The sequence below is a fragment of the Carassius auratus genome, chromosome 34, assembly GCF_003368295.1.
Source record: "Carassius auratus strain Wakin chromosome 34, ASM336829v1, whole genome shotgun sequence".
Classification (NCBI taxonomy): Eukaryota; Metazoa; Chordata; class Actinopteri; order Cypriniformes; family Cyprinidae; genus Carassius; species Carassius auratus.
In genome coordinates this window covers 20,183,542-20,327,720 of record NC_039276.1, presented here as the reverse complement: position 1 = coordinate 20,327,720, position 144,179 = coordinate 20,183,542, and the positions used below count along the sequence as shown (strand labels likewise).

At 38.4% G+C, this 144,179-nt stretch overlaps 5 protein-coding genes and 3 pseudogenes across 7 annotated transcripts in view; 2 read left to right on the top strand and 6 right to left on the bottom strand.

Annotated features, from left to right (window-relative positions):
• LOC113053493 (interferon-inducible double-stranded RNA-dependent protein kinase activator A homolog) overlaps positions 1–4,672 on the bottom strand; it is a 5,540-nt gene extending 868 nt beyond the window's left edge. The window contains exons 1-8 of the mRNA XM_026218583.1: positions 4,564–4,672; positions 4,074–4,240; positions 3,867–3,948; positions 3,721–3,784; positions 2,198–2,315; positions 2,019–2,113; positions 703–865; positions 1–617 (exon numbers count right to left, since the gene is read on the bottom strand). The exon at positions 1–617 is cut by the window's left edge and continues 868 nt beyond it. Of these exons, the coding sequence (XP_026074368.1) occupies positions 460–617; positions 703–865; positions 2,019–2,113; positions 2,198–2,315; positions 3,721–3,784; positions 3,867–3,948; positions 4,074–4,240; positions 4,564–4,577 (861 nt within the window). The 5' untranslated portion in view covers positions 4,578–4,672 and the 3' untranslated portion in view covers positions 1–459. The remainder of the gene's footprint in view (positions 618–702; positions 866–2,018; positions 2,114–2,197; positions 2,316–3,720; positions 3,785–3,866; positions 3,949–4,073; positions 4,241–4,563) is intronic.
• Positions 4,673–5,600: 928 nt separating this feature from the next.
• LOC113053832 (caspase-8-like) lies at positions 5,601–6,696 on the bottom strand (annotated as a pseudogene).
• Positions 6,697–16,441: 9,745 nt separating this feature from the next.
• LOC113053775 (disintegrin and metalloproteinase domain-containing protein 23-like) lies at positions 16,442–20,461 on the bottom strand. Its single transcript, XM_026219042.1, has 3 exons — positions 20,099–20,461; positions 19,302–19,378; positions 16,442–17,187 (listed from the first exon to the last, which is right to left on the bottom strand). The coding sequence occupies exons 1-3, from the start codon at positions 20,333–20,335 to the stop codon at positions 17,130–17,132; spliced, it is 372 nt and encodes a 123-aa protein (XP_026074827.1). The 5' UTR covers positions 20,336–20,461; the 3' UTR covers positions 16,442–17,129.
• A 16,378-nt stretch (positions 20,462–36,839) lies between these two features.
• On the top strand, positions 36,840–45,012 carry LOC113053491 (G-protein coupled receptor 1-like). Of its 2 annotated transcripts, none has more exons than XM_026218574.1 (3): positions 36,840–37,072; positions 38,047–38,149; positions 40,912–45,012. In XM_026218574.1, the coding sequence occupies exon 3, from the start codon at positions 40,913–40,915 to the stop codon at positions 41,984–41,986; it is 1,074 nt and encodes a 357-aa protein (XP_026074359.1). In that variant the 5' UTR covers positions 36,840–37,072; positions 38,047–38,149; position 40,912; the 3' UTR covers positions 41,987–45,012. The 2 variants fall into 2 exon arrangements, with proteins under 2 accessions (XP_026074359.1, XP_026074358.1); XM_026218573.1 differs by having other exon boundaries at positions 38,008–38,149.
• A 6,069-nt stretch (positions 45,013–51,081) lies between these two features.
• On the top strand, positions 51,082–62,143 carry LOC113053488 (INO80 complex subunit D-like). 2 transcript variants are annotated; one of them, XM_026218571.1, is made up of 10 exons: positions 51,082–51,307; positions 52,662–52,908; positions 53,323–54,116; positions 54,885–54,987; positions 55,144–55,368; positions 55,458–55,567; positions 55,721–55,854; positions 55,938–56,152; positions 57,526–57,683; positions 57,873–62,143. In XM_026218571.1, the coding sequence occupies exons 2-10, from the start codon at positions 52,691–52,693 to the stop codon at positions 58,805–58,807; spliced, it is 2,892 nt and encodes a 963-aa protein (XP_026074356.1). In that variant the 5' UTR covers positions 51,082–51,307; positions 52,662–52,690; the 3' UTR covers positions 58,808–62,143. The 2 variants fall into 2 exon arrangements, with proteins under 2 accessions (XP_026074356.1, XP_026074355.1); XM_026218570.1 differs by having other exon boundaries at positions 57,523–57,683.
• Positions 62,144–63,032: 889 nt separating this feature from the next.
• Positions 63,033–72,937, bottom strand: LOC113053489 (serine/threonine-protein kinase 24-like). Its single transcript, XM_026218572.1, has 11 exons — positions 72,858–72,937; positions 71,552–71,782; positions 67,494–67,550; positions 66,853–66,961; positions 66,594–66,751; positions 66,140–66,325; positions 65,384–65,526; positions 65,179–65,296; positions 63,795–63,869; positions 63,469–63,599; positions 63,033–63,383 (listed from the first exon to the last, which is right to left on the bottom strand). Exons 1-11 carry the CDS (start codon positions 72,876–72,878, stop codon positions 63,365–63,367), a joined length of 1,248 nt encoding a protein of 415 aa, XP_026074357.1. The 5' UTR covers positions 72,879–72,937; the 3' UTR covers positions 63,033–63,364.
• A 2,217-nt stretch (positions 72,938–75,154) lies between these two features.
• Positions 75,155–80,565, bottom strand: LOC113053831 (solute carrier family 15 member 1-like; annotated as a pseudogene).
• Positions 80,566–81,591: 1,026 nt separating this feature from the next.
• Positions 81,592–127,579, bottom strand: LOC113053487 (dedicator of cytokinesis protein 9-like; annotated as a pseudogene).
• Positions 127,580–144,179: the final 16,600 nt, after the last annotated feature.

Genomic DNA, 144,179 nt, shown 5'->3' with positions numbered 1-144,179 from the left:
AGAGATAAAGGTGACTTGACTTGTGTGCATATTCAGAATAGATTTACAAAATACTGTAAGCAGAAATGCAAGGGGGAATTTTTTTTTTGTGGTCAGGTTGTTTTTGATTTTGATTGTAACTTGGTCTGAAGTTATGGTATATGAGCGAAAGGTTTGAGGGTGTAAGCAATTAAAAAAAGTATATACATATATATATATGAGTACTTCAGTCAGGTTTCATGTAGTGACAATCAAAAAAACTAAGTACATCCAGTTTGAGGTTCACTGTATATTCGGATGTAAATGTAACGGTTTTCAACAACCAAGAATAAACTCAGTGTTGTAATCCAGAAATTCATTTATTTTCATCAGCGAGTCTGGTCTCGGGTCAGTATGTGTTTTGTGTGTGCTGTGTGAAACAGGCTCGGGGTCAGTACGTGCAGGTCAGAAATCATGTGCACACTGATCCCGGACCTGCTGTTAGAGTTTACTAGCGACCATCTTGATGTACTGCAGGGCGTTATGTGCTGCGGTGTTGTGGGCGTTACTGCTGGTCATCCCTGTCCCGTGGCACACCGTCACCGGCCGGGTGGACAGCTCCACCAAACACTGGTACTGGCCGTTCACGGTCAGCTCATCTGCAAAACACACACATTCACGATATATCACACATATCCAGCCCCGGTGACATAAAATGACACAAACTGAGAAACGAGAACCGACCGATGTCTACGTATGTGACCTGAAAGCCCAGCTCCAGTGAGATCTCCAGCAGCATCTGAATGTAGTCTGTGTTTGGGATGCTGAGCGGCGTCCTCCTCAGGAGGGACATCTTCTCCCCTGTGGCCTGCCGTAAGCTTTCCACATACACGCGAGACGGAGGGCTCTGGGGACCACACAAGAGACAATGGGTCAAAACTGGACACCTGACCGCATCTGATCTGATTTAAAGTGTTAGTTCACCCAAAAATGAAAGTTCTTTCATTAATTACTCACCCTCATGTCATTCAAAACCATCTTCGGAACTCAATATATTTTTGATGATATCTGAGAGCTTTCTGACCCTCCATAGACTGCAAGGTAACTACCACAGTAAAGGCCAGGAAAGGTAGTAAGGGCATTATTAAAATAGTCCATGTGTTATAATGGCAGTAGATGGGACTCACGGGAGAGAAATTGTTAAATGAAGTCTTTTTCTTTTCTTTTCTTTTCTTTTTTTGTGGTACACAAATAAGTATTATCATAGTTTCATAACATTATGGCTGAACCAGTGATGTCACATGGACTATTTTAATGATGTCTTTACTACCTTTCTGGGCCTTGAATGTGGTAGTTACCTTGCTGTCTATGGAGGCTCAGAAAGCTCTCAGATGTCATCTAAAATATCTTAAACTGTGTTCTGAAGATGAACGAAGGTCTTATGGGTTTGGAACGACATGAGGGTGAGTCATTCATGACAGAACTTTAATTTCTGGGTGAACTATCCCTTTAAATCCCCGCTCCTCCACAGTTCTGTCCCCTGTTGATCATTTTGTGTTTGTGAGTGGAAGCACCTCATGATTTGATGGTGACTCATTCAATTCCTCGTGCTGAAATATTGATGGAATCGGCTTAAGAGCACAAATTTATGAGCCAAGGTGACACATCAAATCCTATTTAAGAGTCTTTCCTTCACCTTCAGGCTCTTTTATTGTTCCAGGGGCTGATTTTTCTTTTATATTCTTTGTTTTTACTCATAAAGGTCACATGAAAACTGCCTTTGTACCATGGCTTCATCATTTACTTTTGTTATAGAAATGCAATGTAAACCAGTTTTTTCAAGCACTGGTCAATTTTGAGTTATATAGCTTTCATAACATGACTAGTGGAAAGAAAACATCCAAAATACACATTTGATGTTTAGTTTATTACACTTGATCTATTTGCACATATCTTTGCATTAATATCTTTTGGCAGTTTTCACAAAGTTAGTCTTTATTTAAACTAATAAATGAAAATAAGAATCCCAAAGCATCAGTGAACAGATGGATGTCACTAACCCATGTGATCTCGGGAGATCCGGACAGACTCTGTAGTTTCCCCAGCATGCGTTCGGCTGCTGCGCGTCTGCCCTGCTTTTTGGAGCTGCCGGTGCCTGAAGAGCAAAAGCACATCATTGATTAATTTCCACTCATAATGTGTAGCTTGCGATCACAATACGAAGAGCGGCTGACGTCACCTGACTCCTCCAGGCCTTCCAGACGACAGGTAACAGTGAACTCCTTCATGTGATCCGGCCCGGTCTCCAAAGACACCACATACTCCGGCAGACACCAGACTCTCTGCATGGCCAGCTCCTGACGACACAGCAGCATTCAAACACACTCGAAACAAACACATACAGCGGCATGCGAAGGTTTGGGAACCCCTTGAAGAATCTGTGAAAATGTGAATCATTTTCAAAAAATAAGAGAGATCATACTAAATGCATGTTATTTTTACATATGCATGATGACTGTCTTTCTGTTTTGTGATGGTTGTGCTTGAGTCCCTTGTTTGTTCTGAACAGTTAAACTGAGAACTGTTCTTCAGAAAAATCCTCCATGTCCTGCAGATTCTTCAGTTTTACAGCATCATTGCATATTTGAACGTTTTCCAGCAGTGATTTTATGATTTTGAAATCCATCTTTACACACTGAGGACAACTGAGGGACTCAAACACAACTATTAAAAAAGGTTCAAAAGGAAACATTGCATTAAGAGCTGGGGGGTGAAAACTTGAAAACACGAAGATGATGTTCAATTTTTTCTTATTTTGTTGTTTCCATTTAGTTCTGCCCTTCGTAAGCAACAGAAGATGTTTCCCGGGAAAACAAATTAAGTACAATTTACCTTGATCTTCAAATTCCAAAAGTTTTCACCCCCGTCTCTTAATGCATCTTGTTTCCTTCTGGAGCATCAGTGAATGTTTGAACCTTTTTTTAATAGTTGTGTTTGAGTCTCTCAAATGTCCTCAGTCTGAAAAGATGCATCTCAAAATCATAAAGTCACTGCTGGAAAGGGTTCAAATATGCAAAGATGCTGGAAAACAGAAGAATCTGCAGGACCTTAAAGACTTTTCTGAAGAACAGTTCTCAGTTTAACTGTTCAGAACAAACAAGGGACTCAGAGGGTAACAGAACACAGTATTAAGAACCAAGGGTTCCCAAACTTTTGAAGGTTATTTTAATAATTTCAGACATTTTTTTTGTGTTGTGGACTATATGCAAACATATTTTATGCATAATATCTTATTTAAGAAACTACTAAATAAAAAATAACATGCATTTAGTATGATCTCTCTTATTTTTTGAAAATTATTCAGATTTTCACAGATTCTGCAAGGGGTTCCCAAACTTTCGCATGCCATTGCACTCTCTACCACAATAATAAATACTGTAGATTTTTAAAAAATTCAGTTAAGATAAACTTTATATTGGCTTGAAGAAGCGCAGGCAGAACTGAAAAATTTATCACATGTTCCAAAAAAACTATCAAGCACAACAACACTGATAATAAATCAGCATATATTAGAGTGATTTCTGAAGGATCATGTGACACTTAAGCCTGGAGACTCTGCTGAAAATTCACAGAATTATTTATATTTGAAAGTACATCCAAATAGAACACTGTCATTTTTAGAATTTCTTTTTAAATTTAAACAGCTCCCTGAATTTCCTGAGCCAACATCATCATCGGCTGGTGCTTGAGCAGGTACAGTACCTGCAGGACTCCTACAGGATTGGATGCGTCTCCGGCTTCAGGAGAAACACCATCTCTCTGATCACTGCGGAGGATTCAGAAAACAGTCTTAACTCAAGGTGCTGATCTTTAACAGCGCATATCACTATCTACAGTGTCTACTTTACTTTGGCCGGGTGTCTCGTTTCAATAAGTTCAATGCGGCTTCTGCAGCTTCATGTTTTGCAGCCTTTTTAGTGGCTCCTCGACCTTTAAGAACAAAATGGTATGTATTAGAATCCTAGTGTGCACTATATACTCTACACTCTGACTAGGTGGTATTTAAATGAGCATGTGTATGTGTGTGTGTGTGTGTGTGTGTGTGAGTGTCAGACCTTTGCATGTGATTTCTCCTATGGTGACACTGAAGATGAAGGATTGCTGGTGCGCTTCTCCGTCAGACTGGAGGAGCGCGTACACGGGCGCGCGGCCGATTTTAATGCCATACTCGTGCAGGATCTGGACTGGTGTCTTCTCCTGACAGCGCTGGTGAGCCATGACACTGAGACGAGAAATATATATTAATACCTCGACGGAATAATAATGGGTCAAAGACGCTAGATGAGAGCGATTTAAAGAAACTAGTACAAATACAGCCTCAAAACACATCTAAATATGTAACGCAGATATTGGCCACTGAGTCAGAGACGCTCCATTATAACATAAACAAAACATTCCGCCTGCAGTCTGCCATCCACCTCAGATATTACATTAAACAGACGCGTACGGGTTTTGGAAACAACAATTGTTAAATATATACATATATGTGTGAATGTAGTAGTAGTAGAAAATAAGATTAAATGTCAAAATGTAAGAGGTTCTTACTGAGAATCAGCCATTATTGCTATGCGTACGCCGCTTCTGCGTTGATAGGCAAACTCACTGGCCAATAGTATTCCACTATACTGACTCTAAGCCCCGCCTTCTGCACGGTACTGCGCCAGAGCGCCTCCCACAAGGGAAACTCCCAATGTTAGCGATCACGCGTAACTTGGCGGAATCCCAAAGTCGAGACTAGGATGTGCTTCTTTTCAATATTAATTTACATTAGAGACACTTCAAGCACGCCGATTTTGTGTGTAAACAACTTGCCACTGTATAAAGCCGAGTGTCAGAGAGGCTTATCTTTAGTGGATTTAGCATGACATGCCTTCAGAGTGAATTCTAAAAGTCAGGATGATTTTTGATAGGACAGATGTGGTTCATTTAATGACACAGACAATTCATTTCTATCATTATATTGCCAAGGTGACTGACGGTTTTGAACACAGATTTGTATATCTGTGGTTTTGACAGCCATTCATGTAGCTACCCGAGTTTGCGATCTCATCTCTGGCTCCACCTCTCATACGCGTGTGGAAGTGCTTGTAACTTTATTTATTTATTTATTTATTTATTTTCTACGCTTTTGGGATTTGTTTTAACCTTTTTTTTTACCGTTTATGGTTGCAACCAACCGGATTCAGATTTAAACTTTATTTTGGCACAATAAAAAGAAGCTTCAGACTGCACTAGCAGGGATGGGCAGTATTTCAGATAATTTTTTTTTTTTTTTTTTTTTTTTGTATTTTGTATATTAAAACATTTGGAAAAAATGTACTGTTATTTGCATTTAATTACATTTTTCCACAAAAAAATTTTGAATTAGTTTTTTAAATGGGTGTTTCACACAGTATTTTGTATTTGTACACATTTCCATGTATTTATGCCCTTCTCTGCTAGTAACATCATTCAGACTGTCACACTTAAACATTCAACAACTAAACAAAATATCTCAAATGGGAAAACAACAACAAAATTATGTAAAACAATATATTTTTAAACTTATGTCAAAGTTTTACTTTGTAGTGGATTGTAAAAAGTCCTGTGTCCACTTTCTTTTGTGTGCAGCTGTATTATTTTCTCTTTAGTAAGGCTGTTTACTGAGACTGTACAAAGCCACTCGATTTAAACATCTCATGAATATTAAGTGGGTCAACATACATTTTTTATTTGATTTATTTAGAGTGCAGAAGGCAATAATCAGCAGCAGGAGGCTTTCCCTTTACATTGAAATATCAGTTGCAGTCCCCTCTTGTAGAGGAAACTATCAATTTTGATCAGAGCGACAAACAAAAGTGCTTTAGTGTCAAATACGAGAGCATACATACAAGTGCAAAAATCCTAGTACAAGTTTTGGGGTGAACCCCTTGTTTCAATTGGACAAGATAATCATCATCCCAGCTCAGCGTGTAAATGTTGATGAACATCTGTTTGTGTATGTGCTGTGTATGCTGTCTGAGAGCTTTCATGGACTGCCACTGGGCATTATGGAACGGGTCGTGAGTTCTGAGTGGAGGGAAACACACTCTTGGTGAGGGTGAACACTTGCTGTGGCATCTGCTTACTCAAACTGCTTTTGTCCATCTTTTTGCTCACATTGCTGTTCTCTTGCATCGGAATGGAGAGTAGATCTATTCCCCTACATGCACACAAAATCAGACATCCAACCAATGTCCACAATCAAATTTAGTCACAGTCACAGTCACAGTTAGTTACAGACTGTGACTTCTGACTCAACCAATCAGGGTGTAGTCTTATGAGTACAATGCAATAGAAAGACGTGCTCACCGTTGCACCAGCAGCTGCAGGCTGTGGCAGAGGGACTGTATAAACCAGCTTCCCTTGCCTTTTTCTCTTTATGAGATGCAGTGTGGTACAGTGGACATGGCTAACAGGTAGTCCGCCATCTCTGGTATTATGTCTCTGAGTAGCTGCATCGCTAGCTGGGGTTTTTTTGCAGAGAGAGGGACACTGATTTGGATTCAGGATCTCTATCAGCTCTCTAAAGGTGACAATCCCTCCTTTAACTCGAAAATGCCTTCTACTCATCCATGGCTCAACACGCAGCACACTACGCAATCCGCCAGCGTGTGGTCATGAGGGGTGTCTGTACAAACACAAATAAACAGTGGAGTCAACGAGACAGCAGCTATGTTTTGGGCAGATTTCTATGCAGTGCAATACAATAGATTGCATTATTGTTTGCCCACTTTAAAAATTTTTTTTTTTAAATATATATTACATTTACATTTACATAAAATAATAAAAATAAAACAAAATTTATGCATTTAGCAGATGCTTTTGTCCAAAGCGACTTACATTGCATTCAGGCTAACAATTTTTCCTAACATGTGTTCCCTGGGATTCGAACCCCCAACCTTATATATATATATATATATATATATATATATATATATATATATATATATATATATATATATATATATATATATATATATATATATATATACAAGTTTAAAATGTAGATGAGACGTCGCTATAAAAAACAATCAGCGACTGTGGATAATGTTTCTTTATCAAAATAATAATGAGCATGATGTTGCAAAATATGCAAAATGCTAGAGCACTGCCAAACAGTGCCAAACATATTTAATTTATAGCTATATCTGTAAGAGTACAGAAGGTTTAATACATTTGATTTAGTGGATGTTTCTCCAGGTAATTTAGAAATCAACAATAATATCTGCATCAATACCACAGACAACAGAAGTACAATATATTTAAACAAAGCTCTTTTGAATAAGCAGCTTAAAGGTGTTAACATGTGATTATACTGGCTACATACAAAAGCTAAATGTTAATCTTATAAAACAGCACATACTACAGAAATATAAAAGGATTAATGCATATCTGAAATTGGATGATTGTCGCTTACATTTTCAAATGCAGCAGACTTGTTCAAAATATTGCAAAAAGAAAACTTATAAAGAGAGAGTTTAATGATGCTTAATGTTATGAAGATTGTTGCATGGAAAGGCCTAAGCTTGCACCTATATAGACAACAAACGCTATATAGTCAGGTTAATGATCCCAGAATCGAAACATGTCAAGCATTTTCTCCACCAAAAATGTTGACAAGAAACACTTTCCACAAAACTTTCAGAATCAACTCAGCAGTCAATGTTGAGGTACTGTATGAAGGGTGTAGATTTGTATTTAGTCATCCATCATGAATACAATCCTCAAGTGAACACAGAAATTGTATAACATTTGAACTGAGCTTCATTAGAAGTAGTTGTTGAAGTAACCACTATTTTAAGAAATTAGTCAAAATTTGTAAGAATCAATATTATTCAACAAATGCCACTGATTACACTATACATGTATAAAGAGTTAATGTACACTGAACAAAATTATATATATATATATATATATATATATATATATATATATATATATATATATATATATATGTATATATATTGCCCCCATTTTTCATGAGCTGAATCTCAAAGATCTACGATTTTAATTTTTTCTGTGTACACAAAAAAGGCCTATTTTTCTCAAATATTGTTCACAAATCTGTCTAAAAGGCAAATGGTGGTCACACCAGATCCTGACTGGTTTTCGGACCCCCCACTACAGTAAAACTGCACATTTTAGAGTGTCCTTTTATTGTGGGCAGCCTAAGGAATACCTGAGCAATAATCATGCTGTCTAATCAGCATCTTGATATGCCAAACCTGTGAGGTGGATGGATTATCTCTACAAAGAAGAAGTGCTCACAGAACACAGATTTAGACAGATTTGTGAACAGTATTTGAGAGAAATAGGCCTTTTGTGTTAATAGAAAAAGTCTTAGATCTTATGAAAGTTAAGCTTATGAAAAATGGGGGCAAAAACAAAAGTGTTGCGTTTATAATTTTGTTCAGTGTATGTAGAATTATGATTATCCCATAATTCAACTCATGATGTCTCTCTAAGGCTGAGCCATGCAGCTATCAATTATTTCTGTCAAATAAACAATCAAGAAATGATGGGGATCTGAGATATATCAATAAAGATGGCTCAGTGAGAGAAGGTAGATCTTATAAAAGGCAATAGAGCCACATAACTAAGGTATTGTTGAATTCTTTACTATTAGATATATTATTTTTAAGCATAACTACTGCCAGAAAAGAGCAGCAAAACCCGAAGCCCAGCTGAATAGAGGAGCTGTGGAGATAGCAGTGTTTCTTCTTTTCGCTAGATGGCAGAAGCACTCGGATCATATCCTCGCCGTTTGACTTTTGTTGTTGTTTGGAATAAGAGGAAAGAAAGAAATTATTGGGAAACAAAACACTGCTGTTTTTGAGAATTAAATTAATCATAACTGAGACTGTTTCAGCTTCACAGCATTCACATAAGAAGAATGAAATTCTACACTCTAACTTAGATCTGCATATGGTCAGTAAAATGTATTGCTTATTTTCTTAATTTGTGGAACTGAAGCAGAATGTTCTTCAAAACAGAGAACAGCACTGTCACCATATCTTACATCAGCATACAAGTACATAGAGAGGCAATGGATTATTTCAGAATGGTCTGCTTCAAGGAGAACATACCACACTGTGTGTGTACATGTGATTTACGGAAGGGGTGTATGGCATAAGGGTGTTCTCACTGACAGCAATTTATGCAACCTGAAATCCTTAATTTTAATGAGAGTTGGAGATTTTAGGTGTAATGCATTTCTAAGAATCCTTACACAATATAGTTTGTGTCAAGCTGACTGGCATTAACAAATAATTAATAATTACTTTAGGTGTAAGTAACTGTTAGTGTATAATGCTTAATTAACTTTATCTAATGGGTGATACAATATTGTCCTTATACTTTGAATACATGTGAGTGCACACACCACAATACTCACTGTTATTTTTAAATTATATATATATATATATATATATATATATATATATATATATATATATATATATATATATATATATATATATATATATATATACACACACACACAAATACACACACACACACACACACACACACACATATATACATACATACATACATACATATATTTAAGTGTAAATTTATATATATATATATATATATATATATATATATATATATATATATATATATATATATTTAAGTATTAATATCGTTAAAATTTTGGTCACACAGATCAAAACAGATCAAAGACCATGTACCCAATGATAGAATAATCTACACTTACCCAAAAAGCACTTAAAACCGGGGGGCAGGGTTTTAGATTTTTAAAGCATCAATAAGCGTTAATAAGAATAACTATAAGAAACGTCTGCTCAGTATTGAAACTTGACAATCAGAGTGCACTGTTTCTGTGGCTTAGTGGTGGCACATTGTTTGCAGTGCAAGAGGTTATGGATTTGATTCCCAGGAAATGCATTTTAGGTAAAAAATGTTAGCCTGAAGTCGCTTTGGATAAAAGTGTCTGCTAAATGTATAAATGTAATAACTTCTGAATGTGGTCATGCAGACCAGTGCTAGTGTGAGCTGTCTGTACCAGGTGAGTTTGCCAGCCAGCACCTCTGCAAGGGGGAAAAGGGAGTAAAGAGAGTAATTATGTCCTGTCACAAAGGCCTAAGTTTTTACAGGACTGAAAGAGGGTGGAAAGGTTATGATGGTGTTTCTCCACACTCCTCCATTACTTACGCCCACATACTTCATCACTTAAAAATAAACAATATCAACCATCATGTTTCAGTGGATTAGCAGCTCTAGTGGCTTTTAATCAGTTCACGAATAATGAATTGATTGCTTGTAAATACGTACCTATTAGATTTGTATTAAATATGGCCTTTATTCAGAGTAAACTGAAAGTGGTTATCTGGTTGAGAGAGCAGACGTTACCATCCTGCTTGTGTACAGTCGTGGCCAAAAGTTTTGAGAATTACATAAATATTGGAAATTAGAAAAGTTGTTGCTTAAGTTTTTATAATAGCAGTCTGCATATACTCCAGAATGTTATGAAGAGTGATCAGATGAATTGCATAGTACTTATTTGCCATGAAAATTAACTTAATGCCAAAAAAAACTTTCCACTGCGTTTCATTGCTGTCATTAAAGGACCTGCTGAGATCATTTCAGTAATCGCCTTGTTAACTCAGGTGAAAATGTTGAGGAGTACAAGGCCGGAGATCATTATGTCAGACTGATTGGGTTAGAATGGCAGACTTGACAATTTAAAAGGAGGGTGATGCTTGAAATCATTGTTCTTTCATTGTTAACCATGGTGACCTGCAAAGAAGCGCGTGCAGCCATCATTGCGTTGCATAAAAATGGCTTCACAGGCAAGAATATTGTGGCTAGTAAGATTGCACCTAAATCAACAATTTATAGGATCATCAAGAACTTCAAGGAAAGAGGTTCAATTCTTGTAAAGAAGGCTTCAGGGCGTCCAAGAAAGTCCAGCAAGCGCCAGGATCGTCTCCTAAAGAGGATTCAGCTGCGGGATCGGAGCTTGCTCAGGAATGGCAGCAGGCAGGTGTGAGCACATCTGCACGCACAGTGAGGCTAAGACTTTTGGAAGATGGCCTGGTGTCAAGAAGGGCAGCAAAGAAGCCACTTCTCTCCAAAAAACATCAGGGACAGATTGATCTTCTGCAGAAAGTATAGTGAATGGACTGCTGAGGACTGGGGCAAAGTCATATTCTCCGATGAAGCCCTTTTCCGATTGTTTGGGGCATCTGGAAAAAGGCTTGTCCGGAGAAGAAAAGGTGAGCGCTACCATCAGTCCTGTGTCATGCAACAACTACCGTTCGAATGTTTATGTGGGAAAGTAAGAGTTTTTATAGTTTTTGAAAGAAGTCATGACAAATATAATTGGTTTTTAAAACATACAAAAATAGCTACACTAATAAATGGGACCTTTTTTCTTCTTTTTTTTCAAAATCATAAAAATGTTTATGTGAATCCAAATATTTTCAACATTAGTGTTATTTTGGAAATTATTTCATAAGAATGTATCAAATATTTGTAATAAATGTAATGAATTGCCTAATTAATCCATAATTACTTAATGTCAAGCTGTCTGATATTATGGGATGTGTGCTGGTTTGCAGAGAGTGTCATTGACAGTGTTCTTGTTCTGCTCTGCAGTGCAACTCTTTGTGACCTGTATCCAGCTTCAGCTGCGTCCCACTCAAACTCTTACAGCTCGCTTTTTTCCTCCGTCGGAGCCAAGACAAATCCTCCTCCATGTCTGCACACACACATACACACAAACAAGTGTTTGTTTGTCAACTTTTCCTATGCTTTTTGTTGGGCTCTTTAGGGATTAAGTCCTTGCCACGTTTAAGTTCTGCCTCTGTTTAGATTTCCTTGTATTTATTTTCACCTGCCTTGACCTACAGTAGTTTTCCGTTGTTCCTTTATTAGTTCAGTAGTTTCCACCTGTGTTTATTAATTATGACATTAGTTCCCTTGGTTTGGTTCTTTGTCTTTGTCTATTCACTGTCATGTTTAGTTGTGTTAATGTGTTGTGCAACCCTGCTCCAAGATTCCTTGTATTTACTTTGTGGATTATAATTAAAGACTCTTCACTTCACCAGTGTCAGGTCTTGTTGTCCACTACTGTGAAGCAAATTACCCTGTGTATACCTACTTGTCATCAATCCCTCTTTTGTCCTCTTCAGTCTTCATCCATCTGTGATCCTACCAGTGGAAGTCAACATCAATCATGCTTTGAAGACAAGCACCACGCCAAGTCTCTTCACTAATAAGATCATAGCTTGGTCCTCTCCAAAATTTTCTTAATAAAAAGAATGTGATGAATGGAATCCAGATCCATACGCTGAATTAGTTCAAGCACTCAGTCAATTACTGACATCGTGACATCCGCCAGGAGATGGCAGTTTATAATGATGTGACAGGACTAGAGAACTTTAAAAAACAATCCACGTGTATATCCCAACATCTCACAGCTTGTGCTCTGGATTTGTCCACTCAGATTGATCCATCCGCCTCACCATCTGTCACCTCTCCAGCACCTGAACCAATGTAAGTAGACACATTCCATCAGACCTGTGTGGAGCATCAAAGAAGAGGAGGTAGTTTAACAGCACTCACAGCATGATTCAATGTTGAATGGAACAGGATAGAAGCAGATGTCACAACACAAGGGGTGGAGGATTCTTCATTGATGTTTTAGTCTCACTCGACCTCCTCCAAAGACTGCATCTTAAAAAGAGACCCTGCTCACAAGTTTTAAATATCCACTCAATTCGGAGGAAAGCTGTTGGGTTGTGGTCACATTTGACACTGGACTCCCACCTCTATGTTCTGCATTCGAAGTCTCCATCAAGAACTGATTTTGTTCATGGTGGTGGACGGTCCACCGCTGACATCATCCTGGGATGCCCTTGGATGTCACAACATTCTCAGTTGTTGTATTGGAACACAGGAGAAATCCAAAAGTAGAGTTACTACTGTCAAGAACACCATCTCACCAGTCAGCCAACGAGCAGCCATCATCAGCTCCCATCATCCCCCTTAACTCCACCACAATCGTGAATACAGAGACCACCAACCAACATGCAATTCTTTATGAGTATCTGGCATCCCAGAACGTGTTAAGCGATCAGTTGGCCACCAATTTACCACCTCACCGGCCATGGTACTGCTCTTTTGACCGGTTGCCTGGGGCCACCTTACCCAAAGGAAAGATCTATCCCCTGTCCATCTCGGAACAGGCAGCCATGGAGGAATACATCGAGGAAGCTCGCAAAAAAACTTCATATGCCCATCATCATTCCCTGCCACTTCAAACCTCTTCTTTTCGAGCAAAAAGGAGGTTTGTGGTTGTGTATTGACTGTAACGTATTGCTACCCCCTTTCTATGGTTCCAGCAGCCCTGAAACAGCTACGCAGAGCTTGCATCTCCACAATGTTGGATCCGCAGAGGACATTTAACTGGTTTTATTACACCATTTAATACGCCACAACGAATTTCTGGTGCCATATGGGCCATCCAACTCAGCCTCCATATTCCAAGGGTTACTGAATGAGGTATTCTGGTAGTACCTCCATCATTTTGTCATAACCTACAGTACATTGACAGATCCCCTGTAAAGACCTTGTCTCAGACGACCACCGGTACAAGACACATAGGTGATCTCAACAAATTAGAATACTTCATAAGAACAATAAAAATAAACTGACCTTATGAATTGTTGGCCTTCTGGAAAGTATGCTTTAAACATCTCATGCTTTTGATATCTCATGATTGTAGAGTAATTATAAGTTTATAACGTTGGCACATTCTCAAAAAACATTCTCCATTTGTGTCTCAGCGTTTTACTACTGATATTATTAACAGGAAGGATAAAAAAGATTTTATATTTCAAGGCAGACAAAAAAATAACTGACACTACCATAACTTACACAGTATAAATTATAACTTTGAAAGTAACTACACAGTAGTAGATCCTCAATTGTTATAATGATCTTGGTGTGAGAGGTACAGCAGTTTTAAAAAATGTCAAATGAAACGATACTGGAGCTATAATTACGGCAATGATTAAAATAGCCACTGTATGAATAACTAGAATAAATAGTTCATGCCTTTCAAAGGACGTGCTTCCTCTTCTCTTAGTGTATCTCCATATAGTCTGAGGACAGCAGGTCACTGGGATACACAAACACACACAAATATGAACTGACAAAAACGCATGCTCATCTGTTGATTATGCATATCACAAGACTCTGGTATTCTGGCTCAAGTTAACATACAGCAACTGTTTTCTGAGCCATATCCTTGGCTCAAGAGTATTTTGCTTAGTATCTGAGTCCAGTTTTGTTGGACTGGCCCTGTAATTCAGGCCAAATGTCACTGCACTCAGTTTAACACATGTGAAACACGTCTTCTGCAGATTTTCAGCATTTCTCTTACATGCCCTACATTCAAGTGCTATATATATATATATATATATAAATAGAGAATATATTTAGTAGATAAAAATGCACAATTGATCCAGTATGACTTAATAATTACTTAATAATTCTTGATGTAATTAACTCAATGAACGCTTGCCAGACCTAGTGACAGTAAGTAAGGGGAAAGGGTTTAGCCAAGGGTCAGGGGTAATAGTATTAATTCAAACCGGAAATGTATTGGACAATTTTATATAATTTAAAAGTTTACTTTCTGTAATGTTTATTTATTTACTTAGAATAATTTCTCTCTATAGTTATTAAATAGAGTTAACAACAAAAAAAATAATAATAATAAATAATAAAATGAAATAATTTAATTATGTATAGACCTGGTAAGGCTTTAGATTAGGGAACACATATTCACTATGAACTAGTTGCTCGTTTGCATGTTTATAACATATTAATAGCATTTTACTAGCATATTGGCTGTAGAGAAACACTGAATGACTACAACCACTGTTTGATTCATTTAGCATATAAACTCACTTCTCCATGGTAGTTGTAGTCCTTATTTAGCAACTTCTTAGCAATTTACAGTTTACCATTCAAAGGTTTGGGGTCAGCAAGATCTCTACGAATGTGCATTTGTTTGGTCAAAGTTTTTTGACTAGATTCCAATTTACATACTTCTACAACATACTCATTTAATGAATGCACTTCAATTTAATTAGTGGCTTCAAGATTGACTGCTTCTCGCACACTGAAAGCACACAGTTTTCCACAGAGATGGTGAAGAGCAGAAACTACAGTTCAAATGTTTGAGGTCAGCAAGAGTTTTATTATGTTTTTGAAAGTACGTCGGTAACATTTTATTTGAGAGATCAATTATCATTATTAAAGGGTCATTTTCATGTTTTCCTTTTACGTTAGTGTTTTCCTTTTACGTTAGTGTTTTGTAGTTGTTGGCCTTGTTATTGTACGCCTGATGTGTTCTGTCAAAAGAGACTGAGACTGACATCTTCACATTTGTTGGTGTGGGTATTTGTGTAAAATAGAGGTAGGCAGTGTGTGTGTGTGTGTGTGTGTGTATGTGTGTGTGTGTGTGTGCGTGCGTGTGTGTGTGTATGTGTGTGTGTGTGTGTCAGGAGGTGACAATGATTCATCTCCAGGCTCCTTTAATCATCACAAGCCTTCACTCAGCAAGGCAGAACACACAATTATGCACACAAGCTGACAAACCGTGGCTGTCTCATTCTTAGCTGACTGCTCAGTTCAGCGAAGGCCACTTTCTGCCAGAAGGGCTTTTTCCTGTAACCTTGTGCAGCTGTAGCTTGGGAGCAAACAGGGGTGCAGCAGGGTCTGAAGGCTCAGATAAAAATATTAGGCGACGTTTAGCATTAGTGGAGCTGTGGTGGGTGAGTTAGGCTAGTGTTTACATAGATCAGGGAATAACAGGACACAACATACTATATAAAGTGCTGTAGCACTACACCCTTCTCTTTGTTTGGCCTTGATATAACAATGCTACTGACCCAGTGTGACCCAGTTTTCCAAACTAATTCATCAAGAACTGATAAAGTAACCCCAGTGCTACAGCTCCCTCAGTAATAATATTCCAATGGGAACATATCTTTTTCTTTTTGTCTTTTTTCAGATTGCTATGTGCTGTTATCGCCTTAACCTTTCTGACATAACATTAATGAAATGAATGCATTAAATTAATATTTGAGTGCTGCCTTGGTGAATGTGGGAAAATTGTGGGTTCGTTGTCAGCAACAGTTTTGTTATGTTTTGGAAAGAAGTTTCTTATGTTCACAAAGAACGTTCATTTACTTAAAAATACAGTGAAAGCTAAAATATTGTGAAATATTATGACAATTTTAAAGAACTGTTTTCTGTGTGAATAAATTGTAAAATGTTATCTGCACCTATGATGATTTATACATCATTACTCCAGTCTCAGTGTCACATGATCCTCATTCTAATGTGCTGATTTGCTACTCAAAAAAAACATTTATTATTTTTGTCAATGTTAAAAACAGTGGGAACTGATACATTTACAAACACATACTTGTACAGGATGTTGAATACAAAGTTTAAAAGAAAAGCATTTATTTGAAATTTTGAAATTAATTTTGAAAGTCTTTACTGTTACTTTTGATTAAATTCAAGATGTTCTTTTTGATTTTCTTTAAATACATAAATCAACCAAACTTTGGAATGGTAGTGTATGTTTATAAAGAAGACAATGATTTCAAATGAATTCGCATGAGGTCTGACTGTGTTTCATATATATTGTAGAAGAAATCCTTGTTCAAATAATGTCAAGACATTCTTTTCCTCATATATTCAGAACTGTTTGCCATTCTAAAACCCATTTGAAATTCCTGTGAAATTCCATGTTAAAATGCTAATATCAGGAATACAAACTGACCTGTATGGTCACAAGTTCTGTTCTTACCAACAGAGTTCAGTGCAACTTGTGACCATAGTTGCTTTCAGAAAAACATCCCATCTCTCTTCACCAGAATCAAGACACACCAAACTAAACACAGTTCAAAGTACGATGAAACACCTCAGTGAATTTAATCTGATAGGGTGTTTCTGCTGAAGCGTCCCACAGCTGCCGGGGGTGAGGAGGATATGGGAGCAGGACAAGGCTGGGGTGGAGGGATGTAATGAGGGATGTTTTACAGGTGCAGTCGGAGCAGGTTTCTCTGAGATACTCGGCTGCAGGCTGTGGGAAGGCTATATTTAGATCAAGAGAGAGAGAGACAGTGAGTCTGGGAGAAAAAAAAACGCTTATAATTTTCTGTATTTTTAGTCCCCTCTTTGATCATTACAGTATGTTTAGTCTCTCAGGACTTGTTCATAATTGCTAACTGCTATTTTAATTATAGCAAAAGAGTAATTCAAAGATCAAATTGGTCAGAAAAGTAATAGCACCTCTTATATTCCTTTCTTTGTGTGAGTATGTGGCTTTTCAGTCTCGTTCACCTGTTTCAGTCAATGCAGTCTGAGCCGGAAAGAGAATTGATTAGTTCATCTCTCGAGTCTCCTGGTTTTTCAAATCATTCGTTCATCACGTGACAGACCCATAAGCTTTAACCTATAGAGTCTGAGCTGGAAAGAGATTATTAATAATAATAATAATAACCAACTCTTTATTACCTTTGTAACAACATTCAGTGTATGGAAAATGAAAAAGTAAAAAGCTACAATTTGGGTGCAGAAACGCAGTAACTGTAAGAGTATATAATAATTATAATAATGATGATAATGATGATGATAATAATAACTCAGCACCTGTTTATAAGGAACTTGTAAATTAATTTCTCTATCCAATGCTGTCATGTCACGTGACAAAAGAATGAACGATAGGTTAAAGCCTTTTATACAGTCTTTAAAGCTTATGGGTCTGTCACGTGACGAAGGAACGACTCAAACCCGAAGACTTGTCAGATAAGACGTGAGGTGAGATAATCATTGACTGAAGTCCCAGGAAAACAATGAATTAATCTTTTCTGATTCTTATAGTATTATAGTTTTGTATTGTTTGTAGTGTGATCAACGTTTGTGTATAGAAATGTTAGGGTAGTAACACTTTTAAGATTTTAATTATATTTGATAAAATGAATGAAATGAACGAGATCAAAGGTCAGAGTCTGTAAAATTATCCAAACTTCCCATCACTATTTTGAGCTTCCTTTGGGTTCTGTCTGCAAAATGTGACATTTTAAGGATATATTACTATACTATACGGCTTTATTCTACACAATTTCAGGCAGCATTGTTGACTTGACTGCACTATTGGAGGAGAACCGAACTGAACTGGATGAAATCATCCCTGAATCAACAATGAACTGACTTTATCTGATAAACTGACTGTTCTCTATTTTCCTCTTGCATTATCAGCACATGTTTTTCCTGTTTAACACTGTAAAGCTGCTTTGACACAATCACTATTGTATAAAGAGCTATATAAATAAATATGACTTGACTTCAGTCGTTCTACAAGTAGGTTTTTTTTTTATACACTTCTAAGATCAGAAAAGTGTACATTAAGGGACCATTCACAAATGTTTATTTTTATTTTTATGCAGTGCAGAATGCACGGGTCTCAAGATGACTATAACACAAAAATAACACAAAAAGCCAAACAGCAGAATAGATAAAGAATTTCAGGCTTTTTTTTTTAAGAAACAGATTGTGATATCGGGACACCATGATGCCGTCAAATAAAACAGTGGCCATGCCAACTTGATACTGTATACAAAAGTTTGTAACGCTTGCCCCGCCTCCAGGGTCTTCTGATTGGTTAACAGCAGCTCTTCGTGTAAAAAGTTACATTCTTTCATCTTGACACGTCATTGCAAGCATGTTTACATGGAGAAATGTGTTCTGTGTAAACAGTCCCTGAGCTCATTTGTTTTTAACACGGGACACTGTGTCCATGAGTGTGTCTTAACCACATACAAACACATTCCGCTCTGATGAATGTCTGGATTTGGAGCTTCTGGACTATTGAAGGGAGTAGTTACAGTATGTAATGTTTTGGTTGCAAAACCAGCAATAACCATTCTGTTTAAAAAAAAAAAAAAAAAGGATATGGTGTTATTTCAAGTTTAATTTTGTGAAGCTGAATGGAAATGGATCCCAGCACAGACACTTTGCTTCCAGTAACACAAAACAGAGGCTCTGTGTTCCCATTAGTACATGTGTTAGATCCACAGAGACAAAACACATCAACAGTCATGAAAGACACACTCATGTCATTGTGTGAGGCCTATGAAAGTCTACACTTATAGGTACAGTGAAATATCTAAACAGAAGAAATATTGATTTGACTTAGAAATACTCACTTGTTAAATGTGAGGTCCAGAATGAATTGTGATCCAAAGGCCTGAAGTTGAAGTGAAGCCTGAGCGAGATAGACTTTCTATTGGAGGAAGAGAAAAGTCAAGATTAGTGTCAGGCAAGCTGAACGACCGAACGTCACTGTTTACAGATCATTTCCCTCGAGTATTCTCCAGAAATGTTCCTGTTTTTACTGCGCGCTGTAATGTGATGTAATGTAATGTGTAACAATGTCAAGCAATTCCAAGTCCAGGCATTTGCAGCTGCAACAATCACAAACACTTCTTATCGTGATGAGAAGCAGAGCTGGGTGAAACGTGACTCCCCCAGTCCCAGTTCTTAATGTAGTACTTTGTGTTATAATCTCAAATGGTATATAATTTAACCTGGTTTTGAACTTATTTCTTTGGTTTGCTTCCATTAAGTTAATTAATAACAGAGAAATCGCATGATAAATTATCTTTTATTTGTAGTATTTCAATCATTGTATTTTAATGAATAAATAAATAGGCTTTATCAAATGGTGTTGTAATACACAAAATGTTTGGGTTGAATGTCTAGGCTCATTAATATAAAATATTTACAAATTAAAAGTGTATCATTAGACACAGTCCTACTTCTTTAAGACTTTGAAGTGTAGGCTACGTCTTAGGAGTTTGGTCACACAAATTTTTTATGTTTGGGTGAACATTTCAATTAAAACCAATTAATATAACTACCAGTCAACCTTCAATATTTAGATTGGGTTTCTGTGGCTATAACCCATGTTCTGTAACAGATGCTGAGTTGAATCTGCACTCACCTGTCCATGTGGGTCAGGAATCTTACGGCGAGGATTCAGGTCATGATAAATGCTCTCAGAAGCCTTGTTCAGGAAGTAGATGAGGTGGGAGGGGTATGTGAGCGTGTGTTTGGTCTGCTGTGGGCCGCTGGCATTGTGCTTCTGTCCAGCTGCATCATTATCCTTCTGTAGCAGCAAAGACACTGTCTCCTCAGGGATCTCAGGCTCCAACACTGACAACACACACACACATTTCATTTGATGAACACTCCTGACACTAATGCCTTCTAAACTAGGCCAGTCTGACGCTCAACCACAGAGAAACCTCAAATTAAACTGTCTGGAGTACTGCGTGCAGACTACAACACGTGCTTCACAAGCAACAAACAATAGCTTGATCTGTTTAATCCACCCTATACCTAAACTTAACTACTCAATTGTAACTATTAATAAGTAGCTAATGAAGAATTTATTGAGGCAAAAGGCATAGTTAAATGTTAGTTAATAGTGAGAACTGGATCCTAAAATAAAGTGTGAATAAAATATCCTCAGTGATATAACTTGAAAAACTTTTATAATTCATGACTGAAAACATTTTTGTAACATGATTTTGATGTACCATTTACATGGTAATGCAATGTCTGATTTAAAAATGGGTTTTAAAGTATGAATTTTGAGATTTTAAGTTTTCAGTTGATAAATAATTTCCGATTATTTCTAAAATGTGATAGAGAAAAAGGCAACGAGGAAGTCTTTTTTTTTTTAAACAAAGGTCAAAACTCCTGTTATAATGTAGATTTTTGAGGGTGCACTCTTGTCATAAATTAATATATTACTTTTCCTACATCATTTTTAACAAAAAACCTTGGTAAAATATATATTTGGGAGTCTTAGACCTTTCCAACGATATAGTTTGTCAAGATTAGATTAGATTTGATTGTAATATAGTGAAGTAAACGTAGGCATTATTTGGGACAGGGTGACAGTTAAGGGGTTAAGGGATCTAAAATATGGTCATGAAGAATAAGGCATTATTATGTATTTTATTAGTACTAATAAACAGTCAATATGCACGATTATCATAATTTTCGAAAGAAAGAAAAAAACGTATCATAAGCATGCAGAATAACATAAGTAGACTTTGAACGATTAATTGATGCTTTGAACGATTACATAATTGTGACATCCATAATTGTAATCGTGATTAGAAACTCCATAAATTGTGCAGCCCTAATGCATGCTAGTTAATAGTGAGCAATATGTTATACGCATGCTAGGTAATGGCCTCTTAAAATAAAATGTTAACCTATGCATATTACTATTATTTTGGTTGTTTATGGCCATATTCTACATTCCTCAACATAACTACTAAAACCAAAGTTTATTGAGGGGAACTCTTAGTTAATCTAAAGTGTTACCCAAATTATTTGTTTGTTCATTATTCATTAATAATACTTGTTTATCTTTTTATATATTATTATATTTACTCACATATGTTAATAATTACCATTTCATTATGTAATATTTGTAATTATGTAATGTTTCATATATAACAAATACATCTGAGAAATAATACCAAACTGAAAGTAGTTGTAAATTTATATATATATTATATTATACTATTACATTAATAATTCCTGAATCAAAGACTCATGGGAGATTACTAAAGTCAGTTTTTCTAAATAACACGTATGACACTCCAAGCCAGAAGCAATGGTCTCATTTTGCATTAAGTTTAATCTAACTCATGTCTAGGAGAAACAATGAGAGATATTAAAGAGATTTAATTTGTGACGGGTTAAAGACTGAATACTTCTAACAAAACAAAAACATCTGCAGTGTTCTCTGTGAGCTTAGACCATATCAAGCAGCAGAACAACAGTAAAGGAAAAACGCACATGCATGTCCCTCTCAGGAAGGATACTTTGCTCCCTGCACTGCTTTCTTACGAATCCCCACACAGGATGTCCTTGCAGAGCACAACTCACAGAACACATCCCAAACCGGACACACCTGAGGCACATCACATTCCTTCATAAACCCCACCACAACCATCAGATCCCACACTGGCAAACTGTTCAAGTTTTTTACAAAGTGATGCAGTGAAGGTAAAGTACATACCGGCTGATGTCATGGAAGGCTGATTTTGAAAGTACTATCACACACATGATTCATAGCTGGGGTTTGGGATAGATTGACATATGGATGCGGTGACTCGCTCGTGACTCATTGTCCCTGATGGTCCTGATTCTGCACTGTGGGTAGGTGGTGGCCAGCCCGAGATCTCCACGAGCACGCTCCAGATAATGATGAGCCCACACACATGGCCGCCCTGCCCAGCTGATCTACCTGCATACTATTATTAGCATACAATACATAGAATTAAAAAAATACGGAACTATGAACTATACAAACATATTTCCAAATAATGTTATGCAGAGTTCTATAGTATCTTATACCGTATATAGAAGACCTAGTTAATATATATTAGATATATGGTCTATGTATAATTTTATGTATAAGAATCTATGTATGTTACAGTGACAACGTCCCAGAGATTCCTACTCTGAAGGTCTGTACTGAGGTTGTTATGTTACTGTTTATGTAATTTATTTGTTTGTTCTGAATATCTGCAGGGTTATGACTTGACCACAGGAAAAAAAATTAAACAATGCAGTATTCCTGCCAACATACTCTTGTGTTATTGAAAGAAAAATGTTTGAGCAATTCGGTTGAGTGAATATTTCAGTGAGTCATTCTTAAAGACTGACAAAACAAAGCTACCTGCAGAAGGTTTCAATTAAAGTTGCATTACACAAGATTTTTGTTTAAAAATAAAAACGACTGAGTGACTGCATACTTTATTAAACTGTTTTCAAATCCAAGTTATTGCGTTACCCTGGTAAATCTATAATGTTGATTTACATTTTGAGCTTTTGTGGGGAAATTCCAGGCTTTCAATATTGTGTATTTACACCATGCCCATTGTTTAAATGTCTACAAAATATTACATCAACACAGAAGAGGCTCTGGATTCTATCAAATATGGGCCATTTTACAGAATTAATGTTCTGTTCCACAACCAAAAAATAAATTTAAAAGGCATTTAAGTATTCAAATCTTTGATGTTTATTAAGATTATTCTGTTCTCTATCGAAACCCACAATAATACTTAAAATATTAGCAAGCTTAAAGGGTTAGCACCGAAAAATGAAAATTATGTCTCATGTCATTCCAAACCCGTAAGACCTCCGTTCATCTTCAAGACACATTTTAAGATATTTTAGATTTATTCCGAGAGCTCTCAGTCCCTCCATTGAAGCTGTGTGTACGGTATACTGTCAATGTCCAGAAAGCTAAGAAAAACATCATCAAAGTAGTCCTGACATCAGAGGGTCCGTTGTAACTTTTTGAAGCATCGAAAATACATTTTGGTCCAAAAATAACAAAAACTACGACTTTATTCAGCATTGTCTTCTCTTCAGTGTCTGTTGTGAGAGAGTTCAAAACACAACAGTGTAGTGATATCTGGTTGTAACCGGATCTTCTTGAACAAGTTCACCAAATCGAACTGATTCGTTTAAAACTAATCTCCAATAAGCATTAATCCGCAAATTACTTTGATGTTAACTTTTTTAATGTGGCTGACACTCCCTCTGCGTTAAACCAATATCCCGGAGTAATTCATTTACTCGAACAGTACACTGACTGAACTGCTGTGAAGATGAACACCGAGCCGAGGCAGATAACGAACAATAGATTGACTCGTTCACGAGTCAAGAACTGTTTCTGTCAGACGCGTCCGATTCGTGAACCGAGGTGCTGATGATACTGCGCATTTGTGATTCAGCGTGAAGCAGACCGACACACAGAGCGCCTGAACCAAACTGATTCTTTTGGTTATTGATTCTGAACTGATTCTGAGCTAATTTTATAAGACCAGGTAAACCAAAGGCTTGAGTCAAGGGCAAGCATCGTCAATGAAGTCATTAGGGGAGATTGGAGTGATTTGTGCCAGGGGGGAAGTAGTTCCCCCCCTTGTTTCTGGAAAACCATTGAAGAAATTGGTCATTTGACCACATAATTTTAAAAAGCCATCCATTTTACTCATCCTCCAAAGAAGAGAGACACATGGCATGAGAGGTAATCACATTTTAGCTCAAAAAACTGTTTTTTTTTTCCTTTCAAAGTAAAATTTCTATTGTCAAGGTTTTTTGATTGTAGCGTCTGAACAATTCTAGAAAAGTTTGAAAACATTTCACATATGTTTTAGTGCTTTACCTGTCACAGTGTCTGGTCTGTGTATCCCTGGGTGTCCACTAGAGGTCTCACTTCCCTTATCGTCACTGTTCATTGTTTTCAGCTGTTCCCACTTACATCGTTTGCACCTGTCTATAAATACCTGGTTTGTTTCTGTCTTTGTTACGGAGTCCTTGTTTAATGTCGATGTTTCCTGCTATCCATAGTCTGACCCTTGTAGTGTACTCTTGTCTGTTTTCTCGTTTGTTTGGATATACTGGTTTTGACCCTGCCTGGACTGTTTACCCCTTTGGATTTGCCCTTAATTAAACTGCATACCTGCATTTGGATCTCTCCTTGTTTTCTGAATTGCCGTACGTGACGGAAGGACTCCGTCCACAACGAGATCCGGCGGTATGTCGGTTGACGCTTCTTCCCCAGCCACCGAGCGGGAGAGAAGCAATCGATTTGAGGCAACCCGCCTGGTCGTGTTTCGCGGGACCAGGGGAGGTCGCCGAGGAGGAGGTGGGCGAGAGGAAGCTCAGCATCGCTCTCCACCATGGCCCCCCTTCGACTCGGGGCCCACGTGGGAGGGACCAGAGCTGCCGTCTCACCAGGGCAGAAGAAGAAAGCCAGCGACACTGCCCATGATGGCCGCAGGTCCAGCACCACAGCACAAGATGGCTGCCAACCCAGCGCCGCTGCGGTGCATGGCCACCAACCCCGCACCACGAGGCAAGGTGGAGGTCAGCTTCACCCCAAAGTGCAAGTTGGCTGCCAGCTCAGAACCAATGCCCAAGATGACCGCTGATACCTTTCTCGATTACTTCGAGAAGCTATCAAGGATCCTAGAAATTCCTAAGACGGTTCACGTCATGGCTGCTGAGCCAGCGCCTCAGCACAAGATGGCCGCCAACCCAACGCCACAGCACAAGATGGCCGCCAACCCAACACCACAGCACAAGATGGCCGCCAGCCCAGCGCCACAGCACAGAATGGCCGCCAGCCCAGCGCCACAGCACAAGATGGCCGCCAGCCCAGCGCCACAGCACAAGATGGCCGCTAGCCCAGCGCCACAGCACAAGATGGCCGACTCAACGTCTGAGTCACCAGTCAAGGTGGTGTCCGAGCGGGCCACTGCCATCCAGGAGGACGTTCCCGAGCGGACCGCTGTCCCCCCCGAGGCGGTGCCCGATGCTGTTCAGAAGGTCGAGGCGGTGCTCGATGCTGCTCCAGGGGCAGAGGCGGTGCCCGATGCCGAGGCGGTGCCCGATGCTGTTCCAGAGGCCGAGGCGGTGCCCGATGCTGTTCCAGAGGCCGAGGCGGTGCCCGATGCTGTTCCAGAGGCCGAGGCGGTGCCCGATGCTGTTCCAGAGGCCGAGGCGGTGCCCGATGCTGTTCCATAGCCCAAGCGGTGCCCGATGCTGTTCCAGAGGCCGAGGCGGTGCCCGATGCCGAGGCGATGCCCGAGGCTGTTCCGGAGGCCGATGTTGTGCCCGAAGCCGCTCCCGATGCCGTGGCCGAGGTGGTAAAAATAGGGGGAAATTATAGCTGTGTGCAGAATCTCCTAATCCTGATTGTAAGCCTAAAACAGATATTTCTTGAAAAGTTATATGTCACTTCTCGTTGGTTGATTGGAATGTTGTTCCTGGATCAACAAGGATGTTGTTGTTTTACTTGGTGAAATCGTGCTTGCCAAGAAAAAGATAGGAGAAGTAACAAAGAAAGGGTATAAGAGAACATCTCTAAAGTGATGGACCGGTAATCATCAATCATAGGATAACATATTTTCTCTCTCTCTCTCTCTCTCTTTCTCTCTCTCTCTCTCTCTCACACACACACACACACACACACACACACACACTTAAAGAAAATAATGAAGTGTTATCCCTGAAGGTGATATGCTCCAGAAACTACCCACACCCCAGTTTATATTCCCCTGAAGCATTGACAAGTGGGATGTTAAGCAGTATGCCAAATCCAGATCATCTAGACCTACACACCGACGGGATAATATGGAGAAGTGAGGAGATGGCCATGACTCTACCTGCCATTTGTTTAATTTAGCTAACACTGATTTTAGTTTTGAGTTTGCACTGTGTTATTAAAGAGAAGTTTCATTCAGTTTTTAAGTTGCTAAGGCACAATAGGATTTAAAAAAAATTGCCTACTAACTTTATTCTTATATGTTAAATAATTGACCGACAGTGTTCTATGTCAGGCATATATTACCAAACCTTACCACCATACCACCTTTTTGCCTGAAATGATCCACAAATATCATATATTGTGTATTTAAGTTTGTGTTTTCCCAAAAACTACAAAATATGTCTTATTCCAGCAGTTTAATAGGGTAACAATATCTGAATTAACCTTAAATTTGTAATTTTGTATTGAACTTGTCTTACTTCCATATAACATTACAGTTCATAACATTAAAATGTTCTGTTTTACTTCAGAAATCACTGGCACTATTTATCCCAACGTATTCTCACAAAAGACACAACTTACCTCGACCAGGGGCAAGTTGTGCTTTTTTTCCCAAAAGCTATATTTCTGAAACAATTTATTTCAGATCCAAAGTTATTGTTCTCAGGGATGCACCACATCCTGAAATATATGTACATTCTAAAGTGAAAGAGATTACTGTCATGGCCTCACTTTAAAGTCACTTTAAGTAAAAACTGGCACAACTCACCCCACTTTCCTCCTACGTTTTCGTCAACCGGTTTATTGAATTGAACTGTCCGAAAGAACTACTTGTGATCCGAAAACCGATGCAACCGGTTCTTGACTCGTGAACGAGTTGGCTCGGTGTTCATCTTCAGTTCTCTCTTCACAGCAGTTCAGTCAGTGTACTGTTTGAGTAAATGAATGACTCCAGGATATTGGTTTGTTTTTAACTCAGAGGGAGTGTCAGCCACATTCAAAAAGTTAACAGCTTAAGTAATTTGCGGATTAATGTTTATTGGAGACGTGAACAGTTTAAAACGATTCAGTTCCATTTGGTGAACTGGTTCAAGAAGATCAGGTTACATCGAATGATTCATTCATGAACCGGATATCACAAACTAGTTTGTTTTGAACTCTCTCACAACAAACCCGGAAGAGAAGAAAATGATGAAAGTCAGTTTATGCTATTTTTGGACCAAAATGTATTTTGGATGGTTCAAAATATTATAACTGACCATCTGATGTCACATGGACTACTTTGATGATGTTTTTCTTACCTCTCTGGACATGGACAGTATACCATACACACAGCTTCAATGGAGGGACTGAGAGCTCTCGGACTAAATCTAAAATATCTTAAGCTGTGTCCCGAAGATGAACGGAGATCTTACAGGTTTGGAACGACATGAGGGTAAGTTATTAATGTGAGTTATTAAATTACATTTTTCGGTGAACTAACCCTTTAATATTTATAAAATCATAATTTATTGGGTACTTTCAAATGGAATTTCAACTTGTGATTTTTAAAAAATATTTTCCCCAGTGTAGTTTAAAAAAAAATTTTTTTGTAAGGGAACACATAATTCTCATATTTGGGGGAAATAAACTACATTTTAGTACAGTTATGCAATTTTTTGTGTGTGTATTTTAGTATGTTTTAGAAGTTAAAATTCTGTAATGTGATGTGGTCACTATCAAAGCATTACTGTCACTACCGGAAATGTGAAGTCACAACCGAAACATGAGATGTTTTGTCAAAAATAAAGTATACTGAATTAGCAACTAAGATGTTATGATTGTTTTTAGTTCAATGTTGTAATTGCAAATCAAGGTGAGGAAGCAAGTGCAAGTAAAAAGGGATTTAATGAACACAGTCAGATACATGAGTAATACTAAACAGGATAACAGGTGAGTGAGGCGAAGTCTGATGGCGATACGGGAAGTAGCAACGTTCGATGGTGATCCAGGAAGTGGCGGTGAGGAAATGCAGCAGGAGAGAATGACACAGGAACTGAGATGAGCGATCCGTGGGGGTGAATGGTATAATCCGTGGGGGTGAAGAGTGGATGGGATTCCAGAGACACAGACGATCCAACGAAGAGACACAGAGAACAGGAACGAGAGACCAGGCATAGACACGGGAGACTGCAAACAACGCTCTGACAAACACAAGGCGGAAGACAGGGCAATAAGTAGGGATCAGTTAATGAGTAGAAGCTGGTGTAGAAGAATAATTAACGGAGACGCCCACATGAAACAATCAGTGCTGACGAGAGACACACACAAACTCCACTCCACCCTCCTGCCATTCCCAGACGACTCTACCTGTCGACTAACTCCTCTCCTCCAGACCGTAACCCTCCCAGTCCACCAAGCACTGGAATCCTCGTCCCCTCCGTCTCGAGTCCAGAATACGATTGACCGAATAGGTGGGTTCCCCATCTACGAGACGCGGTGGTGGGGGAACCGGGGTGGGCAGGTTAATTTGTGAATAAAACACAGGTTTAATTTTGGACACATGGAAGGTGGGATGAATCCTCCTGTACACCGGAAGTAGTTTGAGGCGGACTGTCACCGGACTAATGATCTTGGTGATAGGGAACGGACCAATAAATTTGGGAGCTAACTTATTGGAAATGGAATGGAGCGGAATGTTGTTGGTAGAAAGCCACATTTTTTCACCCATGATGTATACGGGAGGCTTAGACCGGTGGCGATCGGCTTTGGACTTGGTGTGCGCCCTCACCTGGAGCAGAGTCTCGCGGGCTCTGGTCCACGTGCAGTGGCACCTCTGGACAAATGCGTGGGTGGAGGGGAACGCGACTTCAGATTCTCGACTGGGAAAAATAGGTGGCTGGCAACTTATGCTACACTCAAACGGGGAGAGGCCCGTGGATGACACTGGTAGCGGGTTATGAGCGTACTCAACCATAGAGAGTTGTTGACTCCAGGAAGGATTCTTGGAGACTAAACGTTGCAACGCTCTCTCCAAATCTTGGTTGGCCCGCTCAGACTGACCATTGCTCTGCGGATGATAACCCGAAGACAGACTAACCGTCGGTCCCAATAATTTACAAAACTCCCTCCAAAATTTGGACACAAATTGGAAAGACATGATCAAGTACAGAAACCGCTGTCTCCTTGGCTGAGGCTAATTTGGGCAAGGGAATAAAATGTGCTGCCATCAAGAATCGGTCCATTATGGTCAAAACGACTGTCATGCCATTAGAGGGCAGGAGGGCGTTAACAAAATCTAGAGCGATGTAGGACCAGTGTCTCGAAGGGACAGAAAGCAGATGAAGAAGCCCATCCAGAGGTCGTTTAGACATCTTACCACTGGCCACCAGAATCATTGCTTTACTAAGCCCTTTGTACAGCTTATCCCTGGATGACAAGCGACATTGGAGCAGTGACCCCACTGAATAACGTCGGACTGTAACTGTCGGACTCCTCCGGAACGCAAAACCGATTCGGTGGGCACCCGGGCAGAGGCGTTACCCCTTCTAAGGCCTTCTCTTGACCTTTGATTCGACCTCCCATATGAGTGATGAGATGACTATACTCTAAGGTAAAATACACTCGGGGGTCACCATGCATTCGGATGAATCAAAAATATGTGACAAAGAATCTGGTTTGCCGTTCTTGGAACCGGAGCGGTACAATAGAGACAATAGAGTAAAATCAAGATGAACGAAAAAAGTGCCCACCGAGCCTGCCTGGAGTTGAGGCCAACAACTCTTTTACCAATGTCATAATTACATTCAGCAGGAGATAAACGATGGGAAAAGAACGCGCATGGATGCATCTTGTCGTCTGAGGCAGCACGTTGGGAAAGAACTGCACCTACTCCCACCTCTGATGCGTCGACCACCATGAACTGAAGTGTGGGTTCAGTGGGTACTAAGATTGGAGCCAAAATGAAGCAGCCCTTAGGTTGGAAAATACAGTCTCGGCTGTATTAGACCACCTGAACGTAGTACTGTGGGAGGTCAAGGCGGACAGAGGTAAGACTAGTTGGCTGAAATTGCGAATATAACACCAGAAACCACTGTAGGACCTTACGGGAATCTGGACTTGGCCAATCTATCACAGTCTTAACAGGGAACTACACTAACCTTTTCCACTGGTGGAATCAATACTGGGACATGTTTGCTTTCACACAGAAGGCAATGTTCCGGCAATATGCCGGGTCCGACGTGCAGTGTGAAAGGGGCTCTAGTGTCCTGCACCCACTAGTAAAACAATATAATCAATTATATCTGATTTTTAGTTTGACTGTGGATAAATTCTTCTTAAAACTACAAAGTAATTCAGTCAAGAGCAGTGAGTGATTTACTTTCATTCTCTTGGATTAACATTAAAGACACTGATAGCAGAGCTAGTAACTTAGGCGCGGTCACTTTAAGAGACAGTGCATCTATTATAAGTATACACATCCTATTTCTTTCCAACTCTTTACTTTCACTTAAGACCTAACCACATACTTTTCGAACACACTTTCCAAGACAGGTATTTTGACATATTTAGTACTTAATTGTTGTCGTACAAAAGCAAGAAGACTTTGAGACGCACCCTGAACATCGCAGTGCTGAATTAAGCTCTTTCGCATCTTTTTCTGTTTGTTTAACCTGCGATATGTATTTGTTCGTTCAGGTGCAGGAGGAAGCGAATGTCCTGAAAGAGAGCTCGGTTCAGTGTTGCTGTCCATGTGACACGACTCTCTCGTGCGCACCGAACATGGCACGCGAGTAACCAGATGCTCAGTCAAGCTTACCCGCATCGCGGGGCTGAAGCCAACTTGATGTGTTGAATGATCAGAGCACGTTATAAAATGTTTTTAAAGTACACATTTCTGTTTTAATAAATGCTCGTAGTAAATCATAGTATATTGCCTAAAACATAATAATCAGTAATACATTTGCCGCCTCATAAAAATTAGGGTCGCATTGTCATTTCAAAAGGTCGCATATGCAGCCATTTTGGTCGCAGTGTAGTTCCCTGCTTAACCTTGTCAGGATCCATACGTATTCCCTCAGACGAGATGTAACCTAGGGAGGGAACAGACTGTGCATGAAATACACATTTCTCCGCCTTGACAAAAAGCCCATTCTCTAGTAACCTGGAGTACTCGTCTGACGTGTTGCACGTGTTCCTGGAGAGTCGAGGAAAAAAATCAGTATGTCATCTAGGTAAACATATATGAACTGATCTACCATGTCTTTCAACACGTCATTAACGAGTGCTTGGAAAACCACTGGTTTGTTGGAGAGCCTGAACGCCATCACCAAGTTTTCAAAGTGCCCTCTAGGGGTGTTAAAAGCGGTTTTCTACTCATCCCCTTTCCTGATGTGGACCAAATGATAAGCATTACGTAAATCCAGTTTTGTAACCTCTAAGGCTGAAGACATCAACAGCAAAGGATACATATTCTTTACCGTGATGTTGTTCAGCTCTTGGTAATCAATACAAGGTCACAGGTAACCATCTTCTTACCAACAAAAAAGAATCTCGCCCCCGCTGGAGAAGAGGAAGGGCGAATTAACCTTGATGCTAGAGAATCAGAAATATATTTCTCCATGGCCTCCCTCTCTGGAATGGAAAGAGAGTAAAGTTTGCCTTTAGGCAGGGACTTACCTGGAACTAACTCTATGACACAGTCATAGGGATGATGCAGAGGGAGAGAAGCAGCGCGGGACTTACTGAACACTTCCTTCAGGTCCAGGTACTCCACGGACACGTTTGACCAAACCGTTGCCTCCTCCTGAAAAACAGAAACAGACACAGCAGGACAAGCAGAAACCAGACAAGACTCATGACAACATTCACTCGAGGTGATAGTGTTGGAACCCCAATCCACTCGTGGGTTGTGTTTCACTAGCCAGGGGTGACCTGGCCATTGAGTGCACTGATGGTAATCTGATCTGAAAGGGGAGTGATGGGGAGCCTCAGGTGTTGTGCAAGAGTGGTGTCCATGAAGTTACCCTCTGCTCCAGAGTCCAGAAGGGCATGACAGGTGTGCATGTTGTTGGCCCATCTCAGTTTCACCGGAAGGAGAGAGGATGATGTTGAGGACTTGCCGGCGGAGATCCCACCCGATAGTAGCCTCGAGTTTACTACTGGGCTGGCTCCTCTTACAGGAGGACAGGAGAGTAGAAGATGTCCCACCGCAGTACATACAAAGTCCTCAGGACCTTTGCCTCTCTCTCTCCACCCGGGTCAGTTGAGCTCTACCCACCTGCATTGGTTCGTGATCGACGACGGGACCGGCTGTGTTCTCCCGGCTCGGGTCGTTACTCTCAGTGTTGGCAGGGAGACATCTAGGACAGGCGTGAGCCCCCAGTCAATCAATATGAGCATACACGCAGAGCGCCAAATCGATGAGTCAGTTGAGGTTGGTTCACAACTCGAGTAGGTAGAGCTCCCTGTGAACATGGTCAGCCAGCCCATGCAGGAACATATCCCAATGCGCCTCCTCATTCCACTTGCATGCGGCCGCCAAGGTGCGGAACTTGATGGAATAGACTGCCACGGAGTGATTCCCCTCCTTGAGGTCCGCCAACTCTCAGGCCGCCTCCTTGTCAGCCACGGCCCGGTCGAAGACCCTGTTCATTTCCTTGGAGAGGGAGTGGAACGAGGCGCAGCATGGGTCTCAGTTCTCCCACACCGCCGTTCCCCACAAGACGGCCCTCCCAGAGAGCAGAGTCAGAACGAACGCCACCTTGGACTCCTCAGTCTCTAAGGTGCGAGGCTGCAGGGAGAAATGCATGGAACACTTGGTCAAAAATGTTTCGGGGATAGCCCGGGGAACAGACAGCGGGGAGTGGTCAGCTGTTGGATCTGCTGGGTGAGCTTGGACACCTGTGTCACCAGCGCTTGGACAGCGAATCCGGTGTGGACGATGCTCTCCTGCTGCTGATCCATGCGGGTGACGGTGTGGTGGATGAATTTGGAGAGTGATGTGGAACTTGCTGCTTCCATGATTGGTCAGAGCATTCTGTAATGGCACATCAAGGTGAGGAAGCAAGTGCAAGTAAAAAGGGATTTAATGAACACAGTCAGATACACGAGTAATACTAAACAGGATAACAGGTGAGTGAGGCAAAGTCTGATGGCGATCCGGGAAGTAGCAATGTCCGATGGTGATCCAGGAAGTGGCGGTGAGGAGATGCAGCAGGAGAGCGTGACACAGGAACTAAGATGAGCGATCCTTGGGGTTGAGTGGTATAATCCGTGGGGGTGAACACAACAAAGAGAAGAACACAGAGAACAGGAAACAAGAGACCAGGCATAGACACAGGAGACTGCAAACAATGCTCTGACAAACACAAGACGAAAGACGTAAGTAGGGATCGGGTAATGAGTAGCAGCTGGTGTAGATGAACAATTATCGGAGGCGCCCACCTGAAACAATCAGTGCTGAAGAGAGACGCACACAAACTCCACCCACGTAGTGCAAATCCCGAGACCATGGTTTACCAACCATGACAAATGTATATTCAAACTAATGAATCCTTAACTTTGAAATCAGTATGACCAACTTTCTGCCTTTTACAAAGAAAGATTGGATTCAAAATACAACAAATCTGATAAATTACACTTGAAATAGTGTTAAAAATGTAATTGTTATTGAATAAATATAAAAAATATATATTTACAATGTAGATTTAAGCAAAATAGTCAATATAAAGTCAATATAAACATTCTAATTATTAAATTATGACTACTGTGCTTCAGTGGTGACAAATTTGGGGAGATTAAAAATATTCCAAAACTTTATGAAAACACAATATGAGAATTAACTGCACCAAACTATGGGATGAAAAAGACGTGTTTATTTGTGACAGCAGTTCAGGGGGTTGAATACCAAATTATGAGAGGACAGAGTCATCTCAGGCAAAGGTTAGCCTGTGATTGATGTATTTGACTGCAACAATGAATTGGATTAAAAAGAAAAAAAAAATAGGACAAGAATGCTGACATTGTTCCAGTTTGTTAAATGTCTACTGGTCAACTGGAATGGTGTTTTATTGAGGCAGCTATTCTTGTAATTTGAATGGGGAATTTACCCTTTAAAATGTAGTCTGAAAGAATAAAACCATGTGTTATAATTAAGCTTGTTAGCTAGTTATGTTGGTATGCTGACTCATTCACTACAACAGTAATAAACCCTTAACTTCTGAATCCAATGGCAGGGAACAAGGAGAGGGAAGAAGAGGCCAGATTAGCAGTAAGGGAAGAGGAAAACAAAACTATAAATTAAAAATAGAGTTTGTGTAAAAAAATGCTGTTGTGTTAAAAATAGTGGATATATTTAGTTATTTAAATTTATTTATTTATTTATTTATTTATTTGTGAGTCTAAACCATTTGACATTATACATATATCAAGTTTTCAAAAAGCATCTACCTTTACCTTTATTAACCTTATATATTATTTATGTGATATCTATCTAATATATATGCAGGTATGTATGTATGTATGTATGTAATCTCATACCTAAAGTATAAAATGTGTAATGTGGTTTATAAAATGTATATTGTATCCTTAATTTGTAATAAGATAGTTGAGTCCTGAAATATCCTATGTGAGACATATTTTATTTATAATCTCACTTAAGCTATGAGATTCTCATAGTATTCTAAATATAGGCAATAAAATCTATATGTTTGCATAATCCTATGTGAAACTTTAACCTATAAAGTGTTAAACTTTTGTGGTCAATTTAAGTCTTAATACGGATTTATTTTCTTTATTTTTTTTGGAGTGGGGGAATTCTTATTCAACTTTATTAATATAACAAAGGCCAAATATGCAAGAAAACAAGAGCCACTATACAAATAATTAAAGCACAATTTAAAAATGTTTTCGTTGATGAAAAATGAAAGACTACATAAATAATTCATTCAAGCTTAATGTTTACCTTAGTGGTTTTGTGTTCTCTAACAGTCTGTCCCAAACATTATCAAATTCCAGGACATCCTGTTAGATTTATTGGGCCCCAGTGGAGCCGCTGTGTCAATGCTGAAAACATGCCTGAGATTTCTGTGCTCAGATGGCATCCACAGCCTTAAACTATAACCCCTAAACAGCCCTTTCCTTCCAAGTTCAGATGTCCTCGCTGACCTCTCCATTTCCACATAACAGACTTTTCACTTTACGGTCATCAGCACACCTTAAAACATTAATAACACTATTCATTATTAATCACACAGATCATTTAGATACAATAAATGATTAAAAACAAGTCACAGCAAAACTGCACTGGTTGCTTGCCAGACATTCTTATCTTTTTGTCACCATTTGACTGTGGAAGTTAGTATTATTTGTTGGGTTACTAATGAACAGCAGTGTGTCTCTAAAATAAGCAGATATTTTAGGGCTGATTGAAGGATAAAATATTCAAATGTTTGTTGTTACATGGGAAAAAATATGACAAAAATTATTAAATTAGGTTCTAGATACTTATCAGTAGACGAAAGCATAACAAATAAGGCAAATCTGGGAAATGTTTTGATTTGTTATAAATATCAGTGTTCAGAATGAGGCCTATTGTTTAAGTAGTTCCTATGCCATGGCCTATAGGAAGTGACTCACAGGCATCCCTTAAGCTTTGAATTTAACAACAAATGTACACATCTTGTAAGCCCATTACTGAACTGCAGCAGGGGGCAGTGCTTGCCCCAAAACATAGATCTAAGGCTGACTGGGTTTTGATAGAATATTACAGCTGTTTACAAACCACAGACATATGCAGGTCAGTTATATATGTGCTGGAATGTTATTGAAGGGTCGAAGTGCTGTACTACTACTAATGTAAGAGACTAGAGGTCTGTAAATGTAGTTCAAAAAATGAACCTTTAAGGGTTAAACAGCTTGTCTTGGAGCAGTACCCTTTCTTTACACCTAAATTGTTCATAATATAATAACTTAATAAATCACTTTTAATCAGACAATAGCAGGTACATTTTGTTATTGGTTTTGTGCAGAACGCTGTTGTAATATATTTTCAAATGTAATTAAATCCTGTGATGCAAAGCTGAATTTCTCGAGTCTTCAGTGTTAAGTGATCTTTCGAAAATCGGTCAGATTTGCGCGAGCCGTTCCTGTCGAGAAGCGGATGGTAAACATGCTATGCTATTGGAAAATCCCTTTAAAATGATCGAACATGATCTTAAAGAGGCACATAAACTCGAAAGACCGGCGAAAAGAGGAGAAAACATAATCTTGCACCAGCAGTAACACATTAAAATATCATGACGACCTTTACTAGAAGATTTAGGTAGATTTAGGCTATCACGTTTTATTGTAGGCTTAGCCTATTTATTGTATTACTGTATTTAACTTGTTATAGAATTTATACTAGATAATCTGTTAAAGGAATATATTTGTGATCTGTAGCATGTTGTATCTATTGTTCCTAAATGCTAATGCTGTTTTTTTTCTAAAACAAATGTAGATTAATGAGAAAAAAAGGCATTGGACTGGTGATGAATAATATGCTAGCCTACATAATTACATAATAAGCAAGTGCTGTACATTGGCCAACTGAGAGAGAGAGAGAGAGAGAGAGAGAGAGAGAGGACGAGTGTACAGTCACTTCTTTGTAATATCAGCTCTGTTTAGAGCTCGACTCCTCATTTATCAGCTCTCGGGACAGACAGCGTGAAGTCTCCACCGCACTGCTGTTATTTCTACACGACCATTCACACGATTTACAACTTACAACAAACGGGGGAAACATTAGCCTAAACTTTTGGGGTTTGCTACCTCCTCTAGCGAACTACATCCTCGACGACAAACAAGGTCTGGTGATGTTTGTATTACAGTAGGCTATAATTTTGTTTTATTTCACTCGTTTATGATAAAACGGTATTCTAATTATGAACTATAACTTGTACTATAACTAAGACAATGTTTACCACAGACGCACTAAATGCATTTTTCATTAATTACACGATGAAACCTGTTCATTAATTAGCCTATAAGATTAAAGTACTTTTTTTAATTGCCCTTTAAGTTTGGCAAAACCACGTTTTCTTTTAAGGAAGCATTTCTGAGTTTAATGTTGCTATGGAGTTAATAGTTCTTGAAGGTCTAGATTCTTAGATGTTGGTTTATGGATTTTTCATTAGGCCTATAATGGTTTTGAACTACAATGAATAAAAAAGTTGATTATATAGGCTATTAGACTATAAAAGTTTGTTTTGGTTCCAACTGAAACCAGTTTTATGTTGCAGGGCAGGCTATGAAAACAGCTCTGCCCTTATTATTACAGTTTTGATTCATCCTGCAGTGGTGTGGCATAATTACATTATAATATCAGCTGTTGCTCATTGCACCATTTTCATGCTGTGACAGCTCAGTTGTGACATGAGCTGCCTTATGTTGAGCTCGTAGTACTGTAACAGCAGGCACATTTGTTTCATGAGGGAGAGAGAGAGAGAGAGATATAGAGAAGATGATCTCATATCTCTCATTAGGATCATAAAGTCTTCTGGAAGCATTTTTGGAAAGATCCTGCAATGAAACATTCCTCTTGAGTGAGGTTTGTGAGTTAGTGACAGAGCTGAATCATAAAAACTTTCTATGTTATTCTGGTAAAACTGATCACAGACATCATAAAAAAAGATGTCTTTTTTTAGGGGAAAAAAAGAAAATGATTTTATTAAGGTCAAAAATGTGTGTGTGTGTGTGTGTAAGTTCCAAACTAAAACCACATCTTTTCTTTTCACTCATAGCCTCTCTCTCCCTCTCGGTCTCTCATTCTACTCTTGCAGCAAGAACAGGGAAACACCCATCAGGGACATCACAAATCTTTTTGTGAAATCGACAAAGGACTTCTTGCAGAGGAGTTGAAGTCCCTGAGCAGGACACTGTTGGGTAATTCTATAAAACTCTGAAATGTCTTTCAAAGTGCATGTGGCGCAGAGTAAGTTGTAAAATCTGGGATCAATTTCAACCTATAATAACTATATTTATATATGTGTGTAATAAGCTTAAAGTGAGAACTAATATAGACAGACGCCTGATAATTGTCTCTCTACTTTATGTCTATTTTTTTTTTCTTTTTCTTTTTTTTCAGTGATTTTGCAAAAAAAGAGTCAATCAAATTTACTGGGAATTCCCAGTAATTGAACATTTCTATTTAAAGCAAATAATAATTATGTTTAGACTTTTATTTGTCCATTTTTTGTAAATTAACTAGCCTTTTCTGAGTGAGAATTGTTTCCAAGCTTTTTAGTAAATCCTACTCCACATTTTTTTCAGTGTATGTGCCGACTTTGTCTTTTATATTTCCCTTTAAAATCTAAAAATCTCTTAGAAGGAATAAGAATAGATACACATAAGAGAGTTATTGTCATACAGTAAAAGTAATGAGCTAAAAAAGATATTTAACTTAAGATTATCTTACTTTTGATTGTCAAATACAGTTTGAAACATTGTTGAAATGTGTTTTTTTTTTAAATGTTAAAATAGCATTTAATTCTGAAAAGACCCCAAAAAGAGTAAACATGTGGTGCTATCAAAACATTACAACAATTGCAACAAGTTAAAATGGCACGATTGCTACAGCAAATGCACTTATATATTATACTAATATCTCATGTTCACTTTTGTTAACACTATCATTAACCTTCTCTCGCCACTCACTTTTACTTTTCCAAAATTTTACAATATATACAGCAACCAACATAATAATACATTTGCAGGATTCATATTCATTTGTTTTGAAAATTCTTTTCTGGATATTTCACTTTGAAAGTGACGCAAACACTTACACTTCCACAGAAAAAAAACAATCAAACATATAGTTGACATTTGAGACTTAATACTATAGAAAAGCACTAAAAGTTTTTCAGTTAGAGTGTTTTCAGCTTGTTTATTTTCATATAAAAATACAGCATGCAGTTGCATCAAACAATAGTATAAACATCATTCAATGTAAATTCTGATAATCGTATATAATAATTGCAATTTCAAGGGAATAATCGACAATTATGATTTTTTGTCTTTATTGTGGAGTCCTAAAAACATCACCTTTAAGTAGGATGACCATATTTTAGTTTTCCCAGGGTGGGACCGAGCGGCAACCTCGTGCTCTCTCTCGTGAAGCCAATAAGGAAGTGACTAAAACTGCAATTCGCCGACTGGCCGCTTGAGGCTGGCTGCAGAAGAGAGTCAGTCCCATAGACTCCCCATGTTAAAATGCCCAACTTTACAGCAGAAAAAAACATGTTTACAGCCTGGTTCAAAAAATGATTTTGGTCTATATAGCTATTTTGCCCTTCATGACAACTGTGAGGGGGGTGAATTTTTTTATAACTCATCCGTTTAAATTATATTTAGCCTTAAAGTTCTGCATAATTAAGGGCGTGGCCACTTGAGTGACAGGTGGATTGCCACTGCTGACAATGCCGTCGCGCTAGGTGGGCGTGGCTTCAGCAATCAGCTCCCGCCTTTTTGCCCATTTTCTATTTTCCGGGAGAGTCGCGTGGTGACGCGCTGCCAAGATGGCGATGGCCCGCTCTGCACACTTTAGGCTTCAAAACCAAGGGGCAAGGAACTCGACCGGAAGTTGAAGTCGGGTGGGGGCTGTCATCTTTTAGCAGAACTTCACTTGCGTTAGCATTCCCATTGACTCCCATTCATTTTGGCGTCACTTTGACAGCGAATAACTTTACATCTGAGGCGCTTAAAGACTCTGTTTGTCCATTATTTATTTCTAAAGATACACGAAAATGTATAAAGGGCTACATTACCTTCTATGTTACATTATGGCCCCGTATAAACAGTTTTTGTAAAAAATAGGCTAACGATTGCGTCATAACCACTCGGCTCTCTGTCGCATTACCGTACAGACAGGTGGAGAAGCTCGCCGGCAATTAACTTAATATGGCGTACTGGCGTTACATTTTAAAATACTATACAAAATAATTAATCAGAATACTTACTCCTGCTCACTCACGACAAAGAACTCCCCGCTCAAGCTCGCCGTCTCTGCAAGATTAACGATGGCAGTTTGCACGCACAGCCACTTAGAAGATTTACATCTGTCAGACAGGTTGCTGACGTCGTCAAGCTTCGTTTGAGTCTGCGCGTCAGAAACGGAAGTGCTAAAAAAACGCTAAAACTGGGCTTCATTTGTCTCAGTTGAGTTCCAATGGGGTCGCTGTGTCCATTTCTTTTACTGTCTATGTTCAAAACCGCTATTGAGGAGTCTATGGGTGACGTCACGGACACTACGTCCATATTTTTTTACAGTCTATGGGTGGGACTGAGGTTTGATTGATTGATGGTTAAAGTAAGCGAAAAGCGCCCAAAGTAACGCAATCCACAATAGAATAGAATGGCAACGATTTAAAAGTATCCCAACTACATGGAAAAAACGTCAGGACTTCCCTGCATCCAACACGAGCTGCAAAATCCGAATCCCAGACATTTTGGGTTATTTAGAAATCCCGGCCGGACGCAGATTTTTAGGTCCAAAAAAAAGAAAAAATGTCCAGGAAAAAGAGTATTTACTGTATGGTCATCCTACATTTAAGCAAAAAGTCTCAATTTGTTTTCCATTTGATCTCTTTAAAACACATATTAAAGAGCTCTTAAATGTGTTTTTTTTTTCTTTTCTATTTTGTCTATAGAATGATGGCCCAAGAAGACGGGGACTATGTAAACGACACTTATGAATACATGGAATATGGATATGTAGAAGAGACCAAGGCTGGAGGCTACACTCAGAGAGAAACTCTTCACATCATTTCAGCGATTATCTACAGCCTGGCGTTTACTCTGGGTGTAATTGGGAATGGCATGGTCATCTGGGTGACCGCCTTCAAAAGCAAACGGACTGTGAACAGCATTTGGCTGCAGAATCTGGCCATCGCTGACTTTGTGTTTGTTCTTTTCCTGCCGTTCTCCATCGACTACGTGCTGCGAGACTTTCACTGGATCTTCGGGAAGATGATGTGCAAGCTGAACTCGTTCGTGTGCACCATGAACATGTACGCCAGCGTGCTGTTTCTGACCGTCCTGAGCTTGGATCGCTACATCTCACTGGTCCACCTGAACTGGTCGGAAAGGTACCGAAACGTTCGGAGGGCCTGGTGGGTGTGTGCACTCATTTGGTTCACGTCCTTCTGTCTAAGCTCTCCGGCGTTGATATTCCGTGACGTAATCGAGCATAACGAGAAGGTTGTGTGTTTTAATAACTTTCATGATGAGGACAACAAGCACATGTTAGTGGTGAGGCACATTGCGATGGTTTCGCTGCGCACCATCGTGGGATTTCTGCTTCCGTTTGCAACCATCACCATCAGCGGCGTTCTGCTGGCTATTAAGATGCGGCAGTCCGACTCGGTACGTGTGAACAGCTTCTCCAGAACCGTCTCTGCTGTGATCCTTGCTTTCTTCTTATGTTGGGTGCCTTTTCACACGTTCAGCCTGATGGAGCTGAGCATTCATCGCACCACCTACCTGCACTCCGTGCTCATCGTGGGCTTCCCACTCGCCACCAGCCTGGCCTTCTTCAACAGCTGCGTCAACCCGATCCTGTACGTACTGCTAACCAAGAAGGTGCGTAAACTGGTGAGAAAATCGTTTTTGAACTTCACCAAGAACTCGCTGAGGGAGCTCAGTCAGTCTGTGTCTGCGACGGAGTTAGACTCAGCACTGCCCAGCTTCTCTCCTGAAGAAACCACAGCCAACTCCTGCGTCTGATGAGCTCAGCGATCACCTCAAACGCACATGAACTCAACAAACTTTGAGCTTTAAAAAACAAAACATCTAGAGCTCCAACTGCACTAAAAATATACTGGGAAATACTGGCTTTTATCCCTTATATAGTACATTACAGTAGATATGTATTTAATGGATCATCTATTTGTATGTATGTTGTTCAATAAAAAAAAAAAAAATCTAAAAATCATATATAGCATCACCTGTAACTATATGAAAGGAAATAATGTACTTTTTTTCTACTAAGTATTTCTGACGAGTAGTAGAAATGAATGATATTGCGGCTCTGTTGAACGGTCTTTGTTTAAAAAAATGATTTCACAGAATCAGTAAACTTGCTAATGCTAATGTACACTGCTTAATCTGTAAATTATTAAATAAAAGCAAAAAATAAAATACAATGAGGAACGTATAATGTAAGTGAATGGAATTGATCCTTAAACTTTGAAATACGCAGTGTTTTAGTATAGCCTTAACACATAATATGCATATTAACAGGTTTTTAGCATTAAATATTAATTATTACACTTTTCTATGTAAAGTTAAATGCAGTTTTACAACTGCAATGAAAATTTAAACTATATGGCCTGGTTCCCCAGACAGGGGTTAGATTAAGCCAGGTTTAATTCAAACATTTAAGTATCATTTATAAATGTGCCTTTGAAAATAACAAAGCAATGGCACTGACATATTTTAAAATCTACTTTGGGATCAGGCTTAAGCCTTGAGTATGAAACAGGGTGTAACAATATAAAAAAAATAATTTTAGCATTAAGGTCAACATAAGTGCTTTTCAATATTTTAAGCCTCATTCTTTTTTTAGTTGTGACTCATTAAAGCCTTGATTTTTATGGAAATGAGGGTTAAGTTGAAATATATTTTGTCAACATTATCACACAAATTAAAATCTATATATTTCTTATAAGTAAAAACAGAAATTTGGAAAGTACAGATAACTTTCAGTGTTACAAATAACTTTACTTCTCTTTATTTAAAAGTCAAAAAGTAGCTGAAAAAAGCACACAAAAAAGCCCAGGGCTGGTAAAAATGTGGCCTAATGTTTAAAGACAGCACACTTACTAAATAGATTAAGTGTTTTGCTCAAGAACAAAGTAATAAATGGCTACACCTAGAGGAACATAAAAAAACATTTTCATTTAAAAAAAAAAAAGAAAGAGTTGACTGTTGACAGATATACAGCTCTTTTGTTTACACTAAAAACTACAAACTAAAGCATATCTGAAAAAGAATAACCAGTTTTCCACACTAATCACTTTGTGAAGTTACACCACAGTTGCCTAAAATTTCAGAAGCTATTTTTATTAAACTTCTTTGGGACTGATGACGATACTGAGAATTTAAACTTCTGCTTGTTTTTCGTGGATTTGTTTTTTGTTTTCTTTGACGAAATGTCTGTTTCATATGAGTCAACAGAATTGTCGAAATACTGGCTATTTCCAAACAGGATTCTTGAACAATTCCTGTTTTTAGTCCCATCCCCAAACGAGTAGGAGAAAGGAGAAAGTATTTTACCATACTAAATAAATGCATAAATAAAATAAATAAATGAAATAAAAATACAGTTCAGTGAATATCCACACTGTAGTTTATTGTGGGGTTCCCCTTTGCTTGTTGCCTAGGGTGTTACACAATCATTCGAGATTAGTCAAATAAAAAAAAAAAAAAAGGAAGAAAAAGAGCCAAACAGCCAAAGCACAAGCCAAGGAATGAAGCTAGAAATAGGGCAGAAACAACAACGGGTTTACCATTAACACACACACAAAAAAAACTATCAAGAATGACAAAATACACTACATACAATACGTACATTCACAAAGAGCCACTAGACACTGTCCAATACATAACATTAAACAGCATTCAACAAGCGGACCATGTTTTGCACTCTTCAGAAGAGACACATTTGTATTCATACCACATATGCTGAGAAGATTTACATCTGTTTAGAGTTTGCACGTCCTCGCCCATGTGTGCAGTTCAATGAAATGAGTTTATTTCAGTCTTTAAGATGAAGTTAATAATTTCTCACACAATATAAACTTTACCAAGTGTTTTCAGACAGGTTTCTCAAACGTTGCCCTCGAGTAAAAAATATTGGTATGATCATAACAGGGTTGAGTGATTGAGATTGAAGTAAGATGGAAATGCATAAATGCACATGTGGTCCAAATATTGCTATTTCTGGATAAGAAATGTTAACGTTTGTATTGGAGATAATTATGCAGTAACAGGCTTTGACTCATAGACTGTGTAAAAACATGGACGTAGTGTCCGAGAAGTCACCCATAGGTTTCTGAAGAGCGTTTCTGAAGCCAAAATTGGGCGGAGGAGGGAGTCACCATTTTGGCAGTGAGTCACCATGCGTCACTCCAGGATAATCGAAAATAGGCAAAAAAGCAGGAGCTGGTTGCTGAAGCCACGCCCACCTAGCTCGAAGGCGGTGACAGCAGCGGCAATCCACCTGTCACTCAAGATGCCACGCCCTTAATTATGCAGACCTTTAAGACTTAATATAATTTAAACGGATGAATTCTAAAAAAAAACACGCCCTCACAGTTGTCATGAGGGGCACAATCAGCTATATAGACCTAAATCATTTTTTGAACCAGGCTGTAAATGTTTTTTTCTGCTGTAAAGTTGGTCATTTTAACATGGGGAGCCTATGGGACTGACTCCCTTTTGCAGCCAGCCTCAAGCAGCCAGTTGACGAACTACAGTTTAATTCACTTCCATAAGGGCTTCACGAGAGATAGCGGGAGGTTGAGCTTGGTTTCACACAAAATTTACTTTTTGTCAAAATTATGATATTTGATTTTCATCTCTGGAGACAGTAAAAAAAAAAAAAAAAAGGTAAAAACATCTGCTGTGTAACTCAGAGAGTAACGTATTTGTTGAATGTGCAGTTTATGAAATGTTTCTTTGTTTCCTTCAAAGAATTATTGTCTCTGAAAGTCTGCAGATGTCATCTTATTAAAGTGTTTCTTTTATTTGAATTCTGTGTCCTTGGTTTTATGTTGTCTCCTTGAATCTTCATTCATTACTTCCATTGCTTTCACAGATACTGCAAATAATTTGTGGTTTATTTATGGATGCTGTTATGAAAATTAAATAATGAAATATAATTTCACCCTCCCTTTTATGTAAATTGCTTAATTTTCCCCAGATGGACCACATTTGTGTGGTATTCTATTGATTTATATATACAGTAAAATAAGTATATTTTTCAAGAGTAATTTCAGTACTACAAGTCGTGAGACACACATGGACCACAAATGGCACAGTTTCCTGAGATTGATGGAAAACTGCCTAAATATTTGCACATAGCTTCATAATTAGTTTTGTAAAATGAAAGAGCTAAAGATAATAATACAATCATATATAGTAACGGTCCCTTTGTTTGAACTAAAAGTCTTTTTATATTGTGATTTCAGCATCATGTTGCATTTTTTATGCGCTGTGGGTGGTGACCCCCGTGACCCTCGGCTATATGAATGTTATATCAAAATGAGGGCATTTCAATGGTATCTCTTCTATAGGATTACCTGCATGCTGTGTAAAGAGGATTGTGATAAAGCATGATTGCTTTACAAAGAAAACATAGTGTCAGTAAACCATGGTGATGACCTGGGTATTTTGAATGGTTAAAGCATTCATCTGATGCTATTACTAATACATGCAAGCTAGCATAACATTTTCTGAATGGGTGTACCATGATTCAGTATAGGGAAGAGGTAAAATAGTTGGAAATTTACTCTTGTGGAAATAAAGTATTCTGAGGAATACTTAAAAAACAATAGTAAATGCAGGCAGTTGAACTTGAGATTGTTTTGAGCCACTTCAGTAGGACTTTAGTACATTTCAAAAGAACTTCTATCGTCAGTATGGTTAAATATGGTTAAAGCATATTGCTGGATGTACTGACGTGCATTTATGGTAAGCTACTATTTACTGTACTTTAATTTATTTATACATAACTGTAATTTGTATTGAAACGTGTGTCATCTATTTAAATACCATTTTTATTACACATTTGTAAATTTAGAGTTGGACATTTCAAGTTTTTATTTAAAACATAACACATTATAGTTAAATCACAATTAATTGCTTTAGTTAATACATCAAAATATGTGTACATGAACGCGCAATAAAAGATTGTACAATTTTTACTTTCGAAGTAAAATTTGGCATTACAAAATACTTTTTAGTACTTAAGTGTATGTGTGTCTAGAAAGTAAACTTTAAGAACATATATTATCTGCAAACATAGTTTTTCTTTAAAATAAATGTTTTATGGATTTGAAGGTCACATGCACATTCAATGCAATTAGGTAGCCATTGTTGAAGGGTGTTCCCAAACCCGCACAGACTGTATCAGTGTTGTTTTTGTCGATGAAGTGTGGAACAGCTTCTAACGATCATCTGGTCGATGGAAAATCTTTACCGCAGTCTCACAGGAGAGTAACTCATGTTTACATTCCTCTTTGTGTCGCATATCAGCGTGGCATGTCAAATTGCTGGTCCTTTCAGCAAGTCTCTTCACATCCCTAAAGCCCCACCAGTTCAGAGACAGAAATGTTGTAAACATGTCTTCAAACGAGTGCTTTTACTGTTGAGTATTATTGAATTCAACTTGAACATTGACATGTAAGTGTGAATATGCAACATCCCAGCTGTTTCATTGTAGATGAATGATACAATCCAGTTGTTTTTCACAGCAATGCTATAGAAGAACCTTTCAGTGTACCTTCATTTAAAGAACCGTTTTCAACTATAAAGAACTTTCCTCCAACTGAAAGGTTCCATAGATGTTAAAGCTTCTTCTTGGAACTAAATGGCAATAAGGAATAAACACGGATGCACTTTTATAGGCCTTATTACAGTGACTCTAAACTGTTTAGACACTTTTCAGACACTTACTGAAGATCATGCTAGAAAATTTCATAGCTGATTGTCTTGACTCTTTGCATTTCTAATTAAAATGTCATCTATGTTTCAATTTGCTATTCTGCACCATTTTTGCGTCTTTTATTCAGCTGATGATTCTTAGTGGATTTATGAAGTCGGTTCAAGCTCAAATCCTATCAGAGGAACCATAGGTGTAGAGACTCACATAAACTATCAACACGATCAGCTAACGGTCGAAAACCACAAAGTTTCACTGTTTGTCTTCCATTTGAAAAGCATAACCCCATCTAAAATCTGTTGTTGCTTAAAAAGTATTTCAACGTATCTTCTAATTTTATTTTATAAGTATTGCTTTTGTTTTAATATATATGCATAGCTTAAAACTGCCCACAAAAAGCCCCTGGTCACAGTTCACATTAAATGCATAGAAACGATATATCAACACTGTGCTGAATGACTTTTGTGTTTCATGGATGAAAGAATAGCATGCAGGTTGGGTGGGTCCAGTTTTATCTGGGCAAAAATGCATGCTTTTTTTTGTATCTATTTTATTTCAGCCTTCAGCTGTGTTGTTTAAGATTGCAGACGCTATTGTTGTTGATGTAATGTTATTTCACTAGTGAGTCACTGCACTTTGAATATAGGCCAAATAAACTCTTGAAACATCATTCATGCATGTAAAAGCACCAACTTGTCTTTGATGTTTTTTTTTTTTTTTTGTAGGCTTCTTATGACATGTACAAACAGTTATCTACTAAGTTATCTGTCTGCCTTTTATGTTTGAGATCTCAAAGTCTGCAGAGCCTCAGTTAGTTCTGTTGGATCACAGTTGTTTCAGGAGATTGTGTTGGCCATGAGTTTTGGTTCCCTGCAGTGAGAGGCGCAGCTGTTCCGATCCGCCTCAGGACTGTCCCGCTTGTGACCAGGTCAGCATCATAAAGCTGGTGCAGACAGAACAGAGATGACTTATGGTTCCTGTTAAACTGTGTACACAAAGCATTTTCCAAAAATTATTTTGAACAATGAAAAGTCATTTGTAACTACGCAGTCTTGTGATAATGCGATTAACTGTATATTATCTTGTTTATTACATGGATACTTACCAATTTAACTGTCCCTTTAGCTTTTAAAAAAAAGTACATTGCAGAAATTGCATATATACTGTATATATATTTTTTATTTAGGATGAGCTGCACATTCTCCTATATCATACTGTACGAGTCATAAAAGTGTGAAATATGCTCAAATTCAATTTAAAATATCAGATGTTTCTAGCAAACATTTACAGAGTTATTCATGTTAACCAGCTACTTGTCTTCTATTTTGTTTCTCATCCAGCATTTTGAGTCGGTACTGATATATTATATACTGATATATTAAAACACCCGGATACTCTCACCAGCAAGAGAAAAACATTTTCCATCTGAAAACATTCCCGACGTTCCATGTTTCTGCGACGAAACGTGTTTTATTGTCCCTGTGGTTTAGGACCCATCTGTGAGGTTTGGCAGCGATCTGAATTGTTTCGCAGTAAAAGAGAGCAGGACACTCACCGAAACCATAATAATACACTGTATTCATGCACTCGACATGTCCGGCATTTCAGTCTTATCTTCAACATTTGGAAAACAGATTTTTCTTTCTGTGTTGTTTCTAGTTTTGCATGACTTATATTCTGTCCAGATTATAAGAGAACATCCCATATGTGTGAAGGAATTGGTGGAAACTGTGGTTTCTAATCATTATATATATATATATATATATATATATATATATATATATATATATATATATATATATATATATATATATATATATATATATATATATGATATTTAGACAGACTTAAAGTTCCAGATCTATACTTGTGCTCTTTTTATTTGGGTTATTTTTCCTTTAATGTAAATAAACGTGTGTGGTTTATACCCGTGTTGCTGTTGATTGGGCTGACATTTTTGACACATCCAAACAAGAGAAACGTATCTCAAACCCCGATGCACACCGTTTTCAGGAAACATGTCGCTCAAACCGGAAACCTCAGCAAAGCGTTGTGCACCGGTTTGAGCTTGAACTTGCCCCAGGTGTGTGAACTTGCCAAACTTAATTCCTGGAGGGCCGGAGCCCTGCAGAGTTTGGTTTCAACCCTGCTCCAACACACATACTATGTAGTTTTCAAATAAACCTGAAGGATTGGATGGTTGGATCAGGTGTGTTTTGTTAGGTTTGAATCTAAACTCTGCAGGGCTCCGGCTCTCCAGGAACTGAGTTTGACAGCCTTGATTTAGTTCAAAAGGTTTTCAAGGATGTGAGTAGCATACAATCAGTCAAGCATGAGTCAGCCAGCAGACCCAGATCTGGGCTACAAGCCAGGGAAAGAGGCCATGAGAAATAATCCACCCAACGTGTTCTTCCTGCTGGGGGCAGATGCAGACCGTGCTGGTGAAACCTCAGCTGCCCAGGGACACCTTCATCATTTACTGGTGATCTGGATTTTGATGGGTTTATTAGGAAAAAGCTCCTCATAATGAGAGGTGTGGCAGACTTTTCCAGCTGCATGTTCATCAGATTTGACTTCCTACACAAATGTGACGTTCACACCACCCATAAGCAACTATCCAGCACACTCTAGCATCCGTGATCTGGCGCTTTCCTTACAAAAGCAATTTGTATGCCTTGGCAACCACATAGCAATGTCCTGGCAACCATAGAAAAGGGCATAGTTTCATGCAAATGAGTTTAGCACAGACAAGCATCACCCAGGATCTAGTTAGCATTCTAGCCGCTGAGAAACACGTCTCTCATCCTCTGAAGATTTAGGTGTTTAAAATGTGCCTACATATGGTCAAAAAGATGTATGTTATTATGGAAAACATTAACATAATTCATTTGTATTTTTTGGGGGTTGGTTGGCAAACCCATTTAAGGTGCTGAGCTGTTTTTCTCAAAAGCATTGTAAGCTTGGTTGATAGTAGAGATCAACGGTGGCGATGGGTCTAATGTATACCTATAGGCTTACTATCCTTTTAGGAAAGGTAGCCTTGCGGACATTAATGACAGATACAACTAGAGAGGGAAGAAAAACCCTTGCAAACTTAAATCCTACTGCTTTCAGATAATTTATAAGTGCATAATATACTTCATACTGTGCCGATGCATTATTTAATATTGACTTAAGTGTTACATTTTCAATATTCAAAAGAATTGATTCTTCTATTAGCTTTATTCAGTCATTCAGTGTGCATGTGTGTGTTTCTCTCTGTCGCCCTCTAGCTTGGAAATACAGCCTCTGATGATCCCCCCTAAAAATGTCCACAAAATGATGATGATGATGATTTTATATATATATATATATATATATATATATATATATATATATATATATATATATATATATATATATATAATTATTATTATTTTATTTTGAAAGTCATGGATATTTTAACCGCTATCTATCTATCTATCTATCTATCTATCTATCTATCTATCTATCTATCTATCTATCTATCTATCTATCTATCTATCTATCTATCTTTTTTCTTACATTGTTGATGTGAAAATGACATTACAATTGTACGGAGCCCCGCACATGGCATGCAAGAAAAAATAAATAAATTGTGCGAACGATTAACTAATTCATTCCCTCAATGTACTAAAACGTGCACACGATTACTACTGTGTTCCTTCGATTTGCTAAATCCTGCACACAATTTATAAATCGAGTGAACGAAATAGTAATCGTGTGCACGTGGCTCCGTACAATTGGGTGTTGTAACGTTTTACATTTTGTTATAAAGCATTTCTCGTAATAAATATTGTGTTTTATTGATAATGTTTTATTATAACCTGTGATAAAAAGTGTTGTATGTGTATATATATATATATCAATCAGTTTTCATATTCATTTCTGATTTAGTAATTTTGTTTTGTGATTTTGTCATTATCACTGTTGTTAATTCTGTATAGCTTTTTTCTGTTTATAATTAAAGTTGTTTGATTTTTGGTAATTTTATAAATTTAACAAATTTATTTATTTATTTGTTTTTAAGTTTTACTAAAATATATATTAAATATATAGTAAAACATCTACATTATGATGCTCATTCAACTTGGTCTCAGTTGTCATGTCCCCGCAGCGCCGCTAGTGGCGCTGTGAGTCCGCCGAGCTCTGAACTCTAAACCCCCGCAGTTCTGTTCAATGAGAGCACAACATAACATAATATCGAAAGTACATTAGTGATCGCTTTGACGGTTCACAACCTTAACAGGGAATAATTTTCCGAGGCATAAGGAATTCCGATGAATATTCGGTGCAGTTGATGATCCGTGGCGTTTACACAGTCTGTCCGGAGTGAGAGACCGTAGAGGCTGAACCCACTGCAGGTGAGCGGACTCGATTACAGCTTTACCCGACTCATGAGCGCTCTGATCCCGTTATCGCGCTACTCGAACACCGAGGCTTGGCAGCTAGCGTAGGCCAATGTTTACATTGATATAAAATGGATATTCAGCAACTAATATCATGTTGCGGTCACTGATCCTGAATAAACGGACACTGCAATAATTGTATATATTTTTAAAATATTAATTTACCAAGGCGTTTAAAAATTAAACTACTAACCTTATTAATGGTTAATCGGCTGCAGCTCCCCGCTCTTTCGGCCTGATTGAACGGGCCGCATCCGCTATTGTTTATACTCACATTTACAGCGATTAATATGGACAAACGTAACGTATTTCATTAAATCGAATAATGTAATTCGCGCGTGCATTGGCTTCTATTTCTGTTTTTGGCATTTTAAATCTGAAAATAAGGCAGTATCACATAAATGTTTCTGTTTCCTGGGTTTGTTTTTAGCATTGTAGCTAACGAGTGAAATCAAAATAACGTGTGATTTTGACAGCCAGAAGCTCAGACTAAGTTTTAAACTGATGATAATATAGTTTTGCAATAACAGGGGCACAATTGTCCAAATACTACCCAAATGCAATGTTTTATTATTTATTTAGCTTATCGATTTGGTGACAGCGATGTTTACATATAAGTATGTGCTTAAAGAAAAGGTGACATGGGTATAGTTATGATATCTGCAGAAGCGTTTCAGGTCAACTCAGGGTCACAATACCATCAATAATTATTTGATTTTTGGGGATGTACCTTAGTATTTCCGTGGTCTTCTTCGATTGTTACCATATATGTGACCTAATACGTATATCTGGCAAACATTAAGTGTCATGTATAAACATATATATGATGATTGTACAATGCAATGTATAAATATGAATTGATCACCTATGAAGTACACAATTTCTAACAGTCTCAGCCACTTGCAGCCTGAACCATCCTGTGAATCACAGTACAGTTATGTCTAAATCAAGCTGAGGATGTAATATTCACAATCACTTTCATGGCTATGTCACATGCTTGTTTATTTTGGTTGCACGGGTCCTTGTGTTGAGATGTTTGTAGTTAACCTATGACCACATCAACTAGCTGTGACACTGGGTTGCATTTAGTTCAAATATTAAACCAGGAAACCAGAGCTGACTATTATATTGTAAGTGTTTTATTGCTTGGTCATGATTAAAGCATATGACACATTACTATAACTGATGCTACATAATATTTATAGGCTTTTTGTAATATACGTTTAGCATTTATAAATTGAATCTGTATTGTGAGTTTAGTTTGTGTTATTTTTGTGGTTTAATACACACTGTTTTCTGTCTCGATCAGCTGATGTTCTCAGGGACCCGAGTCACGTGATGTACGAAGGTAAACACATCCATTTCTCAGAGGTGGATAATAAGCCGCTGTGCTCCTATAGCCCCAAACTCTGCAAGCAGCGCAGGTTGAACGGATACGCCTTCTGCATTCGTCATGTTCTGGAGGACAGAACTGCTCCGTTTAAACAGTGCGAATATGTGGCCAAGTACAACAGTCAGCGATGCACCAACCCCATCCCCAAAGCAGAAGAGCGAAGGTAAGATGAGAATCTGTCCAGCAGATCAGAGGCTTACACACGGTCAGGGGTTTGTTGAGTGTTTAGGGTTGGGAATTAACAACAGGTTCTTTTATATATTCATATTAAACATAGTGACAATTACACACAAAGCAGCTCATGATTCGTTGTTTCAGTCTCTTTTAGAGTGGCTCGAATCCCAGTAAATGTAGGGAACTGCAAAAGATACTCATTTCTGTTCATTTCCGCGTTTTTTTTAAATTAATATTATTCAAGGTTTTTTTTTATCTATTTTAGAAATTTCAGTTTCATGACAATTCTAATATGCTTATTAAAGTAGGTAATTACAATAACTGGGTAATAATAAGGTACTGAGCCAGAGCCTTAACAGATATGCAGGCTGTTGAGTCAAACCTTGTTCATTTGCTTTGGCAGATACTGTAACAGCCACCTACAGGTGCTTGGCTTCATCCCCAAGAAGGAGCGTAAGAAGAAGCAGGATGCTCTGGAGGAGGTTCGTGCCCGCGCTCACGTGGAGTCTGTGGCTCTGAACATCACCGTTCCCTCTCTGGCTCTGAGAGACTCTAATGGGCTGGACGGCCTCCCTCCGTCCACACCCTGCTCCCGTCTGACACCAATGCCTCTCTCGGACTCCGACTTCCTCGACCCCTTTGCCTTCTACGAGGAGGACACAGATGGAGAGGAAAGCGTGGCACAGAAGAGCTCCATCAAGAGGAGGCCACCCAGCAGACCAGTGATTGGCCTGAGGGTGACCGCCCGGGACCCAGAACACCGTCAGCCGGACATCGAGCACTTTAGCACCGTCACTGAACCCTGCACACTTCCAGCCTCCCCACATCCATCACCTCCTCCACCGCCTCCGCCTCTGCCTCAACCCTTGGCGAGGCTTGTCCAGCCCCCTCAACATACAGATCAACATGGGGCAGTGCAGTCTCTGCTATGCAATCCAGCTCCACCTCAGACTGGGCCTCCTGTTTTGTCTGCTCTGCTCCCGTCAGCTGGGGTTCAGAACCAGTCTGTTAGCCGGAGACCTGTCCCTGCTGCATCCCCTGACCCAGCTGCTGGCCAGGACTGCTCACAGCCCCGCGCCGTGGCCATGTGCCCCACTGCCTTTACAGCACCCCCTGTCTGCCTGCTCAGACTGCAGCACCTCGTGCAGCTCTACGCTCAGAGACACAGAGAGCACGGAGACCTGTTCCCACATCTTGGTATGACCTCCTTGTTGCATTAAAACAGTACTTCTCTACACAATACAGATGGAACTAACAAACTGACAACTAGGGTTGGAAAATTCTAGGGAAATATCCAGAAACCTTCCAAGAGTTTCCAAAAATTCTGGGAAGTTTCAGGTGGATGCATTAATTGATTAAAATAAAATTGTAACACGTTTTTTTTTCACCGTAACGAATATATATATATATATATATATATATATATATATATATATATATATATATATATATATATATATATATATATATATATATATATATATATATATATATATATATATATATATATATATATATATATATATATATTTTTTTTTTTTTTTTTTTTTTTTTACATTGTCATTTAGCATTTATGTGTGTCTGTGTAATTTCTTTTATTCAGCAAGGATGCATTATTTGATCAAAAGTTACAATAATGTTACAAAAGAAATGTCTTTTTGAGCTAAAATGCTGTTCTTTTCCACTTTCTATTCCTCTAAAAATCCTGAAAGAATCCACTAAAATATTAAATGTTTCCTGAGCAACAAATCAGTATATCAGAATGATTTCTGAAAGATCATGTGACACTGAAGACTGAAGTAATGATCCTGACAATTCAGCTTTGATCACAGAAATACATTTAAAAATGTACTAAAATACACAACAGTAATTTTAAATTGTAGTAATATTTTACAATGGATGTAGCAATGTACTTGATATATGTAACGTTGATATTTGATCATATATGCATGCATGTTTGCATAGGGCTCGACTGGTCTGAGGACAGTACAGATGATGAAGATACAGAGGAGCTTGTTCCTCTAATGCCTCAGGCCTGGAGACTTCAGGAAAGAAGCTCCCATCAAAGGTAACAAAATCACTCCGCTCTCGCTCCTCACAAATTCTGAGATGTTATGTATATATGCCATTTGCAATATAAAAATCATGAGTATAGATCAAAATGTTTTAAAGGCAAACAAGCTTGTTATTACCTAAACAGATTTATTTTGTTTGTGTATGTCAGCTCCTCCAATGAAAAGCCGTTTTCTAGGCGGGCACGTCTGGCGCAGCTATGTACATACCTGCAAGAGAGGTATAAACACTTGTGCCGACAGGACAGGGCAGCCACCCGTCACAGCAGATACCGATATGCCTTCCGGAAAGCTCTGCTTCATGCTGCAAGCAAAGACCCAGACTGCACTGCACAGCTCATTCAGAAACTCAGCAAGAGCTCACAGACCTCACCCTGGTGTGTTGAACATGGACTGTGTCTGACATGTTTACAGGGAGTGTGTGCATTTATAATATGTCTGTATAAACTTTAGTTTTTTTCCTCAGTTCAAGGTCTGCAGTACCACACAAGTATGAAAGGACAGTGTGTACAGGAACCACACCGGGTCAAAGCTGCAGCAACATAGCGTTACCATTTTCACGTCACTGTTTTCAACGTATCCTTTCACACATGCTTGCTGCGAGTAAAATGAACAGACTTTAGTGGTGGCCTAGTGATGAAAGGATGGTCTGTGAACAGTCGCCAAGTAACACCTACGTGCATCTGTCAGATGTCAGTGTGTTCTGTTCTTGACAGCATGTTGACGCAGATATCCTGTTGAATCGCTCTCAGCATCTGTTCTCCAGTTGCACGGCACGGTTCGCTGATGGGCAGCAGTGCTCTGTTCCTGTGTTTGACATCACTCACCAAACACCTCTTTGTGACGAGCATGCCAAGAAAATGGTGATCATCTTAAATGGGATGTGTTTACACAGTACGGTGTGGGTTGTAAGTTGTACATAAATGTGTGTGTGTGTGCGTGGCAGGATAATTTCCTGCGTGGGGATGGCAACAGACGCAGTCACCAGCAGCAGCAGCGGCGGCCACGTAAAAAGACCAAGCCACCTGCACTGACAAAGAAACACAAAAAGAAGAGAAGACGAGGTCCACGCAGACCGCAGAAGCCAATTCCACCTGCTGTGCCACAGGGCAATTTGTTAATGCCCTCCCTGTCACTGTCCCCTCACCACACAAATGTCAGGTGCCTATCCTGCTTTCAGATGCATCACAGTCATGTCTCACAAATGTCATTATACATCACAAATAAGACCAGCTTATTCAAGACCCAAATAGGTTGAGTTAATCAAGGGTACCCAGTCCTGTTGCTTTTCCTATACCTTCTTACAAAGCTCAGCGCTGATTCGGATCAGACTCAACTGAACCAGCTATAACGATAACTTCCTTGTAATATAAATCTTCCGGTTCGATGAAAGTCATGAAAGGAACTCAACATCTTGAATACCGCGGTTTGTTACCACCACAGCAACATCTTGAATACCGCGGTTTGTTACCACCACAGCAACAACGCAATAGAATCTGTGCTTATAATATGTTGGCCAACCATTCATATGCCAGTCCCTCCAGAAAAACGTGATTATGCGATCACCTGATTTAATGCATAATCAGCCAAAGGCCGCATATTTATGCGGGGTCGCATTTTTTCAAATACGCCCCTCTTTTGTCGCATGAATTGCAGATTTCAGAAAGCAAAATATGCAATCCCTGTATTTTCGTTGCAAAAAAACTCACATATATATTAGCAGAAAGTTGAAAAATGTTGCTTTTACTTGACACAAGTAAAGCGCCATTTTCCCCCTATTGCCATGGGAACCTTATGAAATGACGTAATTACGTGACGTGAACATCATCTGTGAAACCAGGGTGAAACTTGAAGTGCGCAAATCATTCTTATTTGCCAACAAAAATAAGCGCAAAAGAATGCGCGAAGCAGTTTCCGGATTTGTTACATGACAGTGGAGCCAAATTCTATTATGTTATATGTTAAATTATATTGCGAGAACTTGCGAAAACTGCGGTTTGATTCTCACTAGGCTACTAACACTGTTGTAGTTTCATTCAGAAGTTGATGCAACTTTACAGTTGTAAGATTGCACTTTTTTGTTACAGAATAATACCAAAAAATGTACAGTTGTAATTATATTAGTAGTATGTAAAATAATTTACGTTGCAGTAAGAGATTGCAACTTAAATGTTCTGTGATTTAGTATGCTCGCTTATCATAGGAAGTAATAAGAAATTACTCTTTACATTAAGGTAGTAGCCTAGTGAGAAAAAGGTGTTGGGGGAATCACCTTTTTTTTCTCTTTTTCATCAAAACACATTTTTTGCAAGCTCATGCAATTTCATCGCATAAAATTGCAAAAATATCCCGCATATTCCATCGCATTTTTTAAGAAAACGTGCCGCAAAATCAAGGATTTTTGCCCACAACAATCACAAAAAAAATCTGTGTTTTTCTGAAGGGACTGATATGCATGCATTTCATATGGTATGTTTTCTGACTTTATTCATCTTACATTAAGCTTGCATTCTCTCTGCCTGTTACTCTAGCAGGAGCCCGTCAACCCCTGAACTCAGTGCAGACGAGCTTCCTGACGATATAACGAATGAAATGCCTGCCATTCCCAATGATCTTGAGCTGAATCAGGAGGATTTCTCTGATGTACTGCCCAGACTACCTGATGATCTTCAGGATTTCGACCTTTTTGAGGGTGCGTTCATATCAGATTGTATGACAACAAAATATCACAAAGACTCTAGAGTAGCCCATTTTGACTTGGACCAGCAAGCAATCATACAGACTAGAATTTGTCAATCACCACTCAAGTTTTCTTCAGCTAATGTAAAAATCAATTTGTTGGTTGGTTTGCACTTTGTCTGATTTGTCTTTGTGGATACAGGCAAGAATGGAGAGTTGTTGCCCACCACAGAGGAGGCCGAGGAGCTGGTCAGAGCCCTGCAGGCCATGGGGTCGTATCCCGACTCCCTGGTGTGTTTGTCCTCAATGGGTGAACTGACCCCAGCGGATGGGGTAGACCACCGAACCATGGCCGTGTTCTCGGGGTCAGGGGTCACAGTGACTGGCATCGGAGATCTTCTGAACGGCCGAATGACTTCGGAGACTTTTCCCAGTCTAGAGCTGGAGGGAAACCTCCTGCACGCCCCGACAGACCATCATTTCCCAACGTCCTCTTCTCCCCAGCCAACCCAGAGCAGTGTCACCACACCCTCTAGAAGTCCCAATGGTGGGTTAACAGAACGAACGTTTTCCCAAGCTCCCAAACCCGACTCGTCCCCACCTGGCAGTCATTACAGCAGCGCGCATGTGCCATCTCCCTACAAGGATCACATCTCACCCCTACATGGTGCCTCTTTTCAAACCGACCTGCCTCTCTTGCTGGAGGTGCCTTTGAGTGGAGCACCAGGCCCTCCACGCACCTCCTGGAATAACCTCCCTCTCTCGCTCACAGACCCGTCACAGTTCGGTAACCTCCTCTCTGCTGAAACGCACCTGCTCTCAACCGCTCTGTCCACACCACCCTCCACATCCCACTCCACCATCCTGCAGCCCACCGCTGCTCTCTCCGTTCTACCCCAACCTGGCCTGACCGGCCTCACCTCACCCTCATCCTCACCGTCTTCGCGGGACCTTCTCACCCCCATCCAACCTAAACTACAGCTCCCACAGTTTAGTGCAGCCTTCGGCCACCAACTGGCTTCCCACAGTGGGATCCCCAAAGACCTGCAGCCCAGCCATAGCTCGACAGCGCCACCTACAGGCTTTACCATCACCAGTGCCACTGCTGCCACTCCCCCGTTCCCTCAGAGCAATTGAGTCTGCTTAAAGAGACCATCCCATCTCACATTTTGAGATAGCTCATGATTTTCTTTTGGCAAGAAAGGAGAAGTTCTGAACAATGTTCACTTACTGCTCTTTAATTATGCAGTGTTGTTAAGCTCCAAGAAAGTGCTGCCCTTGTGTACCGCTATACTTCTATTTTTCAGTAAGTTCCACATACTGTCACTGACTGTATTTGAATTTCCACTAAGCCCATCGGTCTGAACAGAAAATCTAATCTGTGTGAACAGGCCTTTAATGACTTCAATTCCAATCTGTTCCTAACACATAGCTATCAATATGTCTTTAGAATACATGGAATTTAGTGCACAAATCATGTGGACATCTTTTACAGTGCTATCAGTCTACATTCACTTTAATTACATGGAGAAGAGCAGTCTGAACATTGTTGGAAACATCTCCTTTTATGTTCTTCAGAAGAAAGTATGGGTTTAAGGGTTAATCTTTTGGGTGAACTAACTCTTTAAGTCTCATCACCAACAGCCCTGTGTATCACTGGCACCACAGATCAGCAGCAGATTTGAGTCTTTCTGTACACTGATCTCTGCTTGGTCTGTCAACAGTGTCTTCAAGACAGTGTTTGTTGTTGTAGTGATCCAAGAGTTATGTGTTGCCCACATTTACCCCTTTTCCACCAAACGGTGCTATTGTAGGAGCTGGTGCTCAGCTAAGCTATGTTTTTCATTGGAAACATGCAAAATTGTGTCAGGCACCAGCACTGTGTCAGTGGAAAAGGGGTGATGGTCTGTTGTACTAAGGAACATATTCTATCATATGACTTATTCCATTAGTATGTATTCCTACAATGGGAGTAGCAGGTGGTTGGTTGGCTTGAGTCTTTGAGATAGGAACGTGCTGATGTGTGTTGGCTGGAGAAAGAGCAGGGCAGGACTGTTGTTTATACTTGGTATTAGCATCTGTCTTCGGTAATCTGATCACAATTGCTCAACTGAGGAATTATGGTTAATGTGCATTTCCTTTTAATTTATCGCCACTTAACAATGGATTTTTTTTGTCGAGGGAAATCATACTGTGATTTTATTTTTTATATTTTTCCTCATTCAAGAAGATATCACTTTGATATACATCACAATAGGGAAGAAAATCTGATTGCAATAAGGTCAACTTTATAGTTATACCTAGCATGCAAAATTTCAGCCCATTGATTAGCTCAGCATTACATGAGAAGGTGGACAAGGATGCATCAGTGTAATGTGATGTGGCATCTCTGAAAGTGTGATCGGATGACCCAAGATGAATACCGAGTGTAAAAACTGACCATCAGTGAGCACACTGACACTGTCATGGTGGCACTGAAGTTGTACATCTTTCAGCCTGATTTCAGACAGTAGCCCAAAATGAACTCTGACACAGCCAACAACCCTCCTATCATTCTGTCTCTATGTAACAGAAGCTAAGCTTGATGTGGTCTCGAGAGAATCCACCATACGACTTGTAATCAGGACACAGATCAGTATGATTCATTCTTGGGATTTTGCACATGCTCGGTGGACCAAGCCTGGACTGCTCACGTCACAACGTTTATTAAAGCAATAATCTCCTCAGCAGAGTCACTCATGCCAATCTTCAGGTGTGGCTTACTCCCAGCAGCCTCTGCTCTCGATGAAAACTGCTGGATCTCATTCTCCTTATCGGTTCCATTTATGGCTTAACTGTTGATTGACAGCAAAGATCTCAACCTCGACTTTGCTGATCTTGCAGAAACACTGTCGTTCAGTGAAGAGTAAACACAACAATGACACTTTGAGGTAATATTTTGCCAAATATATGGGTTCAAATGTTTTTGTTCTTCATGGTGCTTAATCAGTTTAGGACCTCGTTTGGTCTTTCTAATACAAGAGCCCTTGGTGGCAAGGTTTCAGATGGAAGGAATGGGTGGCGGGAGAGTTGATGTCATCGGTTTGTTTTGCGGATATTTGGTGCAATTTCTGTGGAGAATGGTTTGTGAAGCCTGATGGTTCTTCTCCAGACTTCCACAGAAGAATCAGGTTCAAACTCAGCCATTTTTAGCCACCGTCAGTCAGCCTTACGCCACGTGGGACCAATGTTCCCTGCTCATTTCATTTCTCTTTTGAAGATAGACAACAGGAAAACCAAGGGTTTTGGTAGATTTTAGACACTGAATGATTCTCTCATGTATTGTTAAGTATTAAATATATTTATAGAATAGAAACCTCTAGATTGGGTTTTATTGGTTGAATTGAGTGGCGAAAGATAAATATGAGATTTAAAAAAAGAAAATGGCCATTTGCAACATACTTGGTGGAGCTGAAGCATTTAGTGGCATAATGTTTGGTAGTTTTAATGGCTATCAAAATTCTTGTGATGAATCATTTTTATTGATTGATGTTGTGTATCCGTGTCATTTATTTGGATGAAATACTGTGATCATGTGCAGCAGTATTTTTGATAGCTATCAAAACAGTGGTCGACATTAAAGATATTAAAGACATTAAACCACAACCCTTACACACACTTATCATGTTCCTATCTCACTAATAAAATGAATAAAAAAAACTAAATAATGGGTCTCATTCATGAAAAACCTGGAGAATGAAAGTGAAAATCATTTGAGAATCCATTCTTATGTAAATCATTACATTGAGATCAAATCCAATGTGAAAAACTGAATTGAAATCTAAAATCCAGTGAGAGTTTACGTAAGAATGGTTTTAGATTCAGTTCAGTCTCACATAAACTGTTGCATTCACTCCGATGATTGAATTTGAATTATTCATAGAACCATTCTTGTGTAAGACATTGACATGAAAGTGGTTTTATGATGATTTACACACATTCTTTCTGCCGGTGTTTCAGGAACGAGATCATTTGTGTGCCAGAATGATCACAGGAATACTGGAGCCGTTTGGCCATCTCCTAATTTTGACCATTTTGAAACCTCCTTAAGTGAATCTCAAGATTTGTCTGTAGTGACAAAACATTGCTTGTTTTCTTGGTCATCTCCCTTAAACTTCCTGTGGTCAGCTGCACTTTCACCTGCTTTGTGTTCCACAGGTTCTAAATTACTTTTCTTGTGCAAAAGCCTGATACTTGTGAACAAGAGTTGTCTTTGTTTGTTGGTTCTCCCCATCAATGTTCATCACTTGTGACATGCCTTTTTGTTTCTCTATTGAGCTGAAATGCTGTGTGCAGTCCAAGTTTTTACCGTGTTACTACTGTGTGAATGACAGCAGGTCCGCTGCACGGAGAAAACCCCCTGACAAAAGTCGCTTGCACTCTGCGTCTAGATGGCTGACTGATTCCTATACTCACTGAATGTACTGTAGAACCGTTTTTAAAACTCATAGGATAATCTAGTCACCTTTTGTTATCGGTCTTTAATTTGTCTACGGTATTTTTTTTGTATACAGAAGTTTACATTTTTATGTATATTTTTCTTGTGTAAAAATGATGTATTATGTGTATAAACATTCTATGTAATATCTGTATATAGAGTGACAAATTTTGATCTTGTTTTTGGATGTAAGAATTAAAATTGTGTGAATTTGTTGGAGTGTTACGGTTGTTTAGATTTGGTATAACTGTTACACTTTCATTTGCCTTCTGGGCAAACTGACTTTGAGCAGCAGATTTAAAGACGCAGGTGCTTCCTGAAAAGAGTGATGATAGCGGAGATCACTTGGAGTTGTACATTAGTCTCAACTGAACTTTAGCACAGATTTATAGTCCTATAAACCCATACGCTCTTCTGTTACGTAACATTAAAATGCTGTTATCATCTAGGAGCAAACAGAAGTGCTGTAACTCAGGATCATTGGAGATACAGGAAGGATAACAAAATAGTTTACAGCTAAATGAAGCATATAATGGATTTTACACACAACGGGATTGAGGGACCATATAAAGCTCATGTGTGTTATATTATGATGTTGAAACACTTTCTTTTCTGGCTAATACAGAATCAACTAAGTCAGTTGTATCGGCTACATTGTCTCGACCAATGGGATCAGTTTGGGACTATGTTTGTCAAGCTATTTCTTTTTTTGCAATTCTGCTTGCTAGTTTTTTCGAAATTACACACTTCAGCTTTAAAATTCCCTTAGTTGGTTGTTCAATAATTAATATGAACAAGTTAAATGTTCCTATAGAAAAAAAAAGAAAAACATTTAAAAGTAATATGAATTTTAAGGGCTAAAAAAAACAACAACAACAAAAAAAAAACACACAAAATGTTTTTAATAGTATTATTTTTTAACTAAGAGCAATGCTAGCTAATACACATGGACCCCTTGAGATCTATATTTGTAGCTTTTCATTCATGTTGCTGTGCTTCGAGGCATCTAAACTGAAAATAATAAATAATTATAAAATTAAAAAACTATTTCTTCCAGGAATTACTGGAAACCTTTATGGGGTCCTTAAATCCAGTTCACATTTAACAGTTATGTACAGACAGCAGGCAAATTAGATTTATAAATGACAATTACAATCCCACCTTAATAAAACTAAAGAAAATACATAATGTCTTCATGCAGGAAGTCAGTGAGTCAGTCAGTGCTGAGATGAAAACCTGTTAGGCAGAAAACACACATCAGACTCAGACCAGCTCACACGTGATGGCCAGTGCAGGTGGGGAGCTGTGAATATCCCTTTACCTCTTTAACCTCTGAACAACTCCTGTCAGCATAGAGTCGGTGATCCCGGGACATGTCTCTTCAGCCAGGAGCATGGCCTGCTTCAGCTCCTCTAACACCGCTGGCTTATAAACATCTTTCTTCTGATTCAGCTGACAGAAAAACAAACACATCCAATGTGACAATGACAATGTGATTGACACTGGATACATACAGAACTGTTAGTTCAGTCTGCACTGATATTCATTTACCTGATCATTTGCAAACTGCTAAGTTCCACTCTAGATAAACATCTGCACATTCACATAATACACAATTTAGAAGGATCATCGGAATCAAATTCTCACCTCTGCAAACAGTGGCGATATAATCGAGGACTTGGAGTCTTTGCTCTCGGACAGAGGCTTTGCAGTGTCTGGAATCTAAACAATGAGAGGCAGATGTGAAAGTATGATGTAGTATTCATGTATGAATATCACTACATGAGTTAAAATCTGTGCTTAAATGCAGAACAAACTAATATTTGCTCAATGATTTTTTTTTTTGTTATCTGGTTGTGTTTTGGTGATTTTTGAAGTCAGTACCACTCCAATTCACAAGGTGTCCTAACTGCAGGTGTCGACAAATACTTTAACTCTCAACATGATCCACTGAGCAGTGGCTACTGGATTGCACCGCAGCAGTCCCTTGCCCCTGCTCCTCTTTGTGATATCCATGGACAGGATCTCAAAGCCCTGCTGGGGAATGAAGGGTGCCCAGTTTGGCATCAGTTTGGCATCACTGATATTTGTGGACGATGTTGCCCAATGGCCATTTTGGGCTGTGGCCTGCGACACAGGATTACTGGGGCAGTTTGTAACAGAGTGTGAAGCTGTGGGATGAGGGTCAGCACCTCCAAATCGGAGGCTTTAGTTCTCAGTTGGAAAAAGGTTGATTTCTCACATTGTGTAGGGACTGATCGGGAACTGAGCCCAAAGGTGAAGCTCTTGGTTTACCAGTCAATTTACATTCTGACCCTTACCTATGGTAAAGACATTTGTGTAATGACTGAAAGAATGAGCAGGTGCAAGGGGTTAAAATGAGATTTCTCCCTCAGGGTGTCTGGGCTAAATGCCAAGAAGCTCTGACATCCCAGATACTTTGTTGTAGAGCTACTACTCCTCCAAAAGCCAGTTGATGTGTTAGGATGCTTGCTAGACACCTCCCAATGGTGTTCCAGGCACGTCCAATTCCTGAAGAGATCTCCATACTTGGAAGGCCTGGAAATACCTTTAGATGCCCCATAAGGAGCTATGGAAGGAAAATTATATATTGGTAGCCCAACATAGTCGGCAGCTACTGCGACCTGGTCCTGGATAAACAGCAACAGAGCAGATGGGTGTAAGTGTAATGGAGGCCAGGTGTAGGTGCTGTGCAGGTAAACCTCTCTCCTCTGATCTCAAGAGGCACACTAGTGACTGATGTTTGTGGCTGCAGTCTTTAGCCTTCTTGTTAGCGCGCCCACCTCCCACGCCAGAGACCTGGGTCTGAGACCCACTCGGAACAAAAAAAAAAAAAAGTGTTGTGGTGCAAACCCAGAGGGGTTACATAAGGATGATTCACTAACATCTAAATAACAATCTTTTTTTTTTCATTCTAAACCCAAAGAACATGTTTATGCTGTCTTTCGAATAAAAACACCTGCTTTTATGTTTATTAATTTTTTTGACACTGGCATATCTGATTTCTTACCTCTTGTAGTTCTTCATTTTGTATGACTCCATTGTGTTTCACTGTGGGCCTATTTCTTATGAGAGTGCCGAAGTTCCAGTCATCATCCACAGACTCTCCAGATGCTTCATCGTCATCTCTGAAGACATACACACACATTTTCTCAGTGAATAAATAATTTGAATATTAATATAACTAAATGTGCCAATGTTTGTTTTGCAATTACGATTCTGAATCGGAGCTGGACTCATCGCGGGACTGTTTTGCTTTCCATCTCTTGTACTTGTCGATAAGATCCATCAGGAATGATGTCTTCTTAGCATATCGAGTGATAAATTTGTGTTTCAAAAGCTCTTTAGCTGTTGGCCTCTGGCAGAGACAATGCAAATAATATGTGTTTTAATTATACATGTCTATATATGAGGGGTGGACAGCACAGGCCCCCAAGAGCCATTCAAGTGTCAAAGTAGTCCACCCCTGCTACACAGTATACCCATGCAGAAATGTTACTAAAATCCAGCTTGGCAGGCCACTGCTCTGCAGAGTTTAGCTACAGCCCAAGTCAAAGACACCTATCAGGTATCTCCAATTCTGCTGCTGGAGTGTCACCTTCCAACAGAACTTACGTTGCATTCACGCCATATTGTAATTACCATAATTCCGGAAATGACAACATTGGACATTCTAATTGGAGCTGTTCTCGTTTTTGGGATTATGCTTTTCTATGGCAACACTATCAATGCCTAAACAGAGCCTGCAGTGGTCAGATGGTACAGGGGTAACATGGGACAAGTCGTAGCTTTCAGAAAACTCCCAGATCACAAATTGTAATTATGAGTTCTATGAGGACGTGAGTGCTTTTTCAAGTCGGAATCTTGTAATTATGGGAATTCCAATATCACATGAACACACCTTTAGCTCCAGTACTAATTAAACACACCTGGAACCAGCTAATCTCTGAAATCTTTCAGGTAGCACTTACAAAGTTGGGGTCTTTATTGAGACAGGCATCCACAAACTCTTTGAGAACTTTGTTGTTGCTTCCCTCTAGTGTGGGTGAGTTTTCCTTGGGGATGAGAAATAACACCTTCATGGGGTGAAGTTCAGAGTGGGGTGGCTCTCCTTTTGCTAGCTCAATTGCAGTTATGCCCAATGACCAGATATCTGCCTGCAATACACACACACACACCAGAGTGACCTATTCTACATTTGCTAAAATGTGTGAAAACAAATGTCATTGCTCTGGTTGAGAACTGATGATATACAATAGACTCTGGATAATAACTTTAAACAGAGCAAGATGTTTTCTAAAGATCAATAGGCCTATACAAAGACACAGTTTATGGAAACAGAGTGGCTAAAGCAGGGCTCGCTAACACTCCACCGGGGAATTTGCCCTTTTGCTTTGTGTGAATTACACACTGAACGGATCTGACCTTTGAGTCATACTCTGACTGTTTTATGACCTCTGGGGCCATCCAAAACGGAGTGCCCACAAACGTGTTCCTCTTCATCTGTGTGTCTGTGAGCTGCCCGGCCACACCGAAATCAGCTAGCTTCACTTGACCCTTCTCTGACAACAGGACGTTAGCAGCTAGAGAAAACACAAAACACCGATTCAAAATGTTGATTTGAGCTATCGGAAGAGAAATGCTGGAGATCATTTAAAGATTTCAATGGTAGAAAACTGTGTACCTTTAATATCTCTGTGAATTTTCTTTTTGGTGTGAAGGTAATCCAGACCCTTCAGGATCTCTCTGAGGATGGTGGCAATGTGGGACTCGTCGAGAGCTCCGGGTCCCAGCTGTAGATTAAATAACTTTTGTTAGGAGACCTTAGCAAACATGTCGGATTCTAAAACTTTGGAAAAACACAGCTATAATTATATACTACGTAACTATAATAGCTACACAAATTCCTAATTTTTTTATTGGTAACAAGGTCACCACTTCTCTCCTGTGTCTCCAGGACAGGTTTGAGAAGCACTGGCCTAAATTACTTGTAGTCCTCTTAGAGCAAGGTTGCTCATTCCTGTTTCTGTTGTTTCAGTTTCACCTCTTAGTAGTTATTATGTGTTCCCAAATATCTTAAATAGCTGGTTCATGATTAGGGATTTTGTTTAGGGTTGAAGCTAAAGTTACATCTACAGGAACAGGACTAAGCACACGTACCCTAGAAATGTGTTATTGTAACGTCCACAACCAAAATGTATCTTAATGAACATTTACACTGTTTAACAGCAGCTTGCAGAAATATGTCATTTTTGTGTCTTTTCTTGTACAACCAGAGATATAGACTGTACTGTTCAATAAAATTAAGGAAAGTAAAATTCTTACCAAATCCAGAGCAGAACCCCCTCCTAAATATTCCATGATGATCCATAGTTTTGTGTCCTGCAAGAGATTTCCAGTCATATAAGACCTGTTTGGACTGGCATATTTAAACTTGTCTTGTTTAAAAAGCAGCATTCATTTAAAAAAATATCTAAAACCATGCATCAATCCTGTGAAATTTCCAAATTTTATTGGAATGTCACTAATCCATTCAGATGTTCCCATCAGCTGTAAAGCAGGAGTAGCCAACCGTGCTCCTGACAGATGACTTTTCTGCAGTTACATTCCTTCTCCAGCACACCTGCTTGTTATTTTCTGGTTATGTTCTGGTTCATGTGTTTTAAGCCTTCTACACAATGTCAGGGTTTGGCAAGGAGGAACTCAAATGCAGACAGGAATCACAACACGAAGGGTTTATTAACACAAAAAGGGGAAAACAAAACCCACGAGGGGGAAAACACTGAATAGGGTAAAGACTAAATAACTAAACAGGACTGGGCTGACCAGATAACAAGGACTCTAAACACTAACTATAACAAGGACTCTAAACACTAACTATAAACAAACACTCACGGTAATACAAAGACTTCTTCAGGAACATATAGAGACACTCACGATATGGTAAACAATCACATGTAGGAACAATCACAAATGTGGAACAATGAACTGACGAAAGACAGAGCACACTAGGAGATCTAAATAGGGGAACTAATTAAGACACGACAGGTGGCACAGATAGGACAATCACGACAAGACTAGGATAACAAGGGGGGCGGGGCAAGGGAACGAGACAACACAAGCACATGGCCCAAAGACAAGGCCATGTGCTTGTACACAAAACACGGGTCTGTCATGATCCTGCCTCCAGACTAGAGAAAAATCAAGGACACGAGGGCAGAATCATGACAGAACCCCTCCCTTGAGGAGCGGCTTCCAGACGCTCTTCAAGGGAACATCAAACACGGGACATGAATGACATGACAGACTGGGACACAGACACAAACCAACAAGACATGACAAATAACAACAACGGCAAACATGAATACACAACGGCAGGGTTAGGGTGACAAATAAAAAAAAAACAAACAGGGAAGGGGAGGAGGTGGGACCACAAAGTTCATGGGGGACAGACCAACAGGAGTCTTAGAAGGACGGGACGAGGGCTGACAACGGGGGGTTCGGGACGGTCTGGGTGGTCTAGGGTGGGGAGTGGTCTCAGGACAACTGACAGAGGACTTGGCAGGAGAGGTCACAGGACACGGGGCAACATCAACTGGACGAGGGGCAACATCGACGGGACACGGGGAGACAACAGCTGGACACGGGGAGACAACAGCTGGACACGGGGAGACAACAGCTGGACACTCGACGACATCTACAGGACACATGACAACATCGTTGGAGACAGAAACTGGGTCAGGAACTGCGCTAACAGCGGCTGGCTCGGGATCTCTGGGGACAGGGTCTGGGGACAAGACAGGACTGGTAGGGACTTGGAGGATCTGGACAAGACGAGACAAATAATCAGACAAGGCTTTAGCAGCAATAATAACCGGCATCTCCTTAAGAGATTAGACAGACTGTAATAAAGTTTCTGCTGCATAGTCGGCCGCGGCTCTCTCCTCCGCCCTCACGACTGCAGACTTGAAAACAGTTCTCTTATTCGCCGGTTCGGGTTCAAGAGTCACCGCTGCTGGCTCGGGCACGCCCACCGCTGCTGGCTCGGGCACGCCCACCGCTGCTGGCTCGAGCACGCCCACCGCTGCTGGCTCGAGCACGCCCACCGCTGCAGGAGGAGACAGAGTCGCAGGACCGGGAGACCCCTTCTTCTTCCTCTTCCTCCTTGGCCGCGGTGCAGAGGTCACAGCTGGAACCGAGACGGGTTGGGGGAGTTTGGTCTCAGGCAGGGCAGACTCTGATGCCGACGACTCCGAGGCTGACTCCCACGACAATCGTCTCCCTCGCTTCCTGGGGAGACTGCTGGCTGTGGAAGGCGCCTCAGGACTCTGGGAGGGATCTGACTGTTCCCCCAGTGTTGTGACGGCCAGGAGACGACCCTCTGGGATCATTGGCAGCTGGGTAGGTGGGGGGGACCTCTGCGGCTCCTCCTGGGAGAGACTCTCCCACAGTCGGGCATAGTTGCGGAGGATCCACTCCCCCTCGGGCGAGTATGGGAGGGTGACCCCCTTCCTGTCGGTGGGGGATGACGTCCAGCATTGCCTCCGGAACTCCGCCTGTCGCTGAAGCTCGGAGGCCCTCCTGCCTGCTGAGTTCCTTGGTGGTTGGTTCATTCTGTCAGGGTTTGGCAAGGAGGAACTCAAATGCAGACAGGAATCACAACACGAAGGGTTTATTAACACAAAAAGGGGAAAACAAAACCCACGAGGGGGAAAACACTGAATAGGGTAAAGACTAAATAACTAAACAGGACTGGGCTGACCAGATAACAAGGACTCTAAACACTAACTATAAACAAACACTCACGGTAATACAAAGACTTCTTCAGGAACATATAGAGACACTCACGATATGGTAAACAATCACATGTAGGAACAATCACAAATGTGGAACAATGAACTGACGAAAGACAGAGCACACTAGGAGATCTAAATAGGGGAACTAATTAAGACACGACAGGTGGCACAGATAGGACAATCACGACAAGACTAGGATAACAAGGGGGGCGGGGCAAGGGAACGAGAAAACACAAGCACATGGCCCAAAGACAAGGCCATGTGCTTGTACACAAAACACGGGTCTGTCATGATCCTGCCTCCAGACTAGGGAAAAATCAAGGACACGAGGGCAGAATCATGACACACAAAGCATGGTTTAAACAATCCTATAAGATCACTGCAAATCACACTGCACGACATGCATGCAGACTGTACGCTGATGACACCTTGACTCGTGGCTACAACGCAAGTTACTATAGAATAATAAAACCACATCAGCATGCACTGGTGGTAAACAAAAAGAGCACTACGAATCACAGTTTACATCTGGCAAACTGTGACATGGCGCTAAAACATATAACTTCTTACATCTAGCTCTAAGCAGTTTTATGTGTTAGCGCCATGTCGCGTTGATTTCAAGTCGCATTTTAATTGGCTGGTCAGTAAACGTGGGTCGTAGCAGTAAACACTGTGTGATGATCATGCTGAACTTCTGACACTGTCAGAAAATGATTGTAGGCTGTCTTTGGTCGTATGTCTGCGACAACGGTCAGCTTTGAACCTCTCTCACTGTAAGACATAATGTTTGCACTTTATTTTACAGTACGTGTACTTACATGTACTTATAGTGTACTTATTTAAGAAAGTTCTGTTAAAACAAGGTAACTACATGGGGTAGGGTTAGGTTTAGGGCTAGGTTTAGGTTAAGTACCTAGTTATTACATACTTATTGTAATAACTATAATAAGTACATAGTATGTACATGAGGAACAGGACTGTAAAATAAAGTGCTACCGACATAATACCACCATTTAGGTGCCATGGTCGCTGAAATCACTAAAATTGTTTCACGATGGCAATCTTTCATCTGGGACAGTTGAAAATTGTGCATTGTGTCTCTGGCTTTACTAGGGTTGGAGTTGAATGGTAGGCCTTCAGGAGCATGGTTAGCTTCTCCGGTGGTAAATGGTATCAGATCACAAAAGCACTTGGACAATTAACATATGGGACACACTCTCACAACCTTAGGCAATCCTCTGTGAGAGCTCTCTAGGCATTCTATGGTGAAATTAGCCTATTTGGAGCTATTATAATCCACAAAAGGCCTATTCACACTAAGGTATTTGCACTTGGTTAACTATTCAGTCGTGAAAAGACTATTGCAAAAGTCCTCCAAAACACATTCAAGACTTTAACCACCACAGGAGAGATTAGGCCAAGTATTAGTGCATCTCATTGGTTAAGCCACATATATAAACTCTACTTTTTAAAAAGAAAACATTATCAGCATACAAAAGTTTGGACCCTTGCTATCTCCAAACATCATATAGCATATAGAATATTTAAACATTAAACCGCTTCAGGGAAGTGATGCAATGGCCTCACCTTCAGATAAGAACCATAGTATTTAGTGATGAAGGGGCTGTCACACTGGCTGAGGACTGTAATCTCCTGTTGGATATCTTCCACCTCATCTTCAGCTTCCTCCAGATCAATGATTTTTATAGCAACCACCTGTTGCGTGCGATTGTCAATGCCTTTAAAGACCTCTCCGAACGATCCCTTCCCAATCCTGTCAAGCTTGGTGAATAACTTCTCCGGGTCAACTTGTAAATTCTATAAGAGAAAGTTGAGGTCGTGATCAGCCTTTTGGGGTTACATAGCAATTCTATTCAGTTCAACTTGCTTCACTTGAGCACAAGGTCTCATCTGCACATACACCATCTCTAGAAATACACCTGATTAGGAATTCATTGATATGATATGCTTTTGTCTATGTTTCAATGGCTGTTTGAAGGATTCTCAAAATTTCTATTAGATATTAAGAAATGCACTATAGGTTTATACAAAGGTTTAACATAAGGTTTACAGTTACCAGATGTTTGTGAAATCACAATGTAATCCAAGTATGGCATAGCAAATCTCACAAGTTACTGGAAAGTGACAGGTGTGTTCTGCAGTCCCAAAGGCATTATTGCATACCGGAACATTTTAACTAGAGTTTCATTTTTGAGGCTCCAATGATCAGAAACTGTCACCTAACCTGATATTCTCTTACATATGCTTATATATATCCTTGCTGAACCCTTAATTGCTCCCTGGCACTGCAGCAAAAATGGCTGCTCACTGCTCCGTGTGTGTGTGTGTGTGTGTGTGTCCTTGGATGGGGTAAATAAATAGCACAAAATTAAAGAGCTCAAATTCCGTGCATGGGTTACCATACTTGGTCTCACGTCATGGCACTCATTCACTCAAGTTAATGTTTTGACAGTAAGGAACTTTCAACACAAAGCAATGACAAGCACATTATGACTCTATAAATGTTAAAGCAGCATTTGCTGAATCAGATACACAGCTAATCTAATCTCTCACACGTCATTTACAATAACCACAGTCACAGCCTTTCCACTAACGGTGGCACTTTGGTCTTCAGATGTTATGTGATCACCTCTTGGGCGTTATCCTGAAATTATACCCAAATTTCAAACTTTTACAAAATTAATATTCTTATAGAACATTTCTGCTAGTGAAGTAATTTTCAATGCCATTTTTCACAAATACTAACTTCACTCACCAAATACATAAATCTGCTTTTCAAATATTCCCCAGTTTTTCTGACACCAGGACCATGCTGTCAGCAAGCAACAATAACCAGAAAACACTCATTCACACACACACACACACACAGTACCTTTGTTCCTATAGTGTCCATGACTATGGCTGCTGCTTTCTGCGTATGCTGTTCCCACTCATGTGTTCGTCAGTCCATCAGGACTCTTTATCATGAGGGTGTAACGGGGCGGTGACACAGCCGCTCTCTACCACAGCAACAGGGTCAAAGAGCAGATGGCCTCTCCTAATGTTTATGAATACAGGCTAAATACAATTAATTCCACAAAACTGAACAATAAAGAACGTGATTTAAAACCCATGGGAAAGATGAGTCTGATGCAAAAAGTGATTTTCGTCATGAGTATCACTATAATCACATTTATTAATACAAATTCTTCCCTTATATTGTTCCAAGTCTGTATTATTTACTTTAGTGAAACACTAAATATATATATATATTTATTTATTTTTTGGGTATTTTGTTTGGTGCATTGTAGGATATATTGGTCACACAGGAAGATATGGTTGAGAAAGTCAATGAAGAAATTTGAGCCACAATGCCAAGGTTACATTACATTTATTTGTGGAGAAATGCCCATGGCATTGCCCAATCACTGTTTAGGACTCACACAGACACACTAACACCTTCAGTCCTTCAGTCAGTTACCAGAGAGACCCACTTTTACAACAGATTTCAATATTTTGCTCAATAAATGTTCTAAATCATAAACCAAACCAACCGGTTCTTAGATGAATCACAAACTCATTTGGGAACTTTTAAAGCATTTTTATTTTGCGTTTTATTTTACATTAATCACCAGTGGGACAGTACACAAATGTGTGGGCTGAAAGCCTTCTTCAGTGTGTTAAACAATTCAATCCCTTCACCCACTTTTTAAATCATTAATTACATTGACTTCATCATTTATTAACCAATCTTCAATCTCTGAAAACACACGTACTCCATTTCAGTGCTGGACAATTTCCAGTTGCATACAACACAAACCTTCACGTCCACCAATAAATTGTGTAACATACCCATGGCTAGAATAGGAACTACACGTGATCCCGTATTTATCACAATTATACAATTAAACAGTTTGGATCTCTAAACTTGAATCTCTGGCTTCAAGCGGTATGAATGAGGAATTCGATCTTTCTGTTTTCCGAATTACAATTAGTCGAATCAATCTTAAATATTTTGTGGCGGTTCAGAGTCAGAGAGTGGCAACCTCTTGAACCACCACCATGTTCGCTCTGGAAAACTTCCGCAGTCCCCAATTGGCTAAAATGCTCTGTTCGACTTTTCTGAGATCATCTACTCTTCCCTGAGGATGACCTGTGACCTACTTTCTGTAAGATCTGAATTTTTGAGTTTGAATTTTTGACATTGAATTTTAGAAAACTGAATTTGAAGTTCCGAATTTCTTCATCTTGAAAACTTGAATTTAAATGAATATTTGCAGTCTAAGAATTCAGAACAAAAAACATAGCTGTTTGAAAATACATGTCTTTAAAATTCAGCCATAAAAACATTTCAGTTTGTTAAATCTCAAATGTTCAATATTCGTTTAAATTCAGAACTATTTAAACTACCACCTAAAATTCAATTTTGTTAGATTACACTTGCAAATAATTCAAGTTTACACAATTCAAATTCAAATCATTTTGTCATAATAATGGCTCCATAGTGGCGTATACCTTGAGTATTTACACTGTGAAGATTTGTTGGTGGATTTCTCTTCAGGATCATTGGTACTGTAGTTGCTGATCATGAATTCAGTCTTAAACTTAAATTGAAATCATATTTTGTGGCATTAGTGGCTTCTACAAAAGCATAGTGTGTATGAGGGGTCGCCAACCTTGCTTCTGGAGAACCTTCCTGCAGTTTCAGTTTCAATAAAAACGTCATTATCAAGAGGCCCTGAAGACCTCGATTGGCTTGTTCAGGTGTGTTTAATTGGGATTGGAACAGAACTCTGCAGGATATCTTTGCTGTATATTAAACTTTCAGAGCCGACTGTTGTGTTGAGATAAGCTAATCACTGCAAGACAATCTTTAAAATGGTTCTTTGTTAAAATATTCATATATTTCTTATTACTTGTCCAAATACATCAGTACTCATATGTACTGCCTCTGGGTTTAGTCATGATGTCAGTTTGTATTTCAGCCCACAAACCTAATTCAGCATGGGTTTATGTTTGGCAAATTGGACACCCATTTGGTAATTTATAACATCCATCTTGGATGAATTTTTTTTATATATATTTTTTTCTCCACTGAGATTGTTCCAATGCATAAGGAGATTACATTCTGCTTTACTGCTACTTAAACTCAAAAGGCTCAAGACCTTCGTTCCATAGTGTATTGTTTATTAGCTTAAAAAAAGTTCACACAAAATGCAACTGACAGAGTCCATCTGCTCATACATCATAAATGTTCATGCTACATCTGATTCACTCAGCGGGGTTTTACAGCCAACAGTCACACGGAATTAAACATGATGGATGCAAACATGTCTGTTTACCGTTTGTAATAAATATGGAAGAAAAGGGTAGATATTAACATATTCCAACATAATCTAATCTTTACAAATCTTATATCTTAGTTTGTTTGACCTCCTGATCATTTTTCTGGCCTTCATCTTTTTCCTCCATTTCTACTGTCTCTTTCTCCTTCTCTGGTTCGAGCCCTTGTTCTTTCCTGATCTCCGCTGGGTCTATGTAGGAGTAGAAAGAAGCCATGATGGAGAAGATGATGCTCACAGACACTAGCAGCGATGCAAACAGCACGTCCTCTGCCCACTGTGGGAGAAAACACAGAGAGTCGTGAAAGGAATGTTTCACACAAAAATAAAAATTCTGTCATTTAGTTTGTTCCCAGCCTATATGGGAATATTCCTACAGCCTGGCTGAATATGTGTTGTGTGTCATGAGCTCATGTGCAGCACCTGTTTGGGAAGCTTTCCCAGCTCTGCAACATTCAGCACAATGATGTTTCCCACAGCGTTAGTACACAACCAGCCGGCCTGCAGCACTGACTTCATATTCTTTCCTAAAGATATGGAAACACAGCTGTTGAGAAGGAAGCGTTCAGAGAATTTTCTCTGGATATCAAATGCCAAATTAAATATTCCAGTGTAGAATGCACTATTAATATCACATGTTATTTGCTAAGACTAGGTTTAGTGATATTGTCAATAACATGAAGCAATTTAATTCCAATTTATTCCCAGACATGAAAATACCCAAATGATGTGTCATTAGTAACCCTTTGAAATAATATTTTTATTATTATTATTATTATTATTATTATTATTTTGGAAAAGTGTGTGAAAAAATGTGTTTTACGTTCTGTCACAACTGTGACCGGTGGGATAATGTGTGTTCTGTTAGGCTACAAGCAGCGTGAAGTATGTGTGTCTGAATGTGTGTTGTACCTCAAATGAGTCTATCAGAAGATGTTCGTTGGGTGAGATGGTCATATTCAATGTTTTGTTGTATATGTTCACCACCTTTAGCTGGCTCTCAGAGGATGAAGGAAAATTTGGCAATGTTTTCTGCTTAGAAAAGTGAAATGTCCTGTTGAACATCTGTTCCATTCAGTGACATGAATATGATTTACACGTCTCAAACTCACATCAATCTCAATCTGGACCAGAGCCGCAGAAACAAACGCCATGGCAGCAAACAGCATGCCAACCGTCATTCTCTTCAAAGAGCTGGAGCAGAACAGAGTCACACATCACATTAGCTTCAGATTAAAGATCAATCATTTCCTATTATTAGTAAGTCATACCTGATATTGAGGCCACACTTTTGGATGAGAGGGAAAATTAACCGGTCCATAATAGGCACCAGGGGTTCACAGTCGGACAGAGAGAAATGAAATTATTACGATGCATTAAACTGATCACAAACGACAACAAAATACATTTATAATGCTACAAAAGATTACTAATTTAGGTAATTGCTACTCTTTTCTTAAAAAGATTCCTGAAAAACCTGTATAATGGTTTCCACAGAAATATGAAGCGGCACAATTATTGTCAACATTGATGATCATAAGAACACATCAAGACACATACAAAGTCTCCGCTCATGGTGGTGGCTTGAAGAGTCCAGCGGGAGCCCTGGACACAGTCAACGGACACAAACCATTACTAAACACTAGCCCACCCAACAGACCACGGTGAGAAATGACAGATATTTACCTTCTGATCAAACCGGGTCCAAAACATGGGCAGAGGGATGTAGAGGAACAACACTTTCAACACCATCTTTATCTGAGCGATAGCAAGTCTCTGTAGAAGAGAGAGAATAGAGCAATGACTGTGTGTGTGTGTGTGTGTTGTATTTCCTGTTATGGGGAACAAATGTCCTCACAAGGATAGTCCCCATGAGGAAGCAAGCTTCTAAACAGAATGTAGATTTTTTGAAAATGTAAAAATGAAGAAAGTGTTTAGGGCAAGGATGAGCGTAAGGAGATAGAAAACACAGTTTGTGCATACAAAAATCATTACACCTATGGAAAGTCCCCAAAAAACATGGAAACCAGTGTTTCAAAATCTAATTATTTACAAAAAATACAATAAAATACTAATGACAATAAAAACACATTTTGATATACATGCCACTGCCAGAGATGAACACCACTGTAACACACAACACACATCCGAATCACATACACAGATCAGTGTGTTTGCATGTGTGTGTACAATTTGTGCAAGTCAGGAGAACTCAGTTTCACCCAGAGATACGACCATAAGACCCCAAAAGCCTGAGGATAACACTGCTGCTGAGTGTGGATGCCACACTCCTGAGCTGCACACATGGAGGAGAGCCGTTAGTCAGGACGGGAGAAGTGGAAATGTGCGTGTTTATGTGCGTACCTCTCAGATCAGGTGTAATGTGTGTGGAAAGAAGACGTCCTGCATTGATGCACGAATAAAACACTGAGAAAAACGTGTTGAGCTGACGACTCTGTAAGGATCAAAACACCACAACAAGCTATTATTCAGAAAGGCTAAGAAGATGCTGTAAGCTTATGAAGGGGTTAGGAAGTATCGTACCTGATGTTCCTGAAACTGATCGCCACCAAATGCAGCCACACACAGTTTAATACCCCCAGTGCCCAGAGCAATGAGGACCAAACCCAGCATGGACAGAGCACTGAAAGAGAAACACACTTTATAGATTCAGTTCTATCAAGGCTGTTTAGTGTAGTTCCATTTAAAGAGTAACTTCTGAAATAGAAAATACAAAATAAAATAATCAGTATTTTGAAACATGGTGCTGCTGCAAGGTAAGGAAGAAAGAACCCTGTAACAGATCTAGACAGGTGGTGCTGGGGAGGAGGAGGGCTAAAGCAAATTATCCCTGATCCACAGTACTGACATGGATTAGATCAAGATTGAAGTGAAAAGAGTTCATTAGACAGGAAAAGGAGATCAACTGTGTTGTCACTGGGCTTTTCAGAAGAGTTTCATCACTGACCTAATGCATATAGACTTTAGTCAGAGTTAATGCTGTATTTAATTTAACATGTCAAACAGAAGTTTAGAAGTTATTGTTAAAAATATATTTCTTTGTGAAGATTTTAAATGCATTTTACTGCTGTTTCATAATGTTTTGTATCTGGGTCTAAAAAAGTACATATATAAAAAAACTGTTCACTGTTTTTGATGTGTTTATTAACATACTAAAGCACATAATTATATTATTAATTGTATGAATTGATACTGCATTTAAAGTTATTTTTAATTAAAATGTCTTCAATTGCGAATTCATCATTACAAATATGTAGTTACAAATATATTTAAATACATGGCATACATTTTAATAGAAATGCATTAGTGTGTATATTAGTTTAGTTCTATTTTAACAACAAATTATACAGTAATTTATTGACAGCTAAATAAATATTAAAGTATGGTAATGTTAACTAAAATTAGCCAAATAACTACCTTGAATATGAAAACAACTATTTTTAGACAAGAACACATCAACTCACTTTGATTAATTCATAGTTTTTTTTTTTTTTGAGAAGGTCATTGATAGCAATAATTTTCAGATTTTAATATACTTTATGCTTCAAACCCAATGATGCAATTAGTCATTTATCTTGGAGCTGGTTGGTCTGGTTAATGGCTCAGAACTTGCTTTTGTAGTTTAGTTGTAGTTCAATTCTGTTGTTATCTGTGGGTGAGGAACAGAGCTGCATGGTGTATTGATCGATTCACATGTGGAAGGTGAAGTTATGCCGTGTGCCATCTCTGTTTGCATCTGTTACACATTGAATAGTGCTGACATGGAGACCTGGCCAATGGCATACACTATGGACAGGTATATGATGGTTCTTAAAATGCCATGTGCACCTAGGGAACTGCCTCTACAAAAAACATACTTGAACTTCCCGGGCCAGGAGTCAGCAATGATGGCACCCAAGATGGGGTCAAGTAGCACAACGTAACATGTGCCAAGCTCTAGGTGGCACTGTAATAATTACATTGCTAATTTACATTTCTCTTTCTACACACACAAAGACAACATGAACCATATGGGCAAAAACAAAATCACTGAAACCATCAGATGATTATCACATTCAAGGGAAATCTAAAACTTTTCCTCAAACATGGCACGTTAAATTCCATGTGTCTTGTAGTCTGTCTCCTATTAAAATATTATGAATAATATAAATATATAAAGTAATAAAGATCAATCCGATTGTGTCTCAATAAAGAAATTTGGCATGTGTGTAAACTGTCTTAGAGAAACCAGTTCTTGACAGTTTTTCCAATTCACATAAAACTTGGCATTAGTCAAACAGTTTCAAAAATATGCATGCATATTTCTCCACGTAGCCTGTAATTACTAACTGACTCCATACAGTATATTTAGAGTACAATATCCAGAGGTCTACAAAACCTGGGACAGATGGACACCATGGTGGTTTCTGTCCTGTGAGAGTCACTGCACAACTGTGTGATCGAAAACACTGATATTGTTTGATTATACCGTCACATCTACTAGGATTCTGATGACTGACACTTGCTGCTACAACATTTCATCACACATGTACTACTTATATTCACACAATATTTTGCATGGCTTTTCTTTATTGAGAGACAAAAATGCACACCTGTCTCACATGTCATAGTAGGAAAACCTCTCACAGAACTCATTGACCACAATAAAGAAAATGCTGATTGGATATCCACAACACTCAGCAGTCTGTATCAAAACACACAAATATGCAATACATAAGATATAAACATTTGGAAGCACATTATCATATGCCATAATAATTATAAACAATGGCAGACATTTACTTGATGCCAAAACACACACACACACACACACACACACGCACGCACACACAGTGTCTACTACAGAGTATATCCAAAAATAGCTTGTATTTTATATATTTTTATTGCATAATGTTGAAATAGCCTACTGTTATTTCTCTGTGCATTTTTTTTTTGTGTGTGTGCTTTTGTTGCTAGACTGATCTATCTACAATGGATAAAAAAAAATAAGGATTGAAAGAAAAAACGAAACAATATAACGGCATTATACAAGATGCAAGGAGCATTATTTAATCCAGAGGACATTCATGGCAAATTTACATTGCTTTTAGGAACAATTTTGTTTCCAATCTTTAATAATAATACACACAGACACAATAAATGTTTTTTAAAACTGAAATAACTAAATCTTTGCTGGTTAACACAAACATGTAGCTAAAATTATTTCATTAATCTTACCTTTTTCTTAGCCTCGTCCATCTTTTCGTCTGTGAGAAATTACATTTTTAGTTCACATTCAAAATCACACCAATAATAATGATCATTTCTGTGCATGTTAATGGTTTAACACACACACGCACACACACAGTGTGTGTGGATACCTGTGTGAGAACAGACCTGACCAGGGGCAGGACGTCTGAGTAAGAGCAGCTGGAACAGCTGTGTGTTTTGTGTGTGTGTGTATCTTATTAAACTGGACTGTGGCTTGTCTGCTGTATGACACTAACAAGAGCAAGACTGATAGATAATACTCAGGGGTCCATAGGATGAAAACACCAGCTCACACTGTATTTCTACACAGTTTATAGTGGATTACAGAAGAAGAAACATTAAATCAATTCAGATCTTCACATAAAAAGACAAAAAAAATTTTTTTAATAATAAAATAAAATAAATAAAGATGTCAAAACGAAGACAAAAAACAAACAAAAATCAAAACAAGGCAAAAAATAAGACAAAACCAAACAAGACAAAACTAAAAATTAAAGACAAGACGAGGCAAAACCAAAGCGAAACCAAATTAAGACAAGATAAAACTAAAACAAAAACAAAAAAATAAGACAAAACCAAACAAGACAAAACTAAAAAAAAGCAAAAGACAAAAAAAATAAAAAAAATAAAGACAAAAACAAAGTGTAACAAAAATAAGACAAGACAAAACAATAAAACTAAAGAAAGGAAAAGAAAAGAAAAGAAAAGGAAAAACTAAATAAGACAAAACAAAACAAGGCGAATCTAAAAAATAATGCAAAAGACAAAAAAAAAAACAAGACTAAAAATAAGACAAGAAAATGCACAAGAAAAAACTAAAGGCAAAAATAAGACAAAACTAAGAAAATAGAAAGCAACACAAGAAACTAAACAAGCCAAAATAAACAACAGAAACGAAAAGGCAAAACACAACAAACAAAAGACAAAACAACATACAAAAGACAAGTTAAAACGCAATATTATATGAAAATTAATGCTGGCTAAAAATCTACAGCTTAAAAAAAAATCAGAGTGTGTTTGAGAATTGTGAGATTTTATTCAAAGCATTAGGGACATTATCAGTTTAAACACAGCAGAGTAGAGACTGTTAAATACAGATACAAACATTATCACATTCAGCTGTCCCACAATATAAAAATATTTAATATCTGATAGGCATAATGTTGAACATTAGCACTTGTTTCTGAACAAGCTCCGCTGCACCTCCAGTGTATCACATGCAGTGAAAGTGCTGACCTCATCACACAATGCCACACCCACTCAAACACACCCACGACACACGGATCACAAACAACATCTGAGCTTCAACAAGTTAGACAACATGAAGAAATAAAAAATATATATTAGCAGAGGATGCAGCACACATTAGATGCAGTGCTTACATGTTTTCAGACCCATTCTCCCTCTCTCCACAAACACTATTTCCTCTGCTCTCTTTACTATGGCTATTAATAAAACTGGCGCAATGGCCAAAAATAAAATGCATGCTTTTGATTAAGTCTCCACAGGAAACAGTAGGTGAAATCCCCTGGATGAGGCAGAAAACATTCAGATCTCCTCCCGAGAAACTGCCCTCGGCTCTCCTTCACGATATCAAGGAGAGCTGTAGGGCAGGTGGAGGGGTGAAATTAAAGGTGGAAGGTCATAAGGTCACTGCAGGGGTCAGGTTCACACCATTGAGGAGGAGTTTGGCAGGCCCTGGATAGTGGAGGCAGTGGGTGTCCCGCTGATGGCATTGAAGATGTGCAGTGAATCGGGCAGAGGACCGCGCATCCCATCATCTCCTGGACTGATCTGGAGAGATGGAGGAGGAAGAGGAGAACGATCAGGAATCATCGTCAGAAATCTGCATGGAATCTGACCAGGTCTTTGCATTAACAAACAAACAAGTCAATAATTAAAACAAAAAAACAACAAGATAAAACGAAACACGAGAAAACTAAAACCGGAATAACAATAACAAAAAACAACACAAGAATAAACAAAACACGAGAAAACTAAAAACAGAATAAAAATAACTAAAAACAAGACAAGAAAAAACAAAACGTTAGAAAAAACCAAACACATGAAACTAAATTAAAAAAAGACAAAACAAAACATGAGCAAACTAAAAACAGAATGACAATAACAAAAAACAAGACAAGAAAAAACATGAGAAAAAAAACAAACAATAAAAAAACAAAAACATGAAACTAAATAAAAACAAGACAAAACAAAACACGAGAAAACTAAAAACAGAATGAAAATAACAAAAAACAAGACAATAACATCAACAATAACTAATTATTTAATTGCATATGTACAGTATAAAGCATTGAATTACAAGAATGCTTCAGCTGCAGGAAATAATTTACCATTCAGTCTGACCGTGTAAGCAAAATGGAAAAGAAAAAAAGGAGAGATTAAAGAAGAAGAAAAATAGTAAATTAACACAGACATAAAGTAGCAGAGGTTTAAGATCAGTGTGTTTGTGTCTTACAGGCTCGTTCATAATGATGGACAGATCTTTAGTGAGATCTCTGTAGTTGGCCTTCATCTCGTCATGATACTCCTGCTGATCTTCTTTAATCAGACGCTCATTAACACCTAAACCAAGACCACACGCCTCCACAAACTGCCTGCAAAGCACCACGCAAACACACACCGTCTCAGATTTCTGTTACAGTCAGTGTAAGCACACACATAAACTGTTCCAATACATTTCTTGACTAAATCATAAAGTGAAGGAAACAGAGTACACAGAGCTGTAAAGCTGTCAAAAGTGGCTATTTTAGAAAAAAAGGTCAAATTTAAGATAAGATTTATTTAAATAATAAAAAATGCATAATTCAGTTAACATAACTCCAATGTTTACATAATTTTGTTTGTGATATTTCATAGGATCTTTCATCATTTTAAATGTTTTAGCTGTTTTGAAGTTTATCTGTTTTTCAGTGTGAGCTCATTATTATTACATCACATATAAGAGTTAATAAGTCTCCAATGCTCAGCAAGCCTTCATTTATTTGAACAAAAACAGCAAAACAGTAAAACTGTAAAATATTGTCACAATTTATTGTCACAAAACTTTTCTGTTTCGATATGTTAAAATATAGTGAAAACAGGCTTATTTTTGTGAAAACGGGTGATACTTTTTTTTTTAGGATTCTTTGATAAAGTTAAAAAAACAGCATTTATTTGAATTAGAAAACTTCAGTAACATTATAAATGTCTATACTGACGCTTTTGATCAAATTGATTCATCACTGCTGAATAAAACTATGGGTAGCACTTTATTTTACAGTCCTGTTCCCCATGTACATACTATGTACTTATTATAGTAATTACAATAACTATGTAATAACTAGGTACTTACCACAAACCTACCCCTAAACCTAACCCTACCCCATGTAGTTACCTTGTGTTTCCAGAACTTACTTAGATAAATACACTATAAGTACACTATAAGTACATGTTAGTACATGTACTGTAAACTAAAGTGCAACCAAACTATGAATTACACATATATATATGCAATGGTATTTATAATAGTTCTAGTTGGAGGACTGCTCAGAGACTAAAATGTGTGTTTTTTACCGGAAAACTTCTTTCAGCTGTTTGACTTTGTTGTCTGGGTATTTCTTAGTGCTGGTGTCATCCAGGAAAGCCCTGGCATAGGCAAGAGGGCCAGCGTTTACCTAAAGAGAGGATAAAAGTCAGCTTACAGACTTAATAAAACTGCGTGTGTGTGTGTGTGTGTGTGTGTACCTGCACGCTGATGCTGCCCTGTAGTTTGAGCTGCAGCTGGATCATGTCCACATCGCTGCAGGAACACAGCTGTCTGATCTCCAGCACTTTCTTACTCATCTCATCGATGGCCACCTCGATGGGGTTCAAATCCACATGGTGCTGATACATCACCGCGATCCGCTTCTTCACGTACGGGAAACAGTGCGTGGCTGACACATGAAGAGGAACAACGGAAGATTTACTAGTGAACTCTAACCAGGAATAAAGTTATTATTATTATTTTTAGTTAGGGTGGTAATAGCTAATGCATATAAAAGGTTAATTGAAAAGCACTTTTAAAAATCCTGATCGTTGAACAGTTTGAATATGATTATCTCTCTTATATTAGAGCCTATATATATCTATATCGTGCTCGGTGTGAACTGGTCTTTAGTGTGTGTACTCACTGGTGAGGATAGTCCTGCGTTTGCACTGTTCCTCTACGCCGCCTTGTTTCTTGCCTGAAACGGTGAACGGCATCTCGAAGACAAATCGACGGATGTTGTGGCTCCTCTCAAAGTCGGTTTTTCTCTCCAGCAGCTCCTTCTCCTCCAGGAACGGGGGTGACATGAGTCACTTGGATGTAGGCGTATTTAGAGTCCAGATCCTTTGGATTAATCTGCACCAAACAGTAAAAGGCAGTTATAGTTGCAGTGCTAGTTAGGCTACACTGTTCAGCACTGGTTAAATATGTCTGGACATCTACATCTCATCACGGCAAACACAAATCTTGATTCTTAAATCTTAAAATCTTCTAGAAAAGCCTACACTGCAAGTATACACCATAAAAATTTAAATGTGCATACCAATATATCAAGAAGTAACTTACACACTGCTATCTTCCATAATTTATTTTCAGCTTAAGGACAAGAACTATCCACTTTATAGCAGCATATATATAAGGCATATTACATCCTAAGTTTGGGTCAATAATAAAACTTTTTCAGCAACAATGCATAAAACGGATCAAAAGCAACAGCAATTTATTAATAAAATTAGGAGTGTGGGTAGTTCTTGGCCAGAATAAGCAGCAATGTGAATCAGAATTGGTTTTGATAATCATGATAGTCATTTCTTACCTTGCCAGAATCCTGAATCATTTTCACATTCTCTGCTCCAAACTTGTCCGAATACAGTTTGAGGAGTCTTTGTGAGATCTCAGACAGCGGGGTGAATTTGGGCTCCTTGTATATGTATTCTTTCCCATCTTCATCCTCGAAGAATCCCTGAACAACAAGCACATCTGAATCAATCGGAAGATAGTAGAAAAATCAAGCTACTTGCCTACTCATTTCTGAGTACTAAGCTAGCCACAGGACACAATTATTTTCAACAGCAATCCGGAAATACTAGGAGGAACAAAAAAACTGTAAAAGTGTTTAGATCCTAATTAGTAAACAGGGATTATGATGATAACAGACATGAAGAAGTGATGTTGAGTTTACCTCGTTCATCTCAGAGTCAACACACTGGTACTGCTAGAGACACAGACCACCAGAGCGACAGAAACAATGACCGCACACAGTCAGAAACACACTTCAGAGGAGAGACACTGCTGTGCTGTCTAACCACGCATTAGTTATTATCTTTCTAGTCATTTCATATAAAAAGAAAAATAGGTAGTTGGGTTGAAATATGCAAATAATGCAAATCTAATTTTCTGACACTTAATTGCATGCTAATGGTATATAAATCAAAACGGGTTATAGTTATAATTTATATTAAATGCAATTAGCTGAACTTTGTTTTGATGCCGCTGCTAACGTTTGTAGGTCTCAATTTCATAATTACTTCAAACATGATTCAAAGAGTATTGTCAAATTTACCAACAAGCATTTATGACACTTTAGATGTAATATCAAATAACGCACTACAGTTAAAATCATAATCAAGTACTTCACATGTGCTTCAGTGTTAGTCACACGTCAAAACAAGTCTACTTTAAAGCATGACAAAACACAATGATTTAAAACATCCTTAAAGGGGGGGGTGAAATGCTATTTCATGCATACTGAGTTTTTTACACTGTTAAAGAGTTGGATTCCCATGCTAAACATGGACAAAGTTTCAAAAATTAAGTTGTACGTTTGAAGGAGTATTTTTGTTCCAAAAATACCTCTTCCGGTTTGTCACAAGTTTCGGAAAGTTTTTTTCGAGTACGGCTCTGTGTGACATAAGATGGAGCGGAATTTCCTTATATGGGTCCTGAGGCACTTCTGCCGGAAGAGCGCACGCTCCCGTATAGCAGAGCACTGAGAGCAGAGACATTCACTGATCAGAGCGAGAGCGAATTGTCACAAAAGGAGTGTGTTTTTGGTTGCCAGGGCAAGACAACCCTGCACAGATTACCCCCCCCCCCCCCCCAAAAAAAAAAAAAAAACAGCATTAAGGGACCAGTGGATGGAGTTTATTTTTACAGAGTTGTGTTGTGTTTGTGTTTGTTCCCTGCATTTCGAAGATGCTTGTTTTACAAACAAGGCCCAGTTTGACGCCGGATTTGCACATCGTTTATTTCTTAAGGATAATGCAGTCCCAACGAAAAAGGGTCACGATCGTGTGTTGGAACCGCATGCGGTGAGTAAAACTGCTTCAAATATCTCTGTGTTGTTAACTTAGCTATCGGCGCGTAAGCACATCAAGTAAACAACATGCGATGTTGTCATCAAACTGCACTTCCCAAATGTACAGCTTAAAAAAAAAAAAAAGACGACATAAAGTGGAACTTAGTCATTTTCCAAAACCGCTAAGCAAATATATAGAGTTTCAGTACATACCACATAGAGACGTCGTTTGTAGCAGTCGATTCTGTTCCCCTCGGAATGTCTGTTTTCCCCTCGGGTTGTCAGGTCCGTGTAATAAACCCAACCAAATAGTCAATCAAACATTTTCCCAAAGTAGCCTAAATTCCGCGGATTTAGCAACTTTCCCGCATGAAATACACCAAACACACCTGGATGTAAGGAAAGCAAAAAGGGACACATTTCTTGCTACACTGCAGCATAGTAAAATGATTCTCACACTCCGGTTTATGTTCTTTTTTTATTTTTTTATTCATCTTGCAGTTGTTCCGTTATTTTTGTCTTATGTTTTTACATTTCAAGTTGAAAACCCTCTCGTCTTAAATTATTTTCAAGTTTAAGATTTAGGACGGTATTTTGAACTATTTGACTTGCCGTACATCCAGTCACGCTTCTTGCGCACGCTAGTTCTGATCGTACGTATAGTAACTCGGCAACTACGCAAGAATTGTAGTATGTTTGCGTAAAGGGGAACAGACATACCAAGGGGAACAGAATCAACTGCTACACGTTGCTGCTGCTGCTCTTGGTAAATTTCAGCCTCTGGATCTGATTCTGGATCATAAATATACGCTGAATCTGTCTGTTAGCCATGGTTTGTTTTGGATGTTTTTTTCCTCACGTTAATGTCACAGCTTCCAAACGCTCTCAATGCAAAAGCCTACTCGGGCTCGTGATTCTTAAGCTCCGCCCACACGTCACGCCTCCAGCCGGTCGTGTTTTTCCAGGAAAAATCGGTATAGACTATCTTTCTCTTATAAATATAATAAAACTAAAGATTTTTTGAAATTATGAAGGATGCAGTACTACTCTATAGGTACTCAAGATTAACAGGAGATTGAGTGAAAATGAGCATTTGACCCCCCCTTTAAAGTAAAACTTTTAATTTGACATTATTACAAAGGGCACATTGAAGTGGCCTTTTATTTAATCAATTATACACTACGTGCAGTATCTTCCTTTTAAGATTTTGAAGTGCACTACAAATGCACATTCAATACAATTAATGCAAAATATGCAGAGGACTGGAATTGAGGACTACTGCATTAGAGGATTTGAAATCCCATAAAGTTTTAAGCCCCAGGCTGGACAAGATAAAATATGAGCATAGAAAGAAGTCCAGTAGTCCATGTCAGGCCAAAGCAAGCTGAACTCAAACACACAGGACTCACCGATGCCTTCAGGCAGTAAACCAGCAGAAATATGATTTATATCACAGATAGATAACAGATAGTCATTATAGAGCTCGTCCTGATGAAGACATGATGAGTGAGGCGGATGAGACTCACCTGACCGAAGAAGGCTACTCTGAAATATGTTCCCAGCAAGCGCTTGCCCGTGTGCATGACCTCTGTGACCTTATTGTAGGCACGGTGCAGGGTGTCATAGAAGTGAGCCAGTCTCTGCCCAAAACACCAACAACAAGAGTTTACCAAGGGGAAGTGTCACTTCTGCACTGAAGTGTGTCATTTCAGGGAGAGAAACCTTGGACAGATGGATAAACTGTGTATGCGGTATCCCTCTCATCCTCAGATATCAAAACACAGTGTGTGTGTTACTGCTGTACCTCAAAGTCTCTGCGTTTCTCATAAATGGGAATGACGAGTTTGTAGATGTCAGAGATGAGTTCATAACGCTCCGCTTTCCACAAACCATCGGCACATTCTTCCAGAAGCTCCATCAGGACGTCCTAAGACCCACAGACAAACACACACTCAAACCCTTACAACTAAGATATAAGTGTACAGTGAATATTGAGTCTCACTTTAGGTCTCCACATGACATACTAAATACATTTTCTTCAGAGCAGATACTATTGCTATTACTATGAATGGTTTTAGTTTTAGTAAACCCTGCTCCAGAGGGCTGAAGACTGTTGATCAATCTTATTATTGTCACAGTGGAGATACGCTCACTGACCATCACCATCAGTTACATGGACATTAGTTTATTGCTTCCCTCTTTTACTGGACTAATATTGAACTAAATCAGCTCTGACACTCTTTAATGCTGTATCCTAACCTGCTGCGATGAGACAAACCTTGCATTTAATTTCCCTGATCAAAATATGATAGTGAAACCTTATTGGTCCACCTCATAATGTAACATTAAATATCAAATACGTTCTCGTACCTCGATTGTGTAAGTAGTTTAGCATTCAGTGTAAACTGACAATTCACATCGTCCCTGTCAGAAGATTCAGATGTGGATATTCAATGTGTTTTTTAACAGAAACAATGGATTCCTATGGAGTTACTCACACCACTGATATTGTAGTAAAATATATATGCAGGAAGATATATTTTCTGCAGCACTTTATGTATTTAATACTACTTCATTTATTTAATTCCACCATATATTTTTGTTGTTGTATCAAATCAATCTTAAACTCGTTTCTCCTGACTTCTCCTGGGTTTCCCATCACTCCCTCTGTTGATGGCTATTTTGACCTCGGAGGTGAACGCAGTGTCTGTGGGCTGTCACCTCATTAAAGTGAACGTCCTGCATGCCCACGTCTTCCATCATGGACGCCTCCTCGTCGATGTTTGGAGTGACCACTCTGAATGCAGTACAGCCCTGTTTGAACATGCCTACACAAACACACACACAACCATTACAATTCACATCTGGAACGACAGACAGTTTCCTGAAGCACTATCACTTTAAAAACAGCAGCCAGCTGTGTGATCATGTCTGGTAGAAAAGGTGAAAGGTCATTGTTTGGAGTGAGTCCTGGTCATTAAGTGTCTTAATTCTTAGAGATGCAGCTTAATGTGAGTTATATAGTGCGTGATAACTTATATCATCACAGGCTTTATCAGACATGGTGAAAAGAGAAGGTGAGGAAAGAAACAAGACTTAGACTGTTCTTCACACTGACTCCACATGACTAAAGGCTGTAATAGCATGTGTTTGTGCGTGTGTGTGTCTAACCTTTCCTCCTCAGGTATTCGGCCACCAGCGCTGACACATGCACATAACACATGGCTGCCTGAAGAGAAGCAAACAAGAGGACATGAGCTTCACAGTACGTCAGACAGATAATTAGATAAGTGTACGCTGTACCTCAGAGAGGTCTCCGTTCTTCACGTGGATCCGGGCCATGCTGTCCAGCCACGTCTTGCGGTGTTCAGGAGTGCTGGCGTAGGACTTGGCCAGACTGTACTGCAGGTCCACCAGCATCTCCGGATCTCTCTCGTGCTCCTTCATCTGAGCCGTGGCCATCAGCACAGTCCGGATCTTCTTGGTCAGGTCTTTGACATCGGATGGGAATGCCGTGTTCTGCAGGAGGAGGACGAGTGACTGTGTGTGACTGTGCGAATCTAAGAGTATACGCTTGTGCACAGCTTCATTTGCACAAGCTATTATGGTTCAATCCAATACTAGAAAGTAACATTCTAGAATTGTATGTTAAATGTATATTTTATTCAAGATTTAGTGTTTGCATGTACGTGTATCTGAACTGACTTTGATAGTTCTGTCACTGTTGGCACAGTTGTTGATGATTGACAGCGACTGCTGGAACCTCGTCCCTCCTATTCCGATGACATCAGCGATCAGCTGACTGACGCCAATCACCACCTGAGGAATCACAGCGTGACATCGTTATGACATCTTCACCTGCTGGCGACACTGAATCTGGAAAGACCGAATGAAATAATCCAGACACATCCAAACACTGTGTCATGTGATGACCTGCAGGTGCGTGCGGATGAAAGATTTGCGTCCAGTGTAGTCGAAGTTGCTCTTCATCAGGAAGTAGAGCAGATGAGCCGCGTCGCTGCGGATGGAGCTCAGTTTGGAGTTACAGCACTTCAGGATCTCATAGCAGAAAGATGAACACATATCCGCACGGCCCTCGAAAAAGGTACAAGGAAACTGGACACACAGTATGAGTATGAGCAGTCTTCAAAAATCATTTTACGTGTCCTAAATTCTGCTTTATTGTTGACAAATTCTGTGCTTTAGGTTTAATTTTTTCTGTATTCCAATTTAATGGTTTAATACAATTTTAATGAACATAAAGTCTAATACATTTCATATAACTGTAACAAGTTAATAATTAAATCTCTGATTTAATACATATTTATTGTCAGAAACAGTGGTAATTAAATGAAAGCATAAATCATTAACCATTTAATGATTCTTTTAAAATATAATTCTAGAATATATTTATGTTTCAATAATATAATATACTGTTATTGTAACAATTCTTATTATTATTCTTTTTTTTTTGTGCTGCTCAAAAATTATGTGATATTCCTTAAAAAAAATAAAGGTTTAATTATTTTGCCTTTATTATAAAGAACTCCATAATTAAATATCAGTCTTTTGGAGTTTGATTTCCACAGACACAGTCCATATAGCAATTCGATCAACTGTACACTTTTTATACTTTTGATTTATTAATCATAATTAATCCATATTTTTCCAAATTCTGTGGCATTATAGGTTTTCTGTCTCTATTTTCCACACCACAGAAATTATAGGGCCCTAGAAATTTCATATTTTTGGATGGACCATCCCATTGACAGCCATTGATTTGATGTGCTTACTCTATTGTCACACTCACCTTGTAGATGAACGTGCGAAGGGAAGTGAAGACCTGCTTGAGGGCCGTCTCTGATTGGTTGATTTGTAGGAAGCAGAGATGAACCTGGAACACTTTCTTCATGAGGGGATTGTGGCCGTGATCCAAACTCAGCTGAGTCTGAGCGCAAACACACATATAAACACACACACTGTTATGAGTGAGGAATAAAGCACATGAGCTTCGCTCGTGAGATCAGGTGATGATGATGATGATGTCTGACCTTAAAGCCCATGATGAAGATGCTCAGTGTGTCCAGAACTGTTAGACAAACTTCTGTGGCAATGTTTCCTTCCAACAGAGACTGATTCAGCACATCTGCATCTGAATGGCTGTAAGCTACAAACACACACACACACACACACACACACACATAGATGAAACTGTTCATTTCACAAGCTCAAGAAGTAAATGAGTTTGTTTCTTCATCGGAAATATTTCAGAAATGTAGCATTACATCACATGCTCAACAATGGATGCTCTGCAGTGAATGGGTGCCGTCAGAATGAGAGTCACAACAGCTGATAAAAACATCACAATAATCCACACAACTCCAGTCCATCAGTTAACAATAACGACCAAACTCATTCTTTTTTAGCCATTTTTAATTTAGCTTCTGGCTAAAATACGAGTTCACTAACCGTAATATTCCTTTCTCCAGTCATCTCATCTGAATCAGGAGAGAAATATGCACAGATCAATCATTGTTTACAACCATTTAAATGCACTATATAAGGGTTCTGAAAATTTGTTTGTGGATTTTTATGTAAGAGGTCAAGAAGTGGTGTTACAGACTTGTGTTTTGGCGAGATCCGACAGTTTCAAGTTAAAATGTCTTAATAATGGATTTGTTTCTTATAGACACGCAGCTCTTCACTTCACAAGACATTAACTGATGGACTGGAGTGGTCAGTATTATTATACGTGTTGATTACTGTTATGTTTTTATCAGCTGTTTGGACTCTCATTCTGACGGCACCCATTCACTGCAGAGCATCCGCTGGTGAGCAAGTGATGGAATGATGAATTTCTCCAAATCTGATGAAGAAACAATCTCATCTACATTTTGGATGGCCCGAGGCTGATTACATTCTTCCAACATAAAATGTTACAAATAAAACAGAAGAAAGCCTTCTCTTCGTGTCTTTTATTCAAAGATGTATGAGCTGGGTTAGAGCGCGTCTGTCTCACTGTGGTTGTAGGTGAAGGAGTTGTCCAGACTGTTGAGCTGCTGCAGTCTCATGTGTAAGGCTCCTGTCCTGCTGCGGGACACAGGAAGAGTCTGAGAGCGTCGCTCGTGAACCACCGGCCCAGATCCCTCCAGAGTCCTGAAGACAGCGTCAAAACTTCACATCAACTTCAAACACTTCAAACACTCTCTGACACCAATACAGCGTCTGTGATCACTATTAGTGGTCGGCTGATATGTGTATGTTATCAACTGCTCTTGGTATCTATAGCATGTCAAAAAACATGCTATTATGAAACTGTATTTATAACATGATATATTTGTGTAACACTTGATAAGAGGCTTTCATTTGTTACATCATTTAAGTACAAGTTGGCATGAAATACAATGATCCTTATATTTCTATTGTACTTACTGTATGTTTATAATCTGCTTTTACAAACGTGCAATGTTAGTAAATGTTTGTAAAAAAGAAAATACATATGGAAGAAGACGTTACCTTGCAATGTGTCTCTTTCCCATGTATCTGAACTGATGAAGACACACCCTGAAATCAGATGAGAAATGAATGATGAGTGTGTGTGTGTGTGTGTGTGTGTGTGTGTGTGTGTGTGTGTGTGTGTTGTGGAGGTGAAGTGCAGCACTTACTCTAGCAGACTGAAGAAGTTCATCAGGTCTGTGGGTGAAGCTTTATTCCAGTAGTTGAACAGAGCATCTAACACACGGCAAGAGTATCAGTTAAAGACAAGCATGTTCATATCATCCCAGTGTGTGTGTGTGTGTGTGTGTGTGTGTGTGCGTGTGTACCTTCAGACATGCTCTTTAGCACATGCAGGAAGCACATTAATATGTTCTTCACTTCAGATTGGTCCAGTTTGTCACAGCGGAGCAAAGAGCTGCCCAGAACCCCAGCGACATGACCCTGACACAGAGAAAAACAAGATCAGACATTCACAGACCACAAAACATGTAATTCACGACACTTAAGTCTCACTTGTCTGAAGTTTTGTCCATTTTTGTCTCTTTAAATTCAATTATATTTTGTTTGATCAACTGCAAACAAGTGTTGTTTAATTAAGTGTCCAAATACTTTTTAGGGCAACTGTAGATACACACCCAGGCGATTATAAGCACTCACACACACACATGCACATTCACTAACACCTCAAATCACATGCACACTCGAATACATGGCTCGCACAAGGACCATGATACTGCACGCATTCAAAACAGCCATTCACATGTGCAAGAACAGCTCTTTCTCTACAGACAGGGAGAGCAGCTCTACACACACACACACACACACACACACACACACACTGCTCTACAGTGATAGCACAGCACTGGCCAGAACATCCCCCATGTTCCCCTGTCAGCACAGTGTGGAAACTATGAAACCCACAGAATAATGCGTCTGTCTTTCACTTCATTTATCATGCGGATACAGAGATGGAGACTGAAGGACTGTTTTTGGACTCATTCAAATGCAACAAAAGAAGAGAATCAAAGAGAGATCATTCAGTGCGCCACAGATTTACTGACTCAGCTTCCTGAGACTGGAAGCATCAGCTGTTGGTTTAGGCACAAGATCTATAAAATACAGACGATGTCTGCTCCCCAATGAAAGATGTCTTAACCAGGCCATATCATGACATAGAGCTAGATGCATTCCTTAAGACTCGAACTTGAACTTCCAGTGCACAAGACCATTTATGTGAAAGAAAAAAGGCCTAAATATTAAAACCAGTAGCCATTTTATTCAACATCTATCTAAATAATGTGCAAAAAAAAAAATGTACAAGCCAGAGTTATGAGAGGATAACTGAAGGTGTTCTGGTCTGACTGCAATTAAAATATTGTTTATTTGCAAAAACAAAAAAACAAAAAAACACATGACTATAAATATATTTTCCTATATTTTACACATTATACACATTTATTTATTTAACACTAATAAGACCGATCTTTTGTCTATTGATTGTGACCGAGCTATTTTTTTTCTCAGCTTTAGTTTTTTTTTAATCACTTTTAATTCCAACAATGGTTTGAAAAGCCCTGCTCTCATGGACCGTGTTCCCAACAACCTGCACATATTTTTATTATCATACACACATTTATAATGTAGGACACAATAACACTTTTAATAAATGAGATGTTTAATATTAAACGAAAACTAACATCCTGAAGATTCGTGTGATTTGTCAGAGATCAGTTTATATGAAGCTCCAGTTCAGGTCTGATTTATTTCTTTATACCGAAATGCTCATCATTCAGCTTATCATGTTTATTATGTCACTGAATATTAATGTGCTTTGTAAAATAATTAATTCTAGCATCATTTCAAAGAAATGTATGTTCTTCATTATTTTCTGTTTGCTTATTAAATCAGGTTTATAGCAGGTGTGATTAACAAGCATTAATGTAAATGAAGGACGGGGTCAGGTGGAGTAGCTATAAACCAATAGATCTCATTTGATTAAAGAGAATATAGAATTTAAAGCTGATCTTATGACATCACAGTGACTGAGAGAATGTTTGGAATCTTTGAGCTTCAGAGTGTGTTGTGTGTGTGTGTGTGTGTGGGGGGGGGTGTCATTATTCTCTCTAATCAGTTTAGATTTATTGATTTATAGCAACTCCACCTGACCCTGTCCTTCATTTACATTAATGGCATTGCTTGTTAATCACTGTTAACACCTGAAATAAATATGATTTAATAATTAACCACAGAGAAAATAATGACAAACATAAATGTCCTTGAGATTTTTCCATAACATTGTAAAATAACTAAAAAGTTTTACAAAGCACATCAATATTCAATGAGATAATAATAAACTCACATAACTGAAGCTAAATGAACTCTAATCTAGGAGATCTAATCTATGATGAATCAAATAGCAATTGGGAGTTTGGTGCCATTTGTGAATTTTAGAGGTGTTGTGTGTGTGTTTTATTTCAGTAATAAACCCATTATTCATTAGAAGTGTTATTGTTTTCTGTCCAGAAATGTGTTTGAGCAGGAGTTTTAAAGCTATGTGTGAGTGAAATATAATGTTATTAAATATGGACGGAAATCTAATGTAAAATGTATTTAACACAATCAGTTTTTAACACGTTCACAATGAGAATGTTTCTGTTTCATTCAGTTTTGCAAATTACTAATAAAGCTGAAAATCTGACAGATTTACATAGTCTTAAAGGTACAGCTGCTATAAAACAACAAGAACAGAAAAATAAAGCCTGCCTTCTGTTGAACACAAAAGAATGTTGGGAACCAAATAGTACTACAGCAGCCATTGCCTTCCATAGTATTTTTGTTTCCCATACTATGCAAGTTAATGGCTACCGCCAACTGTTTGGTTACCAATATTCCTCAAAAGATCTTCTAGACCCTCAGGGAAAACAATGCATTATGACCACTTTAACAGTCAATCCTGATCTTCTAGCTAAGGGAACGGAGGATGATTAAAGCCAAATGCTCACTCAGGCACGTCAGACTGGGACAGTGTAGGGTAAGAGGTCAAAGGTGAGTGGTAATAGCAGAGCGGCAGGGCAGGGGTCATAGGTCATCAGTGATGTAATACTTGTGTAGGGTGTGTGTGTTGCTCAGCCGGTGTAGACAGCAGAGAGAAGTCCATGGTCTGGCGTTTGAGACGTGCAGAGAGAGACGTGTCCTCTGAGTCAGTAAAGAAACGCAGCATGCTGGCAGAGTGACGGCGAGTGAAACGCTCCCGCTGAGCGCCGCGACAGCAGGAGACACACAACCACAGGTTAGCACACACACACACACACACACACACACACACACCTGTTCATACAAGGATAACTGTACAGCCATACACACACACTCCGACACGTAAACACAAAACATAATAATAGTCCATCATTAATAATGTGCTAAAGAAGTGAAAATCAGGTCATGTGAGCAGTACCTTGTCTAGGGGGAGTGGCTTGTCAGTGCTGCGCTCTGATAGGCCGTTCCCAGAGTCCGAGCTGATAAGAGAGCTGCGTGAGTCGGTGTGCCGTACAGAGCTCACGGTCGGAGTGTGAGGAGAGACTGACAAACACAGACACATCAATACAATGGACACAATCACGCTCAGACCATATTACTCACAGAACAATTATCTGAACACAATTATTTCAACCCTGTTAAAGCCTTACATAAGGATAACAGTCAAAAAAATCTAAGTTTCTGAATGTTTGCACAAAATAAATGACAAAAAAAGTATCATATTTGATACATGAGACATTTACAGTGTGGCTCATACAGTGCAAGGAATATTAGAGAATATTGAGCTCATACTTGAGGAGAAAAGAAACACCTTAGATTTATTCATGGGCTCAAAATTAGCAAAAATATTACATGTAGTGCAGCTGCTGATATTAATATGACCAAAAAGTAAGATAAAATTCTGTTTCTTTTTAAAAGTATAACATTACTTGCATAAAATCGTAAAAATATCACTTGTCACTCTATATCTCAATGATGTCTTTAAAATAACTTTTAAATGCTTGGTTTATGAACAAAACATAATTGTTTGAAACATTTAATGCAATGCAATACAATGATGACTGAGCCTGATGGATCATATTTATTAAATACAATACATCTGATGTATCATATTTAAAATGACTTCTCTATATATATAAATATATTTAAAAAATGTATTGTGTATGAATTATCTAGTAATCCGGCTGGTTCGGACGCTGTGTCTCACCTGTTCCTGATATCACTCCAAACACTTCTTTCTGCAGGCTGCTGTCCACCGGACTGGACACATTTTTTGTAGGTGTAATCATTACATGATCATCACGCCCATTCTGCAGGTTTGGAATGACAAATTTTAATTTTCAATGAACTATCCATTAAAACCTGCAGCAAGCCTGCATGTGTAGTAATATGCGGTTCTATAATGCTGCACAGTCTGAAGCAAACACTAGGTGTCAGACTTACAACGTTAGTCTGGTTGGTGACAGGAGACGCCTCTGTAATGTTGAGCCTGTGGACGTTTTCCAGCAGCAGACTGAACAGAGGCAGGTACAGCGTAGCCAGGCGAGCCTGCTGACCCTGAAAACAGACAAAACACGCTTTATATTTAATACATTCAGAGCTGTGTTCTGAGCACACGTGTTCGTACCAAAAGGACATTGCTTATTCACCTTGGAGGAGTAGCGATCGTCAAAAGCGTGTTTGATCATCAGGTTCTTCAGCACCTGTACAGCGATCTGACGGATGTCTCTGAACTCCTGCACCGCTCCGCCCACCTCCCTCAGCAACAGCCCCACCAGGAAGTGATTCTTACAGAAATCATCAGTTAAAGAGTAGTCCAGCTGAAGATCTGACAGAGACACAGAGAAGTGTGTGAGTTCAGCACCAAAATGTCACTCCTGTACTACTCCTGAATAAAGACAACAGGCATCATATCTATCGAAACAGAAATGATAGCGGAACAGTCCAGCCCAAAAATACAACTTCTGTCTTCATCAACACATTCAGACAATAAAACAACAAATACATTGTTATTTCACATTCGTGTGACTATGATGCATTTAATTGTTTTAACTAAACGTGACTAAATTTATGTACGTGTAGAAGTGACTTTATTATTAGTATGAAATATAATATACTATTGTATATTGACTGTGGCAGTGGTTCTCAACCTTTTGACTATTTTAGAGCTTGGCAAAGAAAACCTAGAAAAACGTATATTTATTATAAATTTATATAATAATTTAATAATTTGCATTACATTTTCAGGTTTAGAAATCACACTTTTTAAAGTAGACTATATCACATATTCAGGGTTTTCAAGACATTGGGAATCTTGTTTTTTCAAAGAAAATAAATAAATAAATATTTTGATTTGTAGTTGTTTTGGCTTATTTTAATACTTCATCATTTAAGTCATCTTGAGGCCGCCTTGGATGTTTGCTGAAGGCCCCTGGTTGAGAACCCCTGGATTAGAGGAAATTTTGAAGGCTATAATTAAATATAATAATTATAGAAAAAAATTTGAGATTTCAGCCTTCAGTCCCATTCCATCAATATTCTACAAAGTCTTTTATTTTTCACACTTTCTGTTCTTCTCTTTAATGATGGCTGACCTTGAAAGCGCTGGATTCGGCCCTTCCCGAACGGCATGGGCAGATTGAGAGGAACGTAGTGCTCATGATTACAGACCACCTTCAGAAACTCAAACTTAAACTCATACAGCGTCTAAGTGAGAAGGAAAAAGAGAAAGAGAGGCATCAGATTACACCATGGGAAATCCTTCTAAGATGGAATATATATTTGAAGATAAATAATTCTCATATTCGGTTGTAAACGGAGATAAAAAAGCAGAAAAAATTACTTTTGTGTCTCCAGGCATGAAGCAGTTGATGTAGTTGTTGATCTGTTTGAAGATGAAGCCTCTGTCCATGAAGGTGAAACAGCGCTGGTGAAAATGATCAATGGTTGAGTTTACTGACTGATTCTAGACAACATCAATAACACTTCCTCAAACACTTCCTACAACTTATTACTAATAAAGATGGTAGAAACTGTAAACATTCTCTAGGTTTGTTTTACCACAAAGTTCAAAATTTGAACTATTTAGTGCTTCACAGAAACAAACTAGCGTGCTTTTACGAGAGCTGCAATTTGGTTTGTTGTTAATGTAATCTGAATACATAATTAAGATTCTAATAATGAAGTACATTTTGCTGGATTAACTGCAGAACAAAGCAAAAAAATAAATAAAAAATAAATAAATAAAAATAAATAAAAAATAAATAAATAAATCAATAAATAAATCAATAAATAAAAAAAATAAAGCAAAGCAAAGCAAAGCAAAACAAATAAAACAAAGCAAAGCAAAGCAAAGCAAAACAAATAAAACAAAACAAAACAAAACAAAACAAAGCAAAGCAAAGCAAAGCAAAGCATAACAAAAACCAAAACAAAGCAAAGCAAAATAAAATAAAGCAAAGCAAAGCAAAACAAAGAAAAGCAAAGCAAATAAAAGTAAAGCAAAACAAAAATCAAAGCAAAGCAAAATAAAATAAAATAAAGCAAAGCAAAATAAAGCAAAGCAAAGCAAAAGCAAAGCAAAACAAAAGCAAAGCAAAACAAAGCAAATGCAAAACAAGTGAAAGCAAAACAAAACAAAACAAATGAAAGCAAAGCAAAACAAAACAAAAAAAAAACAAAGCAAAGCAAACGCAAAAAAATTGAAAGCAAAGCAAAACAAAACAAAGCAAAAGCAAAATAATTGAAAGCAAAACAAAGCAAAACAAAACAAAACAAAGCAAAAGCAAAATAATTGAAAGCATAACAAAGCAAAAGCAAAACAAATGAAAGCAAAGCAAGGCAAAACAAAGCAAAAGCAAAACAAATGAAAGCAAAGCAAAACAACACAAAATAAAACAAAGCAAAACAAAAGCAAAGCAAAGCAAAAAATAAAATTAAAACTTCCAGATCTCAATCCTTGATGCTTGATGTCTTCCTCATATTGTGAGAGCAGACCAGCAGCTCGGCTCACCTTGATGAAGACAGCAAGGCTGTGATTGGCGTTTCGTGTTGCGTCCAGGTTGTCTTTGTATTTCTGTGTGATATGAGGCATCAGCATGGTCACCAAGGTCTCCACGGAGTGATAGAATGAAGCGGAGAAACGCTGGCTCCTAGACAACTAAAGGACATGGCAGGGGTCAAATCACAGGGGGTTATTTCACAACTGACATGGAAAAAAAACATCAGATTTATGGACTTCTGGTTTGATTTTTACATTTTCACGAGAACATATGTCTTGTGTTTGTATGCTGTAATGTTACCCATCCTCACCTTGGCTTTGCCCGTCTCAATCAAGTACTGAGCCATAGACTTGACTAAAACCTCAAAGAAATACCAGGAGTACTTGAGGAGAAACCAAACAGATTCATGAGGACATACAGAACCTATAACACATGCAACGGCCACTAAACCATTAACACTGCCATGGGCCTTACACATTTATTCAAGAGTGCTATTAGTATACTTATTTAAAACTATGAATAAAACAGTATACCTCAGTTTGTATGTACTTACCACAGACATACAAAGAGACTGCACAATGATATAGAGAAACCTTGGCTCAAGTAAAGTAAACCTACAGTACAAGTAAACTTTCAACATTAAACCTGTTAAACTATTATACAGCGTACTTTTATAAACTCAGTAGACAGCTAGAAGTACATTTAACTACTATTAAACTAATAAGTTAATTTGCAGTAAAGCTCACTGTATAGTTGCAATAGTGAGAAAAACTTGTAAACTAGTAAACTAGTTGTGTAGACAATATGACCACAGTTACAGTATACAGTATATTAAAAGTATACTTTTCTGAACTAAAAAGTAGTTTAGACCTGGGAAGTTTTGACAAAGTTTGAAAACTTACAATTATACTATTAGTACACTGATTTGATTATAATTGTTATATGTAAACTTAAAAAATATGAACCTAAGGTTAGTTAATGAAACAAACTTGAAGTGTTCTTCTTCATTGTGAGGGATGTTGAATCTGATTCGCTGGCTGTACCTTCAGCAGTTTGTTGCTGGTGAGGAAGTCAGTGGAGGGTTTCAGGATAGTGGTCATGGTTTTTGCCAGTTCCTCGTGGACAGTTTTACCATTGGTTAAGTTTGTCTCCACCTTTAAAACATACTACTCAAAAACAAAACACAAGAAAACAAGACTGTTGATTACAAAGGGTTATAATCAAAAATACTTGTTTGACATCACAAGCAAAATGTGATGAATCATGATGCAGCGCACCTTTACATAAGAACGCAAGTGATGCTCCAGACCCTCTTCATGACACTGAGCAACGACATGAATCATCACCCTGACAAGAGAAGAGACAGAATGAGGAACAGGGTTTTATCATTAGCTGAAACCAAAACCCAAAACACCTAAATCCCAAAACCTAAACTAAGCAAACTAAACTAAACTAAACTAAACTAAACCATAACGCAAAGCAAACTAAACCTCAAACCAGAGCAAACCAAACCAAACCAAACCAAACTAAACCAAAACGTAAACTAAACTAAACTAAAACTAAACTAAACTAAACTAAACTAAACTAAACTAAACCATAACGCAAAGCAAACTAAACCTCAAACCAGAGCAAACCAAACCAAACCAAACTAAACCAAAACGCAAACTAAACTAAAACTAAACTAAACTAAACTAAACTAAACTAAACTAAACTAAACTAAACCTCAAACTAGAGCAAACCAAACCAAACTATAATGCATTACTAAATGTTGAAATTATCGATAACTAAGACTAAGAGATGCTGTAGAAATACTAGTGTTCATGTTAACTAATGAAACTTATTTTAAAGTGCTACCAACACTACTACAATAAGACAGTAGCAGAGAGCTGACAGCTGCTCGGTACAGACCTGGTGACGTTCACAGCAACATCATCCTGACCGGCGATGGTGAGCACACGAAACAGCTGGTTCAGTATCGTGGGGAGGAACTTCACCATCACATGAGCCTCCATGGCATGCAGACTCTACAGAGGATGAGAGAGACCGAACTGTGATCTCAGGATGAGATAGGTGAGAAACGCCTGCTAACGCAGACCGAGCAAACACCTCCAGGCTTCAAACAGCAAGTACCTTCAGGTATTTGATCAGTTCTCCTCGTGACTGGCCTGTGGATTCAATACTCTGGCAGTGATGAAAGAAGTTATGCAGATGCTGATCCTGATCAGAAAGAAATATATATATATATATGTATTAACACTTGATATAACATTTTGTACCTGTTTACTTTGTGGCTAGTCTGATCTAAGACACGTCATACCTGTGTGTATACAGTGGACACCAGCTGTGTGGAGACTTTGAGCAGTGGCCTTCCTCCATCCACCCACTTCACCTCTTGACCAGTGTGCTGCTGAAACACACACACACACACACACACACACACACACACACACACACACACACACACACACACACACACACACACACACAAACAGGGGGTTGTGTGAAAAGCTATTAATTAAATCATAAAATGTATTTACACTTTATCTGTGTCCTTTTTACAGTGTAATTATACATACAGTATACATACTGAGTAAAATTAATTAACTACATGTGTTTACTATATGATCAGGGTAAGGATTGGGGTTTGGCTTAGGGTTACTTGCATATAATTATGCATAATTAATTGTTATTACAATAGTACTTAACATGCAATATGTGTAACAAGGACACGTTAAAATAAAGTGTAACCGGAATTTTTTTTTTTTTAAATGAAACAATCAAAATGTAACGCTTATTAAAAAAGATGGAATATTTTATTTGTTTACCTCCATGTCACATGACCATTAACCAACATGTCAATAACTGTGAACATGCAAATATGTTGTTAAACAACTGAAATATTAACTTAAAATCTTAGGGGATACGGTAAGTAAATATTTTAGGGTTTTAGTTTTTTTTATTTATTTTTTTAACACACATTGTCAGTAGGTGTAGGCCTCTAAATATGCATTTTCAGGTACTTTAGGTCGAATTTCATGCTCTGTCATGATTATATGTAAATTTCACCCTCCGAGTATATGTACCTGTTAGGGCAGCACAATTAATCGCATGCGACTGCCATGCGAGTCTCGTCAGTAAAGCCGGTTCTGTGATTAGCGGTAAATGTCCATCCACTGTTTTTAAATGGAGCCGCACTTACTACATAGAGCCGTAGTTCGCTGAAAAACTACGCAATAACGATATTTTGGATGAAAACCCCATTGACTGCCAAGTAAATAACAGCGTCAAGGTCCAGAAAAGGACCTTTTTTTTTTAAAAAAGTCGTCGTTAGAATACTCCATCCTCCATCAGACGTGCAATCTGGGTTATATGAAGCGACGGGAAGATTTTTTGTAAGCGAAGAAAATAAAAATATCCACTTTATTTAATTATTTCTTTGTCAACGTCTCCTCTGTGTCTCTCCATATCAATGTATACTGCGTGTGCTCTTCTGTGTCCTCCGCGCCACAAGGATGCGCTGTTTCTACGTGTATTCAGCTTTGATTTTAAATAAAACACGTGTTATGGAGTGACAGAGGACAGTGTTCCCGTTGCTTCATATAACATTTTTTCAGTTTTTCTTCCAAAATATCTTAAATTGAGTTTTTACGGGTTTGGAACAACATGGGGGTAAGTGATTAATGACATTTTCATTTTAGGTTGGAGTATCCCTTTAACAACTTAACGCAACACATCTCAATACAACTCGATACAGAAACAAAACATAACAAAATACAAAAATAACAAAACACTACAAAACAAAATGGAACAGTAACAACAACAAAAAAACATAATAAAACTAAACTAAACAAAAACACAACACAATACAACAAAACAAGAAAACACATGTTCACACACAAAAGACAACACCACAAACAAAACAAAACAAAACAAAACAAGTAAAACCATGTACACACACAAAAGACAACACCACAAACAAAACAAAAACAAAAAACAACACAAAGCAACAAGAGAAACCAACAAATCAACACACACACACACACACACACACACAACCCCACTAAAAAAGCAACATGATCAAAATCAGTGTTTGGGTCTCTCACCTTGCTGCTGTTGTCCTGGTAGCTCAGGTAACCTGATGGCAGGTTTGCAGCCACTGCCACCTGCTGTTCATTCATGATGACTCTGCCATCCTTCAACAAGGGGAGCCATGCATAACCCACTACACACACACACACAGATACAACACAACACATAATGAGTGGGTAGAATGGTACATTGCAAGAAACGGGGTACTTAAAAATGCCAATGTATGCAGCCCACACATTCTGTTTTATTAGTAATAATGGATCTAAATATTGATTCTCTTTTTACTCCTTCACTGTGTATTTTCAGCCCAGTGGTTAAGGCTGCTTTCAGAAGGTTTTATGTGAATGTGTGTCTCACCTTGTGTCTCCACCTGTTCTCGTCTCTTAGTGCTGGCTTTGCTGTTGCTGTCACAGCTGATGTGATAGAGAGTGAACAGAAGATGATGTCTGTCCGTCAGCTGTGTCGGCAGCTCTATCTTAAACTGGACATGATAAAAACACAGACAACACAACAGTTTGACCTTAAGTGCTGCAAACTCACAAACATGCAGTGATGTAAGAGCTCAGAGGTAAACATCTCACCTCTTCATAAAACTCTGGGTTTTGCTGATGGTGTAAGACCGCAGCAAACGCTTTCTTACAGAAGAGAGGCCCTCCTGGACGCCCGTATATACACTGACAAAACACAAAGCAGACCGCATCACACACAGTTAATCACCTAGTGGAGGAGTTATTGTGATACAAATCTTAATAAATGCAATGACTATAAATAAATAACATTCATTGCTCTCCAAGACTGCATTTATTTGACAAAAATGCATTAAAAACAGTAGTATTGTGCCATTTTATTAAATATTATTGTATATCTATAATTTTTTTGTAAAATTTAATTCATTCCTGTGATATAAAGTTGCATTTTCAGCATCATTACTCCAGTCTTCAGTGTTACATGATCCTTCAGAAATCATTCTGATATGATGATTTGATGTTCAGGGAACATTCAAAAATGATTTATTATCAATACTGAAAACAGTTGTGCTGCTTTATATTTTTGTAGAAACTGTGATACATTTCTTTGATGAATAATAAAAAAAATGGTAGCTTCTGGAGGCCATACCCCTTAAAGCTGTTATATGATGCATTTTCAAGTTTTCCTTTCTCTTTGAAATGCTACAAGCTGTTCATGAATAGATAAGATCTGTCTCAAACCCAAAGCGATACTCTTTATGAAAGTTAAGACTTTCCCACGCCCCCCTAAAACACTTCTTTTAAACACGCCCCCAAGTCTACATCACTATGTGGAAATATTTGCATAACACCTCCCAAATGTTCACGCAAAGAAAGAAGGCGTAACTTTGATTCTCGCTGTAGTAATGTTGCTGCTGTTGCCGCCATGTCGTGGAGACGCTGTGTGTTTCCTTGTGAAAGCAAAGCTACTTTTTTTGCTCTTCCAAAAGAGGACGCAACTAGAAATCAATGGTTAAGTTGTATTTACAACACTGTTCAAGAACAGTTCAACCCCAAAATTTAGTGTGACTGTTTCCTGATCCTGGGAGAGAAGACTACAATGCAAGCGCTTCTGCCTCACGGTCTGTAAGTACGTTTACATGTGTAAAGGATTTGCCACAGATAATTCAAACGTGAGTTTTGAGCAGTGTAGAGTACTCAATTCCAGTCCTCGCGCCCCCTGCTCTGCACATTTTGTATGTTTCTCTTATGTCTTCAGACAAAATATGCAGAGCTGGGGGGCGCGAGAACTTGAATTGAGAACCACTGGTGTTGTTTGTAGTTTCTCCGATCATGAATGCAGACATGGTTTTGTGTTTACGCGGAGCGATGCAATGCGACGCATAAAAACACAGTATAAGTCATTATAATCCATAATTATGTCCCCACTGGATGCAACAAATGTCTCGCAATGGGTTTCATTGTTTTAGCCGGTGTTATGACCGGGACATGCATCACAGTATGAAAAGGTGTGTAACATTTCTTTCACATGCGTGAGGCATTCGGCCAATCACATCGCCCTGGATAGCTGGCCAATCAGAGCATACCTCGCTTTTCAGAACGATGAGCTTTGTAAAAAACAATGTCTTTCAGAAGGCGGGGCATAGAGGAGAACCAATAATGTACAGTATGTGGAAAATAATGTGTTTTCTAACCTTAAACCGCATAAACATATTTCATTACACCAAATACACTACATAATGTTCTTTTGAGCAACAACATATGACCCCTTTAACTGTGATAAAATCACTCCTAGGATTGATTGAGCGTTTGTGTGGGACATTACCCTCAGAGGGTGAGCGTCCTCTTCATCCGAATCTCTGAATTCCAGACACAGAGCAATGTTTCTGGCCTGGAATCACAAGAGGAAAACATGAAATAAGCTCAACTGACACTTCGCTGAGCACCAGCTTAAACAATACTGATCTTACTTAAACAACAACAACAGGTAAAGCTGTTGACTGTGTGGATATTAGCAGTATTGTTGATCTTTAGTCTATATGCTGTCTATATGTATATGCCTTTCTTTGAGTTGAGAAGTTTAGTATGGTTTTACCTTGGTGAAGCTCTTCTGGCTGTCGTATTTGAGATGGCGTGGATACACGTACAGGTGGTTGTTGTAAATTGTGAAAGGCTGGGAGCATTTAGCATTAGACGGCACAAATTCCTCCACTTCAAACACCAGCCTGCTCCGGTCTACAACTTCTGTCTGACGAAGAGGAAGATAGGAGGCCGTGACACAATCTATAAACACACAAGAGATCAACCAGTCGACCATGAAACAATCCAAACATTAAAAATGTCTGATTCATACAGAAATGCATAAGAAAGCCTTACTAGTCAAATCTGGTGCGACGTTATCAACCGTGACATCCAAATTACCCAGAATCACAGGCAACTTGGCCATCTTTTCTGGCCTGAGAGAAGAGAAAGCACGGAGGAGGGAAAATAAACAAGCGGAGAGAGACTATTCTGTTTCTAAAATATCAGCACCCCTGACAGAAGAGAGAAAAACAACACCATCTTTCTTGTGAGCTGAACAAGAGTGTGTACAGCATGGCTCTGCAGGTCATACAAACACTAAACACCTGAAACACTACAGAGTGTTATGATTGGAGAACTGACTTCCTGAAGTCTGCCAGCAGTCTGAACACGTCCTCGTTGGAGAGCTTGTTGGCGTCCTGTCGGTAGAGAGCGGAGAACCGAACGCTCTTGTCCACCGTCCCAGAGGCGTCCCTAAACACCGGCCTGAGAAACAGACACAAAGCTCATTCTGCTGCTTGCCATTTTTCCTCTCGGGTGAAAGAGATAAGAGCGCACACACAGACACACACATCCTGCCAAGATCATCTTATTGCAAAGATAAAATTTAAAATCTACAACCGACGCCCTCTTCTAGAACAAAGAGAGTAAAGCAAATATATCAACATTATTGATTGTACTCATGTTGCTTTTGTTTCTCATGAAAGGTCAGTGCGTCTCACCTAGCTGCCCACGCAAACGGCATTCGGTACTGACCCAGCCGGCTGGAGGATATCTTAGCGCTCTTTAAAACCTTCTGAGCAGCCTGAGGAGAGAGGAAAGAAAGAAAGAAAACTTGCAAAGCATGCCATTTAAAATGGCACTGTCTAAAGCATTTCACATTATTTCGATCTGAATGATATTACTATAACACACCCAGAAGGGAATGAGGGCTAGTATATCTGAGTATCTGATCCAGAAACCTGAGAGCTTTAAATACACTCGCCAACATCTGGATTTATCCACATTTTTTGACTTTTTCCAGAGGCCTAAAAGTGATGATACACACACACACACACACACAGCAGTGGTACCTTAGCAGAGTCTGAGTTCTTCATGTAAGGCTCGGCACAATGTGCTATTCCTCCCTGTAAGACCTTCTCTATCCGAGCGACCAAGAAGATGTCAGGGTGCGGAAAGGTCACCGAAAACACTCCCTATAGACAGACAAGATTAGAAATGTAAAAGATTTTCACAAACAAGGGTAGTAATGTTTAATGTACACTAGGGTTTGACATCATCAATACTTTTAAAATGAAATGACACTTTTATTTCGCAATGATGCATTAAACTGATCAGTAACAGTAAGGGACTAGGGGGAAATAAAGTCTCAGTTTCCACAAAAATATAATGGATAATATGAAATGTTTCTTGAGCAGCAAATCAGCATAAATCGGCATATGATTTCTGAAGGAATAAATGACATTTTATAATATATTAAATTTATTTTTGTATTTTTATTCATATTTTTATTACAATTGTAATATTTCATCCACATTTCCCTTCATAAATCTATTTTATAATAGGAAAAAAAAAATTACTCATGACCTTAATGAAATAATGTCCCTAGTGAAACATTTAATTCAAGTGCCATTTAAGCATACAATCATACATTCTTTATTAACTTAACTTAAACTTATTTGCTACTTTATACATTTGAAATAAAATAAAATAAAAATCAGCATTTTTCTTCTGCATTTTTCTTCTGGGGGGTCTATAAAAGTAACAGGGTAATTATGCAAAACAACTGACATTTAAAGGGTTAAACTCCTGAAAATAAATAGATTTTTGGTGGTTAGTATCAGCACTAATGTTAAAGAAAGTGGGGAAAACACTATTTTTTTTTGTGAAAGTATCTTTTAAACCATGTTTGTCCCTGTAATACTGTAAATGGCTTTTGTTTGAGACATGAACCAACAGCAGGTCTCAGCTGCTCCTCACCTGTCGTGGGAACTGAATGGCGCTGTCTGTCAGGCTGTTGGCTGTGTGTTGAGCTGCTTGTGCACTGTCTGCCGCTGCGGTGCTGTTCTGAGCTCCTGACGGAGGAAGCAGCGCTTTCACAGACGGATGGTTCATATCCACATGGAAGTCCGAGGAGATCTTACGGCCACTTTGAATATCAAACAACGACAGAGAGACGAAGAAGGGCTCAACCTGTAACACAAACCAGTGCAGAAACTCTCAGATGAAACAAGATGAAGGTGGTTTACTATAGACGGTAAGGTAAAGTACGTTAGTGGTTGGACCCTCTTCGTTTTCCTCCACACAGCTCTGCAGGTTGAAGGACAGGTCGTTACAGTTCACCAAGATTCGCTTCCCGAACTTTTCCTCGAAGGGCTTCACATCTGGCTCAATCCCGGATAAATCCAGTTTCTGCTCAGTGAAGTGGAGGGTGAGATGAATTATAAGTTCATGAGATTCATTTAAAGGCATATTTTATATATTTACACTAGCATCCAATAGTATGGGGTCAGTAAGATTTTAAAGAAGTGTCTATATCTGTGATGCAAAGCTTATTTTTTTAAAATAAAGTTATTTTGTTACATTACAAATGTTTTCTAAGCTTCAGAGTATATTAGTGTACAGTAGTGCATTTGTATCTTCAGTGCTGTGCTCGTTTAGTGAAGAGGGGAAAACACGAGCTTCTGTAATATTTCTATTTTAGTGATGTACCTGTAAGTCTGGGTCCAAGGTAAAGAGTTTTAGCCGTGTCTCATTTCTCATCCTGCTCTCGATGTCTCTGGCACTCTGGAAGAACAGAGCAGAGAGATATCAGTCAAAACCTTCACAGCTTTTTGATTCGATTGGGTTTCTGGACAAGTGCGACCTGCCTGAAAACTGTCCGTGCTGCTAGAGGAGTGGTCGCTTTTTGCCTGGTCATCATCTACAACAGAGACAGACAGAAGAAATCAATGCACCCCACAGTAACTCTCTCAGAGGCACAGTCATGTCTCTTTGTCATTGTGTATACAGTCTCTCCCATGTGTGGAGGTCTGAGTGGTTTGTGTGTTTGCCTCAGGAATGTGCATCTAAATGTGTCTAAAATGAGCACATGACTAAGGGTTTTGATCATCTTTACACACACACACACACCGTCGTGTAAGTCTCCGTTCCTCTTCTCCTGCACGGCGAGCTCAAAGCTGCTGTTGAGGATTTTGTTGAGGGTGTTGATCCAGTCGTCCATCTCGCTCTCAGAGTCCGCAGCCAGAACATAGCCGCTCTTATCCTGCATCTTCAGCTCGAACGCAAACCTCCGCACACGATTGTTCTGCACACAAAGAGTCAAGGGAATGGATTCATTGCATATAAAAAAAAAAGTTCATGATTAACTCACACGATGATACATTTGCCACGGTAAAGACCACCGCAAGCTTTTTCTCTAGTAGACCACTTTGGAGGGGTATCATGTATGTGATTAATTACATCATCTGTACAACTTGAATCATGCAATCTTGTAAAACCTTCTCAGAAGCCTGGGAAAGAAGTGAGATGATTTCCATATGGAGGAGGAGAGATTCCCAACCCTGCCCAGGGCAGTTCTTACAGAGGGGTTAAGTGTCTTTAAAGGGATGCGTTTAAAAACATAAGAGCAGGGGCATTTAGTCAGGCAAAGACAAACAGAGAGAAATGAAGGAATCCAACTATTTTCTCTCCATTTGAGTTATTTTAGTATCGCTGAGATATACATATATTATTTAAGGTAAAGGCATTTTTGGGGTTTTAGTATTTGTTAACTATAATAACCCCCGTCTGAGTAAAAGTCAGTGCTCTCTTGAGGCAGATATGGGGTGAGGAGGTGAGGGGTGTGTCAGAGGTCAGAGGTCAGAGGGCTAATTAAACAGACACAACTCATTACAGATGATGACAAAGCGACACATGTACAGTAGGGTGTGACGCTGACCGTACCTATGAGTGATTACGGCCACAGGTTCCAGGAAATTCCTCGCAAAAATAGCTTGGGGGTTTGGCGGGGGCCGTAGTGCTTTATTTTTGGGAGTGCGTGTTGAAAATTCACTCCCAGAGAGAATGCTTATCAATTATCAAAACACATCTTTCACTCTTTCCTTTCTTTGCATTCTCATCTTCTCAGTACTTATTATGGAAATAATACACTTACCTGTACGTGTGCACTGAATATAATGCTTTATGACATTTAACTGCTTGTCAATTGCAATTACATGAAAATGTTTTATAGTTTAAATTTACATTAAATGCTATTAGTTGAATTTAAAGTTTTTTTATCCAACTTAGGCATACTTAAGTTATACTAAACTTAAACATCTTTATATGCAATTTCCTAATTCCTTCTATTGTCTTTGAAATATGGTTAAAGTGAATGCCAAGCATTTATAGTAAACTAAAATATACTTCAATACCATGAAGATTTCTGAACGAGAGAGTTTTGTGCACACCTGCAGCACTCCCATACAGGAGTCCAGGAAGATGGTTCCTTTGGGCTCTTTGTTGATCTTCTCGTCCTTGTAGAAGTTGAGATTATATGATCCATCACCCAGCTGTGTCAGGTGGAAATACCTTCTTTTGAATGACTGCGTGAAAAAAAGAAGAGTGTAAATGAGACATGAAAAACAAACACATGCGTAGACATAACATCTCCTCAGGAATGAAAAGTCTCACCCTCATGGTGACGCTGATGGCGCTGTTCATGTTGCCCTTATGTAGCCAGCCCTGTCTAATGAGACCACCCTTCTGAGAGCCCAGAGAGGCCGTGTCCTTTAAACACACACACACACACAAGAAATAGTTTTGTGATGGCAGTCCAAGGTTTGTCTGTTTGATCCTGCAGTAGAACAAAGTGGGAGTCAAATAAGGAAAAAAGAACAGAATCCAGACCCACAGCTGAACAGAACCTCAGATAAACCTGATTCAAAGAGTGCTACAGAGCCTCTGAGAACCTGTATTCCCGTCTCTGGACGCTCACATGAACATAGTATCTGAAGACCTGTAACTAAACTCACAGTGTCCATTATTCAGCATCAGCTTTCCCCTAAAGTCGATGACAGAAGAAACATAGCCGAAGTCTTCATGATTTTACTCCACCCAGTCCCTCTAGGATTTGGAGATCACTATTTTATTTCCAGAACTTGCTGGAAAAACAAAGCAATATCATCCATGATATTACAGGCCAATCAAACTGACTCCTCATCAAACCTTGTCGAATGAATGCCAAAACAATTACAAGCATAGACCAAATATAGCAAAGCTACAAATAAAGTTCTAATATTAGTTTTCAGGCACAGAAATGTAATAATTAAGTGTAAAATACTACTTCATTATGTAAACTAAATATAGATTAATCTTTGAATAAGTTGTGTTTTGTTGTTTGATTAACATTAATGACACATACAGCAGCAGTTATTTATAGGCTGCTGTCCCTTTAAGACCAGATGCATGGATGCAATATAATGATACACATCCAATTTCTTTTTGTTTATGTTCACTTAACCATCTGTTTAAGAGAAAACATGCTGAGATGGATATTTTGAGATAATTTTGTGTGTATGTGTCCATTCACGGACAAGGATACGTGAAAGAGGATTCTGTGTGTGTGTGTGTGTGTTCAAATAACAGCACATGACTACCGAATTGAGCTCTCTTTAGCCTCTTCTTGCAATGATGGTTTAAAATGCTTGGAAAGACTTGAACATGCAAAACATGTACAAATGATTAACTATGATCCATTTCACCCCTACAAGTGATTGAACAATGCAAATCAATGACACAATAACCCAGAAGCGGCAGGTGATTTTGTGAGCCCTGTTTTTATCAAGCTTAACCAGCAAGACTTGATAAGGCAACTTCATCATAAAAACTATATAAGCTTATAGTTTGGCTGGTGACAATCTTGCTATACTGGTCCACCAGCTAGTCCGGCACCAAGCAGCTTGGACAAACGTACTGGTATAAACAGTTTTTTTTTGTGAGAAGCATCGGTCCTGACACTACAAGGTGTAGAAGAGAAGAGAAATGGCCTAAAAGAACTTTTAAAAACAATAGAAGGTTAAACTTTAGTACAATGGGTCGGTTCGTCTCTGAATCATCAGTTAAACACTCCTTATTGCTTTACTCTTGACACTCTGCAGATATAAACAAACCACACACACAACAGCGTTTTACAGATGAAATGCTTGTGATTGTGTGGGTGGGCAGAGGGAGTCTGGATGCTTCATAGACCTCACGGAGCTGCGTTCACTCAACACACACACACACACATATCTGAGCTTTCCAGTCAGAATGACTGTACAGTCTTGGGCCAGTCCAGAAATATGAGCAGTGTTTGCTTATGCAATTTATCTTTGATGATCTAACAGCAGCTTTCAAATACATGAGCAGAATTTATATCGAAATGCCATGAACAATTTAAGAAAGAGCATACATGGTGCAGCTCTACTCTGTCTCTATATATTGGTCGGGTCTTTTCTTTAACATAAGTCTCCGGTATTTTATATTTACTATTTTACAATTTTTATCATCCCTGCAAACTTGTAAATTATTTAACACTTATGGTTAAGGATTTATTTACAATAGTTTAAATATGAGGACTAGTAAAAGCGATGCTTAGCTCGGCAATACAAATAAATGTTAACATTCAAGAAAACAGCCTGAATGATTCTGATAGGCTGTGATATAAAATCTTAATGTGGCGAGCTGTTATGATTAGCTGTGTTGTGTGTTAACTGCGATGCCAAAACACAATCATTATCACAATATCGTTCTATGAATAAAAAAAATCTATCAGCAACAAAATTAGACAAATTAGTCTAACGGGAACTTAGAGCTATTCATGGTCCATAGAGGCCAAAAACTCAGCATAATAACAATTATACTGCCTTCTTCAAACCTACGACCTGACTTACATAACAGTCTGTTATACTGCACGCATTTGGGCTAAAATAAGAAACGTGACTCAATCTTGAGTGGGAAGCTGATAAGTAGAATTAAAATCATGAGCAGCATTCATGGAAAGAAGAATTCTGGGAAGAGGAAGGCAGGAGGCTGTTAGGTCAATGGATTTGGCTATGTCCATTCTGGGAAAACCTGGAAGTCTGATCAACTCATAGGACAGTTAATGAAATAGAATTTGAAAAAAGTATATATGAACCTGCCTTAAAGGTTCACAGTTTCAGTTTAAAATTGTGACATACAATGTCATAACATCTTGATCTGAACAAAAAAAATTACATCTGTTTAATATAAATGAAAAAGTTCTTACAGGATTCCTAAAGAAAACCAAATTAACCAATAAAACAATAAAATAAATACAGATGTTGATCCTTTCCACTTAGATGTCACAGGTTTTTCAGTTTGTATTTATGTTCAGCGTGGAAACCGAGATGAAACTGCAACGCAATCACCACCCCATACTGCACAAAACGCCCCCAAAATGAGAGAAAGCTGCAGTCTCCTACATCCCACGTGACCTGCCCCGAGCTAGCCCCTCTTCACGCAGGACATGGCGCCACCACAATCCAAAAGCCCAAATGACGGCATGCTTCAGCTTTGTACACCGAACCAGAAACAGGGACAATTCTTTCATCCTCCATTACTAGCAGCGAATAGTGATATAAATGCTAACGTTAGTGGCGTGCCCTAATGTTAGTATTTCCTCTCACTCTCGCTGTCGTTCAGAGATGAAGACTGTCATCTAGCGGCCACGATGTAAACTCAAAACAAAACAACTTTCATGAATCTTGTATGAATTTTTTTTTTTTTTTAATATCAATATTCAAAAAAATTACTGTGATATTCACGTGTATCCATATTTTCTTACACCTCTAGTCAAAATTATGACCCTATTATTAAAATACACAATTTTAGTGCATAGCAGAGGTACACTGTATTCTATAAAGTGAGCTTTACAGCATCTGTCGCACATAATCCTGTAGTATTTATTAGAGGGCAAACATCACTTATTTCTTTAGTTGCAAATAAATTAAGGTTTTTGAGGAAAACATTCCAGGATTTTGCTCCATTTAATGGACTTTTTGCAGTCCAAATGGCAGTTTTAATGCATCTACAACATGCTCTGCTCAACTAAAAGCCGAGGAATAAGAGTCTTATAAAAAATATAAAAAATGTATATACTTATTTATTTTATTTTATTTTTTACCACAAATACCTTTAGACCTTTAGCCCGTTGGCCACCACTGAAGTCCATTATATTGAGAAAAATCCTGGAATGTTTTCCTTAAAAATCTTAATTTCTTTGTGACTGAAGATAAAAAGACATGAACATCTTGATGACACGGGGCAGAGTAAATTGTCAGGAAATATTTATTTTGGAAGTGAGCTAATCCTTTATGACTGATTATAGTAGCTATGTTTCCATCCAAAGATGTGAAGTTAACTTATGCGCAAAACTTGAATATCGCATACAACATTTGCGAATTCCATCCAATGAGTCAAAGAGAACAAAAACATCTCTTCCTTGATAAACTTGCACTAAATATCTAAAAAAAAAAAACTAGGAGAAGCCACTGAATATAAGAATTTTCATATGACATATAAGACAGTAATTACACAGAAATACTTTGATGACAGACTTTCCTCAGGCATTTCAGGATGTCCAAAACCACATATAGATGCTGTGAATGAGATCGGTCTGCTGGTTAGTCAGTTTATCCTGTCTCATAGTGCATTTCAATGCACATTTTGGAATTTATTCAGTAAATGTCGTAGTTTGTGCACGTTTTCTTATTGGATAAAAAGTTTGTCCTACTCAGTTATGCGCTTAAGTTATTTATGTGCAGTTTTAGAATTCATGCGCATCTTGGCATTTCCATCCAGCGTTTTTTTATGGGATAATCCAAATTCGCATAAAAATAGGTGCATTAAAACATAGCTACTGTTAAGAGTTCAACAAGAGGGTCACAGTGCTGAGAGGTGTGTTTGTGAGTGTATTTGACTTACCTCATCTTTATCCACATCTTCATCCACCTCAAAAACATGCTGCGCTAAATGATCAGGTCTGGACACTTTGCTGTTTACAAAACAAAGCACAAATGAACACAGGAAAGCAGCACTTGCATTAATTGTTTAAAAGTTTGGGGAAGCATTTTTATTTTGTCTTCTTTTTTTTATAAATTGAGATTTTTATTTTATTCTCCAAGGATTAGCTTGACAATAAAGACCTTTACAATGTTACAAAAAATTATATTTCAGATTAGCTGTTTTTTAGAATTTTCTATTCATCAAAGAATCCCGAAAAAAGTAATAATTTACAATAAAATAACAAACAATTATTTGAAACAGTAAAAAATATTTCTAAATATTACTGTATATTTGATCAAATAATAAATGCAGCCTTGGTAAACATAAGATACTTCATGTACTGTACATAGAAAAATGACAGACAAAACTAATATCACCTAAGAAAAATATTTTAATCTATATTTGTGACATCTTTTTTACTACTAATACTAATTTGCTTGTTTGGAATTTATTTTCATCTATATTTGTGTCTACATGAACTTCATACCTCTCTGTTCAGCTTTATATAATGATTGGTAATGTCTTTCTAATGAAAGTTTTTATGTTTCTTTACCAGATAATCAGATCTTGGCTGCAGGCTCATCCTGCTCCACACGTCTCGTTAAAAGATTAAAAAAACATCTGGCCATTTAAACAGTTACTAAAGGCCTGTGTGTGTGTGTGTGTGTGTGTGTGTGTGTGTGTGTGTGTGTGGCAATGTGGAGATGATGGCCTCACTCACTGTTCCTCTGCTCTATTGTTACCCAGCAAAACACATTTCCTGCTCTCACCAACACTAACATCTTTCCAAGAGCTGACAGTAACACACACACACACACACACACATACGCACACACACAGAGCAGCCTAGGAGCACCTCGTAACAATGATACCCTGCAGTCCTCGGTCTTTACAGCTATAATCAGTCACAGGCTGCAGCATGTCTCGCTCTAATAGAGGTTCTTACTTGGGAAGCTGACGGAAGTCACTGGAATAATCCTCATATTTGTAGTTGACGACATGCCAGTCAGAGATGTAAGATTTGATGCACTGTAGGAATAAACACAATAGCATTAACATCATCAGCATTGCCTTTGGCATATACAAATTGAATAATGATTGCTCACAGAAAATCTCTTTATTAAAAGGACTCAAATAGGTGTTATGAAAGCCAAGGCTACAGACTAACTTGACAGGCTAAGCAGTGGTGCTCAAGTGGGAGATGTGGGTTCATTCCTGACTTGCAACATGTCCTAGATTCATTCCTTCTCTCTCTGTCCATGATGTCCTGTCCCTTCTCTATACTGTCCTTAAATTAAAGAAAAAGACCCTAGGAGTCAATGTGTAAATTTAATTTATGAACCAGTTTACTAAAATAAATAAAAATAAATAAAAATAAATCTTCAATATTAAATAAATTATTTTTCCTTTTTCTTTTTTAAATTAAATGTAATTTTATTTTATTGAATTTTCAGTGCAATTGTAATATAATTATATTATTTTTATTGAAATAAATGAACATTAACTGAAAAAAATCACTAAAAATATAACTTTAACTAAACTAAAAGTGAAATAAAATAAAAATTAACATTCAATATTTTTTTTTAAAAAAGGAACTAAATTTATTTGTAAAAAAAACTGTCAAAAAAAAAAAAAACCAAATTGCTTTAAAAAAACTGGTTTGATTTTATGTCAAATATAAAAATAAAAACTAATTCAAAATAAAAATAAATACTATGCAATGCAATGCACTTGTTTTGACTCTCGATTGCAATAATAGAGTGGAAAGTATTTAAGGGGCTGAAATGGGATCATAACGAATCACAAACGGGATTCAAACCTGCATCATTTGCCTGAGCACCACAGCTTAAATGATCTGGAGCATGAGTGTTAACTGCAACCACATCCTTGACTGCTTTTCTCCTTTCTGACTTGAATGCAACAGCATTACTATTTTTGAGTAGCTGTTTTATGCAAAGTCACCCTGCGCTTAAAAAGATCTCATTTATTCCCTCAATCCTTTGCTCTCTGTCCAATCAGATTTTTAGGAAGAGGGGAAAGAGATGAAAGGCAGGGGCAGGAAAACCCATTTCTCAACAGTAAATTTGGAAAAAGAGTGGAACAGAAGGAGCACTCAATATTTAAACACACAGCATGAGATCATATTTGCACAAACCTGATGAAAGTTAAAAACACACTCATGCACACTCCAGCAACAATCCCTAGAAAGATGCAACATTTTAGGAATCATACGGACACTAGACATAAAAGCTGTTACAGAAGAATTATGCTAATTTCTATCGACCTCATCAAAATAAGCATTTAAATATCATCTTATTTATAAAATAATTAATATGCATATGCATTTTGTTATTCAGCATACTATTATAAAGATCTCAAGTGATGTATTTGATTATTATTTCAAACATCAGGCTTTATGGGGTTAATGTGTTATGTAAATTATATAGTACATGCATTTTATTAGCCGTCCCTTTTGAGGGCAGCTTCTCGTGTGGACTGCAGATGAGATGAAGCTCGCTAGGTTTAGAAATCTCATGTTCAATCAATTGGACTGGACATCAGCCATGTGTCTGCCAGTAACATCAGTGTGTGTGTGTGGAGTTGAAATAGTTTGGGAGTGTCCCGTGGGTTTATACCTATCTGGCAGTGAGTGTAATAAAGTGGGAATATCTGCAGAACAATGGAGCACTATTCTCCTCTCAGCTAGGAGGGAGTGTGTTACGTGAAATGAAGGTCAATCTCGAACAAAGTCCTCTCTAGAAACAACAGAGGAAATCCTCTGAGTGCAGTAAGTGTGTGTGAGGAGGTCAAGCGCTCAAATACTGTTCAAGAATAATAGGTGCCACGCTCTTCTGTCTTATACACACACTCTGGACGACTGAGAAGGTAAAATATCAGTTCAATAAATGTGAGACAGTGAAGTTGTGGTTACATTGGAAGTGCTCTGTGTGTGTGTGTGTGTGTGTGTTTGTGCACATGTGCCTGTGTGTGTAGGTCTGTGTGTGTGTGTTTAGGTCTCTCTCTCCCTCTGTGTGTGTGTGTGTGTGTAGGTCTCTCTCTCTCACTGTGTGTGTGTGTGTGTAGGTCTCTATCTCTCTCTCTGTGTGTGTGTGTGTGTAGGTCTCTCTCTCTCACTGTGTGTGTGTGTGTAAGAGTCTCCCTCTGTGTGTGTGTGTGTGTGTGTAGGTCTCGCTCTCTCACTGTGTGTGTGTGTGTGTGTGTGTGCAAGAGTCTCCCTCTGTGTGTGTGTGTGTGTAGGTTTCTCTCTCTGTGTGAGTGTGTGTGTGTGTGTGTGTGTTTGTGCGTGTGGTTGTGTGTTTGTGTGAAGGTCTCTGTGTGTGTGTCTGTGTTTGTGTGTATAAGAGTCTCCCCCTGTGTGTGTGTGTGTGTGTGTCTCTCTCTCTCTCTCTCTCTCTCTCTCTCTCTCTCTCGGTGTGTGTGTGTGTGTGTGTGTAAGTCTATCCATCTGTGTGTAGGTCTCTACCTCTGTGTGTGTGTGCAAGTCTGTCCCTCTTTTTTGTGTGTGTGTGTGTGTGTGTGTGTAGGTCTGTGTGTGTGTGTGTGTGTGTGTAGGTCTCTCTCTCTCTGTGTGTGTGTGTGTGTGTGTAGGTCTCTCTCTCTCTCTGCGTGTGTGTGTGTGTGTGTGTAGGTCTCTCTCTCTCTCTCTGTGTGTGTGTGTGTGTGTGTGTGTGGGTCTCTATCTCTCTCTGTGTGTGTGTATGTGTGTGTAGGTCTCTCTCTCTCACTGTGTGTGTGTGTGTGTGTGTGTGTGTGTAGGTCTCTCTGTGTGTGTGTTTTACCTCTTGCACAAACAGACTCTGTGCCTCTCTCAGTGCATGTGGAGGTATGGAGGGGTAGAGCGTCCGGATCTGTCGTGGCAGCATACACACCTGCAGAAAAAACACTGTTGTAATCAAATCGATACAATCTATAATCACAACTATACAAAACCTGACTGATCCAGCCACCTCCAACAAATCAGAGATGGCCACGAGAACTCAAGCACTCAGAAGTGACACAATCGTAATCCTTTTAGATGTTCCCTTTTCAAAACATTGATGATTTATTAATAATAATCTTACAGTGTTATTTATTTCTTATCACATCTTCATTGATAACATGGCGCAAATTTGAGCTCATGAATACTTCATTTGAGCACCCAAAAATTAAAAGTGCCAAATTGCCAATACCAAATTAGATTGTATTATATATTTAACACAGGGCCCTCTGACTTTCATTGCGTTTTTTCAAATGGTCTTCTTTTAGGTTCCACAGAAAAAGAAAAATCATAAAGTTTTGGAACGACATGAGCTTGAATTTTCACTGTTGGGTGAACTCAGAATCACAGCTCTCATGACTGACACTGAAACTGTTATCCCACTTTGGTTGCTCAAGCAAACAAATACACAGTTTCAGTGTGACTTTTTGTTCAGTATAGCTCTATTTGGGAGTTTTCTCATGAGAGAAACACTACAACTGGACAAACAAAGCAGGCAGGATGAACTCAAGCAGGTTAGGGAGATTTTCAGAGCAAAACTCCCCAGCCTGACTCACGTCCGCCAGATCCGCACGACTCAAACTGCCAGCTTCAGTGCTTATGGACAGACAGTCTCCATCCATTCAGCCAATAAGAGCTTGAAAGAGGACAAGAGTGCTGCATGAACTTGTTTAACCAATCAGAACTCTCTCTCAAACTCTCAAAAATAAAACACGATACTGCAAATAATTCAAGAAAATTAACCTGCCGATAAATAAGTATTATTATTTTTTTTTTAAATACTATAAAATACGTATTAAAGATACATAAAATGATAAACTATATTCTCCTTTAGCAAACAGCATTTTTTAAGTATTTTATTTGACAATTGAAGGTGTGTCATACGCTCCCGAGCCTAATATTTAGGGTCATTATCATTTAACTAAAATTAAAACCATTAAAAACATTTTCATTACTTGAAATAAAATAAACACCAAATTAATTAAATAATAAAAAAAAACATTCAGTTTAGATTAATAACTAAAACTAAAACTTTATAAAAAAAAAAAAAAAAAAAACTATATGGACATAAAAATAAATTAAACACAATAAAATTACAAAAAACTTTACTATAATTAAAATGAAAGCAAAATAAGTAAATACAAATAAAATCAAATTTAATATATCAAATTATATTTCTATATCACAGATACCAATATAACTAATCTAATTTAATCTATTATCTAATCTTCATAATCTACTGAATTTTTGGTGATTTGGTGACAAATTCACAATGTTTTGACTTCACTCATTTTTCATTATCCTTCTTTATTTTTTTATTTATGTAAAATGAAATATGTCATGAACCCTGAACAAAGTCCAGATCTGAGATGAAATGTATAAATGACTGTCAGTTTACCTCAAATGCTCTTGATGTTTTATATTTAGAAGGAAAGTGTTTCTCTGTGTCACCAGGATCAGTGGTTCTCAGAACCAGCGGAAAACAGCATTAACAGCATTCCAAAGAAAAATAAAAACACACAATAGAGCCCTCCTGTTCCCAAACTTCCCTTCCTGAAGCCCTCACTTCCTCCTGGAGAGATGCTAATCGCAGCGGGTGAGAAGTAGACTGAGGACACTGCCATAGTCTCCCAGGAGCCATGCTCAAACTCCCAAATACCAGGAGCACATCACTACAGGACAGCACTGTGTGAGTATAACTTTAAGAGCTAATGAAGATTCACCAACCTGTCCTCCAACCAATACGCTCGTATAGGTCGTTTGTCCTTATCCCAATTCCAAATGACCCATCAGAGCGTATACTACAATTGAGCCCCTATCGGCAAAAGGTTGTTTTGATATTAATGTTCAGTTGGTAGATTATTGCGTTATACCTTGATATGTAATCATGCTATCATGGGTTCGATCCCAGAGAACGGACGTGCACGTAAAATATATATGCTAAATAATTCATAATTTAGCATGATTTCTGTGAGGGTTAGGTTTAGGGGTGGGGTTAGGTGTGGTCATTTGAACGAATAAGCCACCTAGTAAAATATGTAAGAATTACTGTGAGATCGGTGTAAAAAAGTCCACACATTGCAATTAAATAAACATGCGTTTTGATTGGTAATGACGTTATACGTCATTTCATGACGACAGACGCAACGCGATACTGTCATTATTTTTACGCCCACTAGAGGCCACTTAACTTTAAAACGTAAATATCGGTCATAATAAGGTGCTTGCACAAACGACCTATATAGTCGTTTTTTGTTGGAGGACAGGCTCAGATTCACTCAGTGGTTGAAGACCTGGGTTGGTAACCTTAAAGGTCACAGGTTCAAGGCAAGCTCACAAAGGGATACAATGGTGTGATGTCATTTTCAATTTAGTGCAGATTCATATTGGATTTCTTACTGTTCGCGTTTTTATTACTGATCGCGTTTTGGGCGTGCATTATCCTATCGCGTCTTTTGGAGCATCTATCTCATACATGAGCGATTTTAAGATGCCGTGTCAACGCAAAAGAATGAACTCACATAAATAAAACAGTTGACCAATCAGAAGACCCCGGAGGCGGGGCAAGCCTTACAATCTATTTTACAGTTTTTCTATAGCTGAAAAAGACATTGTTTGTTCCAAAAAGTATGTTCTTCATAGTATGTTTATGGGTAGTATGAATTAAATGATGGCCTATTAAAGCCATGACTCCAGCTGTACAGTGTTACCACAGCCGGTGCCCCAGAGAAAGGACAGAAGACACTGAGAGAGATCTGCTCTGCCGGTCAGGATCTCTGAGGATGTGTCTGTGAGCCGGCCGCTCATAGATCAGGATGGACAGAGCCTGGTGTCATGAGATCTGTGGCTCAGGTCACAAAGTCTCATTGTTCAGAGATTAAAGCTGAAATGTGTCATATTTCAATGTTACTTACTGTCCCAGTCGAATGTAGAGAGACAATGATAAGTAAACCATTAGTAGGTTGATGTTCTGAGGAGTGTAAACACTGTGGATGTGGGACCGGTTTCACCGGCTGTGAGTTAGTTACAAATAAGTAATGTAAAGGGTTAGTAATTTACAACTTTACAACTATTAAATATATTTGAGTTGCACCATCAAACTAAGTTGTTACTCAATGCTATGTTTCATATAAACTAAATATTTCTGAAAGCCTCTGACCAAGAGTAACAACTTGAATGAAATATCTGACTGAGCTGCATCAAGAAGCTCATGTTTCACCTGAAAGACTTCAATCCTGTAAATATACACGAAAAAGTTGACATCTACACTCATATACATTTTAAGAAAGAGAACTTTATGTTACTTTAACTTACTTTGTTAGTGGCTCTTCAACACAAAACACTGTTTACCATTTGTTACGTGAGATAAAAGATAGAATTAAAGATGAACTGAGATGAAGATGATCTCCGTTCATGCATTTGAAGGTTGATTCATTAAAAAGTCCTACAAAATTATTTAATAAAATAATTATTATAAAGCATTTTCGTTTTTGTTGTTTTCGCCAAAGTGCATCCAGAATTTTTGGTTTCGTCCCGGAATGTCCATTATGGTGCATCCATAGATACTACAATAAAAAAACTGACTGGAAAGTCACAGATGTTCTGACCTGGAAATCCTCGAGAGGAAACTGCAGCATGTCCCTGAGTCCATCGCTGAGGATCTGAGTTTTCCTCTGCACCAGCACACTCTCATAGTCCAGAGGCTCCACCACACGCGGCTTCACCTAAACAAACACACACACACACTCAGCACATCTTACAGATATAACACTACTAACACTCCAGCATGTTACAGGGTGATGCTCATGTTTACTAATTAAAAGGAAAAATAGTGATAAAAAAAACTGATTTAGCATATGAGGCAATGGGTTTTCTGTAAAGTGCCATACTGAAATACTACTCCCTGAAAACCTCAATGAGCAAGACACTTCAGATACATCATTGGGATTGTACCTGTTACTTAATAGACTCAATATTATTTAATGGAAACACTGTCAGGAGACTCCAACTAACTCCCCCCAGCCCTAATAAGAGCTCAGGAACAGCGACAACAACTTTCCCTCTGACTTTTTCCTTTAAATCTCTTTCTGTAATAAAATTAATTAAATAATAATAATAGAAGAAAAACATGTTGGACAGTATGATAATTTTGGATGAAGTTCTTAGTTATATGTTTCCACTGATATAATATAGAAGGAATCTAGGAGTGTGTGTGTGTGTGTGTGTGAGACTAAGTGAGATAACACAGTCCACTCACACATCTGGGAGTGATACTGGCAACATGACCTCAGATGCAGATCTCCAAGGAGACGGAGTTGTTTTGATGATGATATCATAACCAGATAGACCAATCAAAGACTAGAATCTCACACAATCACCATCTTCACTGACTGTACAACACATTAAAGCCTTCAGACGCCACATAAAATAAAATGATAAAATAATCATCAGCCAGTTCAATCCCTGCAGAGTGTGTGTCATGAGCACAAGTCAGGCTAAGCCAGGCTCAGTGGAAATATGTGCATGTGGCGACATTTCTTCAATATGATATTACATTGCTTCTTGCTCACTTTTCAACTCTTTCCAAGTGACATACAGGTATGTGATGCTAGGAATGTGATCAGTTTAATCAGAAACAGATTAAGGCAATTAAATTGTTAACATTTGAAAATGACGTATACATCACCTTCACAAAAACCTATCCTAAACCACTGATCTATAATATATCAGTGTCCTAAACCTAACCGATAGTGTAAGAACACAAGCAGACGTGAAACAAAAATACATTTTCGCTTACAAGTCTTTGAACTCTTTTTTCCTGACTCATGAGACTCGTATCTGACTTCACAAGTTCATTGCTGTACCAGGTGTGCTACAGAGCAAGTTTACTCTCACTTGCAAGTTATTTTAATAATCATACACATTGGTCTTAAGAGGTCTTAGCGTAGTATTGCGCAAGATGCCACACAAAAATAGGTATTTATTACTCAGTAATGTCCCCTGTAATCAAAAGTTGTTGGAGTTTTACTATAACTAGTGTTCATTCCAGCTGGAAACTGTGGTGAATTATATGCATACGTACAGTTTTTGGAAGTTGCAAAAATATAGGAAGAGGCATGTTTTTTTTACACTTAAAATTTGCACAAAGAAAAGTAAAGTAAAAAAGCAAAATGTAAAAAAAAAAAATGTATTTAGATGGAGTATTGTATGTCATAGCATGTGTACAAACACAAATGGGAAACACACACACTCACACACACCTTTATTTATTCCTGGGAACATGAATAGGACAATGTTTGTACAGTTGTGTTGTGTTCAAAATGGTAAAATTGTTATTTTAAAATTGTTAAGGTTAGGCTATAGATTTTATAAATAGCTTTATACAGCAAAAAGAAAGTCTGTTTTAATGTCCTCATTAGTAAACTTTTAATGTCTTGCTCTTTAATGTGTAACTGATCAGAAATCTGATATCAGTACTCCAGAACAGCTGTGTGAATCTGTGTCTATTTCTTTACACTGTTTCTGAAACACCCAGACACACTCCAACTGGACACAACAGACCCACAAATTTCAGCAAACAGAAAATGTGAAAATTTTAAACAGCAGAATATATAAATTGACCTAAAGACATGCACGTGAGCTTCTGTGATCTCCACATGAATCATCTCGGCACATTCATCTCTCTCTTCTGAGGAGCAGAGCACTCTCCACTTTGAAGCAAGAAAACAAAAAAAGGCTGAAAGCTGAGCTCAACTCCATTGTGTGTGTAGCAATAGAAACACAGGAGAAAGATACAGTATGTGCGCGTGACAGTCGGGTGTGTAGAGGTGTGTTTGTGTGTGTGTGTGACGATAATGCTGGAAGAGACATTTGAGAACTTTTTAACCCTTCAAAACCATCATGATTCCTTCCAGATACACTACTGTTAAATAGTATGAGGTCAGTATGATTTTATTTAATTTTTTATGTTTTCAAAAAGTCTCACCAAGGCTGCATTTATTTGGTCAAAAATGCAGTAGAAACAGTAATATTATGATTTACAATTTAAAAATGTGAATATATGTTAAAATGTAATGCATTCCTTTGATGCAAACCTGTATTTTCAGCGTCACTTCTCCACTTTTCAGTGTCTGTCATTATTGCTGAAAAAAAATTATATTGTATTGCAATTACACTGTCAAATCTAACCTTAACCCTTATCTCACCATTAAACCTGACCTAAACCAAACCTGAGCCTAACTTAAACCGTATCCCACCGCAGTAGAAGCAAGGGTTGATAAATTCAACATGAATGCAATCAATACATTGTACCTAACAATTATAAATGACTTATTACACAGTAGTTAAAGACACCTAATCTAAAGTGGGGCATAAATGTCTTATTTAAAGTCTTAATTTGTTTCTTATTTAAAACTTATTTTAATCAATTAAATCTTGCTGAACCCAAACCCATACGGTTTCATACAGTAACATATCAAATGTATATATCACGGTACTGTATGATCTTCTGACACCATCACTGTACCATGACACCTCCACAATACTTTCTGGAAAGACTTTTCAACCTGATCCAGTTTACAGGCACTAAATGGCTAAATCCATAACTTTAAAAAGACAGACCGAGTCACATTAACAGCTGGTCACCAAAAAGCTGCCTGGAAAACACAAATGACTTAAAAAAATCAAATGTTGTCTGACTATCAATGTATCACAACTGATTAACCTTTAAACTACCATTCAACTCAGTCAGACTATCATAAAGCTGTTTAAAAAAGGCTGTTCTTTACTATAAGACAAACAGGAGACTGAAAAAAGGATTCAAAGAGATCGATTAAACCAGCAAATTATTCCCTCATTTAAAAAGCAACAAAAGCGTCTGAGGTCAGACTGACATCACTAACCTTCCCCTGAGGACCCGCACCGTCCTGCTCTTCCTCCACCACAGGGGGGACATATTTAAACTGCCGGGGAGACTCGATCACCAGCTCTTTCTTGGGCACTTTGCCAGTCTTGCCCTGCATGACTACGAACTCTCCACATCCAAATCTGTCCTGTAGAACGTGCAGCTGCGCTCCTCTTGACATCCAGAGAGCAGCCAGATCTCAGCATGACCAGCAGCCCGCTGCTCTCTCCAAAACACACACTCACACACTGGACACAAGCCTCACCTCACGCTCCGACTGAAGACAGACGCCCCTCCTACACTCCAGAGCCCACGGGAATCACCATACACTCACTCACACACACACACATTCCTACCCCCATCAGACGCCTCATGGGATCCACCTGCACGCTAATCACACACACACACACACACACATATAGACACACACACACACAGTCCTTCTGTGGACTCTTAACAGTGTGTTTGGGTTTGTTTTGTGTGTGTGTGTAATTCCCTCTCAGCAGATGAATAAACATGGTGTGTCACAGAGACAGGAGGACACGCACATCAGCGGATGACAAGGTAAACAAATCAAATACTTGAGTGAAAGTGTAGTTTCAATAATAAAATATCACTCCAGTAAAAAGGGGAAAGTTGCTCACTTTTCACGGCCGAGCTCTGAGTCAGTCACAAAGACTCAATTCACAAACCAATCGTTCATTGAGATCTTCAGGTTCTTTGATAATAACAAGCCCATTTTTGAATCAGACATTATCACGTCTAGGAACGCGTTCAGATGCTTGAAAAATGTTCAAAACAAGTGTAATACAAAAGGAAAATACTCCACTGTAGCCATTCGTTTTGAAAGCTGGTGTGTCGAGATCAGTGTTGACGTTATCCTGAGCCCTTTAACCTCTCATAACACGCTGTAGTTCATAAAGGATGGGACGTTGGTAGTTTTCTTTAAGCTGTTCATTTACATTCAGGCCCATGTGGACAGTAAAGAGTGTTTCTAAACTCTCTCTCAATCCTGCCTGTAGGAAAGAACAACTTCCAGACAACAATGGGAAAAAAAAGAAGAGCAAATGGCTTCTTCTCCTTAGAAATATATGCTGAGTCCCAATTCGCCTACTTATACTACGACCTAAAAGTATGTACTTTTTTTGTGAGGGAAAAGTACATACTTTTGAGTGTGTAGCACAAGAGTATGCACGCTCTGGGACATACTTCGATGACGTCATGCAACATGAACGACAACGTGGTTGACTAGTTACGCACACCACAACGATTAACGTTTCATTCATTCTTTATGTCCAGTAAAATTTTATTTACTATTCCCATCATTTTTTCTCATCGTTTTTTTTCACAATACATTTTACTATGTGTGCTTCTACCAAGTTGAGGAGTGGGGAAGCAGGGCTGCATCGTCGTAGAACCAAACGCAAGTCGTTTATGAGGCGGCTGGTTCTGACGTTCATGTGCAATGTGTGTAACGAAATAAAATATAACTTTAATTAGGGTTAAACATTTGAATTCTTACACTTAAAAGCTGAGGGCGCATCTCCGCTGCTGCACCCAGCTGCCATGTTTACATCACCACAAAGCCATCGCAAAGCTCCTCCCTCCCGTACGCAATGGGTTGTGGGCAATATTAGCACTTAGAGTGTGCATTGATCTGCACTTCGAATTCTAACCGGAAATAGTAGACCATCCGGGTATCTTTGGAATACTATTTTCAACATACTACGATTTGGGACGTACTAATTCTAGTTTCGCATACTATTTAGGACGGATAGTATGCGAATTGGGACTCAGCAATACTCTTTATGTAGTTTCAGGACAGATCACAATAGTGTCTTAAACTAAACTTAATTTTGATGTCCCCACCTTTCACAAAAACAAACGTGTGTGTGTGTGTGTGTGTGTGTGTGGGTGGGTGGGTGGGTGTGGGTGTGTTATCTTTTACTGTACAGAGACATGAGGGCGGAAGGTTAGGAACTAGCACAGCTGCGCTCACACACACACAGAGACAGACATATACAGTCACACACACAAACAATTACACACACACACACAGACACACACACATTTAAAAAAATGTTTTAACAAGTGTGTTAATTATTTGACACATTTGAAATGAATATATTTTATTTATATTTATATATTAAATATATCTGCACTTCATTGCAACTTCAATAACTGTGCAGTTACTAATATATTTAAATACATGCCATGCAAGTTTTGATAGAAATGCCATTAAATTATATTTCAGTTTGTCAGTATATACATTCAGCAGCACACTTTACCCTGCTTGAGTAGGTCAAAATAATAATGACTCTTACGTTTAACTAACTGCATTTAATAGAAATGTTAACGTTAAGGATAATACTACATTTACATTTAAATTGCAACAAAAATGCATTACGGTTTCTGAAAATGTGACATTTAGTTATAGACATTTAGGCATTTAAGTTTCCCATACTTTGCATAGGTTTACATTTTTTTGTGCCAAATTGAATTTCACAAGGAATAGTTAGTTCATGAATAAGTTTCTACTAGGGGTGCTCCGATCACGATCGGCCGATCGTTAATGCGCATCTCGTCAGTAAAGCCGGTTTTCTAATCAGCTGTTAATTCCATCAGGTGCGTGATTTCACATAGAGCAGCTGTTACTACACAGAGCCGTTGTTAACTGAGAAGATGGGCCAATAAACGCTGAAAATTAACGTGATTTGCGCATCTTCTCTATTAACAACGGCTCTGTGTAGTAACAGCTGCTCTATGTGAAATCACGCACCTGATGGAATTAACCGCTGATTAGAAAACCGGCTTTACTGACGAGATGCGCATAACGATCGGCCGATCGTGATCGGAGCACCTCTAGTTTCTACTGAGTGTGATTCTGTGGCTCCTCTGCTAGCACCCCTGTGTGAACTTGAGGAGAACTGACTCCATACATTCACTAAACATCACCAAAACATTTAAAAGACAATGAGAAAAAATGAAGTCAAACTAAGCAATCAGAAAAAAATCAAGCATGATTTCAATACACATATAGACACGTGCAGTACATGCTCAGTCTGACCTCTGACCCCTCACATCTACATCATCACACCATCGCAGGGAATGGTGCATAATCAAAACGGATATAATTGCCAATCGCTCCCTGCAGGAATGGGGAAATATGAAGAGGGTGTAACTTGGAATGTGACAAAACACACACTTCCCAGAAAACGGAGTGAGTGCAGTGCAGTTTCTACTAAAGACCCACAGAGAGCTCAAACACACACACACGTTGTCAACAGAGAGTGAGAGAAGTGGGAAGTGTGTGTGAGAGTGTGTCAGTGTGTGTGTTTCCAGTCTCAGATGTCTGTTAATTAGGGCTCAAGCCCGAAGGGGCGAAGAGCCCTATTGTTCTTCTAAGGATTATTCTTATTATTATTTTTTTTATTTTTTATTAAACCTTCCGGGGGGTTTTGGGGGCCTTAACATGCTCAAAAACTCTTGAAAATTGGCACACACATTGGAATCTGCGGCCATCAGGACGCCACAGAGACTGGGACCCGGGCGTGGCACAGGGGCTCTACAGCGCCCCCTGGAACACAGTCAGAAATCTTGAACCATAGCTCACACACACTTGCATATATTTATATGAAACTCAGTACACTTGTAGATCTCATTGAGCTGAACAACTTTCGCGCTTTATGTCATAGGCTCCGCCCAACAGGAAGTCAGCTATTCAGGGCTGTTTAAAAAAAGCATGCTCTGGAATTTGAAATACTCCTCTGAGGTTTTCAACCCGTTCGCCACGAAACTCGGTGAACATGATCTCAAGACATTGTGGATGAAAAATTGCGAGGGGATTTTTGATATCTCGAACGGTTTGCCAGTGGCGAGGCGTGGAACTTATGGCGAGAAATGAGGAACAGGAAATGTCTAATAACATCCACATACATTTCCTGAATTTGATCAAACTTCATGGGTTTGTTCGTTGTATGATACTGATTGTATATATGTGACTATTAAGAGTCAACGTTATAGCGCCACCAACTGGCAGCAGGAAGTGTGTCATTTTCCAAATGCTTTGAATTCAGCATCTTATTTTTACTCGATTTACTTAAAACTTCATCAGAATAATGATAAAACACGGCCGATGTAAATCTGTTGTGGGGATATTGATATCTGATATAGTGTTGCCATGGCAACGTGTCAAACTTGAATGTTCTGTTATGGTGAGTTTGAGGCAGACAACAACCTCAGATTTACATGAAACTCAAAACACATATCAGTATTAGTGATAGCTAGACAATGGCAAAAGCTTTTAAAAGGGCGTGAAGGAGGCACTCTATAGCGCCACCATTTGTCAAAAGTGGGGGGGTTAGTTTTAGCTACAGACACAAAACTTGGTACATAAATTGTTCTTATCAAGACGGACAACTTTCTAATTCACAGTCATCAGCTACGATCAACAGGAAGTCAGCTATTTTGATTTGAATGTGGATTTTTTTTTACATTTAGCTGTGAATTAATGCATACTGCTCAGAGGAGAGCAACACTATACACACCAAACTTTGTCTACATGATGCCAAAACATTTTAAACAACTTAAATTGCCAATGGATTTTGGATAGCTTGAACGGTTTTGTCTTGGTGATTTTTTTAAATGACAGTAAAAATGGAATTATTAATTGTCCTGCATTTTTAAATTCCAAACACTTCAAAACCTTTTTTCATACAGAAAAAAAGTCATTCTGAGTAAATATGGATAGTTTCACAACTTTACAACACTGTATGGATAACAGAATATTAAAAAACTGTCAGACATCTCATCTCACTCTGTCCCTCTGTTTGAGTATATGTGCTTCAGACTTCCATTGTCTGAGAGAAATAGCGCCCCTACAGGTTCAATTCCCGGACTTTTACTTTCACTTTTAAATTGGTTAAAATACAAATAAATACTTAGATTTAATTCACACTGACAAGCTAAACCAACATATCTGATTATTACCGGGTCAGGGCTCATTAATAATTGATGTATGGTCAGTGATACGTGAGAAACACGAGAGATGAATCACCGCTCTGAGCAGGAGCGTGTGGAATGACGAGCTCAGAAAAAACGAGTTTATTCTTGTTTTATAGCTTTTACAAATAAAATATTGCAGCGATATTACACAATTCACCAATTAAAACACACCAAGAGCTAAATTCAGATGTTTTTGAACTGTTTGTGTAAAAATTAAATATTTGCGGCTGCCTATCTGAAATCACCGCTCCGATCAGCGCATAGTGTTACGAGCTGAAAACAAACGAATTTATTCTTGTATAAGAGCTTTTTTAAATAAAATATTGCCACCAATGCACACAATACACCGATTATAACACAACAAGAGCTAAATGCAGGTGTTTGTGACCCGTTTAAGTGTGCAAGACTATTTGAAAGCGCGACTGGCAGAATAACATTTCTCTTGAGCTGCAGGATTCTGCCTTTCGTCGTACGAACGAACACATCACGGACAAGATTATTTCAAAATAGCTTGGCGAATATAAACGAAAACAGCCACGTGAACATAAACTGTTGAGAAATAAATCTGAAGTGGATCTACTGGATTTGAATATTAAAGTGACCACATTTACCACTTGCTTCTGTCTTCAATTTTAATCTATATAAAAAGGAAACTCATTCGACTTGGCTGCTTTTTTAATGTGTGCGTATTTATTTATTTACCTTTTTATACATTTTGTATAATTTCATAGTTTGTGTATTACAATTATAAAAACAAAAATAAATTTAGCCACTCACATATAAATAGCTTAGGCCTTATCCTTTTTCTGACAGTTTTAGGGATTTTTAAAAATCCTAAAAAAAAACTTATTTGTGCTGCAAATAATAATTTCAAACTCATTTGATACTGACCTATGACATCCTGTAACATTATATTTATTTGAATATACAAAATCTCATGGATGTAACAGTAAATCTGTTCAGCTCACAGATCAATACTAAGCTGTAATGCAAGCAGAACTTTCACAAATGCTTATGAGTCATTTAAGGATTTGATAACTGTAAAATAATGTCTAATTTGTTAACATTAGCAAATGCATTGATAACATTTTATAATAACTGCACTCATTAGTAAATAGTCAGTTCATGCTTTATAAAGCCTTGTCCCAATATTAATAGTCAGTAGTAAGCAGTTTATAAATACAGCTATAAATAGCTTGTCCTTGGTTTATAAGCACATTTATTAAAAAGGAGAGTAAAGGGTCAGTTATCTTCCTATGAAAAATAAAAGATAAAAATAAACAAACAACAACACAGATTGATACAGAAATCAGAAATTTTATTGTGGATTTATGAAAAAATCAGCCTGTAAATGAATTCATACTCCTCCTCATACTACTCCATACTCCTTTTTCAACATGATGCCAATATACTGTAATTGTGAATGGGTTTAGGATAGCTTAAATGGTGTTGCCATAGAGATTTATTAAAGTAACATAAAAAATACAATAGTTATTTTACTATATCTTTAAAATGTTTCATTCTAACTCTTCATAATTTTTTATATAAGTAGAAGTCATCATTTGAAGGAAGCACAGTAAGTTTCATAGCTTTATCATTTTCAAGAGCCAGCATAAAATTAAAACTATCATAACTTATAAATCAAGCTTGCAATTCTTAGTACCAATAATGGCCACCAGAGGGAGCTATAGGATTACTTTTAAATAATTATTGTAGAAACGAGTATAATTTAAATCATTTATAGAAATCTTTCAAAAAAATAATATGAATTGTATGTATTTTACTGATAAAGTGACCCTCACTTAATTAGAATAACAAGCTGAAGTATTGTGAACTGTATATTAAGAATAATTCTTTATAGGCTTTATGGACAGATACGTTTTGAGTGACTCTTGAAGGTTCAGCACCACATCCTCTTTTACCACTGTTTAAAGAATTAATCTTACACAACAGGTGTGAATGAATTTTGGATAGCTTGAATGGTTTTGTCGTGGTGATTTTTTGAAATAATAGTAAAAAAGGAACCAGTAAATGTCTTTTTATTTTTTTAAAGTGCAGCTTCTAAACACTTAAAAAAAAAATGTACACATAGAAGACAAGTTATTCTGAGGAAATATGCATAGTTTCATGACTATACAACACTATATGGATGATAGAAAATTAAAAAACTATCATACATCTGATGTCACTCAGTCCCACTGTCACTGTGGGTAATGTGTGTGTGTGTGTGTGTGTGTGTGTGTGTGTGTGTGTTGTCAGTTCTTCTTGACCTGCTTTTTTCTTCTTCTTTTCTGACCTCATGACCCAGTCAGCATTTTTTGTACAATGGTCAAGTCTTAACTTATCAATTTCTGTATTGCATTTGTGTTTGATATTTCTCATGGGTATTTCATAATTTTCGACCTTACAGTTTGAGTTAAAATTCTATTTTAGCGCATTTCATCTGTAAAAGAAAACATGCCTAATAATTCTGCACACATGAATATAAGGGCCCTATTTAAACGATCTGAAACGCAAGTGTCAAAGCGCGAAGCGCAAGTAACTTTGTGGGCGGGTCTCGGCGCTGTTGCTATTTTCCCGGCGGGATAAATGGCTCTTGCGCCCGGCGCAAATCTAAAATGGGTTGGTCTGAAGTAGCTTCATTATTCATAGGTGTGGTTTGGGCGTAACGTGAAATAAACCAATCAGAGCGTCATCCAACATTCCCTTTAAAAGCAGGTGCGCAAGTTCCATTATGGATTGCTATTATGGCGTATTTACCAGGCGCACGCCAGGAGCGGTTCACAGCCGAGGAGACTGATGTTCTTGTAAGAGCAGTGAAAGACAGAGAAGTTGTGCTGTATGAGGATGGGAGAAACCCACCCAAAATAGCGTCATGATTTCCGTCATCTCATGTGTTAATATTTTTTTAGTGTAACAATTTATGATTTGCAAAAATAACTGTTGCATCTGTGTAGATTACATGAGCAAAGTGTATGCGCGTTGTGCACGCTATACATTATGGTCAAGCATGCGCCCTTAAAACAGCATAATGAACAACGCGTTTGACTTTAGACTAGGTTTTTTCTGGTCAGTGGCGCAATTGTTTAATGGAACAGCAAAATAGCACCAGGGATTGTTTGCGCCGGAACAAGCCTCCTTTTTTGCGCTGAACCGCCCAGGGAGCGCAAGTTCATTCACTAGTTTAGCGACGTTCTTCTGTGGAGGGAAAAGCGCGCTTTGCGCAGGTGCAAAATAGGAATGACACATGCGTCGGTGTACAAAGTCAATTGCGCTGGGTGCAAGATAGGGCCCAAGGAGTTTTTCTCTTCCAGCTTTCCTGGACTATTGTATAGCACTCATAAATGATTAAATAAAAAATAATGGTAGTTATTAAGATTGATATGGTTTGGAATTGGTAAAATGTACTTGGAAAAAAATCACAATAAAACAATGTTTTCATGTTTAAGTTTGGAATATTAACTGACATGAATGAATGCTATATAAATATTGTTCATGTTAACATAATGTTTATAAATAAAATCTTATTGTACAGTGTTACTAAAGTTATATATATATATATATATATATATATATATATATATATATATATATATATATATATATATATATATATATATATATATATATTTACATATACATATACATACATATATATATATATATATTGTTCTGTGAATGTGATTTTAAAGTCTAGATGATTCGGATTAACCCTTTAACTGCCGTATCCTTTAAAACCTCACTGCCAGAGGGATATTGTGAATGCATGTGCCCGCTGGGCACAGTTTACCTGATGCCACGGGGGGGTTATGGCATTGGTGGCTTGAGCCCGCCATCGCTGCTTGCAGCTATATTTATCTATTGTTTTCTCCATGAAGTGCGAGTCGATATGTGATATTCTCTCACTCTTAGGAAGTGTGTTCAAAAGCTTTCATCAGACAAAAGCAATCATTAGACTTTTTTAAGATGACATGTAAATGGACTGAAATCCAACTAGTTTAATTTTGGGCCACAAACAGACGTGATTGAAGCTCAGCTTCATCCAACACACAGTAAATATGGGCTCAGCACTGTGACATACAATGATAATTTGATCCTTCAAACGTTTGATTTTGCACCGCGTCATACTTGGACAGAGAGATGAGACTGTAGCCTGACTAATCAATAACAGATTATAACTGCAATGCATTCAGTAAATGCATATTTTAAGCACATCTGAGTCTGTTTGGTTGGTCTGGTATAGCTCACAATATGAATGCAATCAATCTTGCATGGATTTGAATATATATATATATATATATATATATATATATAAAATGGATTAGAAAAAGATTTATTTCATGTTAAGTGTACTACAAATACATTTATATATTTATGTACTTAAAGTAAAATACCCTATAATAATAATAATAATGTTATAAAACTGGCAGTACTCCACAGTTTTGGTCTTATCTGCAAAATCCTACACAATTGTTTTTTCCAACACATCATTTCCATTTAGTGTATGTGTTGATTTAGCATTGTGTTTTTCTACATGACATCCCTCAAACATATAAAACATGACAAAAACAGGCAGTGAGATCCTTTACCAACAAACTCATTCATTCAACTCAAAGATCAACCTCTCTATGGAGCACAGCATACACAAGTGAGAGCTGCCAGACACACACACAGCTCTTAAAAACATGAGGAAAGCAATGGGAAGGCAAAGCTCTGCTGCCACCTGCAGGCGGGAAATCACACACACACACACACACGCACACACACACACACACACACACACACACAGTACAATAAAGTGCTCTTCATCTTATCAGTGTCTACCACACCAGTGTTTAAGAACCAAAAAACAAGTATTAACAGATGCCACAAAACACTAAACATTCATTAGTGTTGGAGAACTACCACATAACGGTGATTACACCCCAACTTCACCACTGTTTATGTGCTTATCATTCCTGTCTGTTCTTCATCTCACTTCATTCATTCATTCAGGACAGATCTATGAGTGTTGATTCATGATTGCACAGTCGTCAGCTGAACACTGAATCACCAATCACTCCTCTGCAGGAATGTGAGTGTGTTTGAGGGGCGTCTGAGCGAGTCTCGGCGTGCTCAACAAATCTACACTCGACCCCCAATCGCCCTCGTCACTCTCTCCGGAGGAAGCAGAGCACGAGCAGTGCCCTACAATAAGGTAACAACACCTGAAGAGACCAGACCAGAGGAGAAATTGAGAAGAAGATCTCGTGAAGACAAGCCACATCTGAGGAGATGGGTGAACACTGGAGATTCCAGATTTGGGAACATGAGCAGAAGATACAGAAGGAGATGTGAGATTGGACGATGCACCTCATTTACTCTATTTTACTGTAAAGCATCATGAATCCCAGCGAGTGTGTGCAGCAGAAGCTGTGAACTCCAGGACCCGACGTCTGTTCACACACGCAGCGTGTAACAATGCGCCTCATGGACACACACACCCTTCCGGTGCAGGAAACTCATTTAGTTTGAGTCACGTGATCTCATTTATACAGTAGAGCCGTGTTTTATTCTGTTTCCTGTGTCATTCAGTAGAGATAACGCTGTCCTACACATCAAACAACCTTATCTCCTGACTACCAAAGGGATGCAAAAAGATCTTTATCAAGTGAAATCTCGGGGCGTCTTGTTGCTGTCTCTCACTGATTCAGTTTACTGGCATTAAACCTGACTTAGTCATGCCACGCAGGAATACGTGGAAATCACACACAACTCTTTCCTCTGGTTTCAAAAACTGATGCATTAGAGTACTGTCGACCAAGGGTTGCATCACATCTCAGAGAAACGTCTTCAGTACAAGTAAGTGTTTGCATCTTAAACAATGACAAACGACTCAAAAAGTCATTTAGTATTATCATTCATAATATAAGTGTTTTTCCCCTATGCATGTTTCTGCATTTTCTTCACACCACATTACTTTGATTTAGTGGACAAACATCTTTCAAATGTTTATAATTATATTTAAACTGCTATTTTTGGGGGGGTGGGGGGGGGCAATAAATAATAAAACCGTATGCCAGTGTACTTTTAAATGATTTCTATCTTTTTAATGATTATTTTTTATTATAATATCAAGGCAATCTAGTGTTGTTATTATTAGCTAAAATGCTAACCCTAACTGAAATAATCTAATAAAAATGAAAGATAATTTTAAATATAAATAAATACTATAATAATTTATAAACAACATGTGAATTCAAATACTTTTTTTTCATCATCCCCTAAAATATCTAAAATAATTTTAATTAAAAACATGTCATTTTAAATTGATTGCATTCAGTTGTGAGGAAATGCATGTTTGCTAAAAGCTTACGAGAAAAGACTGTTTATACATCACATAGGCAGAAAAATAAAGATATATTTGGCTTCTGTACATTAGATGATCCTTTCCTGTTAAAGTGGGTGATTGTTGGCACTGGCAGGATAAATAAGCAACAATATGCTGCAGACTTTATGTCGACAGACAGAAGTGTTGTTCTGTGAGAATATGGCTTAAACCCACAAAACTGAAAAAGCACCAAACTAAACCCCGATCTGACAGATCTAAACATTGTGAGTGTGGATTTTATCTGGAGGCCGTTTGAGGTTCAGCATTTCAGAGTGCTGACATAATGGGTTTTATTTTCATTTCCAGAAAGCTGTGGTCAGGGCTCCACCTAAATATAAATCAACAAGAATGGAAAAGAAAAAAGAAGAAATGACAGATGTTGTGTAAAGTGGTAACTGTTTATGCACAATCTATTAATAATTCACTTTAGTCAAATCGCACAGAGAAATCACAAAATATCCCCTTATAGTCCACACAAACACACGTTATGTTGAGTCAGTCTATAAACACACACACTCACACACGTGAAGAAATGTGAGGCATGCAGCGTAACTCTGGCAGAGAGAGCGTCATTGAAGCTGAGCAGCTTAAGTTATACAGTCTCTGACTGAGATTAGGTTTTTTTTTTTTATGACAGCTGCACTCTGACCACGCTGTCCATGCTGCATGTGTCCAAAGAACAATAAAAAACACCACAGGAGGAGAACATGAATGAAAGCGTCCAAATGTAAAGTATACACTGACCAGCCACAACATTAAAACCTATAACATACCTCAAGCGAAATCAAAGAATAAAATCAAATAAATGCTGTTCTTTTGAATTTCCTATTCTATTTCTACACAGAATCCTGAAAAAAACGTATCATGGTTTCTATAAAATATCAAACTGTTTCCGACATTGATAAAAATCTGAAATGTTTCTACAGCAGCAAATCAGTAAGTCAGTGAATAAAAAAGTTATTTAGAATTATAACAATATTACTGTTTGTACTTTATCAGATGACTGCAGTCGTAATGAGCATAAGATACCTCTTCTAGAAACACTTAAAAATCTTACCAGTCCTAACATTTCAAACGGTAATGTAATACTTATACACAGTAAGCATATTGGCTTATGTAATGAAAATCAGAGGAGCTTTACTTTAATTCCACTGCTGTTACAGGTATTATGTTTATGCTTTTCACTGTGTCTTTCTTAAATTAAAAAGAAAGTAAAAATCTATAAATATGAGGTCTATTGGAGATCCCTATATTGACATGTTCGCTTCATTCAGACGTGTGGAAGTGTGTGTGAGGAAATGAGTGTTTGTTTGGTGCCGGAGGCGTCTGAGGAGCTCATTCAGTTGACTCTCTGAGAAGGAAGTTGCTATTATTGTCTTACGGTACATGTGAAAACTGACACTGTTGACTTTCTTAATAAATATATCTAGTGTTACTATCACATGTTTCTACAGCAGCTCTTTCTACAGAACAGAGGTGGAGTTTGTTTGCATCCTTTTCAGCAGAACTGCTAATCAAACCTAAATTTTCAATCAAGCAACTGGTCAAGATGTCTCAACAAACAAAGCTTTTAGAGATAGTATTATTACTCACCTTTATGAAATCTACAAACTACTAAAAACTAAAAAATGCTGGCTCTGACCCGCCTCGCTCCCAGCATCAGATCTTGGTTCTGACTGGTAAAAACCTGTGCGCTCTGCCTCTGGAAGTCGTGTAAAGCCAACTAATGAGATTAGAGCTAGTGATTTCATCAACAGACACAGACGTTCAGTGAATGAACGGAGGATGTGTTGTCTGAGGATACTGACTGTGGGAAAGATATCACAGGGTGTGTGTGTGAGAGAGTTAGAGAGAATGGAAAGGAAATGTGGAGGGAAATAATCCTGGCTTCGACCACACATCTGAGAAAAGTCTAAACTAAACCCTTGTCAGACTGAGCAACCAAAGTCAAATATTTAGGAGTGAAATCCACATCCATTATGTGCGTCTGAGCCAAACCACAAGACAGCGAGACGAATGTGTGTGTGTGTGTGTGTTTGCTAGAACAGTGAAGTGTGTTAATGCTGAATATATCCACACAAATCGTGGACATCCATGTCATCCCTATTCCTACATAAGGCACCTCATCTGAACAACAAGATGTTTTGGAGAATGCTGGTAACCTACCAGTTGACGGTATCCATTGACTTCCATTGTATGGAACAAAATACAATGGAAGTGAACGGTTACCGTCAGCTGTTTGGTTAACAACATTCTCCAAAACATCTAAAAATCAATAAAGAAACACTTATACAACATCTTACTGTATACATCTTACTGTATACAACATATTACACTGTATACAACATCTGAAACGTGTGCTGTTTCTAGTGCTGACACTCCAGGACTGATATTACATTCCAAAAGCAATGTGGGATCATATAACAAACCACCATATTTTCCCTTATTCAAATCAATGATACTCTAGTCATCCTCATTTGAATGTTTAGAAAGAGAGAGTGTGTGTTATTGCGCTGGAGTATAGCCCAGAGCTCAGATCATCCAGACTGTCCTGCTGAACTTCACTGTTATGGAAAACAGATCCACTGCAGATGAGCAAGAGAGAGAGACAGGAAGGGCTTGGTTCTCTGTGTTGTGTTGTACCTCCTTGAAAAATAGTTTTCATAATATCATGATGCCTAACGACACATAGGCCTAACCTAGTCAACCATACAACCATCTGGACATGTTACATCCAATTCATCCTGTATATGACCAAAACACACACCAAACTGGACACAGTTGCACAGGGAAAGCCTGTGGTTAGATAGCAGTGTAGCTACAGAACGGCTAAACCAAACCAAATTCAAAAATACTACACCTGCCTGTAATCAATGACACACCGTACAGTACACACACTTGCAAACACAGGAAGTGTAAAAAGTGTGAGATAACAAAACAGGTTAGTTGTGAGCTGCTGTTATAAGAGCCTTCTCATTCATCTACTTGTGCACATACTCAATTGTCATTGGCCAATGAGTTAACTAAAAAGTGTTTAAAGGATCTCTCTACTGTACATGGGTTTTAATTTATAAACAAATAATGCAGAACAATTAGTTCAACCCAGTAGCAGCTTTGACTGGAAAAGGCCAAATAAACTGAAGGAAAAGAGGGAAGGACCGAGAGCTTGTTGATATAAAAGCTTATGCGTGCTTTATTCCAAGAGATTCAAGCCAAGCTCTTCAAGATTAAATACTACTGGTCAAAATCTTGGGGTTTTAAACATTTTCTAATATTTCTGAAAGGAGTCTCTTGTCAGGAGCCCATCGTTGCTGCATTTATTTTATAAAAAAAACAAAAAAACAGTAATATTGTCAAAAATTATAAAAAATTTCACTTGATGGCCTCGTGGGCAGCATGTCAACATATAGTCCCATTGTGGACTTTTCATGTTCCCACCTCACTTTCTCTCTCAACCACTTTGCTTCCTGTCGACCTACTGTCCTTTCCAAATTAAACACCAAAAAATAAATTATATATATATATATATATATATATATATATATATATATATATATATATATATATACTGTTCAAACCGATTATTGGATCTCTCCTAACAAACAAAAAGTGTATGTCATGCAACCACTGAGCAAAAAAATATATCTATATTACAATATAAAACAGTTTTCTATTATATTTTAAAATGTACTTTATTCCTGTGATGAATTGTCAGCAAAATTACTCCAATCTTCAGTGTTACCTTTTTTTATTATTACAACAATTACCACTCTTAATCCACTCTTAAACTTACAACCCTTAAAAAGTAGTACTGTGGCATTCCAAGAATCCCATGTTAGGCCTACATGTCTGGAAACCATGCAACTTACTTTTGACAGGGGAATCCCCTCAATATCAAACAAACTGTGTGTGTGTGCGTGCGTGCATGCGTGTGTGTGTGTGTGCGTGTGTGTGTGTGTGTGTGTGTGTGTGTGTGTGTGCGTGCGTGTGTGTGTGTGTGTGTGTGTGAAGCGGAGGCTGGACATCATCAGAGCAGCTCTCCTGTGGGCTGCTGAATGAGTGTGTTTATGAGAGGAAGGAAGTGTCTTGGAGGAGGGCACTCTGAACAATGCGGCTCACACTCTGCCAGAGAGCAATCAGTGGGAACCAGGTTGGCCAGTCCCTCATCTCTATCTCCACTCAAAACATTAGTTGTACATCATATGTGGAACGTGTTTTTTCTGGAACATTCTAGTTGGATATTTGTCTGAAATTGTTTTGAGCAGACATTTAAAAGTAACATTTCAATAACGTTTGTAAAATGATCTAATTGATTGTTCTCTATGTTTACATAACCAGGTTTACAAATGTTTTCATAACTTTCAAACATTCTTAGTACGTAGGTTATTTTTGTTAGTTGGGATACCAGTAAGCAGATTTATTATCCAGATATATAACTTCATCAGTGAACACAGGCCGACTGACTTCCTCAGGTGTCTATATGCTTTTGTGTGTTCGTGATGTCAAACGCTGTTGATTTATTATTGATTATTACAGACTTATTGATATGGGTGTTCAGTGAGTTGATTTATTATTGGTTGGAGGGGGAAGCCAAACTTGGATGATCTTCATGCCAGTTTATGATGACAGATGATGACAGTAGATTCAGGCTAGTATTTTGATCAGATCTACTAGTTAAATGAGGCTTGTATTTCAGACGGTGTAAACTGGTGGTGAATGTCGGTGGTAAACATAACACGTCAAGTAACTGTTTGCTTTTGTTTTCAGAGCCACTAAGTGCCTATTAATGCCCACCTGAGCAAAGTCCATGATTAGTCAAAAACCGTACAAAATCTAGCCAGATGACTATCACCCGATAGATCTGTAATACACGGGCATCTGCGCACATTAACCCTCGAAACACAGCAGGTGTTTTACTGACCACTGCTAGTAGTGTTTAAAGTCAGCATCCTACAGAGTTCCAGAGGTAAAATCCTATTCATTTTCTCCAAAGAGAGCTTATTTTAATGATTACTTAAAGATAGACCTACTCTGAGCTACAAGGTTGTTAACAGAAGATATGCTTTTGAAATCATCAGTCTGCATTTTTGGACTTTTTTTATTATTAAACTGTTTATTACTGTGGAATTTCATGGTGAAAAAATACATTACCAATGATTCAGCAAAGAAAAATCCACAAATCACTGTATATATATATATTATGAAAAGGATTGATAGCCTGAATGCACTGTAAGTCGCTTTGGATAAAAGCGTCTGCTAAATGCATAAATTTAATTTAATTTTAATTTAATATATATATGTATATATATGTGTGTGTGTGTGCGTGTGTAAACTTCTTTAAATGTACATTTTTATATTTCTCCATTGCATTAAATTAAATTAGTGTTTTTCTTTGCAATGCTTAATTTCCCTTATTAAAGTAGAATTGGGAAACATTAAAGGAAAAAATGGATGGGCACTGTTGCACTCTATTGATAATACGCATAACTAGTTTTTGAACAAACCACGGAAGTATTGAACTTTGGCTTTGTCGTCTTACATGCAATGGACATGAATGTTAC

Coding starts and splice junctions, on each gene's coding strand:
- LOC113053775 (XM_026219042.1), bottom strand. CDS start 20,335: ATGAAATGTGTGTGTGTGTTGTCAGTGTTGGAGCCTGAGATCCCTGAG. Junction 19,379..20,098: donor TTCCTGACCCACATGGACAG/GTGAGTGCAGAT, acceptor TTCCTCCAATAG/AAAGTCTATCTCGCTCAGGC. Junction 17,188..19,301: donor CTGGACCTCACATTTAACAA/GTGAGTATTTCT, acceptor ATCTAAATATAG/CCTTCCCACAGCCTGCAGCC.
- LOC113053491 (XM_026218574.1), top strand. CDS start 40,913: ATGATGGCCCAAGAAGACGGGGACTATGTAAACGACACTTATGAATAC.
- LOC113053488 (XM_026218570.1), top strand. CDS start 52,691: ATGTACGAAGGTAAACACATCCATTTCTCAGAGGTGGATAATAAGCCG. Junction 52,909..53,322: donor CCCAAAGCAGAAGAGCGAAG/GTAAGATGAGAA, acceptor TTGCTTTGGCAG/ATACTGTAACAGCCACCTAC. Junction 54,988..55,143: donor GAAAGAAGCTCCCATCAAAG/GTAACAAAATCA, acceptor TGTGTATGTCAG/CTCCTCCAATGAAAAGCCGT.
- LOC113053489 (XM_026218572.1), bottom strand. CDS start 72,878: ATGGACACTATAGGAACAAAG. Junction 71,783..72,857: donor TGGACACTATAGGAACAAAG/GTACTGTGTGTG, acceptor TTTCTCTTATAG/AATTTACAAGTTGACCCGGA. Junction 63,600..63,794: donor TATCGCCACTGTTTGCAGAG/GTGAGAATTTGA, acceptor TTTTTCTGTCAG/CTGAATCAGAAGAAAGATGT.